The 104,964-nt window shown below is 41.8% G+C and overlaps 2 protein-coding genes and 1 non-coding gene across 15 annotated transcripts; 2 read left to right on the forward strand and 1 right to left on the reverse strand.

Moving 5' to 3' along the window:
- The first annotated feature begins 846 nt into the window (after positions 1–846).
- GMEB1 (glucocorticoid modulatory element binding protein 1) lies at positions 847–29,641 on the forward strand. Of its 13 annotated transcripts, none has more exons than XM_057702597.1 (12): positions 857–920; positions 4,584–4,796; positions 6,000–6,136; positions 7,363–7,520; positions 14,922–15,034; positions 15,826–15,950; positions 16,964–17,067; positions 19,585–19,742; positions 21,343–21,474; positions 22,785–22,922; positions 26,150–26,272; positions 28,808–29,641. In XM_057702597.1, the coding sequence occupies exons 4-12, from the start codon at positions 7,393–7,395 to the stop codon at positions 29,506–29,508; spliced, it is 1,722 nt and encodes a 573-aa protein (XP_057558580.1). In that variant the 5' UTR covers positions 857–920; positions 4,584–4,796; positions 6,000–6,136; positions 7,363–7,392; the 3' UTR covers positions 29,509–29,641. The 13 variants fall into 13 exon arrangements, with proteins under 13 accessions (XP_057558598.1, XP_057558633.1, XP_057558663.1 ...); XM_057702590.1 differs by lacking the exon at positions 857–920 and adding an exon at positions 1,138–1,844; XM_057702672.1 differs by lacking the exon at positions 857–920 and adding an exon at positions 1,138–1,844 and having other exon boundaries at positions 14,952–15,034.
- A 12,725-nt stretch (positions 29,642–42,366) lies between these two features.
- YTHDF2 (YTH N6-methyladenosine RNA binding protein F2) lies at positions 42,367–72,413 on the forward strand. The gene is made up of 5 exons (XM_057702701.1): positions 42,367–42,719; positions 43,218–43,242; positions 43,814–43,893; positions 46,678–48,264; positions 71,572–72,413. Exons 1-5 carry the CDS (start codon positions 42,693–42,695, stop codon positions 71,593–71,595), a joined length of 1,743 nt encoding a protein of 580 aa, XP_057558684.1. The 5' UTR covers positions 42,367–42,692; the 3' UTR covers positions 71,596–72,413.
- Positions 72,414–89,382: 16,969 nt separating this feature from the next.
- TRNAG-CCC (transfer RNA glycine (anticodon CCC)) lies at positions 89,383–89,455 on the reverse strand. Its single transcript has one exon. It is a non-coding gene; the product is annotated as a tRNA-Gly (tRNA).
- Between the last annotated feature and the right edge of the window lie 15,509 nt (positions 89,456–104,964).

A 104,964-nucleotide genomic window follows, 5' to 3' on the forward strand; every position in this document is an offset into this window, starting at 1 on the left:
TCAAAAAAAGTGCCCACATAACACCACCTCATTCCTTCCTAATAATGGTAGCAATCACCTAAGTGGTTAGAACCATAATACTCTGGAGAAAGAAGGGCCTGGGTTTACATCCTGGCCATACTATTTACAAGTTTTGTGACCTTGAGGGATTAGTTACCTTCTCTTGGTCTCTAGTATTTTAAAACTGGAGTGAAAAGAAGCTACTTAATAGAGTTGCCAATAGGATTATACGAGACAAAGGCATCTTCCTTAAGGCCTGGCCATAGAAAGGTCTTAATACTTGCTAATTACTATTACTGGCCCCAAGAACTTTCCTAAGCATTTTCATGTATCATTTCTTTTAACACAACAACCTACGTCCCTAGGCGAAATAGGGGCTTAGAGCTGTTAAGTAACCCCCAAAGAATTTATGACTTGAACCCAGAACCAACCTCGCAACCAGAAAAGGCTTGGCAAACATGCATGGGTGAGAATGCAAAGGAGTTCGCTTTCTGAAGGTCTGATAAATGTAAACTTCATAACCGGATCTGAGGAGGTACAGGGGGCAGAGTCCTCCACGGGGAGTCCTGCCTTTGAGAGACCTGTCTTTGCCCCCTGTTGCGAATGAGGTGAGTCTTTCATTTAGGCCTGGGATTAGAAGAGTTATTAGGGTTCCTGGCGTCCCCCCCAACACTAATTTTCCAGGGCAGGAGATCCTTGCTCTGATAAAGGCCCCAAACCCTCCGGCTGAAGCGCATCCTCCGCGGGGCTGGCAATAGGGACGCGTCCCCTTTAAGGCACCAACTCGCCGCCGGCGGCGGCCGGAAGTGTTGAAGCCCGGCCTGGCGGCGGCGGTGGCGGTAGCGGCCGTGGCGGCCTCTGCGCATGCTCCGTCGCCCGCCCGCCCTGGCCGCTCGCCGCCCGCCCGCCCGACGGAGACGGTGAGGAGGGGGAGGGGTGGGCGCGCGGGCGCGGGCGCGGGGTGGGGTGGGGGCGGGGGGGCGGGCGCGGGGGCCGCGCGGCGGCCGGCGAGGGCGGGCGGGCGCGCAGGGGGCGGGGGGCTGCTGCCTCCGCGGGCGCCTCCCCACGCCCTGTGCGTGCCGCCGCCGCCGCCGGGGAGCGAGCGGACGTCGCGGCGCCGCGGGGGGGTGGGGGGACGCTGCCGCTGGGTCCGCCCGAGCAGCCGGGCCACCCCCAGCGCGGCCGGCCGTGCCGCTCGGGTCCGGCCCCCGGCCGAAAGCGGCGGGGGCCCGGCGAGCCTGGCGTTGGGGGGCCCCGGCACCCCCGGACCGGGGGGCCCGGAAGTCCTCGGCCGAGGGGCCCGGAGGGGCCGGAGCGACTCCGACTGAGAGGCCCGGACGCCCAGGACCCCGGGGAGGGGTCGGGGGACCCAGGGGTATCCCCAAAGGCGGGATTCCGGGAGCACCAGGCCCTTCGATGAGCAGCTGAGGAGAGGCCTGGGTCGCGCTCGGGCTTGGGGAGTAGTGGTGAAAGGGGGGCGAAGGGTGAAGGACGCCCGCTGCCCGCCCGGGAGGATCCCTCGGAGGCTTGGAGTGGGGAGCAAGAGCAGAGAGTGGGTTCTGCTGAAGAAAGAAGGGTCCACGCTTCACCCTGGGGCGCGTTAGAGGCCTCAGCCATTCGGTCCAGGGGAAAAGAGGCAGGTGCTTCCCCGAAGGCGTGGTGACAGGTCCGGTAGTGGGAGCAGGGGACAAGGAAGAAGAGCTCCAAGGGAAAGTGAGCAGGCCCCTACCTTCCCTTAGTTGAGGGGGCGGTAGGAAGACACCTCAGAGCCTCCAGAGGCAGGAATGAGAAGGGTCCTGATCTGTGAGGGAATAAAAGAGAGCTTGGAGTACCTCCTGATACAGGTAGAGAGCAGGGTGATCTGGTCTGTCCGGGGTGGGGAAAACCCGTGTTTCTGAGGACAAGAGAGAAGATAATTGATGGGAAGAAGGCTAGAGTACCCCTGCTTTCTAAAATGACAGGGGAATTGGTACGCTGTCTCCTAATTGAGGGGCAGGAGAGGTGAGGGCAAACTCTTGCAGGTCCTGGAGTGTGATCGACCCAGACTAAGGCACGTCAAGTCTTGACCTAGGAATCAAGGGAAGGCTTGGCTGTCTAAGGAGCAGGAGGAGTCCTGCATTCTCTCAAGATGGGAGAAATTCAAAAACGCTTCCTAACAGACACAACAGGGGCCTTGACTGGTATCTGTTTAGGAGAACCAAGAAGTGGCATTTTCTTCCTTAACCTGAGGATTAGGGAAAGGGAGGATCAGATAATTCTAGTCTCACAGAAGGATTTTTTTTTTTTTTTTAAAGAACCAGAAGGATTCTTTTCTCTCTCCTTTCCTCTGCTAATGGTTACCAAAGAGTTTTGGGGGGACTTTTTCATTAAATGTTTGAACTGACTCCCCTAATTTGTCAGCCTTTTGTCAGTTATGTGTATTTAATGTCTACTGACTTGATGACTTTTCGTTAGTTCGTTGTTCCTCCACCACTTACTCATATTTACTTCAACAAACATTGACTAGCCAACTTGTACTCAACTTCATTGGGTTAGCTTGGGCTGTATTTTGGTCTTGTCCTAAGCAGAACAAGACCACCCTACGATAGTAGTGTGACCCTTCAAAAAACCCTTTTATGCTGTTGCTTCCCCAGACACCTACATAGTGGTCTCCAATATGTGACTTATCCCAAATTTCGTTTGCTTTGGCTCTTTTCCTCACAGTGGTCCTGTGTAGTTATCTTATTGGCTTCATTACATCAGGTAGCACCCTGGATCACCTACTGAATACATGAGAGGGAATAAAGAAGGAAATGAAGAGTTTTGGCCTCATGTGATAATAAGGTTTTAACTTGGAAATTTCTTAAGAATAGACTACACAGTCTACAAAAATTACAGTGAATTATGGAATAAATACATTCTGGAGTTAGAAAATTTCAGGATATCTGGTATTTCTGTTACTCCTTTTCAGCTACCAGCTGATATTCCTATAATCATGTGACACTTGTGCTTACATCTTGCCATGTTTTAAACAGTTTTTCAGGGTAGGTCAGATATTTGTTTAGTTTGTTGATGATTTATGTGAGTAGTTGGCCTTAGTTTCAGGGTGTCTTATTTGTCTTTGAAAATAGCTACAAATAATTCTTCCTTTTCACATAAGTTTGACATATTTCTTTCATGTGTGTTCTAGAATTACAGAGTGCGATTCATTGTGCGATTCCACAATGAATACTCTAAGGCCCCTTCCATGAAATACCCAAAGGAGCAACTCACTCATCTTGCCTTAGGAGTTTTGGTTGCTATAAACAAGGGCTACTTTTCAGTTTACACTCAGCTCAAAGAGATGACCTTGCAATTAGCCAGTGTAGTCTGTAGAGCTGGTTTGGGTTACCTGCTAGGAATATGGTGTTTAGGCTAATAAGAGATATTCAACCCAAACTTACTTCTCTAAAGAAATTGCCTCATTGGATCAGACCTGTGTCTCTGACTGACACTGAGAGACATATTGTGGATGATTATAATTATCTTCTCTGATAAACTCTCAGAAGATTAGAGAAGCAGCCAGAACATTCCTCTTGAGTTCCAAGGTGTGGGAAGGGTAAGGAGTAAAATATGAGTTCTTATCGAGGAAAGTATTAATCAAGAAGTTAGTCAACCGCTTATTCAGAGTATTGTAGAGAGGACTCAATCTTAGGGTAGAAGGTTGAGCTCAAAGCATCCTTCTAATTCTGCTTCTCTAACCCATTAGTTTATCTACTCTATTAATTTTTTTTAACATTTAAACCACTTTTTTGAAATAATAAAATTCCCTACAGTTGTTACATGCTAAAGTATTACATCCTTTAAATGCATTAAATATGTAACAGAATAGTGCTTGGCAATAAACAAGTGTCGGACCAACGTTAGCTGTGATTAATTCACCCTACATTTTTATGGTTCAAACTTTGAAGGTATCTATTGGTTCAATTATTCTAGGGTTTGATGCATTTTATGTTTCATTATATCCCTTTTGGCTTTTTCTAGACTCAAGGGTCCTAATCATGTAGGTTCTATTGCTGGCAACCAGCCACACCAGTCCATTGATTCTCTAACCCTCCCTTCACACCCCCTCAGTTTTAAACCTTCGATTTACAGAAGTTCAGATGGTATAGTGTAGTATCCTGCAATTAGTTTTTTCCTCTACTGTGTGACAGTGTCATGCATCTCTTTCCCTTCTGTAGTTCCTTAAGAGCAGATACCATCCCTTTTCATACTTAAGGAGCCTAACTCTGTGTCTGATGTGGAGTGGAGACTCAGTAAATATTTAACTGGCCCTATTGATGGGTAATAAGCAAGGCAGCTAAGCCTGAGCTTTCTAAGCAAATTTATATCACCTCAGTAATGTAGAAAATTCCAGAAATCTTTTAGGGTAAAGTGAGTCACTCATTGCACAAAAATTTATTACATACATGCTATGTGCCAGATTTCCTTAGAAATTTTTAGGTAGGTAGTTTTGTAAATAGAAGTCTGATATTTGAAAACTGTTTATTACACTCAAGTGTGCTGGGCACTGAGCTGGCACAGGCGAGCCTGTTGAGAAAGAAACGCTATTCTTTCCCTCCCAGGATGTAATCTGAGGGGAAGAGGCTGATGATGGTTGTGACAGGGATGCTACAGGCACTGGGGAAGCGAGAAGATCCCCTCACATCTCATCAGGGACGTCACAGACGGCTTCTCTGAGAAAGTGATGTTTTAAATAAGTCACAAAAGTTTAGCAGTGACTTGCCAAAGAGGAAAGAGAAGAGAATTCCAGGTAGAGCAAACAAGTAAAGGCTCAGGTGAGGAAATAGGGCATGTTTGAGAAACTGGAAAAAATGCAACTGTAGGAGCCCACAATGTGAGGAAGAGCTGTGAGAAATGAGGCTAGCAGGGTGGGCAGGGGACGGATTTGGTGGGGTTTGTAAGCCACGTTAGGGCATTCGCACCTTAATAACAGCAAAGAGAATGCCCTGAAGGAGTTTTAAGTGGGGGAAATGGCCTTTAGTAAGATCGCTTTGTCTGCTCTGTAGATAATGAGTTGAAGATCAAGACCAGAGATGAGGGTACGGATGAGAAGCAGCTGGGAAAATCCAGGTAGCAGTGTGGTGGCTCAGAATATGGTGATGGCAGCACAGACGGAGAGTGGGGGATGGTTAAAAGAGATATATAGGTGATAGAATGGATAGCATTTGGTGGTTGGTTGGATTTAGAAAGAGGAGTCAAAAATAGCTCCTTAGTTTCTGGCTTGAGAAAATGGGTGGAGGGTAGTGCCATTTATTGAGGCAAGAAACATTAGAGCAGGTTTGAGAGGGAACAGGCTTTCAGTTTAAGGTGCCTATAAGATATTTTAAGAAGGTTTTAGATATAGGAGGTGTTGAATCCAGGAAAAAAGTTTGTGAGAATCGTAAAGGGAGGAAGTCTAAGTCATGTACGAGGAATTTTAACTAGGTCAAACACAAACAAAAATTGATTGAACCAGTATATGTCAGTGCCTATGATGAGCAAGGCTGTGGGACACACGATTATTTATTTATTTGTTTATTTATTTATTTATTGTTTAAATTTTTTGGCTGCACCACAGCATGAAAGAGACAAGAATTTTAGATAAGCAGTCCTGTCCTCATGAAGACTGCCGTGTAGTCATGGAGGTAGACATCTGTTCAGTTAACTGCAGTACAAGGTACAGTGTGATAAACACTAGAGGAGAGCTGAAAGCAAGCATTGGGGGACTGCAGAAAATGGCTTGACAGTGGCTTTGTGGAGGAGTGAGCTTTAAGCTGGACCTTGAAGGGACAAGGAGATGAGGGAGAAGAGTTTTGGGCTTATGGAATGACAAAGGTACAGAAACCTGAAAGTACATATTACATGTTCAGAAATCTGTGGGAGGTTGGTGTGGATGGATCTTAAGATTCTTGGGATATTATAGTTGCGCATGAAACTGGGAAGATTTGGGGGCCAAAGGAGGGAGATTTTGAGTGCTGTGTTAAATGTGTGTATTACAGGCAAACAGTTGCTGTGGCAGAGCTGAAGTGTGGATTTGGTCGTCTGAGTACCAGTTACATATTCAAACTTGCATCCATTGTGAGTCTACGCATAGTTCAGCACAGTCCTGATCATCTTCAAGTACTTGCATACCTAAGTAAATACAGTGCTCTTATCTGCATTCTCTTTTGTGACTCTGTTCAGCTGTGAAGACTAACAGCTGCAGAATAACTTGGGGCCCTCTGAGTTTTCATTAAGACTGAGATAATACTTTGAGTTACTTTAGAGTCAAGGAGTTTGTGGTACTGGACAGTTGTTTCCCCAACAGCTCCGCAGGGGAGATGTCAGGCAAGACCCTATCCCCATTCAGTATGAGGCAAAGAGGTATTAAGACGTTCCTAGAGGTCATACAATTGGATTCAGCATTTATTAAAAAAACACACAAGGGGGCTTCCTAGGTGGCGCAGTGGTTAAGAATCCACCTGCCAATGCAGGGGACACAGGTTCGAGCCCTGCTCCAGGAAGATCCCACATGCCGTGGAGCAACTAAGCCCATGTGCCACAATTATTGAGCCTGTGCTCTAGAGCTCGTGAGCCACAACTATTGAGCCCGTGTGCTGCAATTACTGTGAAGTCCATGTGCCTAGAGCCTGTGCTCCACAACAAGAGAGGCCACTGCAATGAGGAGCCCACGCATCACAACTAGAGAAAGCCTGTGTGTAGCAACGAAGACCCAACACAGCCAATAAATAAATTAAATATATAAATACATTTATTAAAAAAAAAAAAAAAAAACCACACAAGGAAAATCATCTTTCTTTTCCCATACAACTTAGTTAGTCAGCAGATACTTATTAAGTACTCACAAAGGACAGAGCACTTAATGAGATGTAATGGCTTGTTGCAAAGAAAATAGATGATTCTTACTTTCTAGGAGCTTACTGTTTGAGATGGAACTAGTGGTGTGCTGTAAACCAGCTCTCTAGAAGAAAAAAATACCCTGATTTGTAATGCTTGCCAATTTCTGTGGTGTATATTCTCCCAGCATCACTGATTTCAAGCTACCAACTTGATGTCACTAAACTTGGAGTTGGGAAGAAATGTGCACAGTTGGTTCTCAGGAGCTGGTAGGGCTGGCTCCAGCACACCACTGGGTGAATCAGACATACTAAGAAAACCTACAGTAACAAGTGAGAGAGTACTAAGGCATTTCTGGAAAGATCAGAGCCTATGTAAGCCTCTTCTCACAGTTCCCATCATTTTCAGAGGACCAAGGTCTCCAGGGTGCCCTGGGAATTAATAGTTATTATCTCAGTGTTTCTTGTCTATGGTTACCATCTTTTCAACCCAGATAAAATTAGTGGTGCTTTTTGTTTCTGACAGCAGCCCCAGCTATCTGACTTCATGTGAAAGATGGCTAATGCGGAAGTGAGTGTCCCAGTGGGGGATGTGGTTGTGGTACCCACTGAAGGAAATGAAGGGGAGAACCCTGAAGACACCAAAACCCAAGTGATCTTGCAGTTACAGCCTGTGCAGCAAGGGTAAGTGACTAGAGATTTGGATATTCTGAAAAATTTGTGAGGTTTAAAGAGTCAGGAAATTATTATAACTTTAAGATGATTTAGCACAATGGAATATTCAACATCAAGCTCTCAGAGCTGACTCAGTTTTCATCTCTATAATGTACTGTGTGTTATAGTTGTCATTCAGTACTTATTACAACAGTTTGCCGTTTCCTGTCTCTCTCCCCCTTCTCTACTGGGTGTTCCTTGGGGGTAAGTTACATGGTTCCCTCATCTGATTTATCCACATTGTTTATTTAGCACAAGGTTTTGGTACATGTTTACCAAAAGGCAGTGTAGTTAGAGTCAGAGGAGAATAGGGAAGGCAACTGTAAAAGTATTCCTACCAGAAGTTCTCTGGACCCTCATAGATGGGCAAATTATCAAGCTTAGTCTATCAAATATATATATATCAACCACCTACCATTATATAGCATGTTACAAAGGTGTTGAAAGAGATATAGCACGTGGTTCCCACCATCATAGAGCTTGCAGTCTAGTTGTGCAAGGCAAAAATACATGTTTGTTTGTAAATAAAGAGATGACTTACATGGCAAAATCTAAGAAGTGCAGAGTGGCATGGTTAGGATGTGTTTTTGTTTTTTTTGTTTTTATTTTTATTTTTTTATTTTTTTTAATCTTTTTTTAATTTTTTTTAAAACCCTGTCTTAAGAATTTTGTTTATAATTTTTTTTTTTAATTTTTTTTTTATTTTTTTGGGGGTATTTGGGGTATAGGATGTGTTTTTGAATTCAGAGGATCACTATGAATTTGAAAGAAGAGATAAGATTTTTAAATGGTCTTGAAAGTTAAATGGAAATTAGATCTACAGAGAGAAGGGGGAGGTAGTTATTTAAAAAAAATTTTTTAAGGTTTTTTTTTTTTAATCTTATCAAGTACAGTGTTTTGTTTTTTTATTTTTTTGGCTTTGCCTCATGGCATGTGGGATCTTAGTTACCCTGACCAGGGATGGAACCTGAGCCCCCTGCAGTGGAAGCGCAGAGTCTTAACCACTGGACCACCAGGGAAGTCCCAGGCGGATAGTTATTTTATTTTGGGGAAAGGGTAAAAGATTCTTCAAGGATTAGAAGTGTTCTTTGGCATACATATACAGTTGGCCCTCTGTATCTGTAGGTTCTGTATCCACACATTCAACCAACCTTGGATGGAAAATATTAAAAAAAAAAAAATCCAGAAAGTTCCAAAAAGCAAAATTGAATTTGCCACACGAAAGCAAGCATTTTACATTGTGTTAGATATTATAAGTAATCTAGAGATGATTTAAAGAGTATGGGAGGGTGTGCGTAGGTTATATGCAAATATTCAATACTTTTCCATTTTATAAGCGACTTGAACATCTGTGGATTTTGGTATTTGCAGGGCTGTCCTAGAGCCAATCCCCCACTGAGACTAAGGGAAGACTGTAACCTAATCCCAGTCTACTAAGTAATGTACCTTGCCTTAAAAACTTCTGGAGAAAAACAGTTAACTTATCTTGGTAATTTAAAAAGCTTTTTAGTATAGGAAATTTAAAATATACCCAAAAACAAAGATAATATGATAATGAACCCCCCATATAAGTATCCATCACCCAGCTTAGCAGTTATCAACACATGGCCAGTCTTATTTCATCTCTACTTCCACCCACTCCTGAATTTTTTTGAAGCAAATCCCAGACATTAGTATATCTGTAAAAAATAAGGACTTTTTAGTTTTTGAAATATAACCATAGTTTGCTGACATATCTGAATATTGTTAAGCATGAAGGAAGTATTCCAAGGTCTATAAGGGAAGGTTGGCATGAATAATGCCTAACATATAGCCTATAGAGTGGTTTAAATTTTTACTGGCACCAACAGATTATGCATGCTTATTCAAACTCGTTTTTTGGGAATTTTATTTGATACCTATACACATACTTGCAGTTGTTACCTTTCGAGGTAGGGTAACATCCGGAAGAATGAAAGGGCAGCTTCTTTAGTTCTTGGCAGCTTTATTTTCTCATGGAGTCATTATTTCTCCTGTCTTTCCTAAAGTACTCCAGTTGTCACTTGTCCTACCACTAGTAGAGACAGAAAAAACTCTGCTACTTGAGACTTAAATCTTTCGAAGATTTGGTTCCACTTATTTTTCTGTTTATCTTTTCTGTTTTTCAAGTGATGTTGCCTTTTCCGGAAACCTCTCATTGCTTGCTTAGGTAGAGGGATATTTTTACAACATATACTGACTGCCCAGTCCACTGTTTACACTGAATTTTAGTGGAAGTGAATACACTTTTTGCGGTATTGCATTTTTTTTTTTTTGAGATGCCTATCAGTTGATTTTTTAGTTGTATTATTTAATTATTTAAATATTTTATTGCATTTTAGCCTCATTTTATAAAAATGAGCATGGTACAAAAACAGTGATTCTAATGATAAGAATCTCATAATGATAATAAGAATTTCATAATGATGTCTTATAATTTTAATATACTTGAGACAAACATGGAAGTCATCAAGTGTCAGTCTTCAGTCTCATCACACTTAACCTTATTGGCTGCAGTTCAGGTATGAAGGAAAGAAACAATTGAAAAGTATGTATGAATAGCTGGGAATAAATTGATAAAGATTATATTCAAAAAGGCAAGAAATAATTAGGGATTTTATATAAGTATCTTTAGATTTCAGTATATAATTCCTCTTGTCCATCTTTTTCACTTTTACATATATGACACTTTATATTTTCTCAAATATTCATCATATACACATTTTCAGGAACACATTGTAAAGCAAAAGTCGAGTGTCTGGTACCAGTCTCTTAATATGAATACATAGAACTTGACACATTATATAAAATGATACTTTCATAATACTAGGTTGGTTTTATTTATTTATTTTTTTAAAGATAGATTTATTTATTTATTTTTGTCTTCGTTGGGTCTTCATTGCTGCGTGTGGACTTTCTCTAGCTGTGGTGAGTGGGGGCTACTCTTTGTTGCGGTGTGCAGGCTTCTCAGTGTGGTGGCTTCTCTTGTTGCGGAGCTTGGGCTCTAGGTGTGCAGGCTTCAGCAGTTGTGGCACATGGACTTAGTTGCTCCACAACATATGGGATCTTCCCAGATTAGGGCTCAAACCCACGTCCCCTGCATTGGCAGGCAGATTCTTAACCACTGCACCACCAGGGAAGTCCCAAGATTGGTTTTAAAATATGTCCACATTCAACTTTTTTTAAAAACATAGATACTAAGGTACTCAGGTACTAAGATACCAAGAAGACTTTTAATTCTGGGAGTTTTTAACAAAGAAGACTTGTTCAGCATATGCTTTCTCTTTAAAAACAAAAAAAGATGTTTATTAATTTTTTAAATAAAACCTTTAAAATAGGAAGAGTGAAGGTGCTAAGATTCCACCACAAATGAATTGGCTTTCCAATTCATTTTGGATTCATAATAGAGTTTTTAACAATGAGATCAGGGACTGGTGATTTTAATATTATGTAAATTTACTCAGTGTGCTGACTGGAATAGTTCAGTTTGAGGAGTAGTGACCTTACTTTCCCTATCATGCTCATATCCCTCCCTAGTAGGAAGTTTAAGGCCTTAGGAAGATGTATAAACTCTTAGTTTATGTAATAATCCCACATTCAATTAATCAGAGTATCTTTCCTTAGCATTCAAGATAAAAAGAACTTAACTATACGTGGATTTTCAGTTTTCAATGAATTAGAATACAGTGATGTAGGACTTTGTAGGTGGTGCAGTGGCTAAGAATCTGCCTGCCAATGCAAGGGACACAGGTTTGATCCCTGCTCCAAGAAGATCCCACATGCTGTGGAGCAGCTAAGCCTGTGTGCCACAACTATTGAGCACATGTGCCACAACTACTGAGCCTGTGCTCTGCAATAAGAGAAGCCACCGCAATGAGGAGCCCACGCACCACAATGAAGAGCAGCTCCCACTCCCCGCAACTAGAAAAAGCCCATGTGCAGCAACAAAGACCCAACACAGTCAAGAAAGAAAGAAAGGAAGAAAGAAAGAAACGTTAAAAAAAATGCATTAAGAATACAATGATGTAGACTTAACTTTAAAACTCTAGTAAAGGGACTTCCCTGGTGGCGCAGTGGTTAAGAATCTGCCTGCCAATGTAGGGGACACGGGTTTGATCCATGGTCCAGGAAGATCCCACATGCCGAGAAACAACTAAGCCTGTGCACCACAACTACTGAGCCTGTGCTCTAGAGCCTGCGAGCCACAACTACTGAACCCATGTGCCGCAACTATGGAAGCCCACGAGCCTAGAACCCGTGCTGCACGACAAGAGAAGCCACCACACTGAGAAGCCCACGTACCGCAAGGAAGAGTAGCCCCTGCTCTCTGCAACTAGAGAAAGCAACAAAGACCCAACACAGCCAAAAAAACAAACTAAAACAAACCCCAAAACTCTAGTAAACATAATTTTACCTTACTTTGATGACTCATAAGGCATGTCAGTATCTTATAAATGCCTTAACATTTTAAACATTTTATGATTTTTTACTGTGATTGTAGTAGGTATAGAGAATTAGGCTAAATCCATTACTATCCTGAGTTGCTTTAGAAAGATTTTCCCTGATAAAATCTTGTTTGCCCATAAAAATATAGACTATGCCCTGACTTCCCATCCCAATTGCAATTTACCGGTTGTTGAAATTATGTATAGATAAGCATTTACTCTTTTAAAGGATTTTGCACATACTGGCCAAGTTAGAATGAGCTTACCAAACTTACTTTAAGCAGTGGTGTTTTTTGGCTGCACTGTGCGGCTTGCCAGATCTTAGTTCCCTGATCAGGGATCGAACCTGGGCCCCTGGCAGTGAGAGTGCTGTGTCCTAACCACTGGACTGCCAGGGAATTCCTGAAGCAGCAGTTTCTCATGTGTATCACACTCCTCATTCACTGACCAGTCATTTATTGGGTGCTCTGCCATATTCCAGTTAGCACACAACCTGCCAGGCATACAAAATTGAATAAATGAATAAGATGCAGTCTCTGCTCTCAGGGAAATTTTTTATTTTTTTGGAGCGGCTTGCGGAATCTCACCTCCCTGACCAGGGATTGAATCTGGGCCACAGCAGTGAAAGCCTGGAATCCTAACCACTAGGCCATCAGGGAACTCCCTTTCAGGGGCCTTTTATTTATTTATTTACTTATTTTTATTTTTTATAAATTTATTCACTTATTTATTAGCTGCGTTGGGTCTTCGTTGCTGCCTGCGGGCTTTCTCTAGTTGTGACGAGCCGGGGCTACTCTTTGTTGCGGTCCACTGGCTTCTTATTGCAGTGGCTTCTCTTGTTGCAGAGCATGGGCTGTAGGTGCCTGGGCTTCATCAATTGTGGCACGGGCTCAGTTTTTGTGGTTCTCTGGCTCTAGAGCTCAGGCTCAGTAGTTGTGGCGCACAGGCTTAGTTGCTCCATGGCATGTGGAATCTTCCCGGACCTGGGATCCAACCCATGTCCCCTGCATTGGCAGGTGGATTCTTAACCACTGCGCCACCAGGGAAGTCCCTCAGGGACCTTTTAGACTATGTCCAAGGAGAGACAGACAGGTAAACAATAGTATTAAGTGTTATAGTTGTTGTGACAAAAACCTAAAGTACAGTTGGATTACAAAGGAGGAAGTGAATAATTATACTGGAGGACTGAGATGGAAGGAAAAGCATCATACAGGCTACTCATTAAAAAACAAAAGATGGGGAAAGATGTTCTGGGAAGAGGGAGAAGAGCAAAAATAGATGGTGTAAAAGAAAATGGCAATTTTGGGAACTACAAATAGTTTGGTATGATTGGAGTTTGGATTGTTTCATGGGGTTTGGTGAGAGTTGAAACCAGGGGCCAGATCTTGAAGGAACATAAATATCATATTAAGGATTTGGGGTTTTATTTTAGCAGCAAGGAGAGGGTTCTTGAAGGGTTTTGAGGAGGGTGTTACATTATCACTCTGGAAGGAATATAGAAGATAAGGTAGATGCAAGGAGACCAGTTCAGGCTAGAGATGACGCAGCCTGAATTAAGGCGGTAGTGGTGGAAATAGACAGGGAGGATGGCTGGTGTTAAGGAGATGCATCTGGCAGGACTTGGTGACTGACTGTGTGGGAGTTGAGGAGGAGGAAAAGGGAGAAATTTAGTGTAATTCCCAGGCTTCTGTTTTAGGCTACTGTGTGCTGGATGGTGCCATTAACAAGGATGGGGAAGAAGAGTAGTTTGGGAGATGGGAGAGGAAAGAGAACTTGGTTATTTTAGACATAATGAATTCAGTAAAGTCCTATGGAATATACTAATGTATTTATTTATTTAGCAGTTAATTGCATCCTGGTGTGGAATTCAGAAGGGAGGTCTGTGCTAGAGGTGTCACCATGGGGGTGCATAATCACTGATGCAAAGAAGGTTAGTCAGGCAGTGCTTTAGGATAAGTGCAGTAATTAACACATTATCTTTATTATGGAAATTAAACAAAGGATGTCAGTGTATCATGTTAGGTTATCTGAGCCTATTTCTTAGAAGACAGAAACATTTTGGAGAGAGATTTTCCTTAAGTGGTACCTCTAGTTACTGCTAGTTGCTTTGGGCATAATGGCGCTCTTACTTTTTCTTTTTCTTTTTCTTTTTTTTTAACTAGGCTCTGCTCATGTCTGTAGTTTGATTATGGTGACTTAAAAAATGCTAAAGTGTAAAAATGACTAAAGTTCCTAGATTCCAACAAGGGACATCAACTTCTGTGGTCAGCATGTTCTTCCTGGTTTGAACTGTCTAACAGTATTACTTTTTAGTCGTATTTGAATAAGTCTATAATATGACTTTTTAAAAAAATATTTACTTATTGACTTGGTTGCACCAGGTCTTGGTTGCAGCAGGCAGGCTCCTTAGTTGTGGCTCCAGGACTTCTTAGCTGCGGCACATGGGCTTCTTAGCTGCGGCACATGAACTCTTAGTTCCAGCATGCATGTGGGATCTAGTTTCCTGACCAGGGATCAAATCTGGGCCCCCTGCATTGGAAGCGTGGAGTCTCACCCACTGAGCCACCAGGGACGTCCCCATATGACTTAATCTTATACTTGAAGCAACATTTTATGTCATGAGCTTGTAAAGTTAGGAAAGGAAAAGTCTGGTGTAAAATTGTAGCAAGTAGTGGTGTAAATACAGTAGCAAGAGGAACTTTCCTTTGGGGTGAGGAAAGTTGCTGATTCATTTCCATGGCAGTGGCTGCTAAACAGTCCTGGCAGCTTGGAATTTAAATACATTAGGGCACTAGTCAAAGCACTAATATCGAGTTGTAAAGTATATTATTTTATTCCTTTTGAGATAGATTAAAACAAATTTCTTAACCCCATGCTGTGAATATTAATTTTTTCATAATTTATGTAGTTTGTTTATCGATGGACACTTTTACAACAGGATTTATGAAGCTGGATCTGAGAACAACACAGCAGTTGTGGCGGTAGAAACTCACACGATACACAAAATTGAAGAAGGGATTGGTAAGTCTTTTTGTTGTTCTAGTACTTTTTTTTTTTTTGGCCGTACCTGGAGGCATGCAGAACCTGCGCCCCCTGCAGTGGAAGCTCAGTCTTAACCACTGGACCACCAGGGAAGCCCTGTTCTAGTACTTTTGACCTTAGCTTCCTTGGTTGAGACTTCTTGCCTTTTGTGCCTTATTTCCCCCCCTACCCAGTGTGCCCTACCAGTGCTGTAGCCATCAATTTGATGATGGCACATCTAGAGACACCACTGACTAAGATGCTAGGGCTGTCAGTTGATGTTTAATGTGAATTTGCTTGGGTTGCTGAAAAGATTTGTCATCAATTAGAAATCCCTCAAAGATATTGGAGCCTCAAGGTTGATATCTGTCATTAGGGAAGTTGCTGATGAGGTGTTGATTAGAAGGCAGTCAGTGGAAAGAAACGGAAGAGAAACTCTGAAATAAGACAAATCTGAGTTTGAATCCCATGTTCTCACTTCTTAGCTGTGTATCCTTGGGAAAGTCCCTTCACCTTTCCTACACAGGTACAAAGGAAACAGTCACTGCCTCACAAGATTGTTTTAAGAACTAAAAAAAGATTAAGCCTGTAAAAGCACATAGCACAGTGTCTGGCACATAGTGGGAGCTTGGTAAGAGAGCTGTTATGCCAAACTTCTTCCAGAAGATTCCTAAACAGTACCAACCAGTGTGAGCTGTTAGCCCCTCAGAGGAACCAGGAGACTAGAGATTTTGAATTAAGCTTTGGGGAAGAGTGTTTGATAAATAACTGATATTTTTTCCATTTTCAAGATGCAAGCACTATAGAAGCAAATGAGGATATGGAAATTGCTTACCCCATAACTTGTGGGGAGAGCAAAGCCATTCTCCTTTGGAAGAAGTTTGTATGCCCAGGAATAAATGTAAAGTGTGTCAAGGTAATTCTGTTTTCTCCTTGCTGGGGCCTATTTTGGGGCTCCTTATTTTCAAAGGGTATGGTTTTAGTGCCTCTTCTCTCTCTTCCATCATGTCAATGTTTTTAATTTTGTGGTGTCCCTTTGTGTCACAGTACAAAAAAAAAATAAGGACTTTGGAGTAAAATTGACCTGGATTCAAGTCCCACCGGAATACAAGTCCTTTGAGAGCTGAGAATTTGTCTGTCTTGTTCACCATTGTATCCCCAGCACCCAGAATAATGCTTTGCATATTTATCAGTAAATATTTATTGAATGAATGGAATCCCATCTCCAGCTAGGTGACCTTGGTCAAGTTATTTAATATTTCAGAGCCTCATATGTTAAAAAACAAATAATTAAACACACATACCTACACAGTAAGGTTGCTAGAAGATGACATGAGATCATGTATGTAAAATGCCTTACACTGGTGTATGATTTGGTAGAGTTCATTCAAAGTTATTACTGATAAAAATAATCTTCATGAGAGCTCAATGTGGAAATAATTGCTTATTCTGTCTCCACTGGTAGTTACAGAGGTAGTCACCAGCAGTGGCATCATCCTAGCATCATTCAGGATTACAGAGTTTCGAGGCTCTGCAGTGTTGCTGGTTTCTACCATACTTATTCTTTCTGCCAGATCCTGAATCTTGTCATTAGGGCTGGATAGATTACTTCAGTTTATTTTAACAGCCTTTGCAATATTAGATCCATCTGCTTGATCCAGGGCATAAATGAATTTTAGATCCTAATCAGTATATTAATCTCTGACCTTCCTCCTGTCTTCTGTAGCTTTGTACCAGGACAGGGCACTGTGCCCAGAGAAGGATCATCTTCTCTAGCACAATAGGGTGGGAGGATGGAGAATACAAGGCTATGACTAAAGATGTCATCTGGGTATTTTTGGTACATAACAAGTACAGTTATGTCTTTCTTTCCCTCTTGGCTGCCTAAATTAACATTTGGGTTATTTTGGACTTCTCGTTTTACATTAGTTCAATGATCAGTTGATCAGCCCCAAGCATTTTGTTCATCTGGCTGGCAAGTCCACCCTGAAGGACTGGAAGAGAGCTATTCGTCTGGGTGGAATCATGCTCAGGTGAGCTCTAATAGCAAGTTCATACCTTTCAGCTGACTGTGGGGTACTTAATCATGGTAGAATCCAGAAAATCCAGTCTTTTCTTCTTAATTTGAATTTTTATTCTGTCTGAAGGATTGGCTTGAACAATGCATGTATTATTTGACCTTTATCAACTTGTTCTTAAAATCCCTGTGGGAGAGGAAAATTGAATTAAATTGACTCTTCCCAGCATCTAGGACAAATTCTTCTGACGTCAGAATATTGGGCAGGATCTTCTCTGGGCAGAGAAGCTCAAGAGTAAATGACAGTCCTGCTTGAGATCACTCAACATAGGCAGAGCTAAGCCTGGTGCTAAGAAAGCTTGAAAACCACGGAGATGTAGGCTGACAGACAAATCCTAGGATAATCTGGTAGAGTAGAAGGGTGCTGTTCATAAAAAGTAACAGTTATTCACAGTGAATGCAATCCTTGCTGTCATTGTACCATAGAAATAAACTTTATTTTATTTTTAAAAAATATTTATTTATTTTGGCTGCACCGGGTCTTAGTTGCGGCATGTGGGATCTTCGTTGAGGCATGTGGGCTTCTTAGTTGCGGCATGCATGTGGAATCTAGTTCCCTGAGCAGGGATGGAACCCAGACCCCCTGCATTGGGAGCGTGAAGTCTTAACCCCTGGACCACTAGGGAAGTCCCAGAAATAAACTTTAGAATGTAAAATATCCCCACCCTTATCTCTTTATGCAGCAAGTTTATCATTGTAACCGCCCCCCTCGCCCCCGTCGGTGAAATTAACATTAGTTGGTATTTCTTGAGCACTCACCTATTGATAGAAAATTTGAAAATGTGGTTAAGAATTAAAAGTTCCCTGGGACTTCCCTGGTGGTCCAGTGGTTAAGAATTCACCTGCCAGTGCAGGGGACGCGGGTTCAAGTCCTGGTCAGGGAACTAAGATCCCACATGCCACGAGGCAACTAAGCCCGCTAGCTCTAGAGCCCGCGCACCACAACTAGAGAGCCCACATGCTGCAGCTACTGAGACTGAGCCCTCTGGAGCCCACATGCAACAAGTAGAGAGAAGCCTGCACACAGCAACAAAAAATCCTGTGGGCCGCAGCTAAGACCTGATGCAAACCAAATAAATAAATAAATATTAAAAAAAAAAAGTTTCCCACAGAACATGTATCAAGAGCCTTAAAAACCTCTTACCTTTTGTCTTCAATTTTTTTTAAGGAATCTGTCTTAAGAAAAATCTGTAGTGCTTGTAGAGATTCAAGTATAAAGGGGTTCATTGCAACATAATTTATGATGGTGTAAATTAAAGTCTGCTTTAATATACAATCAAGGTGTATCTAAATTATGGCTCATCTAAATATGTATGAGTTTATACTATGGGGTGTTATGTGGTCTTTAAAGTATTTCTAGAGAGTTTTTACATTGAAAAATGCTTATGATGTAAGGAAGAAAACAAAATGTAATATCAATTAATTTAGTTGTTTTAGAAAACACATATGTAAGTAAATTTAATAGAAGACAGTATGCTAAAATATTGACATAATCTCTGTGTTGGGGGATTTTTTTTAAAGAACAGTTGTTTTCTTTGTAGTTTTCTGTATTTTCCACAGAAAATGTTAATTTTTTTCTTAACATATTTTTATAGTCGGAGGCATAGTTAAAAAAAATTCATTCCAGATGATTTGTATGCATTAATCAGTAGTTGAATGAAATTTGGGATGAATACCTTTAACTCTTTTTCTGTTATACTTGGCTTGTTTTATTTGTCCAGAAAAACAAGTGTATGCCAACTTTTCCCAAATGGAAAAGACTCAGAGTGCCTAAAAAGTCTTTAGTGAAAGCCAAGTAACATTATAACATAGAGTTTACTATAATTAAAATACCTCATGGTTTTGCTCATGGTCTATAATAACAACGTCTTGTGAATCTAGTTATAAGGACATTTTATAGTAGGGGTTTAGTATAATCAACTTTGCTCTGTATTTATAGGAGAGTTATCTCTCTCTTTTTTTTTTTGAAGAAAAGAAATGTGCTGAGGTTTTATGTCTCCAGAAGTGGCAACAGATCTTGCCGGTCTACAAGTACTAATACATCAGAATCTAATCACAAAATTCTAATCTCCCTCTGGCATTTCTCAGTTGTGCTGAGATATGAGTTAGTCTTTTCCCTTTTGGGTTTGGTTTCAGTGAGATTCTGTGGGGAAATGTAGCTATTGTCAGGAGTATACATCTAAAACTTAGTGATAACAGGAAATAAAAGAGAGTACTCATAATGAGTAGACTAGGGAGGGAAGAGGAGTACTTGTAAATGTGGGCAGGACCAATGAACATTTTATAGCCCCAATTAGAATTTTTGCAACCTAATGACAATACTATTAGGTTTCACTAATAGTGTTAAATTTCCCTGAGTCCCTTCTGTACTATTTCACTAATAGTACAGAAGGGACTCAGCAACTTTGTCTCTACTTGTTCCCTCAAGATGAAGTGCAGGCTCAACTGGTACTTCTTGTCTCTCTTTGCACAGGAAAATGATGGACTCCGGACAGATTGATTTTTACCAACATGACAAGGTTTGCTCCAATACCTGCAGAAGCACCAAATTTGATCTTCTGATCAGCAGTGCAAGAGCTCCAGTGCCAGGACAGCAGACAAGTGTGGTGCAGACACCCACTTCGGCCGATGGTAGGGGGTAGGAAACCACCTGAAAACCCACTGTGTTTTTCAGTAGCACTTTTCCCCTCATTTCTCCTTTGTGTTTCTTAATTTCAGTTCTTGAGAGCGTTAATGTCAGGTGTGGTAATCTTGGGTCCATGTTTTAGAAAGAACTCTCTTTTGTTTTCTCCCAAATGATTCCTTTTGGCCAGGCTTCCTTCTTTGTTTCTTTATGCATGGTAAACATTAGAAAGGTGATTCGTATAATGCTTATTTAACAGCCTCACTTTGGTGCCACTTGGCATATCTTTGGTATTAGATTGTTTTGAAAATCCTTTGTTCTTCTAGTGGTCAAGGCAGGCGGGTGGATTAGAACGATGAATAGTTTTCAGCTGTTGAACTGAGAGGTATCAAAGATAGTGTGTCATTGGCTGGGCTGGACTCTGGAGAATCTGCTGTAAGGATCAAAGAGCTCTGTCTGGAAGGAAAGCAGATAAACAAGCTGAGGCTTCTTCACAAATGAGATGGGGTGGGCACACACTTAAGCAGTATTGTTGAGTTTGGGACGAGGGCTCTCGAGGAAAGATATAGCCATGTGAGGTTATTATTAAGGATTTAGTTCAGCTGGAGACAGCACAGCTAAAATTCTTAGAATATGTCTAAACTACTTCCAGGAGACTTATAAATATGCCTGACAGAGACACAAGAACGCTAAAGGATGTAAGGGAAGTACTGTGCTTTAAAAATGACTTCTTGAGGTTTCTTTTGGTCGTTCCTAATGTTCTGTGAGTAACCACTGGGTGCGTAGAAGCCAAATCTCTTGGAACCTAAGTTCCTTTCAGGAAAGTGTGAAATATCTAGCAGTTTGAATATTCGGTAGTGTGACACTTTCACTTGAAAAGTGAAAAATGCTGTGAAATTATCTACTTCCTTTTTATTTTGCCAAAACTTCTTTACTTTTCATCCATATTGATTTTACTTGTTTGCTTGATTATTGATATCCTCCAGTGTGGAGAGTCCACACTTGTCTATATTTCTGTCTGGATCAGTTTGATTTTTCTCAATTCTCTTTGTTTAATATAAATTGATAGCAATAGTTTTTTCCTCTGTGAATCTGCTATTCATGGATCTCTTACCTGATTTATTTTGGTCTCATTTCTCTTGTTTTCTCTTAGGTAGCCTGATAAATAAGTTATAGCAACTTCATATATTCTAGATGGTTAGTATCAAGCATGCTTATAGTAGGGCTCTTGACTAAGCACCGTAAGTTATTTCAAGTCCTCCTTATCCTCACTAAGTCTGGGGCCTGCAGCCTGGCAATCATGCTCACCTTCCGTCTCTTTCAAAAACATAACTGCTCAGAAAGCACATTGCTCTTTTGTGATTTTTATAAGTTATCTTTCACTTTCTATTCAGAGTAAGAAGAAAGCGTTTTCTTTTGCAAGGCAGGTTTTCTTTAGGAAATCCAATATTCATCCTGGCTTACCTAGGATTCTAGTTTTTAATATAGGGACCTGCAGGCAAAAGGCCAGAAAGTTAATAACAGGATCTCTTTGGCTGTCTGAGATAGAGGATAGCTGTGACTTTTTCATAAAATTCACTGGCCTTCCCTCTAATGGACTGCTTTTAGGTAGCATCACACAGATTGCCATTTCAGAAGAGAGCATGGAAGAGGCAGGGCTGGAATGGAACTCAGCTCTCACTGCTGCTGTCACCATGGCCACAGAGGAGGGTGTGAAGAAAGACTCAGAGGAAATTTCAGGTACTTTCTATGGGGCTCAGATTTCTTGTAAGGTTTTGTGACTTTTATCACCATTATGATTATGGACACAGAAGCCCTCTTCATTACTTGTGCTGGTTTTTCTTATGCATATTAATACTAATGATAGCTGCAAACATCTTATTTTAATCCAAGCAATAGCTCTGCAAAGTCAGATTTTATGAAGAAATTGAGATTCAGAAAGGTTCAGCACCTTGCCTAAGACCAGTCATACAACTAATTAGTGTTAGAGCTGAATTCAGCTGTTTAACTATGGAGTCCATGCTGTTTATCCTGTCACACTGACTCCAACTTTGACACATTTGTTAGATAAACCAAGCTGCAAGATGTTACAAGAAAAAGTAGGTAGCAGGTGGTGTAGAGGATGGTGATTAATGATGATTCACTTAGAGGGGACAGGAGAAGCTTTATATCATCCTTCATTCATTAATTCATTTCACAAATATTTATTGCTGCCTGTTTTTAGCTGGCAGTGTTGCTAGATCTAGATAGATGAAAAAACATAGCCTCTGCCCTCAGGGAGCTTATAACCCCACCCATTCAACTGTCTTGTTTTTTTTTTAAATTATTTATTTATTTGGCGGTGCTGAGTCTTAGCTGCAGCACGCAGGATCTTTTTTGCGACGTGCATGCTCTTAGCTGCGGCATGCATGCAGGATCTAGTTCCCTGACCAGTAATTGAACATGGGTCCCCTGCATTGGGATCAGTCTTACCCATTGGACCACCAGGGAAGTCCTTTTATTTTGTTTTTTTAAATGTAGGGTTAGAGGGAGTATATCTTTAACATAATTTAATTTCTTTATTACTTAACTTTTAAAATATATATTATTTAATTTTAAATTTAATTATTTAAATAAATATTTTAGTATTTATTTAATATTTAATTTAATATTTTTATGGGAGGAAGATACCTGTTCCCTGTAGCCAGAGGCACGACAAATTGAGGCAATTATCACAAGTCCCTATTTGGAGTCTGCAGAGTCCAAATAATTAGGTACCAACTCAGGGAGGCAGCTAGTGTTCCAAAAGCTTCTTTTCTTTTCCCAGAAATGGCCCAATAAGAAATCATTTCAAGGGGGATTCCCTGGTGGCCTAGTGATTAGGATTCTGGGCTTTCACTGCTATGGCCTGGATTCAATCCCTGATCAGGGAACTGAGATCCCAGGAGCCTCGCAGCACGGGAAAAAAAATCATTCTGGATTGAAATAATTTTGAATTTAGCATTGTAAAGATATGCCTAAGTATGTGTAGCATCCCTTGTTTACCCTCTGTCTTATCCCTCTTTTGCCAGAGGACACTTTGATGTTCTGGAAAGGAATAGCTGATGTAGGACTGATGGAAGAGGTTGTCTGCAATATACAGAAGGAAATAGAGGAGCTACTCAGGGGAGTTCAGCAACGGCTCATCCAGGCTCCCTTCCAGGTCACAGGTAAACACACTAATCGTAACAATAGTGGCCATTGTAGGCAGATCTCATTAGCCTCATGAAACACAGAAGTATAGGTATTATTATCCTCATTGTACAGACTAGGAAACTAAGTCTCATAAAAAGTTACTATCCGAAGTTCATAACTAGGTTTCTTTGTTTTTTGTTTTTGAATTGTAAAATATTATTTTTTTAAATTGAGGTATAGTTGATTTATAATATTGTGTTAGTTTCAGGTGTATAGCAAAGTGATTCAGTTATGTATATATGTATTTTTTCAGATTCTTTCCCATTATAGGTTATTAGAAGATATTGAATATAGTTCCCTATGCTATACAGTAGATCCTCATTGCTTTTGTATTTCATGTATAGTAGTGTGTATCTGTGAATCCCATATTCATAATTTATCCCTCCCCCACTTCCCCTCTGGTAACCATAAGTTTGTTTTCTATGTCTGTGAGTCTGTTTCTGTTTTGTAAATAAATTTACTTGTATTATCTTTTGATTCACATGTAAGTGATATTATATAATATTTGTCTTTCTCTGACTTACTTCACTTAGTGTGTTATTGTCTAGGTCCATTCATGTTGCTGCAAAAGGCAATATTTCATTCTTTTCTTTGGCTAAGTAATATTCCATTGGATATATGTACCACATCTTCTTTATCCATTCATCTGTTGATGGACATTTAGGTTGCTTCCATGTCTTGGTTATTGTAAATTGTAAATTACTGCTATAAACATTGGAGTGCATGTATCTTTTCAAATTAGAGTTTTCATCTTTTCTGGATATATGCCCAGGAGTGGGATTGCTGGATCTATATGGTAGCTCTGTTTTTAGCATATCTAGGTTTTGAACTCAGGTCTGGCATTGCTTTTTCCACCAGTAATTTTTACCTTTGTAAATGGTGCCAGAAAGCAAGCTCTCTCTTTCCGTCTCTCAATATAGATATAAATAGATACATCAGTCTGAAAATTGGAGAAATCTACCTGGTTTTAGACAATTCTCATATTGTTAGTTTAAGGCTTCTAGAACTATTGTGTGCACTTATAGCTGTTTCTGAATACTTACAGGGTACTTGCTGTTGTGCACAGTGTAAAAGGATGTTTTAATCATCTGGTACAAAAGGGATCGTGATGAGATCTCATAAGCTTTGTGTGTTTAGTGAGTTCTTACTTAGATTTGTTAGATGTGTCTTATTACCTCTTTATACATTATGCAAATACACTTAAACTTTACAGCAAAATCTTTTTTTACATGTTTGGAGTTTTTTTTTTTAAAGGCAAATAATATAGAAAACAGGTAACTATTTTAGACAGGGTGATCAAGGAAGCCCCCTCTAAGGAGATGGCATTTGAGTAGAGACCTGAATTGAAGGAGCTAGCCATGTGACAAGCTGAGAGAAGCAATATTCCAGGCAGAGGGAACAAAGAGCTTGAAGTGACAATGAATCTGGTGGGTTCAAAGAATTGTTTTCTTTCCTTTTCTTTTTTTTCTTTTTGGGTTCAAAGAATTAGAGAAGTGCTGATGTGGCTCCAGTGGACTAAGTTCATGGAGAGAATGATAGGTGATGAGGTTGGACAGAAACAGAGGGGACAGTTTAGATAAGCTTTGGTCAGAACTTTGGGTTTTATTTTAAGGTGATGGTAAAGCCATCATAGTGATTTTGAGCAGGGGAGTGAAGTGATCAGATTTATTTATATTTTTAAAAGATCACTGTGGTTGCTGTGGGGAGAATGGATTGTATCGGGCAAGAGTAGAAACAAGAAGACCAGTTGGGAGCTCTTGAAGGAATTAGTTTGGGCAGGATGTGATGGTAGTGTGGATAGAGTGGCTAGTGGTAGACCTGGGAAGAAGTGATCATATTGCGGATCTTGCTGATGGGTGGAATGTAGGGTGAAAAAGAAAGAAAGAAATCCAGGATGATTTATATATTTTTGTTCTGAGCTGTGAGTGGTGGTAAAATTTCCTGAGATGAAGACCACTGGGAGAGGAAATCAAAATTGGTTTTTGACTTGTTAAATTGAGATGCTTCCCCCCCCCCAAATTTTATTTATTTATTTATTTATTTATTTATTTATTTATTTATTTATTGGCTGTGTTGGGTCTTCATTGCTGCATGCGAGCTTTTCTAGTTGCATCGAGCAGGGATTATTCTTCATTGCGGTGCGTGAGTTTCTCATTGTGGTGGCATCTCTTGCTGTGGAGCATGGGCTCTAGGCACTCAAGCTTTAGTAGTTGCAGCATGCAGGCTCAGTAGTTTTGGCTCACGGGCTCTAGAGCACAGGCTCAGTAATTGTGGCGTATGGGCTTAGTTGCTCCACGGCATGTGGGGTCCTCCCAGACCAGGGCTTGAACCCATGTCCCCTACATTGGCAGGTGGATTCTTAACCACTGTACCACCAGGGAAAGAGGTCTGGGCTGGAGGTCTACATGTGGAACTTCTTAGCATGTACGTGATATTTAAAACCATGAAACTGGATGAGATGACTGTGGAAGAGAGTTGTAGGTGTAGAAGTGGTCTGAGTTAAGGAAGTAATGACCAGTTACTGACAGCTCTTTCAAGGAGTTTTGTTTAAAGGGGAACAGAGGGACTTCCCCTGGAGGTCCAGTGGTTAAGTCTCTCTGCTTCCACTGTAGGGGGCATGGGTTCGTTCCCTGGTTGGGGAACTAAGATTCTACATGCCGTGTAGTGTGGCCAAAAAATAAAAGTAAATTAAAAAGAAATAATAATAAAGGGGAACAGAGATAATACTATTAATAGTAATAGTGCATGTCAGTTCCCATGTTTGGCACTTAAAATATGATTATTTCTAAATCTTCATACCTATCTTGCCGAGTAAGTATTATTAGTCCCATTTGCTTCAGATGAGAAAACTGAGGAGTGAAATGACTTACCCAAGGTCACACAGATAGGAAACATCAAAACCAAGGTTCACACTTAGCTCTGTCTAGTAGAATGACCGTGTTTGCTAAACCAAGTCAGAACCTGTAACCAGAGGCAAGATTTTTTCCTTTTTTATTTTGTATTTATTTATATGGAAAGATGTATAAAGATATAACAATTAAATAAAAGTTAGTTACACGTGTGATAAATCTTTGTTAAAAATTTTTGGAAATGCAATTAGTAGTCTAATTTCTGGATTGTTTTATATTTATAAGCAGCAAAATAGGGAGCTGGTGGAACATTTCTGTTTTAACTGGACAGACATGTCTTTTGTTTTAAATAGATGCTGCTGTTCTCAACAATGTAGCACATACATTTGGCCTAATGGACACAGTCAAGAAGGTTTTGGACAACAGAAGGAACCAAGTAGAGCAGGGAGAAGAGCAGTTTCTCTATACTCTTACCGGTATGTATGACTTCTCTCTTTTCTTAGGTGGTATTATACAAATATCCTTGAGTCTTGCCATTTCTTTGTGGACCTCTGTTGGGACTGGACTGGCTTGCTTCTTTCTTTCCTTCCTTCTCTCTTGTTTCGTCCTTCTCTCTCTGTCTCTCTTTTTGTCTCTCTCTTTCTTTCTTTCTTTCAATTCATATAGTATCAGGTCTGGCTTTTTCTTTGTAATACAGTCCCAGGTGAGGTGGAGTGGTAGGAAGCAGAGGAAGCACAAAGGAAAAGAAAGCCAGCAACGTGGTCCTCCTTTTATATCTTTGGAGGATTAAGATGTCTGCCAGGTCACTTCATTAATCCAGTAATATAAGTGGCAGAAGGAAAAATTGGCCTTTGTCCTTTTTACATTATTAATACTGAGTCTTTTGATAGATATACATTTAGCACTTTAATTATTTTGGTAATCAGAAATTATGAGCACATAAATAATTTAACTTATTAAAAAAAGTACTTGTGCTGGTCTCCAAGCTAGATTTTAGAAATAAAATGTTGAATAAGGTAGCCTCAGTCTCTTGAGGGCTTTCAAGGAACTCAAGGGAAAGCAGACTTAGTAGTCACTTTTGTAACAGAGGCATATAACAGGTATGGTGGTGGAACGAAGGGAGTTATTTGTACCCAGAAAAGAATCAAGAGATGCTTTTGGAGGAGGTAAAGCAGGTGAGAGATATAAAACTAGTGAGAGGTATGGGTTACAGTCTTAAATGGTGTAGGATGCGCTATAGTCAGTCATGAAGATGAAAGGCAAGAAAGATCATCTGGTAAGAGAAGAGCAGTTTAGGTTGTTTTAAACTTATCTTTATGCCCAGTATATATTTTAAGTTCAGTTTACCAAGTATTCTGAGAAATGCCCTTTTTCTCATTTGATCTTTCTAGAAATATTATAGGCTGTTATCCTTATTTTACAGATAACCCAGTAGAGGCACAGAGAGGATAAATGATTTGCCTGGGACCACATCACTCCTTGACAGTGAAGCCCAGAGTAGAACTGTCTTCTTATTCATAGTGCAGTGCTATCTTCCACCTTGAAACTTTACATCATCTTAAAAGTGGTTTTTGTTAGAAATGTAGGCTTCTAGTTCCTTGTCCATATTATTTTAGTTATAACCACAGTATACATAAAGTTGTGTTTTCTGCTTTTTTCACTATGATATACGAATATTTTTCCAAGTTGCTACAGAGTATTTTACCTAGACATTTCTTCTAGGGATGAATTTAAGTTTTCAAAATTTTCTTCAGTAGCTTATTTTGTTGCAGTGAATATGAATATATTGTATCAATATAACTTTTCTTCTTATGTTCTTTTAAAGCTACTTCACAGGACTAAGCTTGTGCTTAAATGGTATCGATAATTTGTTTATGGAGTCTTGTGACCTGTTGTCAAATTTCCAAGAAGATTATACCAATTTATGTCACAAGTTTGAGGTCACCAACATTGGGCATTGTTTTTTATAATATACTCTGATTTCACTTTTTAAAAATTATAGATTTGGTATCTTGTTTAGGTTCACATTTCTTTGATTACTACTGAAGATGGAAAACATGCAGTATCTTATAACCTGAAAAGGCAATGTTTTAAAGTTTTTGAATGTGTTCCTTATCACTACCTACTCCTTTTATTGCAAGCAGGGAATTCACTTGCTCTGGGTGTGCCACGGGGAGCAAAGTGCTCTGTGGGTGTAACTGCTTATTTATTGGATGCTTATCAGGTGCTAAGCAGTAGAGAAGTTCTGGCGTAAAACTGGACTCGCCAGTGGTCATCAAGGTTGGATTGGACCCTTGGGAGAGGGATAGTGATAGGTGTATTGGGGTGGAAAAGCCACCAAGTTGACTATCAGAAAACTTTTGTTTCGGCCCATGCTCTGTGACCTTAAGTAAGTCACTGTACTTCTCTGGATCTCTGTCAAAATGAATATGTTAGAACTCTTAAGACCTCCTTCAGTTCTGTAATTCTTAGGGGCCTCCTCTATAACTTTTTGTAGACTTCTCTGAGTGCTAATGGTAAACTAAACCCATCTGCACCACCAACAAGTGATCCTGCCTTGAAGGACAGTTTGGAAATCACTGTTTTTCAGAGTGGCCATTGTTGCTCCTTTGTGGGTCCGTGACAGTTGCAAAGGGATTGTGCAGATGTTATTTTCATCTGTAGATCCAGACAGGGCATATATAAGCTGCTAGATCAACTGGAGACTTCTTTGGTTTGCATTTTGGTGACAGATGACAAAATGCCACAGGAGCGTCTAGAGTTGAGCTATAGTAGGATCACATCATGAAAAGATTCTGAATTATTGACCTGTGTATAATCACACAATGAAATGTAATAACTGGAGGGATTTTAAAGATCATCCAATCTAGTTTCTTCTTGAAAACAATGAAATGACTTGCCTGAGGCTACACAGTAGCAAAACCAGGACAAGACCCCAGGGCTGCTCACTCCCGGTTTACTGTTCCCAAGATTATACTTCTCTCCACACAAAGTCTGTCTTTTTTCCATAGACTTGGAACGCCAGTTGGAAGAGCAGAAGAAGCAAGCTCAGGATCACAGGCTGAAATCCCAGACGGTTCAAAATGTGGTACTGATGCCCGTGAGCACTCCTAAGCCTCCCAAAAGGCCCCGGCTCCAGCGGCCAGCCTCCACCACCGTCCTGAGCCCTTCTCCTCCTGTCCAGCAGCCTCAGTTCACAGTCATCTCACCCATCACCATCACCCCAGTGGGTCAGTCATTTTCCATGGGCAATATTCCAGTGGCCACCCTCAGCCAGGGCTCCAGTCCTGTGACTGTCCACACACTGCCTTCTGGCCCTCAGCTCTTCCGTTATGCCACAGTGGTCTCCTCTGCCAAGAGCAGCTCACCAGACACAGTGACCATCCACCCTTCATCCAGCTTGGCGCTGCTAAGCTCCACCGCCATGCAGGATGGCAGTACCCTGGGCAACATGACCACCATGGTGAGCCCCGTGGAGCTGGTGGCCATGGAATCTGGCCTGACCTCAGCCATCCAGGCTGTTGAAAGCACCTCAGAGGATGGGCAGACCATCATTGAGATTGACCCAGCCCCAGACCCAGAGGCTGAGGATGCTGAGGGCAAAGCAGTCATTTTGGAGACAGAACTGAGGACTGAGGAGAAAGTCGTGGCTGAGATGGAAGAACACCAGCATCAGGTCCACAATGTGGAGATTGTGGTCTTAGAGGATTAACTGGGGGTCTCGGGGCCAGGAGATATGTTTTGGTTTGGAATTTTAATTATTTGTTTATTTTTATCATTGTCCCACTCATTTCCACATAGGATCCTTTTTTTTAAAAAAACAAAATCTTGTTGTTGTAACTGAACATGTTGGGTCCCTTCCACCCCCCGCATTGAAAAATGGACAAAACAAGCTGCCCTTCTGGAAGTTGAGAGTAGGTCACTCAATGTCCTAATCCTCTCACACCAAGAAAGTTATTTCTTTTAGGGGAGGCATCAAGATAACCCTATCCAGAAAGCCCTTTCCAGGCTAGTCTGTCTGTGTACGTATGTGGTTTTATTCTCATAAAGGTGCATTGACCAAACCAGGGAACACAGATCTGACCCTGGAAGGCAACCCACTCATACGCGGATGCAGAAGGATAGTTTATTTTGTATCCTGGAAGGAGCCCTCAGAGGCCAATGCAAAACTCTGAAACAAAAGTAAGTTGAACTGTGCTTGGAGGGGAAGGTAGCATACCAGCAGCAGCTTAAAAAGGGAAGTGCTTTGGCCAGGATGGGGCAAGGAAATTATCTTACTTCCAGACGTGCAACTGATGGCTCTTGATATCTCTGAGGGTTACCACCATCAGTCCCATTTTGAGGCAAGGCCAGTGTTAAGCGGAAGGGTACATTTCCACTGAGCAAGTGGCATCAGGGGCCTGCGGCTTGGCAGAAATAGAAGTCCAGAGATGTCACAGCTGTGCTTTGGGGTTCAGGCTCACCTTGCCCCCCACTTTGTCGAAGCACTTATCCTCCTAGTCTATTCATTTGCAAACTGTGTGATGTGTAAATTGCTCTGGTTCTTGGACTGTGGCTGTTCTGGGGGTGGGGCTCCAAGGCCATATTTTCATTGCATGACTCCAGGAGCAGGAGAGTTCCTCATCCAGACCAGCAGCCCTTTTTTGTGGGGCCTGTTTTTGGCTTTGGAACCAAAAGCAGCCATTCATTTGGTGCTTCCTCTTGTTCTACCCTCCATCCCTCAATGGTTTATGGCATCTGTCTCTTGGATCCCACGCTCTTCAGCTTTTTGGCTGATTCAGAGAACAGTGACAGGTGCCTGCCTGCCTTCATCCCCTTTTAGATTCATTTATACCATTTATTCCACAGATGTTTCTGTGAGATGTTGAGCTCATAAAAAACCTTAGGTTTGGCAGAAAAGACTCAACACCCCAGCCTATCCTGAGGCACCGAGTAGATGTCTCATCCTGAGCAAGCTGGGCTCCCTGGGAAAGAAGCATTGTCTGCAACATTATATTATAGGAAATGTACCAGAAATGTAATAATAATGTCTTGGGGGGGGGGTATTTTGTTTTCTTCTCTTTTTTTTAATGTTTTTGTATATTTAGAGCTAGACCCATTTTCCGTGCTGTGATTCCTTCTCTTTGACCATCTTCAGTGTTTGGGGCAAGAGTGGACCCTGTTTTTTATTTCTTTGATTGCGTTGTTTACTGCACTAGGAAAAATATAGGGAAACTGCAGACAATTTAAAAGAAAAAAATAGGTCAAAAAAGAAAGCACACACCTTAGGAGTGCGAGGGTTTCTTTTTTAATTAAAAAGAAAACTTTGACCTGTAGTTTCCTTTTTTTTAAATTTCTTTTTGAAGGCACCCACCCGAAGCCATGTTTCTTCCAACAGATGTTGGAGGCCCTGTTAAGCAAGTGAAAAACTGTTTCCTGCCATCCCTTCGATAGCTGTGTATAGCTAGAGAAGCCCTCTTACTTGGAAGAGTCAGTCTTAAAAACCTTAAGGGTGAGATTTCTGAACCCCATACAGTTGTGGTTTTCAGCTTTAATATTGTCTGGGGTTTTTTTTTTTTTTTCTTTTAAAAATATTTAATAGACATAGCAATCAGTTTAGAACAGACCTTTGGCCCTTTATATATCTTTAGTGAGGGAAGTGGCTTTTATTTCTTGCTTCTTTAGGTTTTCTGTTGGTACATAAACAAAAAATTTCTGCCTAAGCCTAAAACTACTACTTGAACCTAGAAAGGCACATGCCATCCCTATTGTGGTTTTTAGGGACACTTTTATCTTTCCCAGAGACAAAGGGCTCAACTCAGGACAGGAGGAGCCCTGGAGAACACCTGCATGCTAGCTCAGGTTCCTCTTCTTTCCTCCATCAGAGCTGTTGGTAGTGTTTTAAAGTAGTGTGAGCGTCACGCTTCCAAAGTCAAGAGATTGTCTCCTAAAGACAGAGCCTCTTTACTTTCACTATCAGAATATCCCAGCTGGTGGAAATACATGAGCTTTGTTGTTTTCCTGATCTTCCAATAGCCTGTCATTATTGCTAGAGGCTATGCACCCGTTGTTGAGTGTGGGTTTCCTCAGAGCCCTGGTCTAGATGATCTCAGATGGGATGAGACACATGCAAGCCACTGGTATGTACACAAGCAGTGGCAATGAATCATTCCTCAGGCTGAGTTGGCAGTAGCCATCTAATCTTTCTGTTCATTCATTAAATAAACATTTGTAAGTACCATCTATGTGCCAGGCTTTGTGCTAGGCACTGGCAGTACAGAGATGAAGGCTCAGTCCATGCACTCAAGGGATTCATTCCCCAGAGGTTGTCTGGAGTTAAGAACTATATTTCAATGTAATAATTGGTTTCCTTTGTAACCCTATGTATTTTATTTCATGCATTGGTAAACATTGTTCTGAGCATTGGTCCATAGGTTTCAGAAGGTTATACAAAATGGTTAAGCCTTCCTCTAGTGAGATTCTGAAACAAATCATCATATTAGGGTAAGTGCAGTGATAAAACTATTGGCTGGGAGAAGGCAGAACAAAGGGTCAAGCATCTAACCCAGCTTGGAGGCAGGAATCAGCAAATATGGGAGTACTTCCTGGAGAAGATGTACACCTAACCTGATTTAGGAGACCATTTTTGGCTACTTTTTTTGCATTCCATTTTCAAGTAGTTAGACTTATTTATACAAGAGGGGGAAAAGATCCTAAGTCTCTTGTTGCTTTTGCCTCCAGAGCTAGGCAGAATCAGGAACTCAGGCAGTCTCTCCTGAGAGCACCCCACAAGAGAAAGCCCAGTCATGTGTCAGTTTCTCTGAGTTTCCATCAGATGAATCCAGTGGGGGACTGGAGTTTAGCTGGTAGAAGGTAAATGCCCCAAACCTTGCTGCCATGTGGTTTCCACAAAGGCCTCAGAGTCAACTGTTTAGCTGTCTCGCCTTGGCCATGTCCCTGTCTGATCCCTGCCTTGCTCTCTTCCCCTTTTTAATTTCCAGGCTCCATTCCTACCCCCTCCCCAGATTAAAACAAAACTCCCTGTCCTTCCAAAGTTAAAAAGGGACACTAGACTTAAATATTTAAGATTTAAAGCTACTTCATGTGAAGTTTCTTTCATGTTTCTGTCCATATTTGGGAAGGAGGAGCAGAATTAATCCAATTACGTTGGAAATTAATATGCAGTTCAGGTGGTCTGACACCCTTCAGTGTTGGCATTTTAATCTGTTTCATGAAAGGCATTAAAGGTAAGTCTGTATAGTGGGAAGTACTGGTAACATTTGATGATAAAGAAGGTAAAATCAAGCATGAAATATGAAACTACTAGTTCATTGAGTCATAATTGGTCCACCACTACCAAGGAGGTAGAAAGGACAAAGAAAAGGTTGAATTCTCAAAATAGGCATGAGGTTGTGACTCACTTTGGGTAATACTCCTGAGGAATTAGTCCTCTCTGACACAAAAAAATCATTTTAGGCTAGCTCCTGCATTTTCAGTCAACTCACGTAGTACAGTTGATCACAGATCCCTCACACCTGGGATACCTCCTCCCTGGAAAATTCTTGTATACTTTGTAATGTACTACAATAACAACCAAGGTTGTTGCATTAAACAAGGGATTAGTTCTGCTAGATTGGAACTCTCCACCCCGGGAATTTCTCTTCTTAGACAGCCTTAATTTTGTCATTGCTAGGTTTTCTTCCCAATCCTGGAACACCTTTCTTCATCCTGAGCTATGCCGTTTCACTTCCTCTAGAAGGTTCTGCTTTCCTTGAACATCCTTATCATACTCCTACTTCTCTAGCCCTTGCTTTGGGGAACAAAATGTGACTTAGTTCCCAAATTCTGCCATGTTAGTAAGTCTACCTTTCTGCAATGTCAGTAACAACTCTTGAGACAATCATGTCTTTACAAGGAATCTCCAAGACCCAGACCTCAGCATACATCCCTAGACTGCAGTCTTCATTGCCTAGAACAGCCTTCTTAACTTCAGCCAAATCCCTGCATTGAAGCACTTTTGGGATGTGCTTGTAAGTTCCCCCAGAACACACAGATTCTAAAACCTATCTTTTACACCCGATTGATTCTCTGCCTATGGTCCGTGGCCCTGGTTAAGACATGCCTGTTTCCTGGATAAATTATTTCAGTCCAGTCTGATTTCTACTACCACTTCATAACTACCTGAAATTTCTGTTATGTCTTATGAGCCTCCCAACTTGAAGAATCCTAATGCCCTCTCAACCTAAAGTAGGACATACCCTACTTTGAAATCACCTCTGGGTTCTCCTCCTGCATCTATGGTTTCCAATCTTGTACCTTTACTAGTCGTTATGGCTTATGATATGGTATATATGGGTTGATTTTTTTAGTTTGAGAATAAGAGTGGACATCAGTATAGGATCACATATAAAGGTAAATGTGAGGCTGGGTAATGACTCAGAAGGAAAGATGGGTTCCTTATTGGGCTTTGTAGGAGCTTCTGTAAAATGGGGTGTAGGGGATGATACCTACATTTCAAAGTATAAGTTTTTTTTTAAAAAAGCTTCTCTGCTTTTTTTTTTTTTTTTTTTTTTGAAGAAATCTATGTATTGCAGAGCAAACTGGAAGCCCACAGCTCTGTTTCAGCCTTAAGATTTACTTTGGCCCACATTTTTGTTTCTTTTTTTTTTTTTTTTTAATTTATTATTTTTTTGGGGGGGTACACCAAGTTCAATCATCTGTTTTTATACACATCTCCCCATATTCCCTCCCTCCCTCGACTCTCTCCCCACCCTCCCTCGAGTCCCCCCCAGACATTTTTGTTTCATTTTAACTTTTTATTGAAGTAGAAATGCATACAGGAAAGTGCACAAATCACTGTACAATTTGATAAACTGAACACAGCCATGAAATCAGCTTTCAGATCAAGGGGTTAAAAAAAACAACAACCAGCACCTCACCCAGACAGGATAACCGCTATCTAGCTCTCTAACATCATATCTTAGCTTTACCTATTTTTGAACTCTTTAGGAACTGGCTTTTTTCTCTCAACATTACATTGTAAGATTCACTCATAATGTTGTATGAAGTGTAGTCGATTGCTTCCCTTTGCTGTGTAGACGGTTATTATTTACTATGCCACAGCTGATCCATTCTAAGAATAGGTGCTTGGGTAGCTTCCAGTTTGGGGCTATTATAAATAATGCCTGTGAACATTTTTTTTTTTTTTTTTTGCCCACATCGTGTGGCTTGCAGGATCTTAGTTCCCCGACCAGGGATTGAACCTGGGCCCCGGCAGAGAAAAACGCCAAACCCTAACCACTGGACCACCAGGGAATTCCCACCTCTGAACATTCTTGTACATGTGTTTTAACGAACATATATACACATTATGCCTACAACAGTTCACGTGAAAAATTCAAGATAAAGTTTTTCTTAAAAAACAAACAACAACAAAAAAACAACCCAGAAGATCTGATAAGACTGGGTCCACATTTCCTCACAGCGGCACCAGACTACAGCTGAGGCCTGTCTTAGGTGGGCCATGGCTTCTTCATGGACTCTGTCACTCCCTATTACAAACCCAGATCTACTTATTTTTGGTAGATTCAATAGTCTCAAGCACATTCTTCCCCCCAGATAACAGCAAAGTCTATTACCTCATTTCCTTCAAGTCTCTATTCACATGTTACTTTATCAGAGAGGACTTCCCTGACCACCCACCCTATGAAAAGTGGCAACTTCCTCCTCCACTATGCTTCCTATTTTGCTCCACCTTGCTTTATTTTTCTTTCTTTTACTTATCACCTGATATATATGTATTTTTTTCTCCCCCATCTAGAATGGAAGTTCTGTGAGAGCAGGGACTTTTCCCGTCTCTTAGTCACTGCTGTTTCTACAGTCCCTGGAACAGTGCCTGGCGTATAGCAGAAGCTGGATAGACATTTGATGCATGAATAATAATAATAACATTAATAGCCAATACTTATTGAAGGGTAACTATGTACCAAGCATTGTTCTAAACACTTTACATATGTTAATCCATTTGATCCTCACGACAGTCCTGTGTGGTGAATAGCATTATTTACTTCATTTTACAATGAGGAAACTAACATTTATATTCTACTCTATAAACAGTAGATACATTTGAAGCATTGTGTATGGATCAAATTTATTAAACAGAGTCTTTAAATGTACTAGAGAAGCTTGATACCTAAAAAGGAAACTTTCAACAAACCGTTTTATGATTTTATGATGTTTTGTTGATAACATGTTTAGCTGATCTTTAAGGTTGTTTTGTTTATACCATTTCTCCATAGTACTGGAGAGGGAGTAGTGAAGGCAGGGAACTTCCCTTTACCTGAGAAAGGATTTTAGAACCCAGATCACCCGTCCTGTCCATCAATCACAGGAAGGACTGATTTATCACTTTGTTAATGGTCCTATTTGAGATGATGCTGATGTCAGGGTCCCTGGTTAGAACTCCTTCATTTGTTTGCTAAGCTCCTACTGTGTAGAGCCCAACCCCATGTGCCTTGTTACACAGGGAACCTACTCCATAGAATGTTGATAATATTGTAAAGCCTTTGCCAACTGAGCAAAAAGATATTCCCCTGCTCCAGGAACAAAAATGGAACCACTATGGCTCAGAAATGCTAAGTTAACATTTCCATGACTGAGACATTCTGATTCGCCTTTCTGAGCAAACTGGACAGGGCTTCTTATATTCTTGCCTCTCATATTCTGTAGCTGCCACCCAAGGACTGAAAGGGAAGGATTTATCTATAAAGCATTGTCACAAATAGTTTATATGCACATTCATTGGTTTAACTGTTTTTTCTTGGCATAGACTTAAAATGGAACCCGTCCTTCCTGGGGCTCCCTGGCTTCATTTCCCCATGGCACTATCTCCAGAAATCTTGTTTACACTCCATTTTTCTCTCTGGTCTATTGTCTTAGATTGCGACTGTAAGCTGTTTCCTAGCGCAGTGCTGCTCAGACTCAGATCTCATGGATCAATAAAAGACAAGAAGAGAAAGGTCTTAGGAACCGACATGCGGTCCTTTTAAAATGTTATTTTATTTTTTTGGGCTGCATTGGCTCTTCGTTGCTGTGTGTGGGCTTTTCTCTAGTTGTGGCGAGTGGGGGCTACTCTTTGTTGTGGTGCACGGCCTTATCAGAGCAGTGGCTTCTCTTGCTGTGGAGCACAGGTTCTAGGCACACAGGCTTCAGTAGTTGCAGCACACAGGCTAAGTAGTTTTTGGCACAAAGGCCCTAGAGCACGTGGGCTTCAGTAGTTTCGGCATGTGGGCTCAGTAGTTATGGCACACGGGCTTAGTCGCTCGCTGGCATGTGGGATCTTCCCAGCCCAGGGATCGAACCTGTGTCCCCTGCATTGGCAGGTGGATTCTTAACCACTGCACCACCACGGAAGTCCCAGCATGGGGTTCTTTACATTATATTTTACCAAATAAGGATATTTTTAAAAATGGCTAATTTTTACTGGCATCATTTGAGAGGAAAGGGCATTTTCACATCAAAAAGGAAGGAGGGAAATAACCTCAGAATAAATAACAGTTCTACATTGAATAAGTTTAGCTTTATGAAAAGCTTATTATATTATCATTACCTTTCTTATTTCTTGGGGGACTGGTGAAAATTTCAGCTTTCACCATAGACTCTGAGTTGAAACTTAAAGGTGCCTTTCCTGCTGGCTTTTTCTTGGTTCTTGTTCTTCTCTGCCCTTAACAACATCTCCAACAGGGTCCCTTGTATATACACAGCTGCGAATTCCTAGTGTCCTTAGGCCACCTGGCCCAGCTGTAGGTCTTTTCTTCCTTTAGCCTTGTTCTCACGTTGCTCTTTTCAAAACTCCATTCAGCAAGTCATAAAACACACCTGCAAGTTAAAAGCCAACCATCAATTTATCTTGTGATTTCCACAGTGCCTTTCCTTTAACATTCAATTAAGCTAGTTAAATCTGCACATTTAACTTTTTAACACAAATGTTGGCCCCACCAGGTTTTCATTAATAAAATGAGGATTGACATTGCTAGGGAGAATTTTGAAAATGAATTAGATAAATTAATTCAACAAATATTTACTTAGCACTGGATCATAAAGATTAATAATACAAATGTTCTTTGTCCTCTAAGCAGGCATAAATTTATTGAAGAGGCAATATATAAGCTGAGAGTTGGTTCTCTTAACGTGGGGTCCATGGGATGCATGGGCTTGGAGAAGGGAGTGCTTAATGATATTGTAGGCAAAAATTTGGTTTTATGTACATTTTTCTGAGAAGTTTCATTATTCTCATTAGATTTTCAACTGAATCTATGGCTTCTAAAAGAAAAATATTGATGTAAACAGGTAGTTTTAATACATGAAAATAAGTTACCATAAGGAAATGTGACCAATACTGTGGGTGAACAAAGGACAGAGCACCTTCTTTCTGCTCAAGGGAAAAAAATATGGCTTCATTGATCAGGGTCTTGAAGGACCGATAGGAGTTGGGGACATCTTGAAGGACATTAGAGGCAGAAAGAACTGCATGTGCAAAGTCATGGGTTCCAGAAAAAAATGTATATTTGAGAAAAATGCAATCAATGTGGCCAGAGCATGGAGTGCGTGGTGAGAAATACACAGGGCTACAGAGCGACAAGCTTCGTAAACTGTGCGGACTACAGAGAACCAGCTGAAATCTTTAAAAACAGGTTTTTACACTGTCAGCTGTGTGAAGTATATAAACATTTCTCAAAGGAGGTCTCTTCCATTCCTGCCTTACTAAGGGGGTTACTTGGGCAACGAGGTCTGCTGTTCCTGAAGGCTGCAAACATTTGAGAACCAGAGCTCTAGGGCCCAGCCCAGTCCATAGCAAAATTCTGAAGAGTATGTAAAATCTGTCCTCCTTTCCTGCTTCTTTTCTCTCTTTTATGCCCACTGCCCCCTTCATATATCCGGAAAGATCTCCTTGGTTTCTACCTTCCGGAGGTCTAAAATGGTTGAACTAGAAGGAACCTCAGAAGTTATCTTGATCCAACTTCCCTATTTTACAGTCTTGGAAATAGACCTGAGTGAGGAAATTATTTACTCTGTTTGTCTCCTCTTCCATCTCTGGTTTGGTGCTGGGCCTGTTGTCCTCCTCCTTTTCTTCTTCTGTTTTGTTTTGTTTGGCCTTACCACTTGACATGCAGGATCTTAGTTTCCTAACCAGGGATGGAACCCGCGCCCCCTACAGTGTAAGTGTGGAGTCTTAACCACCGGACCACCAGGGAAGTCCCATCCTCCTTCTCTTCTGAGGAAATCCTAGGGACTCCTTTGGCTTCAACTAACATCCCCATACCAGAGACTCCAAGGTTTGTATTCCCAGCTTGATTTTACTCTCTAAGCCCCAAACCTTTTATTTTATTTTATTATTTTTTTTCTAAGCCCCAAACCTTTTAATTGTCTACAGAACATTCCTATCTGATGCTTTATGTTCTCTTGAAACCCAGCATGTCCAAAGATAAATTGATGATCTTTCCTCATCCCCACAAATTTCCTCTAGGATTCCCCACATTAGAAAATGGCACCTCACCCACCAAATTGCTCAAAAAAAAAAAAAAAAAAAAACTACCAGATTTTTTAAAATAAAATTTATTCATTTATTTATTTATTGGCTGTGTTGGGGCTTCATTGCAGCGTGTGGGCTTTCTCTAGTGGCGAGGGGGGCTACTCTTCATTGTGGTGCGTAAGTTTCTCATTGAGGTGTCTTCTCTTGTTGCAGAGCACAGGCTCTAGAGCGCAGGCTCAGTAGTTGTGGCGCATGGGCTTAGTTGCTCCACGGCATGTGGGAGCTTCCCGGACCAGGGATCGAACTTGTGTTCCCTGCATGGGCAGGCGGATTCTTAACGACTGCACCACCAGAGACGTCCCAAAGCTACAAGTTATTATGTTGATATTTCCTCCTTTAATGCCCTCCCCACAATCCAATCAATCACTAAAACCTCTCATTTTGCCTCCTAAAATGTCCATTTTGTTCATTTCTCTCTGTCTTCATCATGACTGTATTAGACCATTAGCTTTTGTCTGGACTTGCTGCAATATTCTTCTAACCCCTAATCTACTCTTTTCTCCCTGAACGTACTTCGCACACTGCAATCAGAGTGAGCTTAAAACATAAATCTGAGAATGCTATGCTTCTATTAACCCTTTACTAGCTAATCATTGTTTGTAGCTAACAACTAAAGTCCCTATTTTTCTCCTTTCTGCACAATTCTTAAGTCTCATGTGGTGCCACCCTCTCTCTCATGCACCAGTCACACTGGCTTTTTTTTTTTCAGTTTCTCACCAGTGCCAAGCTCCTTCCCCCACTGGGGTCTTTGCACATATTGTCTCTCATATCCTTTCCCGCTTTGTCTGGTCAATTTCTGGTCATCTTTCAGGTTCTAGCTGAAGTTAGCACTTCAGGGAAAGCTTCTTGGTCCTCTGAGTAAGCGAGGTCCATCTGTGCTTTTTCGCTGCACTCTACATAGCTGTGACTGAATAACTATTTTAATAGTTATTTGCTGTCAATTTCCCTGTGAACTCTTAAGACTTTCTCTCCAGCACATTGCCAGGTCTTCAGTAAATATGTTAGGAGAAGGATTGAGTGCTTTATGCATCTAGTGGCGGAGGTGAAACAAGAACCCAAACTCGTTGCCAATACAGTATTCTTTTCTCAAACTATGAGGGGTCTGCTTCCCTAAGATGTTACCCCACACTCCAGACTTCCTTTCCCTCTTCCCAGTGATTAAATATATCAGTCTGTGTGTTCTGTTCACGGGCCTGTTAAAGCCAATCTGGTGAACTATTCCAGGTTTAGAGACTACCCTTTCCCCAGGATATCTGCATTTTAATTGGGAAATCCTATAGGATAGAAAGTAATCACAAAGGAACTAATCAAAATTTCAGGCACTATAAAAATATTATTGAAAGGAGGGAATTTTCACTATCATTCCTTAATGGGATTATAGGAAAGAAATTTATGATGTGTCAGATTTGCTTTAATGTTTGTGTTTTTTTATTTTTGCTTTTTTGAACTTTATCTTTGCAACAAACCTGTTAGGTAGATATTATTATCCCTTTTATCAAATGAGGGAATCTCTGAAAGGTTTAGTAATTTACCTACTGTCACAAATATGTGGGGGAGGCCAGTATTTAGTCATTCCTCCTCTCAGGTTATGACTTCTGGTCTAATCCTCTTTTTTACCATACCACTGCTGCCTTCAAGGGTAAGTGTAGGCAACTGCTTACAGTTTACACATAAATCTGGGCCATGGGGTTAACTGGTTGTTATATTTAAAAAAAAAAAGGCTTACTAGGTTTCTTTTCTTCCCTTGGTGGGAATCTATGCTCTGAACCTGGACTCTACCAGAAGTCTATCACATTTGGTGCCTGACCTTATTCATTACAACCATAAATATTATTATAGGCAGAAAAAATGCTTTGAGCACTTTACGCAAAATTATGATGCAAAATCCAAGATGCTGTGTTATCACTTATTTTACTACTGAGTCCACTAAAGCCTCCTGTATCCAGGGAGTGGATGGTATCCGGTTGACACTTGAGTGCATTATTTATCTGTTTACTACTATTTGCAATAACAAAAGCTATTAGGAGATGGGCTGCCCCAGGATCAAATATCCCTGCAGGAGTCAGGTTTGCCTCTGATTAAAAATGCTTTTGCCTATCCTTTAGATCTCCTCAGGATTCTGGTCCCTGAACACAGGACTTCTCTTGGGGGCAGAGGGGCATTATTATGTTCCTCTCAACGTCAGACAAACCTGACTATTTAATGACCTTGGGCATATAACTTAACCTCTGTTTCCTCAATTGTAAAACGGACTGACTGACAGCTATTCTGAAGATGCTGAAAGCCTTTAATATGTTTGAAAGCACCTAACAACAAAGCCTAGTCTACAGCAGGTATTCAAATAGCCTTAATTCCCTTCCTTCCCCAGGTAAGGACTTGTTAAAAGAACATGTAAAATTTTGTGTAGATGTGTGAAGTGTGTTTTTCTTGGAAATAAAGTCCACAGTTTAACATTACCATGGGGGCCAGCGACGTCCCTAAAAAAGAATTGTAGAGTCTCCACCCTGTAACACCAAAGGGTGAATCTCTTCTCAGGGTATCAGATTTTTTGTGGATATTTTCGTTCTCTGGGCACTCTTTTGGTAGCCTGCTAACAGAGGAGGATTACCAGGTGAGGGGGGGTGTCCTTCTCAGGGCACGGCCCCTTTGAACTGTCCCTGAGGGCTCTGTGACTCGGGTTCGTGTTCTCTTCCATATGGGGGTGGGGAGCCATCTGCAACTGGAAAGCAGGTTTATTTTAAGGCCTCTCAGCTTTCGGGGGGTCGGTTCCTCACTGAAAAACCAGCTTTTGTGGGCTTCCCCAACCTAAAGCTACTCCCTTTCCTCCAGCTGCTAGTCAAAACCCCGAGGCGCGACCCCAGCCACCCCCACCCTCCTAGGCCCCAATCCTGAGGCGGTGGGGGCGGGGAGGCCGCGCGCGCCGCTTCCGCTCCTCCAGTCCACCAGAGGGCGCTGCACCCCCGCCTCTGCCTTCCCGGGGTGCTTCGCGCCGGGCCCCTTCCGCGTGGGTGAGTGAATGTGAGAGTCAGCGTCGCGCCGCGCGCACCGCCCGCCTCCGCCGCTCGGCGCCCTTATTTCGGCTGCGAGGGGCGGGCGCGCGCGTAAAGGCATAGAGACGAGCGTTGAGCTTTCGGGCTAGAGCGTCGCCGAGTCGGAGCCGGAGCCCGAGCCGCGCGCTGTGTCTCCGCTGCGTCTGCCGAGGCCCCCGAGTGTCAGGGACAAAAGCCGCCGCCGCGCCGCCTGCTCCCGTCGCCGGGGCTCATCCGCTGCCGCCGCCACCCTGAGGAGAGTCCGCCGCCGTCGCCAGCCGTGAGGATCCGAGAGCCATGTCGGCCAGCAGCCTCTTGGAGCAGGTACAGGCCCGGCCCGCATGCCTCGGCCATTGTGTGAGGCGAGAGGGAGCCCGACTAGGCCCGGGCCCGCCGCCCCCAGTCAGGCCGAGCCGAGGCGGCGCCTCTCGCGGGCCGGGTTTCGAGCCTCTAAGGCCGGCCGCGCCCAGCGCCTCGCCCTCGGCCCGCTCTCCCCGCTCCTCCCCGGGCCTCGGAGCCCGGCGGCCGCGCCGCGTTCGCCTCCTCTCAGCGGGCCTCGTTTTCCTCTTGTTTCCGTCCCCTTCCTTGAAGCGCTGGTCCCCTCGCGTTGTTCGTGGCGCGGCCCCCGCTCCTCTCCGCGGGCCCCGCCAGCCTCGCGCTTCCCCCGCCTCCCATCTTCAGCCTCCCCCTCACCCCCATTCCTGACGCCTCTCCTCAGGCCTGCGCCTTTATTATCTTCTCGGGCCCGGCTTTAATTTGTCTTTCCTTTTCCGTTTCTTCCTCGGATGATTTGCTGCTCGGCGACGTTTCCTTCGTCCGCAGAGACCAAAAGGTCAAGGAAACAAAGGTGAGCCCGGCTCCGCCGGTGGCCCCGGGCGGGCAGGGGACCCCGAGTGGGGGGAGCGGGGTCTCGGGGAAGCGCCCCCGGGAGAGGACCTTTCGGAAGCCGCTTAGTTTGCAGGTGCCTCACACCTAAGTCTTTGACCCTTTCGGTGTGTTCCTGCAGCTGGCGAACAGCTTTTTAGTGAACAAGGGGTAATTCATTAGGGGTGGGGGTGGATTCGGTTTTGAAACGTCCCAGGTCCTTAGTTTCCTGTAGGTCTTAGAAGGCCTTTGTTTTTCATCCTCGTGGATCACACTCTGGAAGTACTCACATGTGATGGGGGAGGGGAAGCGGGAGGGAATTGAAATCTAGAGGAGCCAATAAAATGACCTTTTTAGATCAACTTGCTCTGGGTGGAGGGAGACGTATTCACTGACGAATATTGCTCAGCATTCACTCTCATCTTTACCCCTTTGAAATCGAAACTTATTTGCTCTGTTTAGTAAGAGTTTTCTCTGGTTAGGGGATATTTGATTAATTTGGGAGGTGGATTGTATGATTGAGACAGTCCTAATTTGAATTTTTTTTCCTTTAGTACAAAATGGATCTGTACATCAGAAGGATGGATTAAATGATGATGATTTTGAACCTTACTTGAGTCCACAGGCAAGGCCCGTGAGTAGTTAACCATTTTCATGCTTGATCAAAGGATGTAGTATACTGTTATTCTTTTTTCTGCTTTACCAGTAATGTCGTTTTCAGGGACTGACTCTCTTAATATCAGTTAATATGTTATAAAAACAGTTGCTACAAATGTTATAGGCTGTTAAGATTCTCATCTCTATTGTCAGCAACATACTATTCTCTGAGGCTGGTATTGATAACATTTTACAGTGTACTAACAGCAACAGTTGTTTGAGTAGTTCTTCCTTACCAAGAATATAACAGAAGTTAAGAATACTTGCCTGTGTTAAATATTTTCACCCCGAAAACATTTTTCTTTTTAGGAAAATTGGATTCACATGTGATGGGAAAAATTAACATAAAATCACCTGAACTTTATTCAGTGCTGCAGAACTATCTTCCTTTTGTCTGGTCACTAGTGGGTTCTTAGATTGTCAGAACTATTTTCGAGCTGGGTGCTCTTTTTCAAGTTGAGCTGTATCTACATCTGTAAAGACCAATTTTCTGTATATCTGGCTTCTTAGGGGAGCTGTAGGATTTACAAAATGGAGTTAAAGGAAGATAGAGTACAGTTTAAAACAAAGATCAAAAATGATGGAATTCCAGTTTCTGCAGTGTACTCTTCTAATGTGACAATTAGTTGCAAAGAGGTTCATATGTGAATATGATCTGTGCATGCAGACTTCTTTGATTTGGCAATTCTTTTGTATTAATATCTTGGATCCCAAAGACCCAGTCACAGAGTTGTAGCTAATAAATATAACTCCCCAGACTAATAAACCAAAAGGAAAATTGACAGTTTCATCCAGAATATCCTAAAAGATGAAGAAGCTTGTGGAACATTTATATGAATTCTGAACAGTTGGTGTATGAGGTGTATAATAGTCTTGAATAACTTGACATATTAGTGTGTGCACATGTTTGGGCCTAATTCTAACATAAAACTTTTTTATTCCTTGTGTAAAATTTTCTGCATTGAAAGTATAGAAACTACTTAAGCAAGTGATTGGAAAAAAGTTTTTGCAGAAGACAACCAGTTAATCAGGAAAAGTAGGGAAGGAAGTAGAGGAATGAATGGGTTCCTGCTATTGATGTAGTTTGCTTACATAATCATTATAACAGGGAGAGTGGGAGCATTTGGAAACATAATTCTAGGTAGTTCTTGTGAAACATTGTGTAATTCAGATTTTTGAGCTCAGAGGCATGTGAGAACCTGCCAGTTCAGGTGTAGGCATTCAGCTGTATAGTGGCATAACCTGTGATATTAAGTGCATTTGTTTTTTAATTTGTTAAGTAAGCTAAAGCTTAAATGTCTTTGAAAAATTGGGGAAGGAATATAAATTTTGGTTGAGTAGACATAATGAGACTGTAGTTTGTCAAGACTTTCATCTACTTTTTAACCAGTTTTATCACCTTATATTGGAATAATTCTTGAGGCTTAATCCATTAAGTGTAGACTGAATTTCTCATTCATAGTGGATTTGTGGCTATTAGAAGTAAAACACTATCTTTCAGAAATAGACTTCTCTTAAACTTGAGAGTATATATGAATGACTTAGGTTTTTAAAAGAAAATTTTAAATTGGCAGAGAAAAGCGCTGCCATTTTATCAAACTACATTAGTTGAAATATTTAATCTTCAGGAGATGTGTTTTAGTGGCTAGGGAGAAGTTCTGTTGGCTTTAATAATACAGACTTAAGGCCTGACATAGTTATGGTCATCCAAGTCTCTTAAGAACAGAACTCCCTATTGACTATTAATGGATTCTTAGGTACAGAGCCACTTTGAAGTCAAAGTACTCTGTTTTTGAGTTGAGCTGAATCTGCATCTATAGAAGCCAATTCTATGTATCTCTGGCTTCTCATTTAAGGGAGTACTTTGTGAGTTATAGGATTTATAAAAAAGAACTGTCAGCACAAATGAAAGTAAGAATGTTTTTGTAATGTAATGTGAAGACTAGTTGCGTATAATCTTATTTCTGGTTGTTATTCTAAAGGGTGATTCCTTTTTTTTTAAGATATGGAGTAACTATGTCTTTAGAATTATATTCCTGTTTTTAATGAAAAAGTTAGGCATACATTTTAGCTTATAACCTTTACTTTTATAGGTGAAGCAGAACAGGTAGCAACATTTTTTTAGTTTTGAATCCTCTGGAAGCCACTGTGCATTTTCTTTCCAGGTTATTATTAAATCGTAGCATCTGTTGATGTTCTCAGATGGTTTGCCAGAAGGCTATATTATAAACTAGATGTACTGAACCTTGATTTTTGGTTTATGGTTGAGGAATGGCTGCACAGATTTTTGGGACAGAACTTGAAATTTCCAGTTCTTTTTGTTGTCTGTTATATAGTACAGTTTTAATAGGAAACTTTTGAATACTTTTCCTTTCTGCCAGTATTCCCACTCTTCAGTCCAGAGATAATGGTTTTAATGAAGGCATTATCTCAGTACGTCTGTAGAGCAAGACTTAGTTAAACTTGGTGAGATGATGGGTTTTCCTTTTCTGAATTGTAGCACTGAAAACTAAGGCCCATATTCACTATGTCAGTTTAATTTTAAATGTTTAAACAGTTCAATTATTCAACCCAAATATCTTAGTCTATAAAATACCAGTAAGTTTATGGGAAGAGACCATCTGAAAAGGTCACTCTCCTTTTTTATGGTAATGGCTGAAATATTTGAATTGTGTAAATAATTGAGAGAGGAAATGTATGTCCTGGTTGTTTTATGTACTTTTGTGTTTAGTTTTAACTTACCCCTTTTTTCCTTTCACAGAATAATGCGTATACTGCCATGTCAGATTCCTACTTACCCAGTTACTACAGTCCCTCCATTGGCTTCTCCTATTCTTTGGGTGAAGCTGCTTGGTCTACTGGGGGTGACACAGCCATGCCCTATCTAACTTCTTATGGACAGCTGAGCAACGGAGAGCCTCACTTCCTACCAGATGCAATGTTTGGACAACCAGGAGCCCTGGGTAGCACTCCATTTCTTGGTCAGCATGGTTTTAATTTCTTTCCCAGTGGGATTGACTTCTCAGCTTGGGGAAATAACAGTTCTCAGGGACAGTCTACTCAGAGCTCTGGATATAGTAGCAATTATGCTTATGCACCTAGCTCCTTAGGTGGAGCCATGATTGATGGACAGTCAGCTTTTGCCAGTGAGACCCTCAATAAGGCTCCTGGCATGAATACTATAGACCAAGGGATGGCAGCACTGAAGTTGGGTAGCACAGAAGTTGCAAGCAATGTTCCAAAAGTTGTAGGCTCTGCTGTTGGTAGTGGGTCCATTACTAGTAACATCGTGGCTTCCAATAGTTTGCCTCCAGCTACCATTGCTCCTCCAAAACCAGCATCTTGGGCTGATATTGCTAGCAAGCCTGCAAAACAGCAACCCAAGTTGAAGACCAAGAATGGCATTGCAGGCTCAAGTCTTCCACCACCCCCAATAAAGCATAACATGGATATTGGAACTTGGGATAACAAGGGTCCTGTGGCAAAAGCCCCCTCACAGGCTTTGGTTCAGAACATAGGTCAGCAGCCAACCCAGGGGTCTCCCCAACCTGTAGGTCAGCAGGCTAACAATAGCCCACCAGTGGCTCAGGCATCAGTAGGGCAACAGACACAGCCATTGCCCCCACCACCACCACAGCCTGCCCAGCTCTCAGTGCAGCAACAGGCAGCTCAGCCAACCCGCTGGGTAGCACCTCGGAACCGTGGCAGTGGGTTCGGTCATAATGGGGTGGATGGTAATGGCGTAGGACAGTCTCAGGCTGGATCAGGATCTACTCCTTCTGAACCTCACCCAGTGTTGGAGAAGCTGCGGTCCATTAATAACTACAACCCCAAGGATTTTGACTGGAATCTGAAACACGGCCGGGTCTTCATCATTAAGAGCTACTCTGAGGACGATATCCACCGTTCCATTAAGTATAATATCTGGTGCAGCACAGAGCATGGTAACAAGAGACTGGATGCTGCTTATCGCTCCATGAACGGGAAAGGCCCCGTTTACTTACTTTTCAGTGTCAACGGCAGTGGACACTTCTGTGGCGTTGCAGAAATGAAATCTGCTGTGGACTACAACACGTGTGCAGGTGTGTGGTCCCAGGACAAATGGAAGGGTCGTTTTGACGTCAGGTGGATTTTTGTGAAAGACGTTCCCAATAGCCAACTGCGACACATTCGCCTAGAGAACAACGAGAATAAACCAGTGACCAACTCCAGGGACACTCAGGAAGTGCCTCTGGAAAAGGCTAAGCAGGTGTTGAAAATCATAGCCAGCTACAAGCACACCACTTCCATTTTTGATGACTTCTCACACTATGAGAAACGCCAAGAGGAAGAAGAAAGTGTTAAAAAGGTAACCAGCTTACCCTTCTTAAGACTTTAAGGGAAGGAGAAGGAACTAGAGAGCACAGGAGAGGTATTATACCGAACCGTTAATAAAAGCTCTGTAAATAACACAAGTATCACTTAACAGTTCAAACCTTTATGGGAGGATAATTGGTCTTATTATTTGAACCATAGTGTGAAAGAATGTGGGAACGTTAATGGAGGACAGAAATGTGGGCTTAAGTTAAAGGAAAGCAGAAACAATCAGAGAAACTGGCTTTATATTGATGCAGAAAGAGGTGAAGAATGAGTCTGAAAAAAACGCAGAAGGAATAATTGAAGTGATAGAAACATAGACGTGAAAGTAGGAAAAAGATTGAGCTGTAATATGGCAGAGAAAAAGATAAAAATTCTGTTAGAATTAACTTTTGGCCTAGCTGGGGTACTGTGGTTATTTTCAAGAGTTGGTGTCACCAATCCCTGATGTTTCTTCTACTTGCCTGGTGACAACTGGCGGTGTTAAGAGGATATTTTCAGAACTTTCTTCCTTGCTCCTATCTTTTGCAATGTTCTGCTTAATCACTTTTTTCAAAATCTTTTTTCCATTAGAAAAGTTAATGTTTGTTATATAAAACTTGGAAAACAGATCATCAGAAAAAGCTGGCCTCTTGCTCTTAAAATTGCGTTGTATTCCTAAAGATTAACTTTCTTGTATCCTCTGTGACAAGTGGGAATCTTAGACAGTGATGGGGAACAGTTCCAAACTAAAGAGCTGATTTATTTGAAAGAGTTGGTAATGCTTGATGCTGTGTATTGAGTGTAAACTCTAGGACCATAAGAGAATAATAAAATACTAGTTGGGGCAGATCATATGTTATCCAGAACTTAGACATATTTAAATATAGGAAATGGGTGAAAAGATGATGACAAGGAGAAAGTTTTTAAAATATATATATATATATTTATATACACACACATATATAAATGATAGAATCCTGAATGGTTAGCTTCAGGTGTAAAATAAAACCTAACAGACATATGTAAATATATTTTCCTTGAATTTGTCATTAATTCATAGGGATCTTATGTAATTGATCTAGGACCTGAGGCACTTGTTATGCCTCTATAAAAACTTATTCCTTTGAGCAGTGGGAGGAGGACTGCTCGGAGGAGTAAGTTTGCTCTGCTAGATTCGCTGCCTCCATAACACAGAATCAGAGGTCCATAGATGTCTAAAGCAAGATGGTTGACTCTTATCTTCCAATGTGTACAAACAAATAAGAAATAGAGGTATAGTTGTCAGTAATGCTGAAAGTATTGGGGAGATAGAGCCAGATTAATGGAACGTTGGCTGTCAGAATAAACTCTTCCCTTTCCCAGAGTTTAACACTTTATCTTAAAATCCTCCATAATCTTGTAGAAAAAAGATAGTTGATTATTTTTGCCAAACATCTGAAAGGCTCTAAGGATGTCTTCACAGGCTTCTGTTTCTAGAGGAACAAGGAAGGAGGCTGTGGTTTTTTAGGCATCATATAGTGTCATAGCAGATTGTTAACGTGTGTGAGGGTCATCCAGGTGCTTGGTTTAACCACTTGAAACATGCATAATATCTATCACATACTAAGAATCTGCTTGCTTTCATCTGCAAAGTTCTGTCGTACGTCTTTTGATTTAAAAGCAGGAAGGCAAAGACAGGAATGTTTTTTGGAATGTACAGCATAGCCACTAAGATAAATTTGTGTTTGTTAGGACTGGTGGGGAAACTTGCCTTTAAAAGTGAAGAGGATTGTTAATTTATGCACACTTTTAATCAAGTATATATTTGTATTAAATTCACTTGAGTGGTTCAGTGAATGATAAAGCTTCATAAGTAGGTGTAAGATTCATTTACCAGCCTTAAGTTTTCAGAGAGTGAGTGTAATAATAAGCAAGGTTTAGGGTCTTTGTTAAGCTAACTAATGGATCTTTCTTAAAACTGTTCCATAAAGACTTTTGATGAATGAGTGTCCTAATTGTTCTTAGGCTAGTGAACAAACCACCAAAAATAAAAAATAAAAGCTTCGATTATACTTCTGTCAGATTACTTTTTAGTTTACTTTCTGTAAGAAGATCTTGCTGGGGTTTCAGGAAGGTCCCTGTGATTGCTTTTAAACCCAGCTACCCTTTCAGTCAGTATTGCCTTACTCCTGTGTTGCCCAAGTGTTATCCTTTAACATCCTTACATAACTGACTGTAAACTGTTTTTCCAGTCTTTATTAGGCTTCCAAGATAAAACAAGTTTAATGAGAACGGGACTGATAGCTCATTTGAAGCATTGACTCTTAAGTGGGGTATACCTTGGTATTATTTACAAGATTGCAAAAAATCTTCCAACCAAATGGAAACTCAGTCAGTAGGGAAATACTTAAAACTTAATCCTGAAAATGATGAAACAGCTGTTTTAAAGTTCCGTGATTGGGCCTGTTTCTTGGCAGAACACACTACAGCCATTTTTGCCTTGTTCTGTCACATGATCTAATTCAGTATCATGGAATTGAAGATCTGCCTGGCTTAGATATCTTGGATCTGTCTGGCTTGACACTTCCAGCAAATTTTAGTGACTTTGATATGTGGTTTACTTTGTCATATACCTCAGGTACTGTTTTGTAAACTGCTTTCTGCGTTTATTTAGAACTTTCTCCTAATTGTTATTTCTTCTGTGACATCACTTTTGATGGCTTCATAGTATTCTATCAAAAATGTATTGTAATGTACCAGTCCCTGTTATTGAATATGTCAGCTTCTTTATAATTTTTTTCCAGCTAAAATAATACTGTTGTAAGCATCCTAAGATATAAATATTGATTCATACCTATCCTTAAGTGCTGGGTCAAAGGTCCTTCAAAAGGACCTTTTCGAAGGTCTTGGCTGTGCTATATATTGCCATATGAGCCTTTTTCTTAAAATATTTTTTTGTTGTTGATTGTTACTGTCAGCTATTCAGAAGATGACAGTCAGTTAATCTTTCCCTTTGTCTCAACTTTGGAATAGTCTGGCATAAAGGGAGAGTTACTCCCTGCATTAGTGATTATATATGTATTTTATAAACCTCGTAAAATAGTTGGTTTAGTTTTGTCTTATCTTTCTAGCTTTTTAACTCTAGGTGAAAATAAGATAGTCTAGTAGAGGGAACTAAGGGCTGTGTGATTCTCTTAAAGCCTAGCCCAGCACTAGACTCAATCAAGCAGTTGGGTAAAGATTTTTCTGAATAACTGGAAAGCTAAGGGGAGATTTAGGAGAGACAAATGTAGAGAAAATGTGATTATAGTGACAATAGCTTAAAGGTGTATATTTTTAAAAATTTCATTGCTATTAAGTAAGAATTGCAAGATTTCTTTACCTCTAGGATTATTCTAATTTTCAAGCAGAAGACCTGAAAATGGGGACTTGGAGTGTGTTTGGATATACCGGAAATTTATTATGGTGTTTAAGAATTGAGATGAAGCTATTTTTTCTTTGAACAACTTTACTGTGTGCTAGGCACTACAGAGAAACCACGAATGTATTGTCAGGGAGCCTTACATTAGTGACAAGTAACAATACAGAATGGAAAGTGTTTTCTCAAGGTATGCTCAAGGTGCCCGTTAGAAAGGTTGAAGGTTGCCTAACCCAGCTTGGGGTGTGGGTTGATTGATCACAGAAGAATCCTGGAAGAAGTGATCTCGGAACTGACACTTGGAAGATGTGTAGAAGATCACCAGAGGTTTTTTGAGAAGAGTGAGCATAGGTTCAGAACAGCCCAAATCTGTACAGATAATAACACTGCATAGATAATAATTTGGAATAGGTATTCCTGTGTAGTTTAAGAACAAGTCTAATTGAGTTTGTGGCATGGGTTTCCCAGAAGGGAAGTTTGGAGATGAGATTAGGAAAAGGGAGTTGAATGAAATGTTTATGCAATTAGTTGGATATAGAAGGAATCTACTCAGATAGATACAAAGTTGGCTTAAAAAAAAAGTACTAGAGTTTAAAAGAATGGAGTGAAGTCTAATTTGCATTAGGATGGAGGAGGTCCTTGTTGTAACCTTCACAGGAAAGGCAATGGGAAACTTGAAGTATAGGTGAACCAGTACTTCATAATAATAGGTATCATTACTGTATATAATACAGCTCACTTCTTCCCGCAGTGTACTTTATACATGTTATCTTGTTTCTCATCATAGTGTTTAGCTTAGTAGAGATGATTTAGAAGGGGACTGATAGCTGTTATCAAATAATTCTTCATGCCAGTGACAGCAGTGGAACCAATGGATAGAGGTTATAAGGAGGAAGATTTTTGTAAATAAAAGGGGGAACCTTCTAAAAATGGAGTCTTAGTGACAGGAAGGTTTCAAGAAGAGAACTTGTAGAGAAAATTCACACATGGGGTAGTTTAGATCTGAGAAACCGAGGATTAAGAGAGGGTTAGGTGGCCCAAGGTAACATTTGAAGTTCATGGAAAGGAATTGATGGTACAGAACAGGTCTTTTTAGGAAGACCTTATTTTTGTTTGTGTTCTATATTTTCTGGCCTAAAAACTAATTACATATAAAACATAAGAAAGGACTTGAGGTTGGAAGGAGATCGATGACAGAAAGGATTTTTGGATTCTCAGTGAATCTTAGTATAGATTAGGTGTTTGGGTAGTTATTTGTTAATATATTTACTGTGTATTATTGAAAGAATTATTACCTAAAGTGTAATAAAGACTTAGCAAAGGAACATAGAAGGGATTACTTGAGAAATGTTTCCTTTAAAAAAAAAAATCGTTTTCCTGTGGTGTTGGCACAAGTAATATTTCTCTTTATAAGGAAGTTTCTTTTTTGTTTTTTTCCTTAAAGCCATCTTTTTCCTCCTCTTTAATTTGGGCATTTAGTCCCTTGTTTACAAATATTTGAGGTAATCATCTTGGCTCCATTTTCAACTTCAGAAAAAAATGTAAAATATCCAAGTTTTAGTGATACAGAAATCAGAAAGGAAAAAAACATCACTTTAGCCAAATATATTGTTTTCTTACTATTAAATCCTCAGGAAATAAATGACCATGGAGGATTGTTCTTTCCATTTAACATTACCACTGCTGTTTCAGATCGCTTCTTCAGAACTAGGGAGGGGGCATCCTGTGTTCATCATTATGGCAAACCTGAACGTTTTGTAAAATTCTGTCTTCTGTCTTGCAGATAAATTTACTTGTCTTTCTGCCAGTAGGATTAAGGGAATTCTGTTTGTATTACTGATCACCTTCCTTGCCTTGTGGATAGATAAAATGCCTTTCTGTAGCCTTCTTAAAGAAGGACCAGAAGAGAATAGGTGACACTGAATTTGGATCTCTCTGAAGCATGCCTTTTGTATCCATCTTTCAACAAATGTTTGTGTTAATTACTGGGATAGGACAGATCAGCAAAGCAGCATCTTTGGCTTAGGACCAGGCAGTGTTGTTAGGCAGACAACAAAATGGATAAAGTATGAGATGAGAGCTGTAATAGAGGGATGAAGAAATGTTTTGGCCTTCTGGAGAAGTGATAATTTTGAGGAAAGGTTTCATGGGGGAAACAACATTTGATCTATATAAAATAGAATGAGTAATTGGGTAATAAGCACTTAAATGATAGCACAGTGCTTGGCACATGGTGCACAAGCTATCTCATCTAATGTATCATTCTCATATTTTAGATGGGGAAGCAGGCTCAGAGAGGTTATTTATACAAGGTCTTATAGCTAACAAGTGGGGAGTTGGTAGTTTTCAGCGTCCAAGTCCAGTAATGTGCTAGAGCTAGCTAATTGTGAGCCAGTTGTTTGCTTTCAAGAATTTTAGCAAGCTGGTTGTTGAACACAGTCATTATTAAACAAATTATATAAACTTAAAAATTAAATGCATTGTATTAAAAGGTGTTTTAAATACCTTTATATTTACATTGAATTACAGTATAAACTTCAGTTTGTAATATAAATTACAGTTAAACTACATTAACTTAGAATACCATTATTACCATTAAACCATAAGGTTTAAATTCATCACTCTTGTTATTTTGTCTGTATCAATATCTAATACCATGCTGTTGTACATGTCTTCTCAGCCCCATTGTATTCCATTGGTAGTTTGAGGTCAGCCGTGTTATTGACACCATGGAAACTGGCAAGTGGTATATACAAATCAGGACTTGATTTTTGTTGATCATTCTAGACATAAAGTGATGGAGAAAATATTAATACAGATTTGCCGCACAGCATGTGGGGTCTGAGTTCCCTGACAATGGATCGAACCCATGCTTCCTGCAGTGGTGGTCTACCCATCGGACCGCCAGGGAATTGCCTTAATGCAGATTAAACTTAAGTGTGTTATATCTCTATCCCTGATATATTTTGGATAAAACAAAAATTAGTCTAACAGAATTTGAAAATTATTATCCAGTTTAGCAAGAAAGTTGCTCAAATAGACAAGCCAGTGAAGTTCTGACATATGTCTGTTATTTCGCTTTTGCCTTTAAGTCATTAGTATCAATAAATGAAAATATGTTGAAACTACACGCAAAGCCACAGCCTCTCTCTAGCCCCAAAGCCCTTGACCCACTGTGTGATATGTGGAGTTTGCCGGATAGAAAACTGGGTCTTGTGAAAGCTTAGGTTATGATAATGAGAATGAGAAGTTTAATATGGAAAAGAATAAGTGATGAAGCTGGAGAGGGTGGTTGGGTCCAGTATAAGAAGGGCTTTGGATTTTTATCCTGTACTTATGTTTTAAGATTGTAAGGGAGGATGGGAAGGATGAAATACTAAGCACTGATTTTTGTTGTTGTTTTTATTGGAGTATAATTGCTTTACAATGTTGTGTTAATTTCTGTTGTACAGTGAAGTGGATCAGCTATATGTATACCTATATCCCTTTCCTCTTGGACCTCCCTCCTACCCCTCCCCCCCAATCCCACCCATCTGGCTCATCACAGAACACCAAGCTGAGCTTCCTGGGCTTTATAGCATGTTCCCGCTAGCTATGTATTCTATGCACGGCAGTGCATATATGTCAATCCCAGTCTCCCAATTAAGCACTCATAGTTTTACCTTAATCCCCACACCAACTCTGGGAGGCAGGATCCCATATTTATAGGTAGGAAAATGGAAACTCAGGTTAGCAACTTACCTAAGTTAAATGAAGAGAGAGAGATGTAGGTGACTCAAAGACCAAATGAGAGTCTTTTACAATAGTTGGGAGAAAGACGAGAGCCTGAATCAAGATAGTGGGGATGGGAAGTTAGAATTGAAAAATGTGGTAGAAATATTTGCTGATTAGTTATTTAAAAAACTTAGAGAATATGGGATGAGCAGCAGGTTAGGGTTTGGAGATGTGTTGGCTTTTGGAAATAGTGTTTGGGGTGCTTGTGGGACAGTAAGGTGATAGTAGCATCTGGAGCTCAGGAGAGAGATCTGTTAGAAATTTGGGGAGTTTTCAGCCCTCAGTAGAGGTAAAGGCATGGACGAGTTTAAAATTCTTCAAGAATACTGTTAATAAAAATAATGGCTGAAATTATTGCATATTCTGTAGTGTCTAATATGCAGCTGTCCTGAATACATACGTTTATATAAGTTTTCATTTAATTCTATCATTATGAGGTAGGTACAACTATCTCAGTTTTACAGATGAAAGCACTGAAGCACAGAAAAGAGTAAATACCTTTGCAAAGTTTCCCAAGCTAAGAAAGTAGAGCTGGTGTTGTACTTCAGTGTGGTTCCAGAGCTAACATGCAGTGAGAGAAGAGAGCCAAAGAAAGAACCCCCAGCAATAACACAGTTTAAAGGATGGATTAAAGAGGGAGCAAGTGAAAGAGATTTGAGAGGGAGTAGTTTGAGCTTTAGAAAGAGGACAAGGAAAGGGCTATATCTTGAGTAGTATTTCAAGCAGTGGGATATAATCAACTTATTCAGAGACTGCAGAGAGGTAGCAGATGACTGCAGATGCCAACAACTATCTGAATAAAAGTAACATGAGAGTGCTTTGTTAGGAGTTTGAAGGTTTTGATCTCCACACATCACTCAACAGACTGCATTCATTGTTTGTACAGTGTTCCAACCCTTCCCAACCTGCAAGTTTTCCAAGTCTTAAAGAGATTTAATGAAGTAAGACCAGCTTCTGTTTAGTTAGTATGGCCGTTTTTGGTGAAATAAACCGTGTAACAATGTCTGAAATGCAGTTGGGTATTAAAAATGTCAGTATTTTGTTTTTGTTTTTTTTGTTTTTTTGGCACACGGGCTTAGTTGCTCCGTGGCATGTGGGATCTTCCTGGAGCAGGGATCAAACCCGTGTCCTCTGCATTGGCAGGCGGATTCTCAACCACTGCGCCACCTAGGAAGCCCCAGTATTTTGTTTTTGATATGTCTATAAAGATTGATCCAGAGGGGACTGCCATTTTTCCAAACTTAAACATTTTGGGACAAGGGGTGGTTAGTGGTTCTAGAATCATTTAGTATTTACTCTGAATAGTTTAAACCAAGAATTACTCAGATGTGAAGCATTGTGCTTACCTGCCAGAAGTAAAGATTAGTCCTATAACAGTTTTCAGACTTTTTAGCAGTGGAATTTTTTTTTCTCCTCCAAACGAAACCTTACTCAGAACTCTGTGAATGGCTAACTTCACATGCTTAGCTCTCTTTTTTCTCTGGGTGATTTTCAAAGCATCTTCTCTGTGAAACATAATTTGGAACTCACTGGATGACAGGAATTTTTCAAAAAATGGAGGAATGGTACATGGAGGTGGAGTTGGGGGTAGGGAGATCTATATTGAAATTGAAGAAATGTAAGGAATCTGCAGCTTCAGCTCCTCATCTAGGTGTATTGGTTATTTAGTCTTGGAGGATGGGCGGGTTTAGGAAAACATCTTACAGGAGCTGGGGATGCTACAGCAATGGCTTTGACTACCTTAGTTTAAGGAACTGTATGATAAAGGAATGACATCTTCACTCTTCACAAGTTTCATGTAGAGAAGGAGAAAAAGCTCTGTTTCCTGAATTAGGGAAAACAAAAGTGATCTCTTTCTTCACCATTGACTCCTGCATGTCTGCAGGTGAGTAAAGGAGAAAGGTTCTGAGTGTGGTAGGCTCAGATCATCCTTTCTGCCTTTCTCCACAGAAGCAGGTAATTCAATTTGAATTTGAATCCTGCCGCCACCTCCTCCCGACCCAATTTTTCTAGTTATAACAACTAGACAATATAGACTAACAACTAACTCAATAAATAGTGTACCCTAATGCTTTTTATCCTTTGCTGAGTAAGCAATTCCTATTTGAACTAATTAAACTCCAGTTAGCCATAGGGAGGAGAGATCATAAATGAAACAGTATAGGATAGTGTGTATTAAAGTGCTAATTTCACAGTATGAGACCAAGTACAGAAGAAAAGAATAGCAGGACCAGAGTCAAGTCATTTTTATGGAAGACTGGATTTGAGTTGGGTGTAGAAAGGTGTATATATAGGAGAAGATTGTGGAAGAAAGATGAAGGAAGAAAATGGCTAAACCTTCAAATTTCAGCTGTTGGATATGGGGGGGAGGGGAAGAGGTAGGCAGTTGCTCTTTCCAAATCATTTGCATTTACTGCTGTTGTAATACCTGGTGGTTCTTAGGAGATATTTAATACTCTGCTACATGTGTCAAAGCTAAAAATTTGGACAGATCACTTGTGTAATACTTGAAGCCATTTAGAAAAGGCAGACTTAAAAGTTTTTGACTTCATGTGGACCTTTTTGGCAGTCAGGGTGTAGATAGCGTATAGAGCTTTTACACTGCATGTTAAAAAAAAATTGGCAATGTGCAAATTTTATATTAGCATTTGCAAATTTTCCCTTTGCATTTGTTTTGCATTGTAAGATATAACCAAATTTATAAAAAGTGTGGAAATGAAAGGAAATTCACCTATAGTTCCTCTGACAAAACCACTCATCATTTCTTATTTTCCTACACAAGTTAGTGGTTTATACAGTTATAATCATATCCTATATAGTATTTTACCCTGCTTTTCCCCCTTAATACTTAATATGTGTATTTACCCATATTTAGCCATTTTTTGCACATCTACATAAGGCACTTTCGAAATCTTATCTCTGATCCCTTGTAACAATTCTGTGGAATAGTTAAGATTATCTTCTTTTTTTCTGGCCCCACTGCTCCCCTTGTGGAATTTTAGTTCCCTGAAGAATCCCGGCCCCCTGCACTGAAAGCTCGGAGTCCTAATCACTGGACCGCAAGGGAATCACCAAGATTATCTTCATTTTACAGTTAGGAAACTGAAATTCAGAAAAGAATACCTTTCTTAAGATCACTAGCTAGGTTTTAGAAGAGCTGAAATTTGTTTTGCCCCAAAGCTTTTCTGTTCTTAGGCCTTGCTGCATCTTCACATTTATCATTTAAAATAACTAATTGCAGTGTTCTATTATCTATTGATGCCTGTAGCCATTCACCTCTTTGTTGGCTATAGAGGAGAGCGTAATTGATTGAAACTTAAACCTTTACTTAAGCACTTAGGTTTAAAACTTCCCTCATCACAACATCAAAATGGAGCAAATTGGATCTACTCTACCTAACCTTGTGAGAGTTGCTGCCAATGACAGGCAGCAGGAGTAAGGGAGAACACAAATCTGAATAGTTACTCTGAAAGTTATAAAATTGAATGGGAGGGTTTTAGGCTACCTAACTTTTTGTACACAAACTGCAAGGTTACCTCATTTTAGTGGCAGAACAACTAGAACCCTAGACAAGTTCTTGGGTAATTCAAAATCATTTATGACAAATGTTACCTTACTTGGAAGTCCATAGGCCTGCAAAGCGGTGGGGAGGGGAGCAGGGTGGACCTGGTGTGAGGGCTTCAGAGTATAAATTCCAAAAAAAATGGTAACAACAATTTAAAACAAACTCTGAGTCATCTGGAAAGTATTTACAAAAATACTGATAACTAGGTGTACCCCCAGATTTACTCAACCAAAATTTTCTTTAGTTAGCTCCCTAGGTATTTCTTAAAAGGATTAGAAGCAATTGAAGAGAAGTTTATCAGTTTGTACAGGTTACCATCTGAGAGTACTTACATTGCAGATTCTTGTCCTTCCTCACCTTATTGAGTGCGCATCTTTGGAGATGAGACTTTGGAATCTGCATTTTATCAGTTCTGTAGGTGATTTTCTTGTATTTTTAATTATTAAAATTTTTAAATTTTTATTTTTTCTTTTAAAAAATTTTATTGATATAATTGATGTACAGTAAACCATATTTAAAGTGTACAATTTGATTTTTTTCTTAGTCATCTATTTTATACGTATTAATGTATTTATGGCAATCCCAATCCATCCCACCCCAGCAGCTCCCTCACCCCCGCACCCCACTTTCCCCCATGGCGTCCATATGTTTGTTCTCTACATCTGTGTCTCTATTTTTGCCTTGCAAACCGGTTGATCTGTACCATTTTTGTAGATTCCGCATATATGCATTAATATACGGTATTTGTTTTTCTGACCTACTTCACTGTATGACAGTCTCTAGGTCCATCCATGTCTCTACAAATGACCTAGTTTGTTCCATGGTATATATGTACCACTTCTTTATCCTTTTGTCTATTGATGGACATTTAGGTTGCTTCCGTGATCTGGCTATTGTAAATAGTGCTGCAATGAACATTGGTGTGCATGTGTCTTTTTGAATTATGGTTTTCTCTGGGTATATGCCCAGTAGTGGGATTCTCTTGTATTTAAATTATGAATGTCATTGGGTAGATTTTTGTGTGTCCCCCAGCTCAAATTCCTCATGCTTATTTTTCCTGTAAGTTTCTTCCTTTGCACTGTAGTCCTTCCAGTCTCTGCCTGCTAGTCTCAAGACTTCATCTTTAGAAGCAGTGTTAGAATTCATGTGTCTGATAAGCCTGGCTGTACCTTTTTATACTGTGGCCTACTTTGAGGCTGAAAGGGTCTTTTGAGTAGTATTTTTCATCAGCTATCAATATTGTGAGCCTCTAGTGAATTGCATATATTGTTTGTTTATGTAAAGGTGGCAGTGTCTTGGGCCAAATATCCTCCGTGTAACTTCATGTTGTAATCTACTCCTCAGAGACATTATGGTGACTTCTAAGAGGCTTTTTTTATTTTTTAAGATGCTTTAATGTTTTAAGTTTTACATTATTGTATCATCCTTTTTGTGAGCACATTAATTGTTTAGAATTGTTAGATAATTTTAAGCAATAAGATTTAGTGGCCACTATCCATTCCGAAGTTGCCCGAAGATGTTAACTGATTTTTAAAGGTTATTAGATTTTTGGGATGTGGGAAGGGATTCTATTAAGTATATTACATATGATGGGCCTTTAAAAAAATTTAGGTTTATATATACATTAGGTTGATATTATCGATAGAGCATGAATCCTAGATTCTGTTTTCTTGTTAGTGTAGTAGTGGAAAGGCTGGGAGCTCTACAAGACGGTAGAAGTAGAATTACTGTCAGTAATTGAGCAAGTAAACTTCTGAGCCTTAGTATTTTATGAAAATAGGGGGAAAACTTACTGAGTTGTTAGGATTAAATGTATATAAAGTGAAGTATTTGCATATAGGTCTTTTATAAATGATGATTGTGATCCATAATCCCAGGCATATAAATGTATATATACACATAAATACACCTTTGTTTATTTTGGATCAGTCATCACATTCTTCACTAACTTTCGGCATGGTACTTAATAATGCTGCTGGGTTTCCATTTTGGGGTACCACCCTTGGAATAGGCTAGGGAGACTGAAAGGGAGATCACTTAAAAGGAGTCTGTGGCAAAGTCTTATTGAGAGATTTAGAGTAGCTTGGACTAGAGAAGTGTTAATGGAGGTGTTGAGGATGGTTGGACTGGAAATTTTTTTAATTGGAATATAATTGCTTTACACTCTTGTACCAGTTTTTGGGGTACACCAAAGTTAATCAGCTGTATTTATACACATATCCCCACATTCCCTCCCTCCCTTGACTCCTCCCCACCCTCCCTGTCGCGGCCCTCTGAGGCATCATCCATCCTCGAGTTGATCTCCCTTTGTTATACAGCAACTTCCCACTGACCCTCTATTTTACAGTTGGTAGTATATATATGTCTGTGCTACTCTCTCACTTCCTCCCAGCCTCCCCTTCATCCCCTGCCCCCCCCAACCTCGTGTTGGACTGGAAATTTTTGAAGGTGGAACTGGAGGTTATATCATTTATCAGATAGCTGGAAAGCATATTCAGTGATTACTCCATTCTTTCTGAATTTACTGTCAAATGCTGGGAGTGGGAGGGAGATTTGACTGACAAGCTATTAAAAAACCTTATTTGTTTAATTGTATTCTGAAGTGTTTTCAGAAATTGGTTTTATTGTGAAATTAGTTTTTGTTCAAATGTAGTTCTTACTGGAGAGCCAAGGGCTGATTCAAAGAATAACTGAAAAAATGTTAATATATCTGTCTTACCCTTTGTTCTTTTACTAGTTATAGTTAGATTTATTATTCAGGGCCTGAAAATAGTAGATTTTCCAGGCTGTTACTTCTGACCCTTTTAGTGAAATGTATATAGAAGTTCAGCTACTAAGTAACAGTCTTGGAAAAGAGTTTGATGGTAGGAAAGGTTATTAGTTAAATGCATTTACTTCATCCTGGTGTTCCTATGTCAGTTCCCAGAAATTTATTTCAACTAAGTGTCCATTTCTGCACTTAGGAAATCTCAAAAGGGAGTGAATATAAATATATATATATATTTATATAAAATCTCATATTTACAGCATCAGAGACCATTAAGATTGCTTTCAGGGAGTTCCCTGGCAGTCCAGTGGATAGGACTCCATGCTGAGATCTCACAAGCCTCGAGGCATGGCTAAAAAAAAAGATTGATTTCATAAGCCATATAAAGCATTGAAAGTCAGATTAGTATAATCCTATTTTTTCATGTTAACCTATCTAAGCATTCTCTTATATTCAGCCATGGACCCTGAAATTTGTGTTCTTTTCTATCAGGGACCATGGGGACATAAGAAAATTTAGTTGAGGCCTATTGAGTAAATTTTATTTGGGGGATAGAGATTAGATTTTAAAATTAATAAAATTATATTCGACATATATATGTGTGCCTGTGGTGTTTTATGGCCCACTTAAAAGTGGGGAGACCGGTGGTAGTAGAAATGAGAAAGGATGTTAAGCTAAAGAGAGGAAAAATCAAGCAGATTTATAATATTGTAGGAAGAGATTTCAAATGTGCAGACTTTTAAGTAACATTGCCACCTTGTGGCTTTTAGGATATTTCCTCTAGAGATGAACTTTTGCGTTTTATAGTCATAGATGTAAGGTGAGGAGGAACTAAGATGTGATGGGTGAGTAGTATGAGTGTTAACCTCTATAGTCATTTAAATACAGGCCAGATGTTGAAGCCTAGAAACTTCTTACCCTGGTGGTTTATACGTTCTTAGTTAATATCTTTAAATTTGTCTTTGTTTCGTAAGATTTTTTCTTTAGTCTCTTCACTGAACAGTGAACAGTGAGATTGTGGGCTGATTTAAAGATTAGGGTGAATGTCTTACTGGGAGTTTTGTGATGAGATATGAATTCAGTAAAAGCTTGCTCTGCTGTTTTCCTTTATCCTTTTTTACCATCGCTGTAGCCTCAAGCTCTAGGAATGCATCTTCCCTTCCTTTTAGCATTTGGTCTGTTTTCTGGTTAACTGGGACTTTATGATTAATTTTGTGTTTGTGCTTGAGGATCTTATGTAGGAGCTTAACCTAGACTAGCCACTCCAGCCTGTTCTACCACAGATCTCACTGTAGCTGCCTTGCACATGGCACTAAGTTAAAAAAGGTGGTAGATAGGCTGCAGCATGACACCATCATGGGGAAAGCCAATTTGCTGCACCACTGCCCCTTCTCAGGTGGGTCAGTATCTCCACATATAAAAGCTGGAGTGTTGGACAAGACACAAATGCATATTGTGCTTATGACAGTTCCAGCTGGGACTTGGACCCATTGGAGGGCCCACCTTGCATTTATGTGTTCTGCTGCTCTTTCCTTTTATTGTGTATCTATCATTATTCTTCTGTCCCCCACCTCCCCAAGCCCAGCTTTTTCTTTATTAAATATTACCAAGGTAGGACTGGTTAATTACAAATGTTAATAAATACATCTGAGAAGTGAAGTCTTTTGACCATAAATTTTCAAAGCAGTTTAGTGGAATTCCCAGTGGTAATAGGAAATAGTCACAAAAGTGAAAGAAAAGACCTGCTGTAAGAGAATTCTTTTATAGAAACCTAAAAGATTTTAATGTCCCAAAATGGTTAAAATAATGGTCTCTGTGTCATTTTTTTCTCTCATTTTAAAAAGACTTGTAAAAAAAAAGCTGATAGGCAGATGTTTTTCTTTTTCTTTTGCAAAAATACCCTCATGTTTGATGATTTCAGTGTAGGTATGAGGAAATAAACACATTTCAAAGTTTTATGAGTTGTTAAACATAACTTTTTTTTTTTTTGCTGCGTCAGGTCTTAGTTGCGGCACATGGGATCTTCCTTGTGGCATATGGGATCTTCCTTGCGGCACGTGGAATCTTTTCTTGCAGCGTACGGGCTTCTCTCCCGTTGTGGCATGCAGGTTTTCTCCTCTCTAGTTGTGGCGTGCAGGCTCCAGGGTGTGTGAGCTCTATAGTTGTGTGTGGGCTCTGTAGATGCTCCACACGGGCTGTCCATATGAGGCTCTCGGGTTTAGTTGCCCCTCGGCATGTGGGATCTTAGTTCCCAGACCAGGGATCAAACCCTTGTCCTCTGCATTGCAGGACGGATTCTTTTTACCACTGGACCACCAGTGAAGTCCCTCAAACATAACTTTTTAAAAAAATTAATTAATAAATTTATTGGCTGTGTTGGGTCTTCATTGCTGCACATGGGCTTTCTCTAGTTGCGGAGAGCGGGGGCTTCTCATCAAGGTGGCTTCTCTTGCTGCGGAACACGGGCTCTAGGCGCGCAGGCTTCCGTAGTTGTGGCACACAGGCTTAGTTGCTCCTCGGCATGTGGTATCTTCCTGGACGAGAGCTCAAACCTGTGTCCCCTGCATTGGCAGGCGGATCCCCCCCCCCCCCCAATTTATTTATTTATTTATTTTATTGGCCGTGTTGGGTCTTTTTTTGCTGTGCGCGGGCTTTCTTTTAGTTGCAGTGAGTGGGGGCTACTCTTTGTTGTGGTGCGCAGCCTCCTCATTGCCGTGGCTTCTCTTGTTGCGGAGCATGGGCTCTAGGCATGTGGGCTTCAGTAGTTGCAGCACATGGGCTCAATAATTGTGGCTCACGGGCTCTAAAGCACAGGCTCAATAGTTGTGACGCACAGGCTTAGTTGCTCCACAGCATGTGGGATCTTCCTGGAGCAAGGATCGAACCCATGTCCCCTGCATTGGCAGGTGGATTCTTAACCACTGCGCCATGAGGGACGTCCTAAACATAACTTCTTAGTGCAGCTAATTTTTGCATAAGAATTAAGTGAATTATCCCCCATTTTAGTAACTTTTTACTTTGAAATAATTTCAGACGCGGAGAGATTTAAAGAATAGTGCAAAGAACTCCCATATACTTTTCACCCAGATTTACCAATATAATATTTTGTTATACTTGCTTTATCATTCTCTTTGGAGATGTGTGTGAAATTTTTTTCTGAACCATTTGAGAGTGAGTTCCAAGACATCATGCCCTTTTCTCCTAAATATTTTTCTGTCTAGTTCCAACAAGAACATGCTTTTATGACCAGAATGCAGTTTTCAGAATCAGATAGTTTAACATTGATTACCAGTTAGTTGTCTTAATGTCCTTGGTAGCAGTTTTTTTGTGGTCCAGGGTCCAGTCCAGGATCTTTCAGTTTTGTTTGTTTGTTTGTTTTTAATTAATTAATTTATTTTATTGGCTGTGTTGGATCTTCGTTGCTGCACACGGGCTTTCTCTAGTTTTGGCGAGTGGGCGCTACTCTTCCTTGTGGTGCACGGGCTTCTCATTGCGGTGGCCTCTCTTGTTGCAGAGCACGGGCTTTAGGTGCATGGGCTTCAGTAGTTGTGGCACATGGGCTTAATAGTTGTGGCTCACGGGCTCTAGAGCGCAGGCTCAATAGTTGTGGTGCACGGACTCAGTTGCTCCATGGCATGTGGTATCTTCCTGGGGCAGGGATCGAGCCCATGTCCCCTGCATTGGCAGGTTGATTCTTACCCACTATGCCACCTAGGAAGTCCAGGATCTTTCAGTTTTAAGCCTTTTTAGTCTCTTAATCTACAGTTAGTTATACACACATACTCACATACCAATATCCCACCCATTCACTCATTTTGTTTGTTTATATGACATTACATTTCTGAAGAGTATATGCTATTTATTTTTGTAAATGTTGCTGTTTGTCTAAGGTTTCCTTTTCTCATTGTGTACATTCAGATTATGCTTTTCTGACAGGAATACTACATAAGAGACTTTGTGTCCTCAGTGCATCACATTAGGAGGTATAAGATGTCTGTTTATGCCATAATAGGTAATGTTTACTTTGATCATTTATTTAAGGTATTCACCTGGTTCTCCACTGTAACGGTGCTATTTTCCTTTTAGTAAGTGGGAAAATAGTTTGACACTGTAAATATCTTGTTCCTCATCAAATTTTCACCCTTTAGATTTAGCATCTATTGCTAAGTCTTTTGAAAGAACTTTTATTGAGATATAATTGACATACAATAAACTGTATATTACATATGTATGTATTTTTTGCAAGCTTTATTCTTTTTTTTGTTTTTTGCATTTTTTCTATTTTATTACTTGCCCATTCATTTTTTATTAAAGTGTACAATTTTTTTTTCTTAGTAATGTATATATGGCAATCCCAATTTCCCAATTCATCCCACCCCTACACCATGCGCTTTACCCCATTGGTGTCCATATGTTTGTTCTCTACATCTGTGTCTCTGTTTCTGCCTTGCAAAACCAGTTGACCTTTACCATTTTTCTAGATTCCGCATATATGCATTAATATACAGTATTTGTTTTTCTCTGACTCACTTCACTCTGTATAACAGTCTCTAGGTCCATCCATGTCTCTACAAGTGACCCAATTTCATTCCTTTTTTATGGCTGAGTAATAGTCCATTGTATATATGTGCCACATCTTCTTTATCCATTCATTTGTTGATAGGCATTTAGGTTGCTTCCATGACCTGGCTATTGTAGATAGTGCTGCAGTGAACATTGGGGTGCATGTGTCTTTCTGAATTATGGTGTTCTCTGGTATGCCCCGTAGTGGGATTGCTGGGTCATGTGGTAATTCCGTTTTTAGTTTTGTATGGAATCTCCATACTGTTCTCCATAGTGGCTGTATCAACTTACATTCCCACCAACAGTGCAAGAGTGTTCCCTTTTCTCCACACCCTTTCCAGCATTTATTGTTTGTAGATTTTCTGATGCTGTCCATTCTAACCTGTGTGAGGTGATAACCTCACTGTAGTTTTGATTTGCATTTCTCTAATAGTGATGTTGAGCAGCTTTTCTTGTGCCTCTTGGCCATCTGTATGTCTTCTTTGGAGAAATGCCTATTTAGGTCTTCTGCCCATGTTTTGATTGAATTTGTTTTTTTGATATTGAGCTGCATGAACTGTTTATATATTTTGGAGATTAATCCTTTGTTGATTCGTTTGCAAATATTTTCTCCCATTCTGAGGGTTGTCTCGTCTTGTTTATTCCTTTGCAAAAGCTTTTAAGTTTCATTAGATCCCACTTGTTTATTTTTTGTTTTTATTTCATTTACTCTAGGAGGTGGGTTCCATTGCTAATTCTTGCCCAATTAAGATATTACTATGATAGCTGTTTACTTATCATTAAGGCTATGTAATGCTCAAATTGGGCAAAGGCAGGCCCTTCAAGCAGGATCCTCTGATTCATTCCCATTTTCAACCAAGTTAGTTTGTTGGTTTGTGTGTTTTGGCTGTGCTGCGTGGCTTTTGGGATCTCAGTTCCCCAACCAGGGATTGAACTCATCCCCCCTGTGGTGGAAGTGTGGAGTCCTAACCACTGGACCCCCGTTTTTCTTTGTTTTTTGTTTTTTTTTAAATAAAAATGTTTAAAATAGCTAGTATTTAAAATCTTGTGAATCATTTACTGCTTTATTACTGGTGCTAAATTCATTTTACTTGTCAAGATGGTATGATAAGAATGCTTAAGTATCTTTACAATCTCTGAGGAGATGGATATTATCTTTATTATTTGTAAATGTGTAAGCTTATTTTTTGTGTACACATCAAAATTGTATATGGAAATAGAAGAGCAATTTAATCAGCTTGCTGAATTGTATCAATGTGATATTTTCTTGATGTTGATCAGGAGATTAAGGCAGCTAATGCCATTTGTTGTTTGCATGTAATTTCCATAATTTAAAGAAAACCTTCTGTCACACAGGTTTGCATTAGGACACAGGTGGTACTTGCCCTCTTGGTATAATTGTGTAGCTAAGATTCAGGAATAGTTTTATGTTTGAGGCAAAATTGAACACAGGTATTTTTGGAATTTAGTATCACATTGTAAAGAGGAACAAACTTTAAAAAATAAGATGAAGTAATAAGTGCAATTTCACAGTGCTGTTTTGAATTTCTTTTGACTAAATATTTTAAATGCTGTTAAGCATGGTGATGAACTTACATGTAAATGTTTTGGGGTTTTTGTTTTGTTTTGTCGAGCCATGTGGCATGCTGGGAACTAAGATCCCCCAACCAAGAATAGAACCTGTGCCCCCTACAGTGGAAGCATAGAGCCCTAACCACTGCACAGCCAGGGAATTCGCATAAGTGTGTTTCTTAGGGGAAGATGGATTTGGCAAAGTCTAGGTTTTCTAATTCAACTATACAATTTGGAACATATAAGTTTATTTGTATTCCTGGGGTTACATTACATTAAAATAAGAGATAATAGGAAGAATTTTTCCCCTAGTCTTTTGTCTTTCTACCAATTTTATTTTTTGATGTATTTCAAAGAAATGGCTGTTATCAGCACACTTCACCCCTAAACATTCTAGCATGCATATTATTAACTAGAGCTCAATATTTGTTTTAGATATTTTTTGAATTAAACTTATATAAAATGCACAAATTTTAAGTTTGTGTTTGCTGAGTACTGGCAAATATACTCATCTGTGTAACCCAAATCCCTATCAAGATATAGAACATGACCATCCTAAAAATTTCCTTCCTGTCCCTTCTTAGTCCCATCTCCACCCCACCAGAGACAACTAAGTACTATTCTAATTGTATCAGCACCATAGATTCATTTTCTGTGTTATAAAACTTCACATAATTGGAATCATACAATGTGTATTCTTTTGTCTAAGGCTTCTTTGATTCAGCGTAATGTCTTTGAGAACTGCTTCTCTTTAGATCTTCACTTCTTGAATTCAGAGCTAGGAGAGTGCTCCCAGACCCATAAAAAAAGCAGATCTGTATGTGCTAAAATTGAACAATCTGCAAGACATATTAAGTGAAGGGGAAAAAAGCAAAGTGAAGTGTATTTTGTATGCTGCTTGTGAAAAGAAAAAGACAAAAGATATAAGCTTTTATATACTTAAAATAACTCAGGAAGGACACAAGAAACTGGTAACAGAAGTTGTTTCTAGGCGTTTCCCCCAGTTTTATTGAAATGTAATTGACATACAACATTGTTAAAAGGTGAACTACAACATAATGATTTGATATATGTGTATATTTAGAAATGCTTACCACAATAAATTTAGTTAACATCCATCACCGTTTTTTTTTTCTTGTGATGAGAACCAGAATTTTATTTAAAAGTCAGTTGTAGCTTGTTATCCACTGCTAAACTCATAAGTTAGTTGGTGAGTAAGCTTTGCCAAAGACCTGTTCTTTGCTTTCTAGGAGCTTTTGTTTGAGTTGAGACTAATTGTATATGAAACAAGACAATGCAATTTAATTTTCAATTGGGGATGCAGATTTAGAAGGACATTGAAAACTGCAGTGGTTGACTAAGTCTCAAGGAAGGGGTTTTGAACTGTACTCCAAAGACCAGAAAGGCAGGCATTCTTGGCTTTTAAAAGCATAGGAATGAGATTTAATCAAGAAACATGAAGAAAAGAGTCCATATTTCCTGAAACTAAAGGTAGATTTTTGATAAGCAGTAGGAGAGATAAACATTATCTATCCAAATTAAGAAAGACTGAGCTAGGTAGATGAGTTTACGATTGATAGGCGAACCTACTGTATAGCCCAGAGAATTATATTCAATATCTTGTGATAAGCTATAATGGAAAAGAATCTGGAAAAGAAAATAATAGATATGTATATGTATGTATAACTGAAGCGCTGCTGTATTCCTGAAACTAACACTACACTGTAAATCAACTATACTTCAATTTAAAAAAAAAGATTGATATATGAGAATCTAGGTGATGTTGAAAGTTTCGTTTTGGTCAGTGCCGGAGGGTTTTTGTTTTTTATTCTTAGTTATGATTTTCCTATTATAAATAATACACTCATTATCAAAACTTTGGGAGAGTTATATAGAAAAGGGAGGAGTCAGTACTGCAGCCCAGGAACATCAGAACTTTTTTTTTTTAATACATTTATTTATATTGGCTGCGTTGGGTCTTTGTTGCTGCACGCAGGCTTTCTCTAGTTGCAGAGAGCAGTGGCTCCTCTATTGCGGTGGGCCGGCTTTGCAGTGCGGTGGCTTCTCTTCTTGCAGAACACGGGCTCTAGGCATACGGGCTCAGTAGTTGTGGCGCATGGGTTTAGTTGCTCCTTGGCATGTGAGATCTTCGTGGAGCAGGGGTAGAACCGTGTCCCTTACATTGGCAGGTGGATTCTTAACCACTGTGCCACCAGGGAAGTCCCAACACCAAAACATTTGAGGTTCCTTTTATGTTGGATTAAATTTCTTTTTCTTCTTCTTTTTTTTTTTTTTTTTCCTTTTTCTTGAATTGAGTTTGATTTCCAGAAATAGTGTGTGGGTGAATTGTTTTATTAAATTAAGTTTGAAATTTCAAAATGACTTATTTTTGAAAATATCCCAGATTTTTGTATGTTGGTGAGTTTATTTGTGAATTCCAGATATGAGAAATGGGACATTACAAAAAGATAACTGTTCCTTCTGAATAATTCACTGTTTTTATATCCATGGAGTAGTTTAGTGGTAGGGTAGTCAGTTCATCACAAAGCCTCACTTAACTTTGTTGACTTTTATATAAATATTTGTGATGACATGGTGTAGGTAAAGAACCATATAGCCGTGGGTTTGAATCTTGGTTCTTAGGTAACCTTGGTCAAGTAACTTCTTTGAGCTTTGGTTTTCTTATCTCTAAAGCAGAAACAGTACAGTCTTTGTAGGGTGGTTTTGAAGATGATTATGTACAGGGCCTGGAACATGGAAGCCCATAAGTGGTAGTTGCTATTCTATTTTAATAGGAATCATGTTTAACTTCAGAATCATAGTTACCGTAAGGTGAATGGGAGCAAATGACTATACTCACGTAGCCTGATGAATTGAGTCTAAGTTCAGGTCTTTGTGCTTGCTCCTGACTAGTTAATGCTTTTGCTTTTTTTGTTTTTGCTTCTGCTTTTTAAAAGGCATGTGGATTGAGTCATATTTTTTAAAATTCCAGTAAGTGAGGTAGTGTGTGAAATGGAATGTTGTTTAGGGTAAATTTATGAAAGGTCATAAAGAATGATTCTTAGTAAGAAAGGAGTATTTAGATTTATTTCTGAGAAAATAATTTGCGTTCAGTTTTCAAAATCCATTCCTGAGTGGATTTTAAACTCTCCCTAGGGGAAAAGGATGATTTCTTTGCCTGCTATGGACTAAGAGCTTTCTATATGTCGACTCATTAACTCTCCCACAGCCCAGATACATATGCTCACTTTATTTAAAAAAAAAAAAAAGGAAATTGAGGCCTATGACTATGTCTAAGGCCTTGGGACTAATATGAGATGACTGTAGTACTATTAGGGCTTATGCTGCTTCCCTTCTGCAGGCCATTGATATATGTTTGAATTACTTAGGCCCATATTTTGGGGAACTGACACGTATTAGCCTAAACCAACTATAATAGGAAAACAAATCTGTCTAGTCAGTTAAAAATTTTTAAAGTCAGAGAAAAATAATTTTGTAATAATTGAGGTTGCTTGAGTGCTAGTACTTTGGTTTAAAATATAAGAAGTAAAAGTTTTTATTTGTGGGGAATATTCTTTTTAGCACAATTTCTTTTGAGTTATTCTGTGAAGTTTTAATTCTTACACATGTTCATATAAGTTTTAACTAACCATTTCAAATTTTTTTTTAACTTCCATAGGAACGTCAAGGTCGTGGGAAATAAGAGGTGGTTCTGCACAGACTGCAGCAACGGTTGCATCTGCATATCCTAAGAGGAAAAAAATGACCTTCAAGAGAATTAGGACTTTTTTCTTAATTTCATTGACTTCAGAGACGATTGCAGACTTGCAGTTTAAGTATTGGAATTTCACAAAAGACATAGGACTTAACTGGAAAATGAAAAAAAAAAGAAAAAGAAAAAACTAAACAAAAAATCCCTCTAGATAGTTTAGGTGAAAAATGTCCCTTTTATTTTGGCTTTGGTTGTGATTTCAGAGCATAATGCTTTGTTTTTTTGTCTTTTTACTATGTTTTTCGGATTTTAAAGTCCGTAAGTGCATACAGTTTTCTCTAATTTTTAAACCCTTTCCTCCCCCCATTTTGACATTTGCACTTGGAGAACACTTGAGTTTTGAAGGTTTTGGGCATCCACCCCAGAAAGTGGGAATTTGGTTTTTCCCTTCCGAACTGGAAGAACATTTTTATGAAGAATTTTTGTCTTGGAGAATTTAACAGTGTTACCCAAGGTTGTGTCTTTAAGGGTGGTTCATTTTCTCTGACCCTTTGTTACTCAAAGTAAAATACTAGGAGTCCTAAGAAATGTTCTGTTCTTGTACATTATACTGATTAAGTCAGGATTAATTTGAAGCTAAGAACAGTGGTAAAAACTTGTTTACAGAAATGCATTTTGGAAGAGAAAAGTATTGTAAAACGTGTAGTAAATGTTTCTTCAGTTTCTTGTTCAGCCAATGAGGAAAGGGCATTGCCTTTCTTTTTACCATTAATCACTTCTCAATAAACGTGAGATCCTGTTGAGCATCACTTCTAGTACCATTTATTAGTATTATTTGAATTTGCTCTATTTTATGAAAGCTTTGGAGTATAAGGAGTTTTAAGAGATGAGACAGCAACCATTTTTAGAAGGTTCACTGAGACGAAATAGTTCAGGCTTGCTTTTGTACCCAGGGTTGGATAACCATGACCTCTGCAAAGCAAGGTGGGCCAATATTCATAATGCTTTATTTCCAGATACTTTCCTGAGAAGGTAGAACCACTGCTATGCTAAATTGTTCAACAAATATTTGATTGTGAGTGCTTATTAGGTACCAGGCACTGTGAAACCTGTAGAAACCTGGCCACATATTTTATGTGCAAAGTAGGTAGAACCCAGTATCAAAGATATGTGTTTAACCTGAAATATGACTTATTTAGGCAGGATTCCATGTCATCCAAGGATAAGATATTCCAGTGGGCTTGGAGCTTTGTGAACCACATATCCATAATGGTAGTTGATTCATCCTTGTTTATTTCCTAAGGTTTGGAGCTTCTCTGCCTTCAAGATTTTTAACCCTTAAGATGTCCCAATTTTGAAGATTTAGTTAACTGTGTAAAAATTTCTGTAATGAGAAAGGGTTCTGAAAATGGATTATAATACTGTTGGACCGTGTTTTGCCCACAGATTATTTATTCATCCTATCCTACGCAGCCCAGGCTACTAAATCAAGGGTGCGATAAAATTAATAAATGCTGATTTGTGATTAGCATCATTGTTAACACTTTTCTCTGCCTGTCTGAGGCACGGTGCAGTATACCTAGCTATTCCTGTTTGCTAAGCTTTTTGAAATATATTCCCCCCAAACTGGGGAGTCCTTTGCGTTTTCATCAGTTTGAAGTTGCCCAATTTTGAATTGGAAATTAACATTTATTGCTTTCAGTTTTAGCTGACACTTCCATGACTTCTAGAGGACCCCCGTGGGCTTAATAGGGGTTTAGTATTTCACCTTTGAGAGGGAAAAAAATATCGTGAGAAAAGCAAATTCAAAATCAGTTTTACCTAGATTTTCCTACCTATATTCAAGTTGGATATGAGATTATTCATGATGCTTTTTTCCAGCTTGAAATGTTAGTGCCTCAGTATTTAAGCCAGTCCTTCCCAGTCTTTATTTTTAATTTACATCACATAGAAAATACTGGTATGGCTTTGAAGACAAGCTGAAAGGAATTTAGAGCCCTTAACAAGGCTGCTCACCTAGCTGTTCCTGAGTGAGTGTTGAGGGTGTCAAGATGTTGAATCTGTGTTTTTTTTTTAAAAACTATATTGGCCTTTTTATGTAGTATAAAAATTAGATTATATTCACTCTTAAAGAGTTGGTCCAAAAGTTGGTTTGGTGAAAATTCCAAAATGCAACTAAACTTAAGTTCTCTTATTTGCTAATGGCAACTAATTATTGATTTTTGACTATTTGCCCCTAATAATGCTTTGTTCTGCCATTTGTGAATGTAAGACTTTGGATAGCCATGCTTGTTTACCTTTCTCCTTTATTGAATATTAGGGAAAACTGAACAATCTCACAATGTGCCATCAGTGTTAATTCAAAGCATTTTAAACCTTTAATATGAACAAAATGTGTAAGTCTCATATTCACTTTTTAATCTTAGTTATACTTGATTGGGTACCCTCCCCCAACATGTTCCATTTTAAAAAAACTTATTTTGCAAAAAACGTGTGAAGAGTTCTCATATACCCTTCACTCAGCTTCCCCCAAATGTTAACATTTTATATAACCATGGAACAATTTTCAAAAATAGTAAATACTGATACAGTAGTATTAACTATTCTATAGACCATATTTGGATTGTGCCAAATGTCTCTTCTGGCTCAGCATCCAGTCCAGGATCTGACGGTATGTTTAGTTGTCTTTGGTCTGTAGACTACAAGTTCTTCAGTCTTCACCTTTTTGATTTTGACACTTTTGGAAAGTACTGGCCCCTCGAATTTGTCTAATACTCTCTCACTATTAGATTGAAGTTTTTTTTTAAGTAAGAATACTGCAAAAATCATGTGCCCTTCTTAGTGCATTGTATCAGGGTATATGATGTCCATATGTACTATTACTGGTGGTGATAACTTTGATCACATTAAGGTAGTATTTGCTGTATTTCTCTGCTGTAAAGTTAAGGTTTCCCTTTGTAATGAATAAGTAACGTGTGGGAGGGATATAATTTTAAACTATCAATCTTTAGTTCACTAATTTTGACATCTCTGGATTCTTATTCCCTCGAACAAATATTACCATGGCATTTGCCAAATGTTAATTCATTATGTCTATTTTTTCTTCTACATTTATACTAATTAGAATTCTACTGTCAGGAGGAGCTGTCCCTTCTCCCCATTTTATTTATTTGGTGATATCAGTATGGACTCAGTATTTTATTCCATGAGTCAGTGCTATCATTTCTTGCTCACATTGTCCCAGCTTTGCCCATTGGGACCTTCAAGTTGGCTCCTGTGTCTTTTTGACATGCCCCCAATGTTTTTTGGAGCCCTTCCTTAATATTCTGGTACTATAAGATGTTCTTGGCTAGTCTTGTATTTTCAGTGCCCCAGCCCCATTTTCCCAAGGAACAAAGGTTCCTTTTATTGGAGAATATTTGGAAATGAACCCTTGATTTTTTTTTTTAAGCAATGCTTTAAATTGCAACAGATTATTAAAGTGGGTTTTTTTAAAATTACTCCTGTAGGTGAAGAATTATTTAGTCTAATCAAAACACCTAACCACTTCATCTCTTCCTCCACTTTTGTAGAGCTATATACCAGTCTTCTGGAGTTGTGGAGAGGGCTTTTCACCTGGCATAATACTTCACCTAAAGTGAGGTCCAATGAATGTGGGTTTGGTTTGCACCCCTCCATAATTTCTATCTTTTTAACCTTGTAAATAGAGACCCAAAATGTTGCAAGTCCTGGTTTCCACCCCACCTAAACTATTTTAGGGGTTCAGAGCTTTTTCTACCCTTGGGAAAAAAAAATGGTCATATACTGAAGTTTTCTGTTTTTCATTAGGGAGCAGATAACCCTTGAACATTGCCACTTTTATTTGAAAAATGATGTTTTGGAAAGTAGTCTTGTGTCATGAATATAGGACCCTTCCCTCTGAAAATGAAAGTGAGAGTAAAAGTGTCTGTAGGATTCAGCTGTGATAAAGCCGGTTTACAATCATTTTAATTTTTTGTCTTCGTTAGTATCACTCACTGCTAGCGGTTTCTGGGCAGCTGGTGAAACTCCTTACCGCTGAGAAGCCTTTCTTTGAAACTAATACTTAACTGCAGCTGCTGGGTTTGCACGTGGATAGCTGAAATGGCTGTGGGGTAAGCCATCCACAGCGAAATTGAGTGGGTTGGAGGTCCCACAAACCTGCTTCCAGGTTTCCTGGACTGGCTCTGTAGCCCCGCCTACTGGAGAGCTTAGGGCGGCCCCGCCCGCCCTGCTCCATCCGGCCGCTGGGCTTGGTGACTGGATAGTGCGAGCACGTTGGCGGCCGCGCATGGTGGCCACGGCATCTTGACCCGCAGGGAGGCAACCCTCTGTCCTGCTAAGCTGATTCTCTCCGTATTCCCGCGACCCCGCCAACTCTAGCCCGCTGCAGCCTGGGAGGCCACTCTGCACACCCGTTCATTTTGTCTGCTTTTCCCCTGCCCTATTTTACCGCGAGAAATGTGGGTTCAAGATGATGTCGCCATTGCTTTTGCACCTGCGCAAAAGCCTCTCCCAGTGCCAAACCCCTTAATTTCATAGGTGAGCTAGGTCACTTAAGGAACAGGGAACTGGGATTTCACGCTATACAGCTAGCAGGGCAAAGATGACGTTAGTGCCATGCATGGCTTGTTGCTTTCTTCTACCTTTTAAAATAATGCTCAACCGCATGGCTGGTTAAAGGTTGCAAAACTGTTACTGTGGCCCCACCTGCTGGCCATAGGCAATGTGCAGGTGCTCAAAAAAGAAAGTTACTTTGGAGTTGCCCTTTAAGGGGAAGCTCCCTGAAGAAACTCCCAATTTTGCTGCTTTGTCCAGTTTTTCGTGTGAGTGTATTCATCTGCTTTTCCCATCTATTCATTCAGCCTGTATTTTGTGAGCCCCTGTTGGTGCTATTGGGCACTGGGGCAAAGGGAAATGAATAATATTCTTGGCCTCAGAATTTAGTTTAAGGATTACACTGTAGTACTGTTTAGAGTTGGGGAAATACACACAGGGTAGGAAGAGAAGAGGGGCATCTACCCATCAGATTGCCATTTCAGTATTGGATCTTCCTAGCTTTTTCTTGCTCGTTGGAAACCACATGAGCTCCTTCCTCTTCATCTTCCTTCGCAGTTTCAGCTCTCACTCCTAGGTACTCTGCTCCATCATTAATGAGATGTCTGATTGGGCAAGTCAGGGAATTACTCTATGCACATATTTCCTCACTGGAAAGAGGAAATGACCTCTGAAGCCACTTGATGTATGATTTTTGCAAGGATTTAAGTTCATTTTAACTACTAGTGTTTTTCTAATTAAAACAACCAGTCCAGACGGTTACATATATAGAATTAAAAAAGTATATCTTGGTATAACACTGTTATCTATCCTTCTAAAGCTTTTAAAAAATTGCTTTCTGATATATATGAATTCAGTATATAGCATATGTGTATTCCTGAACGTAATCCATATAATTTTAAGTTATTTTACAAAAATGGAATAATACAAAACCATCTACAGTGTTCCCCCTCCCCCCAACACAATTCCATGAATTTTCTATTTTGGTCTGCTTGAGAAGGACCAAGGTCTTCTGTAACAACTTAATATGGTTGGATTTCTAGGACCCTGGAGTGAGCAGTGCCCTGAGGGCCTAGGTCTCTGTCATCAAAAGCTACCTGGCAGAACCCTGACCATGTCATCTTGTTCTTGAGCAGTGGGACCCAAACTTTTCCAGACTTCTGTTTCCCCAAAGCCTTTCAACTTGAAGAGTTAGGCACTCTGTTCTTAGATGAATGTCATTCCAAATCAAGGCATTTTGATGCAGAAGTGTAGGACATGTCCTGGGCATGTGGTTGAAGGGTAAGCTGGCCAGGGTTGGTTAGGGAGGATAGTGTTGGGGAGGGCTGCTGAGTGCCAGGTGGAATTCTAGGCACTGGGATGATAGCAGAAAACTAAAACTCCTGCCTTCAATGGGACTTCAGCCCTGGTGGAGAGAGAAATTTGTCAGGTGTGATGAGTACTATGGAGAAGAGTGACACAAGATAAATGGTTGGGGCTGGAAGAGTCATGCTGACAAATTCAGAGGTGAGTGAGGAAGACAAGCTGGGTAAGGCTTTGAGAAGAAAGCACTCACTTTTTTTTTTTTTTTTTTTTTGAAGTTGCAGTGGTGGTTTAATGTATTAGAGTGCACACTTGTACAGGATCTAGCCAGAATTCCAGTCGAATCCTCAAGCTTTGCTATCCTTTTGCCTGGACACTATTCTGTTAAAACATCTTTTCTTCAAAAATGTTTCATACATTTGAATACCACAGTTCAGAGGCCACATGTTGGCAGCAGAACTAGATGTCTATATTGCTTATAGACATCTGCTTAGAAAGTACTCACTTTTGAGAAGAGTGTATCATCACGTTTTCATTTGCCCTCGCCATACCTCAGCTCTCTTCTTTTCCAGGTTAAATCCATGGTCCATCATGATCCTCCACCCACCTTGTATCACCAACCACTCCCTTGCCCCTTTCTCTTGCTTCTATTTTCACAAACCACAGTCTTGGTTACATTTAACTTTCCACCTACCTGCACCTGTGCAGGTTAGCGTGGTTGGAGAAAAACATTCAGCCAGTGTCTTAAATTCATGACAGTCAACATTTGCCCCATCTATTCACTTTCCTACTCACAAGACAACCATTTCACACCTTCTCGCTTTCCTCAAACCTCCAACACCTCGTATTGCACCTTTACTCTCAATGAATTTACTTGACGGAGAAAAATGAAGCAATCAGAATGAAACATCACCTACTCCTTCCACTACATCTATTTACCTCACATAATTGGAGATCGATGTTTCTTAAAGTCTGGTCTCCGGGCCAGCAGTATCAGCACCACCAGAGAAGCTGTCAGAAATGCAAATTATTGGGTCCCACTTCAGAACTACTGAATCGAATTCTAAGGGTGGGGCCCAGCAAACTGCTTTTTTTTTTTTTTTTAATTTAAGTTTTATTTTTGGCTGCGTTGGTTCTTCATTGCTGCACGCAGGCTTTCTCTAGTTGTGAGCGGGGGCTACTCTGTTGTGATGTGCAGGCTTCTCAGTGAGGTGGCTTCTCTTGTTGCGGAGCACAGGCTCTAGGCACAAGGGTCCTAGAGCACAGGCTCAGAAGTTGTGGCGCATGGGCTTAGCTGCTCTATGGCATGTGGGATTTCCTGGACCAGGGATCGAATCTGTGTCCCCTGCATTGGCAGGCGGATTCTTAACCACTGCCCCACCAGGGAAGTCCAATCTGTGCTTTAGTAAGTGCTCCAGGGGATTCTGATGAGGTTTAGTTTGTGAACTAATGTCCTTGGGACTATGCATGTTTCTGTCTAGAAAGAGTCCCTTCATGTGTGCACCAGACCTTAGTCTCTCAGCAACTCAGAAACATGGTTCCATGAACTCTCCTTCCATATCCCAGTTTTATGTCTATTGGATCATTCCCATCAGTATAAAAATGCACTGCTGTTTCTCCCATTTCTTCCATCAGTTACTACCTATTTCTCTATTCCGCTTTGCAGCAAGACCCCAAAGAAGAAGCTGTTACTCACCGGCTCCATTTCTCCTTCATTCTCTCTAACCCACTCCAATTAGGCTTTTATCCTCTTCATTCCAGTGGAACTGGTCTTGTCAAGATCACTAATGACCTCACATTGTTCATTCTCAGTCCTTATTTGACCTATAAATGGCATGTGATCTCCTTGATATACTTTCTTCACTTGGACTCTAGCACAACATACCTCCTGATTTTCCTCCTTTACTTGTTTGGTTGTTCCTACCTAGTCTCCTTGGTTGGTTCCTCCTCTGCTTTTTGTCCTCTTGATGCCAGAGTGATCCAGGGCTTGGTCCTTGACTCTCTATAGTCACTAGATTTCATCCAGTCCTGTGGCTTTAAACCCTATCCACATGCCAACAACTCCCAAATGTAGAGTCAGTCCAGGTCCGTCTCCTAAACTCTGGTATATTCAATTGCCAGCTCAACCTCTCTACTGATGTCTCACCAACATCTCAAACCTAACACTTACACCTAAACCCCTTCCTTCCTCATCTGCCCCATCTCATGTAATAAATTCATCTCTCCCATTTCTCAGGCCAAATCCTGAGAGTAAAGTTTGACTCTCTTTCTCACATCCTACATCATATTTGTCAGCAAATCTTACTGGTTGACCACTTCTCACCATATCTATGGTCAAGTCACCCATCTTCTCTCACCTAGATGACTGCATCAATCTCTTAGCTGGTCTCTACTTGCACTTTTGCTTCCTACAGTCTGCCCTCCACAAAGCAATAACGGGATCCTGTGAAAATGTACGTCAGATCATGTCACTTCTGAGACCAGACTTTCTCCTGGCTCCTGTCTCACTCTGAGTAAAGGCCAAAGCCTTTGATGGCTCACCAATCCTTATGCCACCCGACTCTCTATTTCTACTTCCATCTCACTGTTCTTATCTGCTCCACTCACCTTGTCCTCCCTGCTACCCTTCAAACGTGCCAGGTTCCTGTCAGAGGGTCTGCACCCCAGCTGGGTCTCCCACCTGGAAGACCGTTGCCTCGTTTATCTGCAAGGCCCACTCACCCCTTTTTCAGCAGGGGTTATCTTACCAGCGAGGTCTCCCCTGACTATCCTGTTTACGTTCGCTCTCCCATCTCCCACGCTGTCTGTCTCCCTTGCTCTGGGCTTACATTAGGCAGCGGTGGACCTGAAATTCCACTCACCGCAGATCTGTCTCTCTCTACTCTGAGGGGGGAAGTCAAGAAAGCTAATAAAACCTGTCATACAATTTAAAAAAATTGAATGAGTCAGTAATTAGTGGTTAACAGAATTTTAAAAGTATAGTTTTTAGTCTCCAATTCCAACTCCTGCTTCCCTAGAGTGATAGAACACTGACCTGGGAGTCAGAAGCCTTGGATCCCAGGCCTGGATCTATCACGAAGGAACTCTGTGACCTGTGGCAAGCAAGTCATTAGGCTTGGTCAGCCCGGGAAGTGAGGGAACTGGACTAAATGATCTATGAGTTTGACCCTCCAATCCTGTCAACCCTGGTTCCAAAATAAATCCTAACACGGTCAGTGTTTCTCATCCCCACTGCCATCAGCTCCTCTCCATGCTGTTTTTATTTCTGCCTGGGCTACTGCATCAGCCTCCTTTCTCATCTTCTCCTTTCACTCTTGTCCTTTAATCCACCTTCCACATAGCTGCCTAAGTGAATGTACAAGTATAAATCAGGGCATGCCCATTTCTCTCTTGAGCCCTCCAGCAGCTTCCCGCTGCCCTTAGAATCACCCCTGTGCTCCTTACCCTGGCCTACAGGGTCCCTCACCATCTGGCTCTGCTTCCTCTGCCTCATCTGGTTTCAGCCACAGTGGTTTCTAGCCCCTCAAATATCCCAAGCTCATTCCTGCCTTGGCAATCCTTTGTTTTGCTTGCACGTTCTTCCTCCCCGTGTTCTCCTGGTGGATTTCCTGTCATTTTTTAGGACTCAGCTTCAATGTCATTTCCTGAGTGTGAGCTTCCTTTCCTGATTACCTTAACTAAAGCCAGTTCTCGCTTGTTATTTTAAAATTCAGCTCCTTACTTATTTTCCGTTTGCATCATAACACATCACAATGTAACATTATTTTAAACCATTCAATATTCACACAATGGAATACCATACAACTGTAAAAAAGATAGAAATCTATGTATTGATATAGAATGATTTCTTGAGATATATTGTTAAGTGAAAAAATTGCCAAGGTGCAGTGCAGAGTGTATAGAATACCACCATCTGTATAATAACAGGGAGGAGGGAGGAAGAATATATTTGCTTGTATATTCGTATGTTATCTCCGATGGGTACAGAAGAAACTGATGACTTTGCTGGCCTCTATGGAGGAGACTAGGTGGCTAGGGGCAGGAGTGGGAGGCTTTTCACTGTGCACCTTTTTGTATTTTGAATCATATAGTGTACCACCTATTACAAATAAATATGTAAATATGGAAAGTTGTGTACTTGCTTTGTTTCCTACCTCCCCAAAGAGAACATGAACATCATGAGTGCATACCATGCCCTTTCTTGTTTCCTATTATGTCCTCAGCACTTAACACAATGCCTGACACCTAATAGTGCTCAATAAGTAATTACAGGAGGAATGGATGAATGAATGAAGGTCTCTTCCTGCTCTAACACTGTGATTCTATTCTTAGGGCTTCAAGAATATAAGGCATGGATTCTAGGACCAGCCATTTAGAGGCACCAAAAGAATTGTTTTGTAGTGTGGTATATACTGTTTTTGTTGTTGTTGTTGTTGTTATCAATAAGTTTTTTTTTAAAAAGTTAGGGGGATTGTATGGCAGGTGAAACGTGGAGGACCTGCCTGGCACAGACGCGCTTTCCAGGTGAGAGCTGAAGTGCCACAAGAGGACAATGTCCTGCTTAGATCCACTCTGGATGGTAGCCTGAGGGACAGGCAAAGCAGCCCCTTTTCCTGAGGCCTCAAAACGTTCAGGACAGCTCTTACCACACTGTAGTTCTGAGATTGTCTTCTTCCCTAGATTGTAAAGTTTTTGAGGTCAGGAACTACATCTGTCTGGCTCACCAGTATACAAATGAATGAACTAAAGGACAAAATTTGAGTTGAAAGACCGAAATCAGGAGCTGTCATACCCCATCTAGCCAGGAGGTGGCACCAAAGGAGCACTTTCTGAGATGTCAGTTCTGCCCAAGCCACTCAGCCTGGGTTGCAGAGTCCTATTTTGACCAGGGGAGGGGGTAGCTGATTTTTGACAAATTTACTAAGCTGCTCTACTAGGCAGTAGGGGTTGTAAGAAGAGAGATCGCTGGGCCAGGGAAACACAAGCCTCACAAAGAAATCAACACTGTATGGGAAGACAAGTGCTATTTTGGCCCTTAGGAGCTCTGAGAAGGGAGGATTAAGTTTGTCTGGGGCATTTAGGGAAAGTTGAGGGAGGATGTGACATCTGAACTGGGCCTTGAAAATGAGGAGGATTTATGCAGTTGGCCAACATCCTAGGTAGAGGGAATGGATTCATGGGAAATTGGGAGACGGGTGAATTGCCAAGAATGGCTGGGTTATCTCAGTTTGGTGGGAGATGAAGGGGTAAAGAAAATATTCTGCTCTGAAAGTTTACATTGTTGGTGAAAGGACAAAAGACTTATGGAATTAATGCAATGCATAAAGTAGCAGCTCAAGAAATGATCAATGGATTGAGATTTATGTGTCAGGTAAGTAGTAGAGGCTCAATAAATGTGTTGTTGAATGACTGAATCATGGGACTCTGGTGATTTCTTTGCTAAAGCACATGTCGTTGCTGTTGCTTTTAAGAGTGTTTGCTAAGATTCCGCCTGTGTCTGAAGCTCTTCACAGACAGATTTTCTTTCTCTCAAAGACAAGAAAGCCTGACCTGAAAGGCGAAAGTATGGCAATTAACCTGTGAGCTCTCTGGCATCCAGAGCCTTCCTTATTAGAGGATTCCCAAGTCCTGTCCCTGGAACATAGTCTCCTTCCTTAGGGCTTAGACAATAGTAATCATCACTTATATTTTTATAGCAGCTGATGTCATCCATCGCTTCCATATTGATAAGCCCACTAGAAATATTTCAATCCTCATTCTTAATTCAGAGGACTGCTTCTTTCTCAAAACATTCTCCTTCCTACTGGTGTGATCTCCTGCTCTCCAGTTTATTGCCTTTCTCCTCTTCTTGGTTTCATCTGCCAGCTTCTTCTGTTCCTCTCTGTTCTTCTGTTCCTTCCATTTAAGGTTGAGTTCTAGGCCCCAGCCTCCTCCTGCTTTATCCCCTCCCTGGGTGATATTCTTCCCCATTTTTTCAACTACCGTCTAGATGTCAACCATCCTCGGAGCTGTTGCTGTAGCTCTCCTCTGAGCTCCAGCCTACACATCCAACGGCCTACTTGACTTTTTTGTCTGGATGTTTCTTGGGCATCTTAATCTCAACATATATAAAACCTCTTCATCTTCCCCACCTACTCCCCTATCACGGCGAATGGCCGCATCACCCGGCCTGTGGCTTCAGTCAGAAACCTGTGTGAGTGTGAGTCATCCTTGACTCAAGTCCTGATCATTGCACCCCCTCACTCTCTCCTGAATCTTCCCACTGCCTTCCGTTCCCATCCCTGCCGTCACCTCCTGCTGCCCTCTCTGCAGGCCATTCTCTCATCAGTAGCCAAAGTGACTTTTTAAAAGTGCAAATAAGGGACTTCCTTGGTGGTCCAGTGGCTAAGACTTCCTGCTCCCAATGCAGGGGGCCCGATCCCTGGTCAGGGAACTAGATCCCGCATGCGGCAACTAAGAGTTTGCGCGCCCTGCATGCCGCAAATAAAAACCCGCATGCCGCTAAGACCTGGCTGCAGCCAAATAAATAAATAAATGAATATTTTTAAAAATGCAAATAAGGTCATGCCATGGCTCAACATTCTTCAAATACTCTCCCATTTCTTTGTTGTCGTTGTTGTTTTTCCTCCATTTGACTTATATAAAATCCTAGCCCTTTAATCATGAGCTTCAAGACCCTGAGTGATCCGGCTGTTGCCCACCTGTCAGGCTCCATCTCATGCTGGTCTTTCCCCCACTCTACGTTAGCCAGCAGGAATTTCATTTAAGCATTCACTCAATCAATCACTCAGGCAACCAGGTATTGTATAGAGTGCCTCGTTGGTGCCAGGCGTGGTACCAGGTGCTTGGGTGTGAACAAGGTGAATGTCTCTGCTCTCATGACCCCTCCCAAGTTTCCTCTTCCTGCTTTAGGCTCTTTTCACCTGCTGCTCCCTCTGCCTCAGTTCCCTCCTCCAACACACACACTCTACTCCCCTCAGCTACTAACCCTGGTCCATCATTTAAGTCAAAATTAAACGTTGTTTTCTCTCTGAAGCTCTCCTGGGGCTTCCAGGCTCAGTTAGGACCTCTGTTAATAGATCTGAGGGTTCTGACCTCGCCTTCATTATGCATGTCTGTTTCCCCTGCTGGACCAGAGGCTCCAAGAGAATAACAACCAGGTCTGCTGTGTTCACCAGTGCCTGGCACTATGCCTGGCTCATGTCATGATCTCAACACATGTGAATGAAAGGACAAGGCCATTTCATTTGGAGCTGCTCTTTTATGATTTATTTATTTTTTGGCCATGCGGCTTGTGGGATATTAGTTCCCCAACTTGGGCCCTCAGCAGTGAGAGCATGGAGCCCTAACCATTGGATCGCCAGGGAATGCCCTGGATCTGCTCCTTTAGAGTATTTGAGGATGACAGGGCCACCCTAGTTGCAGCCTTGCACAATCCATCTACCAGGCTCCAATGCTGTGCTTTGAAAGAGGTCATTGTCCCCGACATCACCCTGGTTCAGGAAAGCAAACACCCAAGCTGTACAGAGATTTGCTGCTAAAGCCTTTCATGCAGTCAACTCATCCTACAGAAAGGCTGTCAGGGGTATCAGACAAAGAACAAGGGCTTTCCAGTGGGAGGGATTCTAGCTTCCAGTCTTGGCCACTTGCTCGTTGTGTGAACATGTCATTCAACGTTTCTGCCCCTCAGCTTTCCCACCTGTGGGAAAAATGGGCATAATCACATGTACATTTCTGGGCTGATGGGAGGAGTTCCTGAACTGTCACAGAGGACCTCCAGGCCATCAATGTTAGCTTTCTTTCTAACCATAAGGCAGTGCAGGTTAGTGGTTAGCAGGCTGGGTTCTGGGTCAGACAGACCAGAGTCTGAGTCCTGGCTTTGTCACTTCTTAGTAAGCTGACCTTGGGGAAGGTCACGTGACATCTCTGAGTCTCAGTGTGCTTATGTGAAAAATGGGGACAAAGTCGTACCTGCATCCAGGGTTGTCGTGAGGGCTTACGTGAAGCTCATGTGTATAAAAACCTGGTACAGCATAGCACTCAATAGATGTGCACAGCATCATGATGGAGATGGTCAAGGGGACAGAGAAAGTGGGTCCACAGTTCTGATCCTCATTGGTGAGTTCATTTGGGAACTATTTATTGAGAATCTAATTTGTGGAGCATCCTGTTGGGGGTACCATTTGAAATGGGCCCCCCACCCCATCTAGAATAGGACAGAAGACATAAATAAGAAAGCTTTCATGGGACTTCCCTGGTGGTCCAGTGGTTTAGACTTCACCTTCCAATACAGGGGGTGCGTGTTCCATCCCTGGATGGGGAGCTAAGGTCCCACATGCCTCGCGGCCGAAAAACCAAAACATAAAACAGAAGCGGTATTGTAACAAATTCAATAAAGACTTTAAAAATGGTCCACGTCAAAAAAACCTTAAAAAAAAAGAGAAGGTGATAAAGTTTATTGAAAAAAAACAAACCCCTAGTCTCAAAAACTTGTTGAATGAAAGAAACTAGAAATAAAAGAGTCCACACCACATGATTCTATTTTTATGAAGTTCTAGAATTGGTGATGGAGAGCAGAAGCATGAATCCCACTGGGGTATTGGCTGGGAAAGGAATGAGGGAACTTTCTGGAAATGTTCTGTCTTGATCTGGGTTGTGGACCCCTGGGCATACGCAAAATACGTAAAAATTCATCCAACAGTCCCCTTAAGATTTGTGAAAAAATTTTTTTAATATTTATTTATTTATTTTATTTATTTGGCTATGCTGGGTCTTAGTTTCGGCATGCAGGATCTAGGTCCCTGACCAGGGATCGAACCCAGGCCCCCCGCATTGGGAGCACAGAGTTTTAACCACTGGCTCACTGGGGAAGTCCCAAGATTTGTGGAACTCTTACATACTGTAAACTGTATATAAATTATATTTTAAAAAATTGCCCCAGAGGAGTTTGGAGAAGGGAGTGATTTCTTCCAGCTAAGTGGACAGGGCAGGCTGAGCGGCCTGGAGGAGGAACTGCGGTGGGGAAACGGCCACTTTCTCTCTTGGTGGCTCAATAACAGAGCATCTAAACAGAGCACTTAAATGGAGTTAGGAATCATCAGTAAGTGGTTTTTGGAGATTATTTGCTGTCTGTTTACACTGAAAAAAAAAAGTTTGGGATTATATAATTGCAAAAGTCAGGGAGGTAATTATCAAGTATAACATGAGTGTTCTATTTTTGGCCTCATTGCTAGCTCTTCTGGCCCTTCATTCCCTTTGGCTAATGTGATTGCGAGTTGTTTTGCTGGTTTTTGTCTGTCGGAGGCGGCTGGATGATAGGAGGCAACGGATGGGGGAACACAGAGGGGAACGATAAATCACATCTCTGCTGGGCTTCACTGTTCACAAAGCACCTGTGTGCACAGCATCTCACCCGACGAGAGCAATCTAGGAGGGAGGCCGGGTATCAGTCACGGTTATTGATTGCAAGCAACAGAAACCAATGCTGGGCAGCTCAAGCAGAGAATGAGTGTATTGGGAGGTTATCAGATAGCTCACAGAATCAAAGGAAAACTGGAGGACTAGGGTCAGAAAACAGCTGGGAATCAGGGAAAGCTTATCTAAGCCTGCGTGTTTGAGGGGGTCTTTGTTTCAGCAGCTTAACTATCACATTTACATTTGGGAATGGTCAAGACAGATTTTCAAGGAAGGGGTAGTGTGGGCGTGGCTGACAGGTAGTAATTCGACTGGCAGAGAATGGAGTTTCCGGGAGGGAATCACTGGCCGAGCAAAGACGGGAGGTAGGAAAGAACGGTGATGGTGTGCCTGGGGGACACAGTTTGTCACAAGGGAGCAGTGAGATAAAGCTGGGAAGGGAGGTGGAGGCTGTACCGTGGAGAGCCTTGCACGTCTGGGTGATGAGTTGGTATTCAAACCAGTGGGCAGTAAGGATCCTTGGAGGGTTTTGAGCAAGGGAACAAGATTTTCTATTTCCACTTTAGGAAGAATAACTGGGTACCCGCAAAAGGACTGTGTGAATCAGGAAGAGTCTGCACCTAGGCCAGCTGACATAGTAAGTAACACTGTTACCTCCTCCCCAGAGACTGAGAATGAGGACCTAGAGAAGGCTTTGGTACTCGGGTCATTGGGAACCACAGAGAAAGCAGTTTCAGGAGTGTGGTGAGGCCAGTGCTGGGGACTGAGTGGGTGTGAGGATGTGGGGTTTTAGGCAGTTGAGAACATAGGCCCCAAGTCCAAGCTCTCCACCACCTGACCCAGCCCAGCCCTGCCCTCAGCTCCCACACTTGCCCTGCCTCAGAGGTGAGTCCCTCTGGATTTTGTTCCCTTCTCTTCCCCCAGCTTGACACAGAACCTTAGCATCTGCGGAGACCTTAGATGGACAAGCGGAGGCTTAGGGAAGGGCAGGCACTAAACGAAGACACGGCCACGAAGAGGCAGAGCCAATAGTGAAACTCCATCTCCTCTGCCCTGTTCAGGACCCTGATTAGATGCATCTCTTCTGAGACGCCGTCCCTAACTGAGGGCCGTCATTGGGTTATTTCATAGCCTCGTGGTGGCGTGTATTCAGTTTGCATTGCATATTCCGTGGGTTATTTAAAGTTCCTCATTCGGTGTGTTTTCCAATGAGACCCAACAGAGGCCTAGTTCCTCTTCCTTGGCATCTTCTCCAGAACAAGTCCAGGGCTCTTCATGAGGGGCTCCTGGGTCCTGGGGTTGAGGCTGGCTCTGCCTCTCAACCTGGGGAGATTGCCAAGCACAGACCCTGCAGCCTTCAGTCTGATCCCCAAAGTGCCCAGCCTGAGACCATTACATTGGGAGGAGCCCCAACGGAAGTCTTGAGCCAGCCTTCTTTCTTTTTTTAAAATTAATTAATTATTGTTATTTTTGGCTATGCTGGGTGTTCATTGCTGTGCATGGGCTTTCTCCAGTTGTGGCAAGCGGGGGCTACTCTTTGTTGCAGTGCGCAAGCTTCTCAGTTCGGTGGCTTCTCTTGTTGCAGAGCACAGGCTCCAGGTGCGTGGGCTTCAGTAGTTGTGATGTGTGAGCTCAGTAGTTGTGGCACACAGGCTTAGTTGTTCTGAGGCATGTGGGATCTTCCTGGAGCAGGGCTTGAACCTGTGTCCCCTGCATTAGCAGGCAGGTTCTTAACCACTGCACCATTAGTGAAGTCCTTGAACCAGCTTTCTGCTCCTTGGAAGTCCCTCTAGAGACCCCTTTACCTTCTAGCACTGCCCCCAGGCTGTACAGGCCTGGGATAAAGGCATGTCTCTCCAGAGCATCCTTAGGGGTCCAGGGCACCTTTTATATTAATTCTTCAGCTTGTGATTCCAAGATCACGTGAGTAGTGTAAAGTCAAACTATAAGCATGAGCTTGGGGAATTCCCTGGTGGTCTAGTGGTTAGGACTCGGCACTTTCACTGCTGAGAGCTTAGGTTCAGTCCCTGGTTGAGGAACTATGATCCTATAAGCCATGTGGCATGTTAAAAAAACAAAAAACAAAAAACCCCAAACCCCCAAAACCCAAACCTGAGCTTGAATTATAAATTCCCAGGGAAATACCCACCCTCCTCCTCTAACTCAGGCTGAGACATATACATTTCCTTGTTTCCCTGTGCCAGAGGAGAGCTTTTTTCCTCATCTCCTCTTCTACCAAGGGCATAGTCCTGGGAGGGTCCTGCTTTATATGAGGGTCTCAGTTCTATCTCCTTACCCTGTATCATTAGAACCTGGACCCAGCTACCCCTTGCCATCTCTTAACTCATCTCCCCCCACTGGGAATCTTTTTTTTTTTTTTTAATATTTATTTATTTGGTTGAGCTGGGTCTTAGTTGCGGCAGGCAGACTCCTTAGGCAGACTCCTTAGTGGCATGTGAACTCTTACTGCATGCATGTGGGATCTAGTTCCCTGACCAGGGATCGAACCTGGGTCCCCTGCATTGGGAGCGCAGAGTCTTAACCACTGGACCACCAGAGAAGTGCCCCCACCCTGGGAATCTTCCCCCGCTGTTCTTCAGCTTCACCCTGGATGAGTCTTAGTAAAGCATGGCTCTGATCATGCTCAAGAACCTTCAGTGGCTCTCCATGGGTTAGAAATGTAGCATATTGTTAACTAAGTAGTGTTTCAGGCCTGTGCAGCAGGGCCTCCAGCCACCTTTACAGTCTCATCACCTGTTACTCCCAGCAGAGGAGCTACTGAGGCAGACAGAGCAGTAACTCAGGGGGCACCAGGGAGAAGTGCCTGCCTCCTGTGGCTGGGCCCTTTGGGCCACTTGCCTGGCAAAACGATGCCCCCTTCCCACCCTCTGTCACTCACGTTCTCTTCAGACTTTGCCCATTTTATTCATAACACAGCAGGAATGAGAAAAAAATGCTACTTAAAAAGCTGCCTGAAATGGTAAATTTTATGTTATGTATATTCAACAACAACAACAAAAGCTACCAGATTTCATTTCTTCTTGGTGGAAAACTGCCTTTTTTTTTTTTAATGTTTTATGCACATTTACTTTTCACTTTTAGTGTGCTCACAGAAAATTAGTACACCTTAAGCAGTTTAATAGCAATTTTTGTAAGCAAAGTTACATTCCATCTCTAAGTCAAATTTGTCAAGGCTCCTCCAGTATTTACAAAACACGACAGACAAGATGCTACACAAAACCATTGCATCTGAAGATCTTTTCCTTTGTTCTCAAAGATCACTGGAAAAGAAAGCGTTGTCCACTGAAGACTGCCTTTTTTGGGACAATATTCCTCCTTGGCCTCCCATGATGCAAAGCAAGTCTCAGGATGAATGGGGAGAGAGAAGCTGAGACCAAAAGGGCTAAACACTCTGCACCAGGAGACATAGGGTGACTCCTTGGGCTTGTTGTTTTGTTGTTGCTGTTGTTTGTTTTTATTTGGTCATAGATGCTGTTCTGGTTCTTACTCTGGAAGACCCAAGAAGTGGATGTGGGGCACAATTTAGACACAGAAAAGAAAGGGTAGGTAGAGAGGGCCTTCATCAGAGCAGGGAAGGGCCCACTAACATGGCAGGGACTGGAGGGAGGCTGAGAGACCAGGAGGTGTGGCTGAGGGGCCTGAATATGCCCATATTTGAGCTTTCTGGTAGGACATTTTCCAGCTTTCATTGACCGAATTGCAATTTCCTCACGACTTACTCAAGCTGTCAGCAAGGCTTGTTAGCACCTCAACTAGCCTGGGGCTGGTGCTGCCGTGGGGAAAGAAGGGGAGGCTCTCTCTGGGTGGAGGTGATTGGGAGGGTGACAGCAGCCTGAAAAAGTGATTACAAGGCAGCCTGCAACGATCAGGAAGCAACCAGAGCAGCTGTGCAGATTACACGGAAACAAGATGTGTGATGATGGTTAACCTATGACTTTTGGTTTCAGAGAGTCCGGTTTTGATTCCTGATTGTTACCTTACAAGCTGTGTGACCTTGAGCAAGTTAACTAACCTCCCTGAGCCTCCATTTTACTCTCTGTTAAATGAGAATAACAGTCCCTACCTCACAGGGCTGTCATGAGGATTAAATGAGATACAGCAGTCCCCCCTCATCTGTGGTTTCACTTTCTGAGGTTTCATTTACCCACGGTCAATCATGGTCTGAAAATATTAAATGGAAAATTCCAGAAATAAACAATTCATAAGTTGTGAATTGTGCACTGTTCTGAGTTGCATGATGAAATCTCGTGCGATCCAGCTCCGTCCTACCCGTGAATCATCTCTCTGTCCAGCGCATCCCGCCCGTTACTCACTCAGTAGCCGCCTCGGTTATCAGATTGACTGTCGAGGTGTCTCAGTGCTGGTGTTAAGTAACCCTTATTTTACTTAATAATGGCCCCAAAGCTCAAGAGTAGTGATGCTGGCGATTCAGATATGCTGACGAGAAGCCGTAAAGTGCTTCTTTTAAGTGAAAGTTGGAAGTTCTAAACTTAATAAGGAAAGAAAAAAAAAATGGTATGCTGAGGTTGCTAAGACCTACAGTAAGAAGGAATCTTCTATCCATGAAATTGTGAAGAAGGAAAAAGAAACCTGTGTTACCTTTAAAAAAAAAAAAAACAATTAATTAATTTGGCTGCGCTGGGTCTTAGTTGCGGCATGTGGGATCTAGTTCCCTGACCAGGGATCGAACCTGGGACCCCTGCATTGGTAGCATGTAGTCGTAACCACTGGGCCACCAGGGAAGTCCCAAAATTTGTGCTACCTTTGCTGTTGCACCTCAAACTGTGAAAGTTGTGGCCACAATGCATGATAAGTGCCTAGTTAAGATGAAAAAAAAGCATTAAATTTGTACAATAAGATATTTTGAGAGACATAGACCACAATCACATAACTTTTATTACAAATATCATTATAACTGTTCTATTTTATTATTGTTAATTTCTTACTATGCTTAATTTACATACTTTTTTTGGCTGCGCTGGGTCTTCATTGCAGTGCACAGGCTCTTTGTTGTGGGCCTCTCTCTAGCTGCAGAGCATGGGTTTTGTTGCCCCTCGCCATGTGGGCTCTTAGTTCCCCGACCAGGGATAGAACTCCCATCCCCTGCATTGGAAGGCAGATTCTTAACCACTGGACCACCAGGGAAGTCCCACTATGCCTAATTTATAAATAAAACTTTATCATAAGTATGTATATATAGGGAAAAAAACATAGTATATATCTGGTTTGGTACTATCCTCAGTTTCAAGCATCCACTAGGGGTCTTGGAATGTATCCCCCAAGGACAAGGGGGGACTGCTGTGCGGTATGTACAATGCACGTCACATAGACGTCAATTCAACCACATGTAATTGCTGTTTTGTGTTCATGTATGGTTAAAAGAGGCAAATTCATATGATTTGACCTAATAAGGACTCAAGGAACACAGGGCATTATTTTTATTGTTGTTGATGTTATTATTATTAAGTACCTCCTCTCTAGAAATATTGGCAAGAAGACTGGGGTCCCTGCAGTTGTTCAGAAGGGGAACTGGAACTATTTGGTTCTGATATTAAAGGGAAGGGGGAGACAGGCAGATCAGAAAACAGGGGACTCTCAGGTGACAACTGTCACCATCTTGATAATCATTTCTCTCATTTGGACCATTTACTAAATGTACCTTGGCTTTTAACTCTAGGTTTTTCTAACCTGTGTTTCCCTTTCAAACCCCCACCCGCCCCTGCAGATTTTACCTGGACCATAATTTGAAGAGGTGGATGGTCCTGTGGAAGCAGGTGAGGAGGAGTCCGGGCTGCAAAGAAGAACCAGGGCGGGGTTGGGGTGGGATCTCCAGGAGGGAGGTTGGGGAGGCCTGGCTTCCTCTGGCCACAGTTCTCTGTGACAGCAGGGCCTGTGGGCAGGAAGGGCTGGGTGCTTCGGGACGGCGCGGGAGGCTGCAGAGAGAGGAGGCCCTCTCCAGAATGCAGGCCTGGGTATGGAGCTGGGAGGGGAAAAAGTGGAAATGAACACCCCCCTTGTTAATTGTCCTGGCCTTGAAGGCGAGCAGGAGGCGTCTCTGGGGCTGGCAGGCAACGGACCAGGAGCCGGCTCTCTGGAGAGAGCAGGACAGTCAGGCCCCTCTCACTCCCACTGTGGAGGGAGAGGAGGGAGAGATGGGCGACTTGAAAGTCTCCTTCGGAGCTCTGTTCATTTTCAAAGATGCTTGAAGAGCAAAATGAGTCATGTTTCCAAGTGCAGTGGAGGAAAGGACACCCAGCCTCTGTCCTCCCGGTACCTCTCCACGTCCCCTCCTGGTGTCTCGGCCACTTCGGCAGGATTGGCAGCAGGAGGAGGTTTATTGATTTCTAAGAAAAGGAAAATAGCTTTGTTGGATTTTTTTCTCCTTATTATAAAAGATGTAGACAGTTGGATAAAGATATCTATCTATCTACAATATTTATCTACCTACCTATCTATAAAGTATCATCTGTCTATAAAGTAAACAAAATCATGACAGCATTGCATCATCCAGACATAGCCCCCACTAGCATTTTGGTGTCAAGCTTTCCACACTTTGTTTTCTTTCTTTTTTAATTAATTAATTAATTAATTATCAGCTGCATTGTGTCTTTGTTGCTGCGCACGGGCTTTCTGTAGCTGTGGTGAGCGGGGGCTGCTCTTCATCGTGGTGCGTGGGTTTCTTATTGCGGTGGCTTCCTTTGTTGTGGAGCATGGGCTCTAGGCTTGCGGGCTTCAGTAGTTGCAGCACTCGGGCTCAGTAGTTGTGACTCAAGGGCTGTAGAGCGCAGTCTCAGTAGTTGTGGAGCACAGGCTCTGCAGCATGTGGAATCTTCCCGGCCCAGGGCTCGAATCCCTGTCCCCTGCATCGACAGGTGGATTCTTAACCCCTGTGCCACCAGGGAAGCCCTCCACACTGTTTTCTTATGCTTTCATATCCAGGTCACCCAGAAGTCAGCTGGGATCTTAAGATAAAGATAAGGTGGGCTTGAGCACTTCATCCCATGCCCACTGGAAATTCCAATTCCCTCCTCAAAACAGTTTCTCCAGGGACCCTACACGAGCCAAGTCACTTCTGGCTTGTACCTTCCCAACTCCAACTGAAGTTCTTAGTCTCTGCTCTGCATTCTTTTGGCTGTTCTCTTCTGTAACTTCTGGAGCAACGTGACCAAGTGGTAACTGAGAGCTGGAATTTAGCTCCTTTCCTCCATTTCCAGAAAAATTCCCTACACCGGAAGCTATGTGCATACATATTGCAAACATTCCTACAGTAGGAGGGACAATGATGGGGAATAAAAACCACTTAAAATTGAATGTTGGACTTCCCTGGTGGCGCAGTGGTTAAGAATCCACCTGCCAATGCAGGGGACATGGGTTCAAGCCCTGGTCGGGGAAGATCCCACATGCCACTGAGCAACTAAACCTGTGCACCACAACTACTGAAGCCCATGTACTTAGAGCCTGTGCTCCACAGCAAGAGAAGCCACTGCAATGAGAAGCCTGTGCACCGCTATGAAGAGTAGCCCCTACTCGCCACAACTAGAGAAAGCCCGTGCAGCAACGAAGACCCAATGCAGCCAAAAATAAATAAATAAATAAATAAATAAATAAATAAATAAATAAATAGTTATAAAATAAAATAAAATTGAAGGTTGCCATGCTGGTAAGAAAAGTCCTTGGATGCTCTGTCAGGGCGCCCATCTCACCCTTCTTCCTTTCCTTGTTTCTTCCGCCCCAGTTCATGTTGTTGTTAATGCATCTCTCTCACAGGCTGGTCTGAGAGCTAATGCCCTGGGTACACACTTCCCCCCTCAAGCAGTTTATCAAAGTGTGATCTTAAAGAGAGACAATTCTCTCCCCAAGGAGCCTGCTGCCATCTGTTAAGACGGCAATTCTTTCCATCCTGCTAGACACATCTTTTTTTTTTTTCAACAAAAATGAGCTCATTCTACAGATCCTCCATGACAACAGAACTGGTATTTTTTCCTCCATTTTACAAAAGAGGAAACCAAAATGAATCTCGGCTCTTGCCTAAAAGTGCTCTGCCCAGCTCTTCACCTGGCCAGGACTTCAGGTCAGCCAGAGCCATGCCCTGGGGCTGTACATACTTGCAAACATCCTTAATGAATGTGCTTAATGTTGTGTTCCTTATTTGTTGCCTCTTCCCTCCAGAATGTAAACTCAGGGAGGCGACAGACTGTGCATTTTGCTCACTGCTCTGTCTTCAGAACTAAGCACATAGTAGGCTGTTTCTTCAGAGAAACGGAGTCAATAGGATATGTGTATGTAGAGAGAGATAGTTATTTTAAGGAATTAGCTCAGGTGATTATGAGGGTGGGCAAGTTGAAACCCGTAGGGTGGGCTGGCAGGCTGGAGACCCAGGGAAGCACAGTTCAAGTCTGAAGTCTGTCAAGCTGGAGAATTCCTTCTTGCTTGGGGGAGGTTAGTCTTTTGTTCAATTCAGTCCTTCAACTGATTGGATGAGACCCACCCACATTATGGAGGGCAATCTGCTTTACCCAAAGTCTACTGACTTAAACGTTAATCTCATCCAAAAACACCCTCAGAGAAACATCTGGAATAAAGTTTGACCAAATATCTTTGCACTGTGCCCAGCCAAGGTGACACATAAAATTAACCATCACAATAGGCGCATAATAACTATTTGTTGAATGAGTGGCAGAGTGAATGAATAAATGAACTTAAAGAGGGTGAGAGTCTTGCCAGGGTCACACAGCTGGCAAAAAGAAGGCCCAGGTCTTCAGAACTCAATGCAGGCAGCTGTTCTTTCCACCCTACCACAAGGCGTCTTGGAATGGTGACCATAGTCAGCCTTGTGTGGTTCCTATTGTGCTGTTGTCAGAGCACAGAAGACATTCTTCTGCAAACATTTTACATTGCACAAAGGTCTTTGCTCATGTCTGGCATCATTACACAATAATAATTATAAAATTATTACAAAAAATTTTTTAAAGAGAATTTTATTTATTATTTTTTGTCTGTGTTGGGTCTTCATTGCTGTGCATGGGCTTTCCCTAGTTGCAGCGAGTGGTGGCTACTCTTCACTGTGATGCACAGGACTCTCATTGTGGTGGCTTCTCTTGTTGAGCACGGGCTCTAGGTGCACAGGCTTCAATAGTTGCAGCATGCAGGCTCAGTAGTTGTGGCACACGGGATTAGTTGCTCCAAGGCATGTGGGATCTTCCCAGCCCAGGGCTCAAACCCATGTGCCCTGCATTGGCAGGCATATTCTTAATCACTGCACCACCAGGGAAGTCCCAAAATGACTCTTTTGATAGAAATTTTCACTACCTGTGTGACCTGAAGCAACCAAGATCTTATTCTTTTGCAAAAAGGAGAGCCTAACATAAAATCTTCTTCAGCAGGCATGAATAAGCTAAGAGCTGGACACGCTGGTGTGAAGATCTGACCCTAACCCACTAACCTACTCATCAAATTCTCACCTGCTTCCCTTTGTGTTCCCATCTCTCCAGCCAAACTAAGCTACTTCCTGTTCAAGCTACAGACCCCACAGTTAATTCTCTCTGCTGTGTTTCACACGGTGCTGTTATCACACCTGGACTGTACCTCCCCCCCCTCTACATTTTATCCATTTGTTTATTCATTTAACAAAAATTTCTTAAGCACCTACAACAGAGCAGGTAGTAGGACTTAGTGCTTGGGACACAGTGATGAACAGAGAGACAAGATGTCTGCCCTTCCAGAGTGCACATGCTAGTATTGGGAAAACAGACACAATTCCAGCTGGGAAATAAAGAAGATAATTTCAGGTGGTGATAAACACTGGGAAGAAAACCAGGAAGTAATAACAGGTTGCAAACAGGCTAATGTGAAAGGTAGTGTTAGGGTGGGGGAGGGATGTAATTTAGATTGGCGCTCAGGGCTGGTGTTTGCGGTGAGACCCCAGCCACGTGGGGAGTGGGGGAAGAACATTCTAAGTAGAAGGAATAGCAAGTGCCAAGGTATAGGGTAGGACAAGTTTGATGTGTTAGAAGAACAGAAAGAAAAAACTTGTACCTATCATGTAGTTTCAGACATGTGCTAGGCTCTGTGAGTACAAAGATCAATAGGGCATGGTCCTTTCCCCTAAAGAGTTCATTATTTGTGGGGAAGACAGAAATGACAGCAGCCACCCTTCAGGTGATCTACCTGGACCAGGAACCAGCGACCTCACCCTGGCAGCCACGTTTGTACTCTGTGGCCATGGCGGATTGGTTGGGGGGAGGTCACCTGACTTAAGTAGGACCAATCAGCATTCCTTCCCTCAGGACTACTGAATAGGAGTTCAGATACTACCCTTGTTTACAGCTGGCACTGGAACATTTAACTCAATATATCTTGAGCAGCTATTGTCGGGGTGACTAACCCTCCCGATTTTCCCAGGACTGAGGAAATTTTCCTGTGGAAAAACTAAGAGAGTCCCCGAATGGTTCGTTGCCCTATTGGCTGTGTGCTAGGCTCAGTGTTAAACCTGAGAATTTAGGAGCTGCAGGTGGTTGGAACCATCACTGTGACTGGAGCAGCAGAGGAGGCTGGTCTGTAGAGAGAGAAGAATGGGGAGAGGTGAGAAACAGAGACTGAGTTCCTGGGATTCTATTCTTGGTCCCAGGGTTTTTCCAGAGCCAGTCGACATCCCTGACTATGGGTTCTTGGACACCCCAGTTTCCCATTCAATAAATCTCCATCGTCAGCTTAAGTTAGCTGCAGGCGGTTTCTGTTACTTGCAGTCACAGAGTTCTGATAGAAACAATGACTGTAGACGGTTATAACCCAGGAGGTATGTGCTTGACAGTGGCGTCAGCAGTCCGGGGCACAGTGTGGGGGTGGCCTGCCTACTTGGCTACATCCCCAGGAAAGCCTTCCCCAGCTCAGCCTATGCTCTCTGTCCTTCAGCTCCCAACAGCTTCATCTGACCCTCGTTCAGAACGCTTACTCCTGCCTTACGATGTCACCTTCTAGCCTATCAAGAGTCATGTATGGAAAGTCTTTGTACTTCTCGCCAGACATAGTGACTAACGTGGCTTTTGTATGGAAAGTGCTTGGTTCAGTCATTATATGCAATAAAGGATCCTACACAGCCAGGGGAGTGTGAATATTCTTACTGAGGAATAATAATATCTTGCACTTGTGCAGTGCTGTAGTATATAAAGCATTTTTTTTTTTTTTCTGGCCATACCTCACGGCATGTGGGATCTTACTTCCCCAACCAGGGATTGAACCTGGACCCTCAGCAGTGAGGGCACAGAGTCTTAATGACTGGACTGCCAGGGAATTCTCTATAAAGCATTTTTAAGTTCATTTTCTGATGGGCATCCAACTCTTTAAAATTTGAATATTAGTTTTAATAATAGCAGCTGCTATTTATTTTGTGCATGTTCTATGTGCTAGGTAGGAAAAATAATTTGAAGCTTAGAATAAGTGATTTGCCCAAGATCCCCAAATTTATATGTCACAGATTTGGCCATAGAACCTTATTTTCAGGTTATAAACTCGGGCTCTCTCTGCCCTGCCAGGACCTTGAGGGCAGAGTGCAGACTGCTGATCCCTTCCCTGGACCCCCAGTGGTTTGATTCACGTCCTCTGGGCCGGCCACGTGGCTCTGCCTTGACCCTCTCCAGCAGGGCAGGCCTCAGGTCACTCAGTTTGCCAGTCTGGCCAAGTCAGACGAATTCGGCTCCCTGGAGCGGCTGTGGTTGCCATGGCATCTTCCCTGGGCTCCTCTCAGTGTAAACCTGGGGGCGAGCTGTTTTGAAGCAAATGGGGGAAACAGAGAAATTCTTCCATGAAAGTGGGCAACTAGCAAACAGCCTGCCTCTCCTTGGAGTTCCTTTTGATGCCTTGCAGGTGGGTCTTAGGGCCATGGATTTCAACTCCTCCACTCAACAGGCGAGGAAACCGAGGCCCAGCGTGTTTAGTGTTTCACAGAGAGGTTTTGTGCTATGGCCAGGAGGGTCTCTGGAGTCAGAGAGACCTGGGTTCCAATCCAGCTGCTGCATGACATTGGGCAAGCTGCTGAGCTGCTCTGAGCCTTGGATTCCTCATCTGTGAACTGGGGATCATGACACTCCTTTCCTGAAAGAGTTAGGTGAAGGGTTAGATCATATCATATACGTAAAAGTGCTTCTAAAGTGCCTGGTATGTGAATGGATGCAGTTGCCCAAGCTCATCCTGCCCGGTGTAGGGGAAAGCGCATTGTTACATGATTCAGGAGACATGGGTTCTGGTCTTGACTTTGCTACTAGCTTGCTGCATGTCAGTCCCTTCACCGCTCTGGACCTCAGCATCTCTTTTTGTAAACAAAAGGAGGGTTGGATGAGACAATGTCTAAGCTCGCCCCCCCGCCGGCCCCTGCCGCCCCTTGGAGTTCTGTGCATCTGGTGACAGAATGCTAGTCCCAGGGCTCCTAAAGCTGTGCTTGTTCACCACACCACCCTGCCTCCCTATCAAAATGACCCAGGGACCCAGCCAGGAGGCCAGCACCCTGACCCCGAGGACCCTTTGTGGGAGAGGGAGGGATGCCCCTGAAGGCAGGAGCTTTCTGCAAGGGCTGAGACTGTCGGCACTCAGTCTAGCTCCCCAGTGTCCTCCTCTGGTTCAGAGTCCTGCCCAGGCTTTGCGGGGAGGACAGGGATGGGTGGAAGGGGGAAGAAGGAGGCCAGGGACTTGCCAGTGAGAGATACCTATCTGATGAGGTCACCTGAAAGCAATTTTTAATACTGTCAACACTTGAGTGTGGAGGTGAGAGAAGCACAGCGTCGACGCTCTGGAGAGTAATTACTGAGGATAGACAAGGAGGCAAGACGGGAGTGGGAGGCATTAGGGATCCAGTGGAGAGAATGGGAACCCAAATTTGGGGCAGAAGGAGGAGAGCAGTGGGATGGGTAGCCAAAGGGAAGGAGCGGAGAAGAAAGTAGAGAAAGGAAAGGGAAGAACTGCTTTTTGTCGATGGAAAATGAGAGCTTGATAGGAAAAAAATGGGAGACGTATGGAGCACGTTCACGTCCACCATCCTGTTCACTCACTGCCCCCAGGAGGCAGGCGGGGAGGCCGTGTGCACTGGCCTCAGAGAGGAAGCCCAGAGAAGGCCCTTCTCCCCACTGGGCTGCACTTGATCACTTGATGATCTGGGCTGCTGGGGCCCTGGGCCCCTCACCTTCTGCCTGTAGCACCAAGGCCTCTATTCACGCAGATGTGATTGGCACTGAGCTGGGGAACTCTGAGCCTGTCCTGCACTCTCCCAGCCACTGCTCCTTCCCTGCTGCCGCTCACTCATCTTTCAAGTCCCTTCTAATCCCTCCCCTCATCACCCCCCCCACCTCCCCCGCCCCCACTCTAAACAAACACATCCTGCAATTTGACACTTGGGAATGAGCTCCAGGCAGGCCCCAGCACACGCTTCCGCACGTGTACCCAACACTGGCTACATGCCAGGGATGGATTCATCTAAATCTGGGACTGTTTTGCCTCACAAGATTGAGAAAGGGAGTTTGATATAAACATGGTCTTCTTGTTACTAATATCAGGCATGATTATTGTAAGAACAGTACTGGCTAAGACAAGAGCTTATGGCATGTGTCAGGCACGGCAACAGGTTCTGTATTTGTATTACCTCATTTATCTCTTTCACAATCCTATAAAATATGTATTATTCTCATTTCCTCTTAGTAGATGAGGAAACTATGGCTTGGTGAAGTTGAGAAACTTATCCAAAGTCACATAACTAGCATGTGGCCAACATGTGTTCAAACCCAGAGCCCATACTCTTAGAGAATTCCACCTCCCAGTCTCTGAACAAAGTTGTAATCATGCCAATAAACCATGTCTGCTTATCCTTGTGTCATTCTTCTTGGATGTTACCCACACACTGGTACATCCTTTAGGAATGCTTTAAGCTACAAGTAAGAAAAAAGAAACAACAAAAAAACATGACTAAGAGTGGCTTAAACAAAAGTTTTTGAAGTCCAGAGCCGCGGTACTTAGAGTTCAACAACATCATCAAATACCGAGGCTTATTCTGTCTTTCTACTGACAACCTCACCGTATTGGCATTTCATCCTCAGCTCATTGCTTTTGAATTGCAGGATGGCTGCTATAGCTCCAGGCATCATACTAGCATCCCGAGGAGTTTGGGTAAACAGTTTTCTTCTGATGGGGCTTTGCTTTTTATCCTGGAAAAAAAGGATGTGAGCAGATTTCTCTATACACCTCACTGGTTACATATCCACCCCTAAACTAATCACTGATGTAGGAAGGTATGAATCATGATGGCTCCTGCTAAGCAGATCACCCAAAAACCTAGGGACTTGAAAAAACAAGCATTCATTATTGCTACGAGTCTGTGGATCACTGAATAGTTCTGCTGATCTGAGCCAGGCCTGGCTGATCTTGGCTGGGCTTCCTCCTGTGCCTGTGGTCAGCTGTTGGGTTGGCTGGAATTTGTCCAGTCTAGGATGGCCTTACTTACTCACATGTCTGTTGTTGGCTGGTTGCCAAGTGGGGTGATGGCATGACTAGGTCTCTCATCCATCAGGTGAGCCCAAGCTTGTTTCTATGGCAGCGACAGGGTTCCAAGAGACTGGGTGGAAGCAGGCAAGGCCTCCTGTGGCTCGGACTCTGGACTGGCACACTGTCACTTCCATGCCATTCTTTTGGGCAAAGCAAGTCACAAGCCCAGCCAGGTACAGGGGTGGGGAAATAGATTCCATTGCTTGATGGGGAGAGCTGCAAAGTCATGTGGTAAAGGGCATACATGCAGAGAGTAATGAAGAATCGTGACCGTTTTGCAACCTACCACAGATTATTGTGAATCATTTAGGCCAATTCATCCCCTGAGGCAGGGAAGGGGCTCCCTTCCCCCAAATCAAGGGAATACCCCTACCTCCTGATCAGGGTACAGTTGCAGGAGATAAAAGGAGGACACAGCTTGTGGGCAGACTGTTGACAGTGTCTGGACAGGGGCTAATCCCAGGCACAAGGAGGGGGAGGGAGATTTTGCAGCTTCACATTCTCCAGGTTACCTTCCTTCCGAAGAGGATAATTTTCATCTGTCTTTTGTTGATGCCTGATCTGGGCCTCATGATGGTTCCTCTAACGGGCATATGCATTTCTTCCATGACACTCAGATGCAAAAAACAATTAAAAATAAATCAAATGAACTCTACCTCTGCCCCCATCCACTAGGGTTATGGGAAAATCCAGTGTCAGTCACTGGAGAGCAGGCCAGGGGGTCGTCTAGTCCTTCTCCCTGAGGTTTGCATGATCTAGGAAACATGGGGCAAAGCTTTTGGCATTTGGTCCATTAAGGTTCCTTCTGAGGTGTTTTTGTCCAAGTCCCAGGGGTCCATTCAAAAGCAAGAGACTCTATCTCTGCTTTCTTGACCCTGAACTTATTGCGCAATTTCCAGGCTCGTGGGAATTCCCTGGTGGTCTAGTGGTGAGGACTCTGCACTTCCACTGCCGGGGGCCTGGGTTCGATCCCTGGTTGGAAAACTAAGGTTCGCACAAGCTGTGGCATGGCCCAAAAAAAATTAAAAAAAAAAAAGAAAGAAAATGTCTAGGCTCTACAACCTCCTCTGTCCTCCCCTTCTCAAAGAATCCAACTCTCTCCTGCCATGGTCACGCTCTCTCTCCAACTTCCATTCTCTCCTCTTCCTGCCAGACCCAGGCCTCCCTGGCAACATCTGGGCGAAATGGTTTTCTAGGAACCCAGGACCTGACTGTGCTTCCTGGAGGAAGATGCGCCCCAAGAGAGCAGATGATACATGATATAAACTAATCTGAGGGAGGAGGGAAGGAAGCAACACCTCAGTTGAGACGGGGCCGGGGTGTAGGAGCGGGTTAGGTGACAGAGGGGTTTGGGAGCCTGCGGGAGAGTATTCCAGGCACAGGTGCCATCGTCACAGCCATAGCTACCATATTGAGCACTGCCTGCATGCCGGGTTCCATGAAGCAGGTGCTTTTGTTGTCCCCATTGCGTGAAACTTACAGAAGAAGATAAGGAATTGCCCAAAGACATGCAACTAGTAAGTTGCTGAGCTGGGATTTTCAATCCAACCAGTCTGACGCCAAAGCCCCACTCTTAACTACTTAGATGAACCCAGACGTGAGAGAAGCAGGTTGTCTGGAAAACTAAAAGGAGTTTATTTTGGCCAGACATAGCATGTGAAGGGGAAGGTGGTACAAGAGGCTAGCAAGGTAGAGAGAGGTGCGCATCTGGAGAACCCTGCCACCACGTTACTGCTTGCAGGCAGCAAGCCTGGAAGCAGGGGAACAATTTCAGAGTTTATTTCAATAATTTCAGCAAGAAATGATGATGCATTAGATTAGGCAGACGGTAGCAAAAATAAAGAACAATGGCCTAGGTGACTCAGTGGTTAAGAATCCACCTGCTGGGGCTTCCTAGGTGGCACAGTGGTTGAGAATCTGCCTGCCCATGCAGGGGACACAGGTTTGATCCCTGCTCCAGGAAGATCCCACATGCCACGGAGCAACTAAGCCCGTGTGCCAGAACTATTGAGCCTGTGCTTTAGAGCCCGTGAGCCACAACTATTGAGCCCATGTGCTGCAACTACTGAAGCCCACGTGCCTAGAGCCCGTGCTCCGCAACAAGAGAAGCCACCGCAATGAGGAGACTGCGCACCACAACAAAGAGTAGCCCCCACTCACCACAACTAAAAAGAAAGCCCTCACACAGCAAAAAAGACCCAACACAGCCAATAAAATAAATAAATAAATGAATAAATAAATTTATAAAAAAAAAAATAAAGAATCCACCTGCCAAGGCAGGGGACACGGGTTTGATCCCTGGTCCAGGAAGATCCCATATGCCTCAGAGCAACTAAGCCAGTGCGCCACAACTACTGAGCCCATGCTCCAGAGCCCATGAGCCACAACTATTGGGCCTGTATGCCACAACTACTGAAGCCCATGCACCTAGAGCCCGTGCTCCACAGCAAGAGAAGCCACCACAATGAGGAAACTGCACACCACAATGAAGAGTAGTCCCCGCTCGCCGCAACTAGAGAAAGCCCGTGTGCAGCATCGAAGACCCAAGGCAGCCATAAAACAAACAAACAAATAAATAATTTTTAAAAAAGAAAAGAAAAAAGAACAATGGCAGGATTCATGGGTTATTAAGAAGAATGAACAGGACTTGGTAATTACTTAGAGGTGAGGGCTTGGTGGGGAAGAGAGAGGGGTCAGGAGTGACCCTCAGGTTTCTGATTTGGGCCACTAGATGGAAGGTCCCACCCCTACTTCTTTCACTGGCTTTTGCTATGAAATCCTCTCACCCAAGCTCTCTAGCTATCTGTCTTCCTAGCTATGAAATGAAGATAATGAAACCTGACCTTCCCATTATCCAGATGGTGTCAAAATAACATGAAGTCATCAATTTGGAAGTGCTTCGGAAAGTCAAAAGTACTTTGCAAATGCAAGTGGTTATTATTTTATGGTTATCGCTAAGGTCCTCCCCCTCCTGGGGCTTGCAGATGGAGCCAGACTAAAGGCAGCCCAGGGGAGCTGCCCGCTCGCTCCCTCCCTCATTCACTTGGAGGCAGTCGCAGTATTTCCATCAGGCCGTGTCTCTTTGGCAGGTGGGAGCCACAGTCCCACGTACTAAATTGTTAATAGCTTCCCCGGCGAGTTCCTTTCTGCTCTGACTCCTCCAGTAATTTCTGTTCCTCTACCGCTGACGTCTTCTGATGCCCTGGGTTGGCCCAGGATTTCCCATCCATTTTTATTTTTGTTTTTGTTCTAACCTGATGTCAAGGATGGGGGCAAGCAAAATCAAATCGTTTGCCAGCCTAGACGTGGAGGGAAGGACTCAAGAATCTCCTGAGTTCAAGTGGCCCATCACCCTCCACAGCGGGGAAACTCTGCCGAACAGAGACAGCAGCCATGGGTTCTTGTGTTTCTTGGGGGGATGACTTGCAAGGCTTTGCTCTGAGAGGCAGTAGCGTGGTCGTCAGGGGTGGCTTTTGGAGTCACACAGACCTGGCTTGGCATCCCTGCTCTGGCGTAGGCACGTAA

This window comes from Hippopotamus amphibius, chromosome 1 (assembly GCF_030028045.1).
Source record: "Hippopotamus amphibius kiboko isolate mHipAmp2 chromosome 1, mHipAmp2.hap2, whole genome shotgun sequence".
NCBI classification, from domain to species: domain Eukaryota; kingdom Metazoa; phylum Chordata; class Mammalia; order Artiodactyla; family Hippopotamidae; genus Hippopotamus; species Hippopotamus amphibius.

Bases quoted from the DNA above. Each gene is read 5' to 3' on its own strand.
- YTHDF2 (XM_057702701.1), top strand. From the start codon at position 42,693: ATGTCGGCCAGCAGCCTCTTGGAGCAG. The intron at 42,720-43,217 runs GTACAGGCCCGG...CTTCGTCCGCAG, and splicing joins CCAGCAGCCTCTTGGAGCAG to AGACCAAAAGGTCAAGGAAA. The intron at 43,894-46,677 runs GTGAGTAGTTAA...TTCCTTTCACAG, and splicing joins TGAGTCCACAGGCAAGGCCC to AATAATGCGTATACTGCCAT.
- GMEB1 (XM_057702615.1), top strand. From the start codon at position 7,393: ATGGCTAATGCGGAAGTGAGTGTCCCAGTGGGGGATGTGGTTGTGGTA. The intron at 15,951-16,963 runs GTAATTCTGTTT...GTTTTACATTAG, and splicing joins TAAATGTAAAGTGTGTCAAG to TTCAATGATCAGTTGATCAG. The intron at 21,475-22,784 runs GTACTTTCTATG...CTCTTTTGCCAG, and splicing joins AGACTCAGAGGAAATTTCAG to AGGACACTTTGATGTTCTGG.